The sequence below is a fragment of the Mobula hypostoma genome, chromosome 12 (genome assembly GCF_963921235.1).
Source record: "Mobula hypostoma chromosome 12, sMobHyp1.1, whole genome shotgun sequence".
NCBI lineage: Eukaryota > Metazoa > Chordata > Chondrichthyes > Myliobatiformes > Myliobatidae > Mobula > Mobula hypostoma.
The window spans coordinates 89,281,571-89,425,749 of record NC_086108.1 but is presented as its reverse complement, the minus strand read 5'-3'; the positions used below and the strand labels follow the sequence as shown (position 1 = coordinate 89,425,749).

At 40.8% G+C, this 144,179-nt stretch overlaps 1 protein-coding gene across 2 annotated transcripts; it reads left to right on the top strand.

The window, feature by feature from the left end:
• Positions 1-39,376: 39,376 nt before the first annotated feature.
• Positions 39,377-128,988, top strand: LOC134354985 (phospholipid phosphatase-related protein type 4-like). 2 transcript variants are annotated; one of them, XM_063064580.1, is made up of 9 exons: positions 39,377-39,443; positions 40,815-40,990; positions 49,378-49,624; positions 89,116-89,301; positions 100,360-100,489; positions 107,762-107,957; positions 118,768-118,825; positions 121,949-122,122; positions 125,821-128,988. In XM_063064580.1, exons 3-9 carry the CDS (start codon positions 49,547-49,549, stop codon positions 127,159-127,161), a joined length of 2,163 nt encoding a protein of 720 aa, XP_062920650.1. In that variant the 5' UTR covers positions 39,377-39,443; positions 40,815-40,990; positions 49,378-49,546; the 3' UTR covers positions 127,162-128,988. The 2 variants fall into 2 exon arrangements, with proteins under 2 accessions (XP_062920650.1, XP_062920651.1); XM_063064581.1 differs by lacking the exons at positions 39,377-39,443; positions 40,815-40,990 and having other exon boundaries at positions 49,034-49,624; positions 107,852-107,957.
• Positions 128,989-144,179: the final 15,191 nt, after the last annotated feature.

The window sequence follows — 144,179 nt, the reverse complement described above, 5'->3', positions numbered from 1 at the left end:
TTGACGCAGAACACTTTCAATAGAAAATTTCACAATTACTTTTCTTGAACTGATTTTACTATTTTATTCTGGAGTCATATTGTACATTGCAGAAAAACGTAAGTGCATAAGAAACAATTTTTGACCATTTTTATTCATTAGATTCATGATTAAATGTGTGATTTAACTAAAGTTAAAAAAAAATGCACATGTTGAACTCTGCATGTGATAGCAGAACCTTTCCACCAGGTGGCAAAAGATTCCAAATAATCAACTGATAACATCTCCAGTGACTGGACATCCCAGGTTATATATTGTCCAATCTATATTTGAATCTCAGGGGTTTTCTGCTTATTGAGACTATTAGCTTTGGTGTTTCTTTGCTCAGATCTGCTTCAGATTGCACTGATTGTTCATTTGCAATGCATGCAGGATGTTTTACACTGCAGGTTCAGCTGTGACATAGGGGACATCTTCAGGTGCAACACATTGTGGCCAATGTGTTGCCTGTTTCCATATTGAGGGCACTGCTGAGTCACACTGCTTCTCCAGCCATTTGTTGACTGTGGGGCCAACATATATCAATTTTCAAGCTTTGCTGTAGGTTATGGCTGTGCAAAAGTAGGGCTACGTGCCTTGGCGAGATTGGGTGAGGGGACAGAATTGTTTGATGATATGCTCCACCGTATAAGTATATATGTCCAGATGAAACATCTTGACCAAAACACTGACAGTCTATTTCAGTCCATAGCTGCCGCCTCACTAGCTGTTCTTTTTTTCTCTATGTATTTACAATGTATAGAAGAGGTTCCAGAGGGTTGGTGAGGAGGTTCTTTATCAGAATGGAGATACTAAAGAATGCAGATGCTGAAAATCTGGAGCAATACACAAAAGAGTTCAGCAGGTCAAACAGCATCTATGGAGGGAAAAGACTCTTAAGTTGTCCATTTACCTCTTGAGATGCTCCCTGACCCATCGAATTTCTCTAAATACTTATGTGCTTGCCTTTATAAGAATATTGTTTTGTATTTTTTAAGCTTACATTTGATTTTGACTTCACCATTTTAACTTAAATGACATTTACATTATTTGTTTTGCAATCCTTCAGTCAGATTGGTTAAAGAACCACTCATTTAACAATTAAGTGGGCAAGTGCAAATTAACAATTGATAAAGTTTGTTCACTGGACTACCATAGCCTAATTCAAACTTATGATGAAAATTTATGTAATCTTTATTTAAAAAGCAAAATTAATCAATTTACAATTTTACAATTATTAATAAATTTCATTGTGTGGGTACGTGGCCAAGTGGTTAAGGCATTGGACTAGCGACCTGAAGGTCGTGAGTTCGAGCCCCAGCCGAGGGAACGTGTTGTGTCCTTGAACAAGGCACTTAATCACACATTGCTCTGCAACGACACTGGTGCCAAGCTATATAGGTCCTAATGCCCTTCCCTTGGACAACATTGGTGTCGTGGAGGGCGGAGACTTGCAGCATGAGCACTGCTGGTCTTCCATACAACCTTGCCCAGGCCTGCACCCTAGAGAGTGAAGACTTTCCAGGCGCAGATCCATGGTCTCGCAAGACTAATGGATGCCTTTACTTTAATAAATTTCATTAGAGAGAAATAATTTAGTTAGTTAAAAGCAAGTTCAACATCTAAGATGAAACAAACTAAATCCTAAATTTAAATCCTCCGAGTTAGTCAATATGCATCCTGAACAATATTAACTTACTTATTTCACAAACATGGTCATTTATTCAAATTTATGATTCAATTATTTATCTTCTGACTGATTTTTTTCCAATTTAGTTCTTTAAAATAGTTTCTTGATACCCAATATCCTTTAGATGAATCAGGAGCATAGAGGCAATTTTCTACAGAGCAGTTGCATAACACAGAGAGAGAAGGGAAAAGATAATGGTCCTAAAAACAAGTTTAGAGCATTGTATTAGCAGGCAGAAGAAACATGCTACATTAACCATTTTAGAGTTTAGCAGAAATCACATCGTTATACTAAATGCAATCCAGTTTTGTTGGTATTTGAGCATGGACCTGTGAATAATAATTTCAACATAATAAAGCATTAATATTTACCATTGCAAGGGATTTTTTAAAATGTAGAGTTCTTGAACTGCAATGGCACATTGAACATGCAAGTATATAAATTTACAGTTTGTTACCAATTTTGTGTGTGCTGGTTTTGATTGTCTCTGGCACCACAGAGAACAGGATGGATGGCTGGGCAAAGCAAGGGCAGTAGCAACTGACATTATATTTAGTCAAGCTTTCTGACTGAATGCAATTGGAGCAGCAGTGCAATAAATTCTAAAGCTCACTTGCACTCTCTACTTGCACCTCCAGCATGGTAACTCTGTCATTTCAAGCCTCACTGTGTCTAATAAATCTGCCACATGATTTTATATATTAAACTGTGCCCTTTTGCCTGAAGGTCCTAACCATTTCTAGAGAGAATTTACCTTCTAGGTTCCCCTTTCAGATAAATCATACATAGTTTAAAGAATGAACTATGTTTTCTCTAGTTTAACAAATGTTTTCTATAAGGGTTGTCACTCAAGGGAAAGCAAGCAAATGACATTCCATTATTTTAAAACTCACTCATGTGATCTGGTTATATCTTACAAAACAAACATTGATTGTCCTTCTTTAATTGCTACTGAACTGAGCAGATCATCTATCAGAGGATGTCAAGAATCAACATTACCCTTAGTGGCTACTTTATTAGGCACAAGAGTGGAACCCAGTGTGGCCTTCTGCTGCCATAGCTCATCCACTTCAAGGTTCAATGAGCTGTGCATTCAGACGCTTTTCTGCATGCCACTATTGTAATGCGTTGTTATTTGAGTTACTGTCGCCTTCCTGTCAGCATGAACCAGTCTGGTCGTTCTTCTCTGGCCTCTCTCATTATCTTTTCCCCACAGAGCTGCTGTTTGTTTTTCACTTGGTTGTCTCTAAAATCTAGAAACTGTTGTGTGTAAATAAAATCCCAGGAGATAAGCAGTTTCTGAGATACTCAAACCACCCCATCTGGCAGCAACAATCATTCTATGTCTAGGTAATTTAGATCACATTTCTTCCTCATTCTGATGTTTCCTCTGAGCTTTTTGACCATGTCTGCATGCTTTTATGTGTTGAGTTGCTGACTAGATATTTGCATTAATGAGCAGATGTACAGATACACCTAATAAGGTGGTGACTGAGTGCATAGCTGTGGGTCGGCTGTTACAGACAAATATAGACAGCAGATTTCATCAGTGAACCTGAAGTGTTGCATTACATTGTGTGGACGCTTCTTTATAATCTAGGTTCATTCTAATGAATACAGTTAATTTCCCCACCTGTGGAGCGGGACTTGAACAAATAACTCTAAGACTTTAGTCCACATTTCTGAGTTACAAGTTATAGAGTCAAAAGGTCATACAGCACAGAAACAGGCCATCCAGCTCATCAAGTCTGTACTAATCACCAGACACCAATTTACACTCATCCAGTTTTATTCTTCCCACATTTCCATCAACCCTTCCAGATCCTGCCACTACTACACTCAGCTACACTGGAGAACTTGCAGCAGTGAACTAACCTATCAGTCTCCTAGTCTTTCAGTTCACAAAGAAAATGTGCAGACTCCACACTGAGAGTGCCCCAGGTCTGGATTGAACGTGGACCACTGGAGATTTGAGATGGTGGCTCTGTTAGTCCCACTGTACTGCCCTAGTCTAGGAATATAACCACTGCTAAAATACAATGCTCTATGTCAGTATAATAAACTAATGTTTCTTCAGAGACCATAAATCAAGGGACTAATTTACTCAAGAGCTACTCCAAGGTTAGATTAGATTGCTTTATTTGTTACACTTATATTGAAACATACAGTGAAAAGCGTAGTTTGTGTCAAATCAAATCAGTGAGTATTCTGTTGGGCATCCATCAAGCGTTGCCATACCTCTAGTGCCAACACAGCATGACTACGGCTCACTAATCCTAACCATATGGCTTTGAAATGTGGGAAGAAACCAGAGTATCAGAGGAAACCCACATGGTCGCGGGGACAAAGCACAAGCTCCTTACAGGAATTGAACCCTATCTTACTGCTGGTGCTGTAATAGTGTTATTCTGACCAGTACACTACCATACTGCCCCTATTAACAAGATGAATAATTAACAAAAACAGTGAAATTCAGAAACCGTTGAGCCAAAAACCTTTTGAAGGAGCTCTCTGAGTTATTTTGAACACTACCAGATCAAGCTTATATTAGTATCATTTGGGCTTCAGTAATAGTTTTGACCCTTCATTCTTCAAAGATCAATCATTTCCAAATTGAATTATGGAACTGTGCTATAAGAGAAGAGAAAGTGTGCACAGGGGCTTGGGCCAGTGGGACAACATCAGAGAAAAGAGGATGTTAGAAATAGGAGAATATTGATGGATTAAATTAGGTTTGGAGGGCACATAGAAGAAGGTTGGCCAATACCACATAGAAGGAGCTGCAGACAGAGAGAACCATGTGTGAATATGACATAATGACTGTGATTCTGAAAACAAGCAGAATGGGTACCAAATGTTTCTGGTTTCAATGTATTTCAATAAGATGAATTAAAAGGAAATCTGACAACATTAATCAAGAATCCAATTACTTTATTAGAAATAGTTAATGAACTTGAGAATTAAAAGACCAAGGAAACCAACTTCCCAACTTTTGTCTACACTTCTTGCTTCCTTGGTAAAAGAACCTGCATAATCAAAGATCCCACTCACTCCAGCCATTCTCTCTTCTCCCCCTTCCATTGGGCAGAAGTTCAAGAGCCTGAAAACCACGCACCACCAGGTTCAAGGATGGCTTCTATTTCACTGTTGTAAGACTATTAAATGGCGGCCTGGTACAATAAATGGTTTCTTACGCTCACAATCTACCTCATTATGACCTTGTACCTTATTGTTCACCTGTACTTCACTTTCGTTGTCACCATTTTCACTTGTACTACATGGGAAACTACCCTTATACATGAGACAACTACCTAAGGTATTTCAGGAAAGATACTAGCATGGATAGAAGATTGGTTGACTGGCAGAAGGCAAAGAGTGGGAATAAACAGAACCCTTTCTGCAGGGGTGTATCTACGGAAAATAGCGCCAATGGCAAGCACTGAAATTGCACCCCTGTCCAAACATTTGATACCCATCTTTTAGATAACTTTACCATAATAACAGCTCAAGAATACAAGTCAACCTCGTTAACCTTTTAATTAACAAATTATGGCACTACATGAAAATTATAACTGCACCTTCCTTTCTTTCACTGATGTAAATTGGTCTATGATGTGATCAAAGTCAGTTTTTTTCAGTCTCTTCTCTTTCTACACTCAGCAGAGCAAGATCACAGAGTCTGCCTTGACCCATGGAGGCTCTCAAATACAAAAGTATTAGTTTTATCTTGCTAAATTATCTCTCACAGCTAGCGATGGAAACTATGATGGTTAGCATTATCTGAATAGCAATGCGAAGATTGGGGAAGACGCTCTCATCTCCATACTGAACAATAAATTCAAGAAGCTCTTCAGGTCTTGTTATTTTCATGTTGACCTGCCTTGATAGCAACATTCTGGAATCCAGAATTTCTTCACATAGCTGCGGTCCATCAACATCAGAGCTGTACAATTTGCCCAAATTTTCGCACTTCTTCTTTAGGTCATTACTGCTGGCGCCGTAACACAATCCCTGGACATTGAGAAGGAACCCAAGCTTGGTGTCATTGTGGTGCAAACGAGCGAACCTTTCGTCCATTCCTCTGTGAAGACAGTCGAGTGTTCCCTTCATGACTCTTTCCATTTCCTCCTGAGCTGTTAACCCAGCGACTCTCGAGTTCTCATCAGCCATTCATTTCTTTCGTCTCTGACGTCTTTCAACTTCAATATTCCATTCTTGACAGACACTGACTCCTTCTTCGGGTGACTCACTGACCAACACTTCTCTTTCATCATAAAAATGATCTCGGAGGGCTTTCAAATCCAGGGCAGCATCATGGAAGTTCATGCTAGGATCCTGCAGCCCTCTTTGACTACGGTCAATGTGAATGAGTACTTTGTTCCAAAATCCTAGCAAAATCAGAAAATTGTAATTCAACATACGGTTGTGCAGCTGCCTTGTGTCACTTCTTGTTTCACTGGTCTCGTTTTTATTGTCTATCATGTCCTGGAGAAATTGAAGTATCTCCTCAAGGTACTTGTTGACGGGCTTCACTGCTTCTGTCCTTGCACTCCACCTGGTTTCAGACTCCGACTTAACAACCACAGGCACGGCAGTTTTGAGTTTTTCCCAGTGCTGTGTTGAATAAGAGAAAAACACGTAGACAGCTTCGATGGTTCCAAAAAAACATGACCATCATTGTATCCTGCTTGGCTGCATGTACACCCACCAAGTTGAGTGAGGGATTGTCGCAATTTACAAACACTGCCAGGTTGTTTTGCTCACTTATTCTTTGATGTGCACCACTTCTGTGTCCAGCCATCACAGCAGCATTGTCATAGCACTGTGACCGACAATCTTGTAGCTCCATTTCGTCCTTCTCTCACTGTTTCAAGATATCTTCAACCAAGCTCTCAGCATCCTTCTGGCTTATCTGGATAAAACCAAAGAAGGACTCTCTAACACAGACTGTTTTCCTCTCAAAATCAACTTCCACATACCCTCACTACTTCTGACATCCGCTCACGGTGTGCCTGATCAGGAGTCGAGTCGAACGTGAGACCATACTACTTGGCTTTACGAATGCTTCTCAGTAAACTCTGGCGAACAGTGGATGCCATCATGTGGATGAATTCCTTCTGAACACCCGGTGAAAGGTATGATGTGGATTCAGGATGACTTTCCAAATGAGTGAGGTGTTCTTTTATGACAGGATCAAAGATGGCTAGCGGTTTCAGTAAGCCAAGGAAATTTCCCACATTGGAGTCCTCGACTAGCTGAAGTGACTTCCTGTGTCCTCACAAAGCCAGGTTCTGAGTCGCAAGGAATTTTATGCAGTGAAGGATTCTCGTCGAGATATCACACCACTTCTGCTTTTCCTCCTCAATCTGTGACTGAAATACCACGTCAATAATCCTCTGTTTCCAGCTAAATTTCTTTCCATTTCTTTCCACTGTGTGAAGCATTCCCGATGATTCTTGGCATTTTCATGAACACTAATCCTTTCAGGTGCTTTCCACTGGTTGAATCCACTTTCCTGCACCAATGATGATTGATGGTCTGACCGGGAATATGGAAGATAACAGATACAAAATTCAGACTTTTTAGAAGGGGAATAGACCAGCTATGAGCGAGTCACTTCCTCACCACGACCATATCCCAATTTCCTCTTGAACCAAGTTTTGTTCATTGAGCAGTTATTTGTTGGTAGGAAAGGCCCCTCACTGTTCTGGAAATACTTCAAACCCAGCTTTATTATTTCTGTTCTCAACGTGTCAGGCAGAATTGCTTTTCCAGTATCCTTATCGAACTTCAGAAGCCCAATGTCATGCTGTTCAATCACTTCTGGTATGACAGTTCGAGGCTCTTTGACACCATCCAGTTCACCATCCAGTGTCGTCAGGTTCAATCTTGTCAGGTAAAATCTCGTCAATAAACTCAACATCACCACCAACACCACCATCGTCTTCCCCTCCTGTCATCCATGTTCTCTGTGGCAGCCTCACTCTTAATCTCGTCATACTCAGATTTATCTGACTTGACTTCCTCCTCGGCTTGTGACGCATTTGTACTTGATCCACCTTCAGATTCTAATAAACTTGTAGCAGGTGCAGGCGACTCCATGGAACGTGTCGAACTACTTGTTCCGGGCTTCTCAAAGAAGGGCATGATGAACTTGCTCGACTTCTTGGCTTCCTCCACCTCCAACTTTCGTCTCTTCCGTCCTTCAGCTCCACTTTCCTTCTTCTTTGTGAAGACACGTTTCATGGTCTTCTTACACAATGCTCTAAAATAAGGCCATCCTAGTGCTTCTCACCCATGATAATCAAAGACGGATCATACATCTGAAGAAAATTCTTTTTTTCACTATCTGAGAATAGCTTGTCTGACTTTAATAGAAACTGCTCGGTGGCACCCAGGGCACGTGCCATACCTGCCATACCTTAGATACGCCACTGCCTTTCTGGCTGGCTGCTGGTGACTAGTGATATTCTGTAGGGGTTGGTGTTGTGTCTGCTTTCTTTCATGCTATATGTTAATGATCTAGCGCAACAAAAATTAGAGGAAAAACATCTCATATTCCTGCTGTTTGGCCGAAAGTCCAATGGCACGAAGATTGAGTTTTCTAGTTCTAGTTAACCCTTCACTCTGGTGCTTCTTTTCCTTTCCCCCCTTCCTGATCCTCTTCTAGTCTTTCCAGTTTTGTCCCCTTTTCTACTCCCTTCCTCTACCCCCGTTATCATCCCTCACCCCCTCCTTGTTCCATCCACCACTGCACACACACGCGCACGCACACACGATTCACCCACCTGTTCCTCTCCCTCTCCTGTCCACTAACACTCCCAGCCCCCCCCCACAAACTCCCATCTGATCTGGTTCTTTTTCCATCTGGCATTCACCTCTCCCCTACTAGCTCCCATTATCACTCAGTTTCTTTACCAGATTCCAGCAGTGGCAGATCCAGTGTCCTGCTTATCATAGTCCAGTAGTTGGGCAATACACAATGTTCACTCACCAGTCCTCCTACCTCGCTCCACCTGCCAATTTTGTTTCCTCTCTGTCTGCCTCCATCTGTCATCCCTTGCCACTGTTTCTCAATTCCACCACTGGCCCCTCTCCAGCCCTACCCAACTTGTCACAACCTACTCAACATCTTTCACTCCTTCTCAGTCCAGCAGTCAGCTCAGGCTTCATCCCAAAACATCAATAATTCCTTCTCCCCACTGAAACTGCCTGACTGACTAAGTTCGACCAGCAGATTGTGATTTGCTCTAGATTCCAGCATCTGCAGTCTGTTGTGTCTCCCTAAAAGATTCTAGTGTTAGTCTTCGAGAAAACTAGACAACTGGGTGACCCATTGGAGCACCCTTTGAGAGAAGGGTAGTGCAGTCTGATGTGACCAGAATGAACATTAAATTTTCCTGAATGCTATTGGTATCACTTTGCTTTGGAAACTGAAGTAGAAAACCTCAGTTTATTAAAGAAGAATGGCGCATAGCAAAGCAAATATAGCTCCTCCTCATTTAACAAAGGACACTTTTGATTGCATTATTTCTGGTTTATCTGCCATCCTTGTGCCTGTTGTTGTCATTCTGGAGATGTGCAGTCCTTTCATTCCCCCGTCTCTTCATCTCCTCTGCTGTTTGTTGTTTGTCTCTGATCCTGGAGACGTGCATGCCTCTCCTCCTCTGTCTCTTCTTCTCTCATCTTTTTTTGTCCTGACTCTTTAATCCTGGAGTTGTGCAGCCCTGGCCTTATCTGATTCTTTTTCTCTCCCTCTCCTTGCCGCTTCTTGATGACGTTTGGTGTCATCTCTTGACAATAATGACCCCCTCCCTCTCCACGTGGCATAAATAGGCTGACCATTTTTTTTACCCTAATGCTGGATAGAAGATATGAAGCAGTAACACCAAAGGATGCTGATTATTCTTGATGATGTGGTTGGCACTCTCCTAAATGGACATGATATAGTCACCACTGTCCTTTGACTGAAGCAAAGAGTTTCATGGGTGTCTGAAAATATGTCAGTGCAATAAGATTTAATTATCTCTTATTGAGGGGTGGCAGTTAGATCTGTCCCAATCCTGGACATGCTGATGGTGATTAGCAGAATGTGAGCCCTCGAAATAGAGCTGCCCTGCCCTTTTGCTCCAGTAGGTGTCGCTGCTGAGGCTGGCCGTGCGCATGCGTCGGGCTGTCGCGACCCGATTTCCATGATGGTGAATCGGCTCTCGGGTTAAAGGGGAGCCTCACATAAATGTTGCTGGTGAACGCAGCAGGCCAGTCAGCATCTCTAGGAAGAGGTACAGTCGATGTTTCGGGCCGAGACCCTTGTTGATTTTTGCGAATGAGCAATTTTATATGAATATATAACCCTGAACTTTACCTGCATTCTGTAAGGTAGTGCATTTTAATTTGATTTAGCCAAAAAAAGTGCTACTGTAATACACCGTTTGTGCTAATTGGAGGTCACAAACAGACAAACAGACAGACAGAGCATGAGAGTTTTAGTAGTATGTAGATAAGACAACAGATAGATAGATAGATAGATTCAAATTTCAAGATATTTAGTGTCATTTCCTGTATACACGTGTAAAGGAGAACAAAGTAATTGTTATTCCAGATCTGATGTCGCACAAGAAAACACAAAGATAAAGAACACAATAATTAAAAAAAAACAAAATAAATATAAATACATAAGATAGCTTATATACATAGATTGGTTGCATGTCCATAAAGTGACACTAGGCACAGGAGTATCTGTGCATAAGATGACTGACAGGAAATGATAAAGTAGTGGTGGTGGTGGGGTTTGTTGTCATTTCAAGGGTTAATAAAGAAAGGATGGAGAATAATGTCTTTCCACTGTGTGCTTCAAAATGAAATCCAAATTAACTCATGCAGGAAATAATATAAAAAACAGCATACATGCAAGAGATGATATTCATACAAAACGAACTGCACCTGTAGAGGTCAGAACACTCCCCACCCGCATCCAAAGGATGTCAATCTTAACAATTGAAATAGAAGTCAAATAACCATTCATTATGTCCTTAGTAAATGAAGATAGTCTCAGAGACTGGTCTTCTTGAAAACAGTTTTACTACACAATCTTTAACCATTTAACCATTTTCACTTCGAAGATACAGGCCTTGATGATGTTATTGGTGAGGCACAGCAAGAAATACTGAACCAGCTAACCATGAGGAATGGGTGACCTGGTTAGCTCTTTTGGCATGGTCAGCCGGGTGAAATCAGTAACAACGTAGTTCCTTTGGCTCTTCTGGGTTGATCACCTGATGCAATGGACCCTTTTATGTGCATAAACATAGAATCTCCTGTTTCATTCAGTATGTAACCAATCACATCCTTGTTGTCAGTAAAGAACTTGATATCGTCCAGTACTGTGTCCAGCTCATCGGTCATCAGCTCTGACATCTCGACTGCTACAACAGCAGCACCGAGTTCAAGCTCTGGTATGGAGTTATTTTGTTTGGGAACAAGCTTGGCCTTGCACAGGATGATTCTGTCTTTACTCTATCCAACAGTGCCTGTGACCCTAAGGTATGCAATGGGATGGATAGTTTTAGTTGATGCATCACAAAAGATGCAGACTTCTCTCTTCTGAACTGAAGAAAATGGAATTGTTATGTAGGTTCTTGGAATCTTCAAACGTTTAAGATCCTGAAGGGAAATACACCACTGCTGCCACTGCTCAAGTTTTTCTTTAGGGCGTTGGACATCCCATCCACAACTGCCCAAGGTCAACTCTCTTAACATGAAGAGTCCCTAGTTACTGACTGGAGCAGCAAACCCAAGAGTATCATATAGACTGCTGATAGTCAACAGCACACCATGACGTGTAAAGGGTCTTTTGTTATCAGTGACCTGGGAAAGTAAGGCTGTCCGTGACAAGGCCCCATCCAAGGCCCAGACTGACTAGTGTCGGAGGGAGTTCCTATCTAATATCAAGACTCCGCCGACCCCCAGCCAGATTTTTAGATGGGAAACATTACATGACCTCAGCACTGTTGGATATGATCTTTTGCAATTTGACAATAGACTGTGCCAAATGCTTTCAGTATACTGACTGCTTCTGCTGCACTAGAAAATGATTTGAGATTATAGAATTGCCTTTCTCTGTATCTCTGCGCTTCATTCCCAATTTCCTTCTCTCATAAGAACATAAGAAATAGGAGCAGAAGTAGGCCATCCGGCCCATCGAGCCTGCCCCACCATTTAATAAGATCATGGCTGATTTGTCCATAAACTCAGCTCCATCTATCTGCCTTTCCCCCATAAGCCTTAATTCCCCTACTATGTAAAAACCTATCTAACTGTTTCTTAAATATATTTAGTGAAGAAGCCTCAACTGCTTCCCTGGACAGAGAATTCCACAGATTCACCACTCTCTGGAAAAAACAGTTTCTCATCTCCATCCTAAATCTTCTCCCCTGAATCTTGAGGCAATATCCCCTAGTTCTAGTCTCACCTACCAATGGAAACAAGTTTCCTACTTCTTTCTTATCTATCCCTTTCAAAATTTTGTATGTTTCTATAAGATCCCCTCTCATTCTTCTGAACTCCAGAGAGTATAGTTCCAGGCGACTCAATCTCTCCCCATAGGTTAACCCTTTCATCCCTGGAATCAACCTGGTGAACCTCCTCTGCACTGCCTCCAAGGCCAGTATATCCTTCCTCCAGTTTGGAGACCAGAACTGCACACAGTACTCCAGGTGCGGCCTCACCAGTACCCTGCATAGTTGCAGCATGACCTCCCTGCTCTTGAATTCAATCCCTCTAGCAATGAAGGCCAACATTCCACTTGCCTTCTTAATAACCTGTTGTACTTGCAAGCCAACATTTTGCGATTCATGCACAAGCATTCCCAAGTCCCTCTGCACAACAGCATGCTTCAATCTTTCACCATTTAAATAATAATCTGCTTTTCTATTATTCTTTCCAAAGTGCACGATCTCACATTTACCAACATTGTATTCCATCTGCCAGACCTTGGCCCACTCACTTAACCTATCTATATCCCTCTGCAGACTCTCCACATTCTCTGTACAATTTGCTTTTCCACTCAGTTTAGTGTCATCAGCAAATTTTGATATGCTACACTCAGTCCCCTCTTCCAAATCATCAATGTAAATGGTAAACAGCTGCAGACCCAGCACTAACCCCTGCAGCATCCCACTCACCACTGACTGCCAACTGGAGAAACTCCCATTTATAGCAACTCTCTGCCTTCTATCGGTTAATGAATCCACTATCCATGCCAATACACTTCCTCCGACTCCATGCATCCGTGTCTTATTTATAAGTCTCTTGTGTGGCACCTTATCGAACACCTTCTGGAAATCCAAGTATGCAACATCCACCTGTTCCCATCTATCCACTGCACTCATTATGCCCTCATTAGTTGAACTCTTAAGGCCATAGTTTGCTACAACTATTGAGGGATAGTTACCAAATACATGAGCTATCATACAGTACTCCAGAATTTCATCGTCCATTTGGTGGTCACGAAACTACATGAATCAGAGATAGTCTCAATGATCCTCTCTCACAAGCTGTGAAACATTTTTCCTTCTCTTTTAAAATCTGCTCCTATGTCAGACAAGACAGTGCAATGCCCCTCGTGTGAGATCTGGGAAGGAAGGGAGATCTCCTGTATCCCTGACGACTACAACTGTGAGAAGTGCATCCACCTGCAGCTTCTAACAAACCACATTAAGGAGTTGGAGTTGGAGCTGGAACTGGATGAACTCCAGCTCATTCGGGAGGTTGAAGGGGTCATCAATAGGGCATATAGAGACGTCACAAAGTGCAGGACACAGGAAAGTGGGCGACAGTCAGGAAGGGGAAAGGAATTAAAGAGCCATTGTGGTTACCTCTGTGTCTATCACACTCATCAAGAGATATATCACTTTGGATACTGCTGGAGGTGGGGTTGGGGTATGACCTAACAGAGGGAAGTCACAATGGTTGGGTCTCTGACACTAAATCTGCCTCTGTGATTCAGAAGTGAAGGTGGAAGAAGAGGCATACTTTGGCAATTGGGGATTCAGTAGTTAGGGGAACAGACAGGAGGTTCTGTGGATGAGAACGAGATTCCCGGATGGTATGTTGTTTCCTGGGTGCCAGGGTCCAGGATATCTCGGATCGAGTCCTTAGCATTCTTAAGTGGGTGGGTGAACAGCCAGAGGTTGTGGTCCTTGTACATACTTCTGATGTGGGTAGGACGAGTGATGAGGTTCTGCATAGGGAGTTCAGGGAGTTAAGTGCTAAGTTAAAAGGCAGGACCTCCAGGATTATGATCTAAGGACTGCTACCCGTGCCACGTGCTAGTGAGGCTAGAACTAGGAAGATCATACAGTTTAATATGTGGAGTTGGTGTGGGAGGGAAGGCATAAGATTCTTGGATCGTTGGGTTCTCTTCCAGGGACGGTGGGATCTGTACAGAAAGGATAGTTTTCACCTGAACTGGTGGGGGAACTAATATCCTAGTGGGAATGTTTGTTAATGCTGCATGGTAGGGTTTAAACTAGAGATGCAGGGGGATGGGAACCAGAGAGCCAGAACACTTAGTGGAGAGATTGTGGAAGCAGATGTTGGTAAGACCTCTGACAAAGTTAGCTATCAAAAGATTGCGCATGGTGCGACAAAATCAAGAAGGGTCAATACAGGACTGAAGGTGCTGTATCTGAATGCAGTATACAGAGTAACAGATGGACTTAAGGTAGATGAACATGCAGCATAGTTGCAGATTGCCAGTATGATCTTGTAGGTATCAGTGAATCATGACTGAAAAATTACAGCCAGGAGCTTAATGTCCAAGGATACACACTGTATTGAAAGGACAGGCAGGAAGGCAGAAGGGGCAGTGTTGCTCGGTTGGTAAAAAGTGAAATCAAATAATTAGAAAGAGGTGATATAAGGTCGGAAGGTATTGAATCATTGTGGATAAAGCTGAAGGACTGCAAGGTTAAAAAGACCCTAATGGGAGTTGTACACAGACCCCCAAACAGTAGTCAGGATGTAACCTATAACTTACAACAGGAGATAGAAAATGCATGCCAAAACGACAATGTTACAATAGTCACGGGGGACTTCAATATGCAGGTAGATTGAGAAAATCATGTTGGTGCTGGATTACAAGAGGGGAAATTTCTAGAGTACCTGTGAGGGGTGATTGATAAGTTTGTTGCCTAAGCTAGCACATTTATTTTTCAACATAGTCCCCTCCTACATTTACACACTTAGTCCAGCGGCCATGGAGCATACGGATCCCTTCTTTGTAGAAGTGGTCCACAGCAGGCGTGATTGATTAGTTTGTGGCCTAAGGTGGAAGGAGATGAGTTATACAGCTGTCGTTACATGCACGTGCAGTTCAACTCTGAGTGAAAATGCAGAAAGTTTGAAGTTAATAACTCATCTCCTTCTACCTTAGGCCATGAACTTATCAATCACCCCTGCTGTGGACCACTTCTGGAGGTCCAAGACTCCGACTTCTACAAAGACTAGATCCATACGCTCCACGACTGCTGGACTAAGTGTGTAAATGTAGGAAAAATAAATGTGCTAGGTTTTCTAAAATTGACTCCTTGTACTTTAGGCCATGAACTTATCAATCACCCCTTGTATTTGATGGCTTTTTTAGATCAGCTCATGATTGAGCCCATGAGAGGATCAACTATTCTGGATTAGGTGCTGTGTAATTAAGCAGAATTGATTAGAGAGTTTATGGTAAAAGAACCTTTACAGGTAAGTAATCATAATATGATCAAATTCATCATTAAATTTGAGAAGGAGAAGCTAATGTCAGATGTATCAGTATTGCAATAGAGTAAATGGAATTACAGAGGCATGAGAGAAGAGTTGGACAGAATTGATTGGAAAAGAACACTGGCAGGAATGACGACAGAGCAGCATTAGCTGGAATTTCTGGAAGCAATTTTGAAGGCACGGGATATATACATCCAAAAGAGGAAGAAGTATTTAATTCAAAGATAACACAATGGTCGCTAACAGGAGAAGTCAAAGCCAACATAAAAGCCAAAGAGAGGGCATATAATAGAGCAAAAATTAGCTTGAAGTTAGTGGATTAGGATGTTTTTAAAAACTAACAGAAGGCTACTGAAAAGTCATTACAAAGTCAACCCTGGACTGTGTGGAAGGGCAATAAACAATTTTCACTAAATATGGGTTATAGATAGATAGATAGATACGTTATTGATCCTAAAGGAAATTACACTGTCACAGTAGTATTACAAGTGCACAGATATAAAATATACTAATATTGAAGAGAATAAAAAATAAAAAATAAGTTACCTCAAACAGTCTAACAGTAGGGAGTCAACTCATTTCCCTGGCTATAGGCTATCTCATTATAGAGCCTAATGGCCGAGGGTAAGAATGACCTCATATAGCGCTTTTTGGAGCAGTGCAGTTGTCTTACTCGATTACTAAAAGTGCTCCTCTGTTCAGCCAAGGTGGCATGCAGAGAGTAAGAAACATCGTTCAGAATTGCCGGATTTTCCATTGGGTTCTTTGTTCTACCATATCCTCCAGTATGTCCATTTTGACTCCTATAACAGAATCTGTTTAATCTGTTTTTTTGAGCCTGTTCACATCACCCGTGTTGATGCCATTACCCCAGCACACCACTGCATAAAGATTATACTGGTGAAAACATTCTGGTAAAACATGTGAAGGAGAGGCCTGTATACTCAAAAGGCCTGTGTTACCTACTCGGGAAGTAGAGGCGACTCTAGCATTCTTGTACACAACCTCTGTGTTGCCCCACTCAAGTCTGTCATCCAGGCACACCCTCAGGTACTTGTAGATTCTCACCACATCCATGTCCTCACCATCAATAGTAACAGGGAGCAGTGCAGGTTTAGCCTTCCTAAAGTCCATCACCATCTCCTTTGTCTCTCTGATGTTGAACTGCAGATGATTCACTGTTTGACAAAGTTCTCCATCAGGGCTCTGTGTTGATCCTCTTGTCCTCCTTTTATACAGCCAACTATTGCCGAGTCATCAGAGAGTTTCTGCAGATGACATGACTCAGTGTTGTATCTAAAGTCCGAGGTATACAGGGTAAACAGGAAGGGAGCCAATACAGTCCCCTGTGGGGCCCATGTGCTGCTTATAGCCATGTCTGACACACAGCTCTGAAGTGCACAAACTGTTGTCTGCCAGACAGGTAGTCCATTATTCAGGATACAATGGAAGTGCCAACCTGCATTGAATGGAGCTTTCCTACCAGCATTGAGGGCTGCATGGTATTGAAGACAGTTGGGAAATCAAAAAACATGATCCTCACAGTGCTGCTCTGCTTATCCAAATGGATAAGCAGGGCAACACTGTGATAAGCTTAATCTGCCTCTGTTCAGCAGGTAGATGACAACGTCATCGACTCCAATCTGCTCCTGTAGGCAAACTGCAGAGGATCAAGGGCTGATCTGACCAGGGGTCAGAGGTGAGACAGGACCAGCCTCCCTAGGGACTTCATAATGTGTGAGGTCAGGGCCACTGTACAGCAATAGACAATAGACAATAGGTGCAGGAGCAGGCCGTTCGGCCCTTCGAGCCAGCACCGTCATTCACTGTGATCATGACTGATCATCCACAATTAGTATCCAGTTCCTGCCTTATCCCCATAATCTTTGATTCCGCTATCTTTAAGAGCTCTATCCATCTCCTTCTTGAAAGCATCCAGAGACTTGGCCTCCACAGCCTTCTGGGGCAGAGCATTCCATATATCCACCACTCTCTGGGTGAAAAAGTTTTTCCTCAACTCCGTTCTAAATGGCCTACCCCTTATTCTTAAACTGTGGCCTCTGGTTCTGGACTCACCCATCAGCGGGAAGATGCTTCCTGCCTCCAGCGTGTCCAATCCCTTAATAATCTTATATGTTTCAATAATATCCCCTCTCAGCCTTCTAAATTCCAGTATACAAGCCCAGTTGCTCCAATCTTTCGACATATGACAGTCCTGCCATCCTGGGAATTAACCTTGTGAACCTACGCTGCACTCCCTCAATAGCAAGAATGTCCTTCCTCAAATTTGGAGACCAAAACTGCACACAGTACTCCAGGTGTGGTCTCACCAGGGCTCTGTACAGCTGCAGAAGGACCTCTTTGCTCTTATACTCGATTCCCCTTGTTATGAAGGCCAGCAATCATTCAAGACTTCCTGTTGGCCCTTCTTGGGTACTGGGACTACGCATGATGTTTTCCACACAGATGGGACACTTCCCAGGCTGAGACTCAGACTGAAAATGCACTGGAGAACTTCACACAGCTGCTCAACACGCTCCTTCAGGACCTTAGGGTTCACACCATCTGGTTCCAATGCTTTGCCATGTCAGAGTTTCCCCAGAGCCCTCTTCACCTGCTCAGCATGTTATAATTACGGCTTGCAATGAGCTAATAAGCTTCTTATACTTTTACAAATTTACTTTCTTATACAAATTAGAGTTCCAATCTTATGACCAAGCTATAAATCACATATTAATTATAAAATCATATACGCCCAACTTGACGATATCCTTTCCTCTGTTCCCAAGAAAGAAGATCATTCTCTTGGGAGACATCAATGCCAGAGTCGGGAAAGATCATAGGCTCTGGACTGGAATAATAAACAAGGAAGGAGTTGGCAAGGTCAATGCCAATGGAACACTCTTCCTCACCATACGTGCTGAACACAACTTGGTGATTACAAACACCCTATTTCACCAGAAAAACAGGCACAAAGTCTCCTGGCAGCGTCCACGCTCCAAGTGATCTTGGGACCAACGAGATGTACTGATAACAAGAGCTGTTACTGATGCGATGAGTGCTGGACAGACCATCGACTCATCTCGTCCACCATGAGAATAAAGATTTGGCCCAAAAGAAACACCAAAATCAGAACACTATTAAGAAATTCAATGTTGACATCCTTCAAGACATCAACCATGTACAGAAGTTCCAACAAAATCTTCAAGAACAACTGCCTCAACAAATCCCACCATCTGTAGAAGAACACTGGAATCAATTGAAGAACGTTACCATCACCTCCTGCAAGGTAACAATTGGGTTCAAGACGAAAAAACATTAGGATTGGTTCGCTGAGACCAACCAACTACTCCAACAACTCATCGACGAAAAGAGAAAAGCTTTCGTCACCTTACAAAATGACCAACAATCGACTACCAAAAGGAAACACTATCAGGAATGCAAGGCTGCAGTCCAGAAGAGCACCTGAAACCTGAAAAACCAATGGTGGAGGAAGAAAACTCAGGAAATCCAACAACTAGCAGACGTCAACGACACTCGAGGCTTTTTCAACACAACTGAAGTTATTTTTGGCCCATCCACTCACGGTCAAGCCCCGCTCAAAAGCAAAAATGGTTCAACCATCCTGAAGACCAATGTTGACATCAATTCTAGATGGAGGGAGCACTTTGAAGATCTTCTAAATCAAACCGTCTCATTTGACAGGAAAGTGATTAACAACGTTCCAAAACAGCCTGTTGACAACTCCCTAAGCAATATACCAACATGTGAAGAAGTCAAGGAAGCCATCAAAACCTTGAAAAACAACAAGGCCGCCGGACTTCGATGGAATACCAGCCGAGGTCTACAAACTTGGAGGTAACCCACTTCATTACCAACTGCATCAACTTCTCATCAATAAATGAAGATGTACCAGCAGACTTTAGACACTCAGCAATCGTTACCATCTACAAAAGGAAAGGCGATCGATCTGAATGTGGAAACTATCATGGAATTTCCCTGTTAACAACAGCAGGAAATATCCTCACCTGCATCATGAACAACCGGCTCCAACCTTTTGCCGAGAAGATCCTTCAGGAGACACAAGCCGGTTTTAGACCATGTGGAGCAATCGACATGATCTTCACAATGCAACAACTACAAGAAAAATGTCGTGAACAACTTCAACCTTTGTACATGGCATTCATCGACCTCACCAAAGTCTTTGACTCAGTATCAAGGAAATTCCTATGGGATGTCCTATCCACCTATGGATGCCCGGAAAAGTACATTCGAATCCTGATACTCCTCCACGATGGCATGCTTGCCACAGTCATGGTCAGCAACAGTAACTGTGAGCCATTTCAAGTTAGATCAGGAGTAAAACAGGGATGCGTGATTGCCCCAAATTTGCTCACCACTTTCATTGCGGCAATCATCCACATTATCAAGGACAACCTATCCCCAAGAATCAAAATTGTCTACAGAGCAGATGGCAGACTTTTCAATCTTGCCTGTCTCAAGTCCAAAAACAAGACATCCACGAGTTCCCTCATCGAGTTCCAATACACAGATGACAACAGTGTTGTGAAAAAAAGGCATCCGTTAGTCTTGCGAGACCATGGATCTGCGCCTGGAAAGTCTTCACTCTCCAGGGCAAGATTGTATGGAAGACCGGCAGTTGCCAATGCTGCAAGTCTCCCCTCTCCACGACACCAATGTTGTCCAAGGGAAGGGCAAGGGCCGATACAGCTTGGCACCAGTGTCATCTCAGAGCAAGAGCACAACATGCTGCCTCGGCTGGGGATCATACTCACGACCTTCAGGTCGCTAGTCGAATGCCGTAACCACTTGGCCATGTGCCCAGTGTTGTAGCTCTCTCAGAAAACAACCTACAACAGATTCTGACTGCCTTCAACCGTGCATACACGAAACTTGGACTTACCATCAATTCCAAGAAGACTCAGATCATCTATCAACCATCACCAACTGAGACAAATCGGATAGAACCATCAATTCAACTTGGCGAAACAACCCTGGAAAAGGTGGACCGCTTTCCGTATCTTGGAAGTCACCTCTCCTTCAACGTCAACCTTAATGACGAGATCCAACATCGTCTTAAATGCGCTGGACAGCTTTTGGACGTCTCCGAACAAGAGCCTTTCATGATTGTGACATCCGAACAGACACCAAAATGTTAGTGTACAAGGACATACCAACGACATCTGAAGGCACTTGAAAAGTTCTATCAACGCTGTCTTCGAAACATCTTAAGTATCAGCTGGGAAGATAGAAGAACCCACGTCAGCATGCTAAATGAAGCAAAAACAACAAGTATTAAAGCCTACGTCATCAAGGACCAACTAAGATGGATGGTCATGTTGTTTGGATGAAAGATGAATGACTGCCGTAACAAATCTTCTACTCCCAGCTTAAAGAAGGCAAATGTAAAAGAGGCGGACAACAGAAGACGTCGTAAAAGCCAACATGAAGAAATGTGACATCAACACCAACAATTGGGAAACCAATGCCAAGGACAGAAAACTCTGGCAAGCCATCATCAGAGAAGGAGCTGCAACTTTTGAAGCTAACAGATGTGCACAATTAGAAGAAAAGAGAAGAGAATGGAAAGAGAGGCAGCAAGAACCAAAGCCCGATCTGCCATCTGGAACTACCTGTCCTGAATGCGGAAGAACTTTCAAAGCCAAGATTGGACTCGTAAGCCACTTGAGAGCCCATAAATAGATCAACGGAACGAAGACCATCATCCTCGACCTTGAGAGATAGCCACGACAACGATGATATATATATAGCACAGTAGAGTACCAGTTAGCATAATGCAATTTCCATGCCAGTGACCTGTGTTTAATTCATACTGCTGTCTGTGAGGTGTTTGTACAGGTTTCTTGTGGCTTCCTCACACATTTCAAAGACAAACGGGTTACTAAGTTAATTGGTCACATAGGTGTGATTGGGTGGCACCAGCTCATGGGCCAGAAGGGCCTGTTACCATGCTGTACCTCTGCTGAATTGTCAAAGGCTAAAGATCTGCAGTGAAGAGTGCAAAGTGCACAAAGTTGCTTGGTGTGCACATAACCTGGACCCACCACACCTCCTCATTAGTCAAGAAGACACAGCAGCATCTATAGTTTCTGAGGAGATCGAGACGTACAAGTCTCTCTGCCCCAATTCTAACAACTTTCTACAGCAGCACTAGCAAGAGCAGCCTGTCTGGCTGCATGGTCATGCGGTATGGAAGCTGCAAGGCATTGGACCACAAAACCCTACAGAGGATATGAAGAACCACCATGAGGATCCCAGGGCTCTCACTCTCCCCTTATTTGTGAAACATGACCTTAAAAAAAAGCATCGGCAGGACAAGAGGGAGTGGAGGCAACGGTATCCACAACAATAGCAAGAACGAAGGAAGGAGAAGTCTAAGATAGGGTGGAAATCAGGAGAGATTAACCGATAAAAAGATATAATGGTGCAAAGCCAGAAGGGGTGATAATGGAAAGACAAATTAGAATTCGACCCAGAGGAGAAGTGAATTCATCTGTGAGATTGTTCACCTTCATCGCTGGTCACTATGATCAAATTTGCAAGGCCAAGTGAGCGGCAAGATGGAGGAAATGGCATGAAGTGAGTTATTATGGGAGGAAAGGAAAGCAATAAGCTCAGTACAGAGAGCTAGAAATCACAAAAGTAGTGAGAAGGGCAGAGGCAAAGCAGTTCAGGAAAGACGTAATCCAGTCTGATCTCTGGAAGGCAGTGGAAATTATAAACAGTTACTTCCTGCAAGCTGACAGGCTGATCAACACCTCCACCATTTCCTGCACCATCTCTACATTCACATCAGGCACTTCTCCCCACAGTCCTTCAGCATCCTTCATTCCCACCCCCCCCCCCATGTACTGCAACTTCATGCATATACTCAACACCTTATATCTACACTGACACACTACTGTGTTTTCATATAGCCTGCTGCTACCAAGAAGAGTTCCTCCTGCCAAGAGTCATTTTGTCACTTTATCATTTCCTGTCAGAGTCACCTTATGCTCAGATATTCCTCCACCTAGAGTTACTTTATGTGCATGCAAACAGTCTATGTATATAAGCTAATCTCATGTATATGTGGTCACACTCAACGGTTATTTATATGTGTGTTATATAGGTTTGTTTTTATATTACTATTTTTGGTCTTATATGACACTATATTGGAACCAGGGTAACAAATAGTTTGCTCTCCTTTACAGTTGTGTACTTATGACAATAAACAATCTTGAATCTCGTAGAAAGCACCTTTGCTACTTTGGTTGACAGTAAAACTGAATTTTATTTGAGAGGCTTGAGAGGCAGGACAAGATGGTGCTTCAAAGATAATATGTTGATAGAAGAGGACTGCTCAACCAAGGTGTGATTCAGAGCTATACTTCCAGCTTGATGAAGATAAATGGTAGAAAGAGTAATGAGACAGGAGGATTGATTCAGGTATCTTCACTCATTGACCAGTGGTGGGAGGGGGGGGGGTGCACTTTATTGGTCAGGGTTGACCATGGATGTTGTGTTCTAGCTGTCTACATGCCGATACGCAGGCCGGTGCAGTAGAATATGGAGAACAGGCTGTTGACAAAGCAGCAGGCTCCCCCTCTCCAAGCAGTTGATGAACCTAAAGGAACAGCAGAGACCAATACTATTTGACACCAGTGACATCGCAGGAATTGCCAGACTGCATTGAACTCAATGTAGAACTGCCTTAGGGACTTGGACTCTGGATTTTTTCTTGAGGTTTACACCCACAGCCTTCCCCGCGAGTGGCCATAGCAGCAAAACAGCAGAGGTTTGAGATCAGTTTTCTTTCTCCTAGATGAGCTGGCAACTACAGCTAACAGGCTGCATCTGCCCAAAGCTAATAGTTTTAAGGCACGGGTAACCTGCCTTCGTCCCTTCTTTTGTCAGTAGAAATGGTTCCATCTGACTTAGTAGCTAAGCCACATGTGAAGGCCTGGAGCTGGACTTGGTTGCTAGGGGTTACTTGAAACGCATGCCATTGGGAACATTTAATATGTAGTGGGAGCTTCTCCCCACTACCCTCCTCCCTCTACCCATGGTTATGACAACCTTGAGAAAACAAGACTTCATCCAGAACAAGGATAAATTCTGTCTCATCATCCATAACACCTTCTTGAAAAGATCTTTGTTCACAAGAAATTTGTATTCTGGAGTCAGACTAACTATAAAACCAAAACAATGATTGAAACACTTTGTAAGATTTGGCCCTGCCAGCAACGTAGGAAGAAAGAATTAGTGAGGTAATAGGATAAGGGCCCAAGGTTATTTTGTACTAAAATCCAGTCATGAGTGCTGTGGGAGCTTTTTTGGACCAAGCAAAGGAAATTACGAGATATGACAAAAGGGGGTTAATACTGGCTTAACAGCAAAATGGAAGACACCACTGTCACAATAGGGGGTGTTGATGGCTGACCCAAATGCAAGACCATCAACAAATGCAAGACTGAAATACAAGGAACAGGGCTTGACTAGCGTAGGGACGTGACAGGATACAGACAAGGAGCAGGGACAAGAACGCAGACTCGGACTAGGACATGGACTAGACTGGGAACCTGGACAAGGAACTATGAACTAGGAACCTGGGCTTGAACCCCGTGCCAGAGACTGGACAAGGACCCAGCACCTGGGACTTGACTCGGGCTCCATAACTAGGCGAGGACAAAACAAGGCTACAGGACTGGACATGGCTTGGGTGAGAAACTCCTGGGTAGGGCGAGACACAAGGACAGGTAAAGGCACATGGACAGAACTCGGATAGGACTGGACTAGGCATGGACTGGACGAGGGCCTTCAGGAGCACGGAATCTTGGACTCAAAGGGTCGGGAGCACGGAGCCTTGGACTCGAAGGGACGGGAGCACGGAGCAGAGCCAGGACCCTTCCTTGGGAACAGGACACAGGGCCGGGACTCATACACAGAACACTGAACATGAATGGATGGATCCCAACACAAAATGGCAGCAAATGGCCGGATCCACCTAGCAAAGGCGTGGACAGTGAGACAGTTCCCAACACTAGGTAGCGGCAAATGGCCGGACCTACCTAGTGAAGGCATAGACACAGAAAGACAATTCCACACAATGAAAGACAGTTCCTTATCTTGACCTAACAAGACTCCGGTCCTGCTTTGGTGGTAAATCTTCAGCGATACAAGCGAGGTATCTGAGCAGAGAGTCAGGCAAGGTGGGAAAGAAAAGGAGGGGAACAGAACAGTCCAGCAGGGAATCCCTGGTTTGCAGAGGTATTTATGTCTCAGCCCCAAAACAAGAATCATGTGCCCACAACAGAAACTGGAGAAACCAGAAACCCCAGAACAAGGACCCACGGACCGGACTGTGAACCAGAACATGGACCCCATGGACGGGACCATGACAGTACCCCCCTCTCTATGGGAGCCTCTTGGCAACCCAAAAGGCTATTGACAACATGGCTATTATTGCCTTGGACTAGAAGAGACAGGAGCACGGAGCCGGGTCCCCTCCTTGGGGACAGGACGTAGGGCCGAGACTCATACACATAACACAGAGCCAGGACCCCTCCTTGGGAACAGGACATAGGGCCGGGACTCATACACAGAACACTGAACATGAAGAGACGGATCCCAATACAAAGTGGCAGCAAACGCTGGACCCACCTAGCAAAGGTATAGACTGAGACAGTTCCAACACTAGGTAACGGCAAACAGCTGGACCTACCTAGCAAAGGCATGGACACAGAGAGACAATTCCACACAACAAAAGACAGTTCCTTATCTTGACCTAACAAGGCTCCGGTCTTGCTCCAGCAGTAAAACTTCGGCGAGACAGGCGAGACAAACAGAACAGTCCACCAGGGAATCCCTGGTTTGCAGAGTTATTTATGTCTCAGCCCCAAAACGAGAATCATGTGCCCACAACAGAAACTGGGGAAACCAGAAACCCCGGAACAAGGAGCCACGGACTGGACCGTGAACCGGAACATGGACCCCACGGACCGGACCATGACAACCACACTGTGTGCTGGATAATTTTGGCTTTTCATAGAACATAGAACATAGAAAATATATAGCACATTACAGGTCCTTCAGCCCATAATGCTGTGCTAACCATGTAACCTACTCTAGAAGCTGCTTAGAGTTTGCATTCTGCATAGTCCTCTACTTTCCTAAGCTCCAAGTATCCATCTAGAAGTATCTTAAAAGACCCTATTGTATCTGCCTCTACCACCTCTGCTGGCAGTGCATTCCATGTACCCAGCACTCTCTGTATGAAAAACTTACCTCTAACACCCCCCTAGTACCTGCTTCCAAGCACCTTAAAACTATGACCCCTCGTGTTAGCCATTTCAGCCCTGGGGAAAAGCCACATGATCAATGCCTCTCATCATCATGACACATCAACAGAGGGCAGGCAGAACAAAAAATGCAAGATTGTGAGGAAGAGGGTAGGATAAAGATATGAGAGAAAAGGGGGGAAATAAGGGGAAAAAAGCAGGAGTTATGGTGTCAGGTCTGGAGCAGGAGCCAATATATGCACCGGGAATAGACACTGGGGCAATATAGATAGGGCATGAAGTGAACAGCCTGCATAGAGAATATTTAACTACAGAATAAGATTAGATTGGAAGCAAAGGGTCAAAGTTGTCACAGATCACTGATTCCACTGATTATCGGAGGCAAGGAGCTTGAACAGGTGAATATTTCTCTTGAATGCCTCAATAACTGATCATTAATCCGACTACCAAAGAGAGAGTCAGAAGCCATTTAAGTAGAACAAACCTGTTAGATAATTATAATAATTGATTATTTAATTGATAATGCAGAGCAAAGAGAATAACTAGAGTAACTTAGTTTTGTCAGCGAAGCGAACATTCACATAATGACACTAATTAACAAATCTGTGGCCCTGCTCCAATTCTAATGGGTTATTTTACAATATTTACACAGAATAATCTCTCCACATTTACTTTCTCCAAACCTTTGTCTGCCTGAATGCTGGTGCGTCCTTTGTATTATTTAATGCCACAATTCTATTATCAACTTTGAGTTCAGTCTAACTGTCCACCCTGCCTGCGAATTTTACCTCCTACTCAGTTAAAGCAACTCACAGTCCAAATGAACGTGTCACTTGATTTAACATACAACACACCTGTGGGTGTACTGGCAGGCAGCCCCAGCATGACCTTTGGTGTGTTGGCTGTTAACACAAATTATGCATTTCATTGTGATAAATAAACTTGAATCTTCAAAATTTGAAGTTATTACCAAAGTACACATATGTTATCATATTCAACTTGAATCTTGAATCTTGAATGAATTAAAACAACCCCAGTCCATATGAAGGGTCTCAACAATACTGACTGTCCATTATTCAACAGATAAATCCCTTGGACCTGATGGAATGCACCCTCGGGTTCTGAAGGAAGTAGCTGGTGAGATTGCGGAGGCATTAACAATGATCTTTCAAGAATCGATAGATTCTGGCATTGCTCAGATGACTGGAAAATTACACATGTTACTCCGTTATTTAAGAAGGGTGGGAGGCAGCAGAAAGGAAACTATAGACCTGTTGACCTGATATCAGTGGTTGGGAAGTTGTTGGAATTGATTGTTAGCGATGACATTATGGAATACCTGGAGGCACATAATAAGATAGGCCAAAGCCAGCATGGTTTCCTGAAAGGAAAATCCTGCTTGACTAACCTACTGCAATTTTTTGAGGAAATTACGAGCGGGGTAGACAAAGGAGATGCAGTAGATGTCATTTACTTGGATTTTCAGAAGGCCTTTGACAAGGTGCTGCACGTAAGGCTGTTTAGCAAGATAAAAGCCCATGCAATTACAGAGAAGGTACTAGCATGGGTGGAGCATTGGCTGATCAGCAGAAAACAGAGAGTAGGAATAAAAAGATCCTATTCTGGCTGGCTGCTGGTTACCAGTGGAGTTCCACAAGGGTCAGTGTTGGGACTGCTGCTTTTTACGGTGTATGTCAATGATTTGGACTATGGGATTAATGGATTTGTGGCTAAATTTGCCGATAATACAAAGATAGTTGGAGGAGCGGGTAGTGTTGAGGAAACAGAGACTTTGCAGAGACTTAAATAATTTAGGGAAATGGGCAAAGAAGTGGCAAATGAAATACAATGTTGGACTTCGGTGGAAGAAATAAATGGGCAAGCTATTATTTAGATGGGGAGAGAATTCAAAATACAAATATCCAAAGGAATTTTGGAGTCCTTGTGCAGGATGCCCTAAAAATTAACCTCCAGGTTGAGTCGGTGGTGAAGAAGGCGAATGCAATGTTGGCACTCATTTCTAGAGGTATAGAATATAAGAGACAAGAGCAGGGATGTGATGTTGAGCATCTATAAAGCACTCGTAAGACCACACTTGGAGTATTATGTGCAGTTTTGGGCTCCTTATTTTAGAAAGGATATACTGACATTGAAGAGGGTTCAGAGAAGATTCACGAGGATGATTCCAGGAATGAAAGGGTTACAGTATGAGGATCGTCTGGCAGCTCTTGTCCTGTACTCCCTGGAGTTCAGGCGAATGAGGGGGGATCTCATAGAAACATTCCAAATATTAAAAGGCCTGAGCAAATTAGATATGTAAAAGTTATTTCCCCTGGAAGTGGAGTCTAGAATAAGAGGGCATGACTTCAGGATTGAAGGAAGTCCATTTAGAACAGAGATGTGGAGAAATTACTTGAGTCAGAAGGTGGTAAATCTGTGGAATTTGTTGCCATGAGCAGCTGTGGAGGCCAAGTCGTTAAGTGCATTTAAGGCAGAGATACATAGGTTCATGATTAGCCAGGGCATCAAAGTGTATGGGGAGAAAGTAGGGGAGTGAGGAAGACTGGAAGAATTGGATCAGCCCATGATTGAATATGGCGGAGCAGACTCGATGAACCAAATGGCCTACTTCTGCTCCTATATCTTACAGATGTTGCTTGACCAGCTGAGTTCCTCCAATAGCTTGCTTATGGCTCCAGATTCCTGCATGTGCAGTCTCGAGTGTTTCCACAAGCATAATGGTATAAGTTTTGTCCAGTCATACTTACTTAATTTTTGCCATTATGCCACTGCTGCCTAGGGCAGAAATAAAGCTCCTCCATCTCTGGTGGTGTTCAGGGTTCTTTCATCATTATCAGTAGCTTCCTCTTGGTTTTCATTACAGTCAGTCATGCAAGTCCCGGGTGGAGACTCAGGAATACAGTCACATGCAGAAGGAATCTTCATTGCTGTTTTCACAACAATTTTGTTACTGGTCAGGGTTGGTAGCCCTGAGCTGAACCACTGAACCTGGAGGACCAAAAGACCACTATTAGTCTGGCCTCCATCCTTGGACCTACTTGGCTTGGGTGACCCTACCAAAAGTCAAAGCATAAAGCCCTGACTCCAGACAACATAGCTCTCTGGGTCATTGCGCCACACAAGCCTCCAATCCCTACAAGGTTTCTCCAATCATGTAGTATTTAAAAATAAGGATCCCAAAGCTGAAGTAATGATCCAGAGAAATAATTAAAACAGTGTTCAAGCTAGCAAACAAGATGAATACATTTTTACTTAGTCCAGGTAATAGATTGCCCATTAATCAAGGATCTAAGTTGCCTGAACTTCTGCACTCAATCCATGTCCTCGACCACCCCCACTGTACCCAAAAACAGTACCTTGAAAAAGTACTGTATCATTTTATAAATTTAAAATATATTGAAGTTTAACTTAATCTACAAACTATTGTCCATCATGTCATATCAAAATAAAAATTTCAAAGCCTGTCAATAATTACTTAAAATTAAAAACCAAAACTATGAAGCTGAAAAAGTATTCACTCCCATTGGAATTACTGCGCTAACTTTCCCCTGGTACAATTCTATAGATTACCTTCTCAACTCAATCAATTTGTTAGAAAATTGGAGGATTGTCTGAAAAAACACCTCCTCTCTCTGTGAGGTCCAACAGCATGGTAGATTTTCAACAGACCAATCACAACTAAGACAATCAACCATTTGGATCAGCAAATTTGCTGATGATACAAAGATTGGAGGTGTAGTAGACAGTGAGGAAGGTTTTCAGAGTCTGCAGAGGGACTTGGACCAGCTGGAAAAATGGGCTGAAAAATGGCAGAGTTTAATACAGACAAGTGTGAGGTATTGCATGTTGGAAGGACAAACCAAGGTAGAACATACAGGGTTAATGGTAAGGCACTGAGGTGTGCAGTGGAACAGAGGGATCTGGAAATACAGATACAAAATTCCCTAAAAGTAGCGTCATAGGTAGATAGGGTCGTAAAGAGAGCTTTTGGTACATTGGCCTTTATTAATCAAAGTATTGAGTATAAGAGCTGGAATGTTATGATGAGGTTGTATAAGGCATTGGTGAGGCTGAATCTGGAGTATTGTGTTCAGTTTTGGTCACCAAATTACAGGAAGGATATAAGTAAGGTTGAAAGAGCGCAGAGAAGGTTTACAAGGATGTTGCCGGGACTTGAGAAACTCAGTTACAGAGAAAAGTTGAATAGGTTAGGACTTTATTCCCTGGAGCGTAGAAGAGTGAGGGGAGATTTGATAGAGGTATATGAATTATGATGGGTATAGATAGAGTGAATGCAAGCAGGCTTTTTCTACTGAGGCAAGGGGAGAAAAAAACCAGAGGACATGGGTTAAGGGTGAGGGGGGAAAAGTTTAAAGGGAACATTAGGGGGGGCTTCTTCACACAGAGAGTGGTGGGAGTATGGAATGAGCTGCCAGACGAGGTGGTAAATGCGGGTTCTTTTTTAACATTTAAGAATAAATTGGACAGATACATGGATGGAAGGTGTATGGAGGGATATGGTCCGTGTGCAGGTCAGTGGGACTAGGCAGAAAATGGTTCAGCACAGCCAAGAAGGGCCAAAAGGCCTGTTTCTGTGCTGTAGTTTCTATGGTTTCTATTTAAGGTAAATCAGGGAAATGATAATAGAGAAAGCACAAATCTGGGGAAGGGTACAAGGCCATCTTAAAGGCACTGAACATACTTTGGAGCTCGGTGTAATTGACAGAGAAAAGATGGAAAAAATCAAACCACAACCACATTGCCTAGGTCAGGCAGACCCTCTAAATTTATTCGCAGAGAACAATGACACATATAAGATAGAAGAGAAGCTACTGTAATGCCAACAGTCACTCTTAGTGAACTGCTGAAATCAGTGATGGCAACTGGAGATAAACTTCATGGCTTCACAGTCTCTAAGGACTTGCACAAAAAGGGGTTTATGGAATCGTGCAAGGAAGATGCCTTGGTTAAAATAAAAAACACATCCTTGCCCATAAGGACTTTGCAAGGAGTCACTTAGTAGATACTATAAAGATGTGGAAGAGGGTCTTGTGGTCAGATGGGACTAAAGTGGAACTTTCTGCCCCCAACATTAAGTGTTGTGTGTGGCATAAATCTAATACTGCGCATCAGCCGGGTAACGCCATCCCTACAATAAAGTATGAGACTATCATGTCAATGTTTGAATGAATTAGTGCTATTTAGACCTATCTGTGAAAAAAGTATTCTTCTTCAGTCCATCACACCTACTGGGGCATTGGCCGCAGGAAACAGCTTATGAGATTCATCTGTCTTGGGCAAGTCTTTCAAGTTGCCCCAGGTGTAGCCCATCTTTTGTCTACTAGGTTCAAAGTACAAAATTCAAATTAGATTTACGATAAAAGTACATATATATTACTGTATACAACCCTGAGATTCATTTTATTGCATGCATACTCAGTAAAACCAATAACTGTAATAGAATCAATGAAAGGGCGCATCAACAGGCAGATAACCAGTGTGCAAAAGACAACAAACTATGCAAATACAAAAAGAAACAAAAAGAAGAACTAATACTAATAATAAATAAATAAGCAATAAATAACGAGAACATGAGATGAAGAGTCACTGAAAGTGATTCCATAGGTTGTGGAGTGAAATTATCCCATCAGGTTCAAGAGCCTAGTAACTGTTCCTGAATTTGATGATGTGAGTCCTGAGGCTCCTGTACCTTCTTCCTGATGGCAACAACAAGAAGAGAGCATGACCTGGGCGCTGGTGGTCCCTGATGATGGGTGCTGCTCTCCTGTGACAATGTTCTGTGTAAATGAGCTCAGTGAAGGGAAGGGCTTTACCAGTGATGGACTGGGCCACATCAACTACTTTTTTGAACAATTTTTGGTCAAGGACATTGGTGCTTCCAAACAAAGCCGTGATACATCCAGTCAACATACTCTCCACAACACATCTACAGAAGCTTGTCAATGTTTTTAGATGTCATGCTGAATCTTCACAAACTTGTAAGGAAATAGAGGCGCTGCAGTGGTTTCTTCATAATTGCATTTAAGTGCTGGGCCCAGGGCAGGTCTTCTTAAATAATAACACCAAGGAATTTAAAGTTGCTGACCCTCTCCATCTCTGATCCTCCAATGCGGACTGGTTCATGGCCCTCTAGTTTTGTTCTTCTGAAGTCAATAATTAGCTCTTTGCTCTTGCTGACATTGAGTAAGAGGTTGTTGTTGGGGCATCATTTGGCCAGATTTTCAAGCTCCCTCCTAAATGTCGATTTATCACTGTCTTTTAATTGGGCCTATGACAGTGGTGTCCTTCCTCTCCAACGGTGATATCTTCAACACTTCTGTTGGCATTTCTGTAGCTTTGTGTTTTTTTTATGGGATGGGGTTGTTAGCCCCATGCCCAACCCTCCTTCTTTCACAGCTGGGCTTGGGACCATGCATGGCGGAGTTGTGACAAACCTGAAGACTCAATAAATCATAGTTTGACTCTGAAAAGAAAATCACCTTTACAAATGTGCATTTAATAAATGTGGAAAATACATTATAATAAATAAATTATACCTTGTCCTTTCAAGCTGCCAACTAATATTACAAAGCTTCTCTTTATAAATAATGCAGAGATTAGACGCAGTACTGAAACATGAGGATAATTAAACTGAACAAAAAAGAAAGAAAATATTGCACACCTCTGGCTGTTTATAGAAAAAAGTACTATTTCAGTAACAAAAGACAATTTATACGGTCCGATTAATTGTTAATATAGTATAAAATCCTAAAATAATGTAGTGACGTGTGTTAGATCAGTTAATAATCCTACATATAGCAAATTATTTTAAGTCTCAAGAGAGCTCAAGAATGATGATTCACATGAGCTATGGAATCTTTAAATTTTAGAATAACGAAAGCTGTCTGAGGACATACCTTTCATAGCAACTGCTTCCTTCTGAGGGATTTTGCTTTCTTAGACTTCAGTGGGAAGGAGAAATTAAACCAGGGGTGTTTGGAATTTCCAGATGTCAAGTTTAAGTTCAAGTTTATTGTCATTTAACCAAATGCATGTACGGTATACTGCCAAACGAAACAATGTTCCATAGACCAGGATGCAAAATACAGAACATATAATTCACACACAACTCATAAAGTAATATTACCACAAATGAATTCACAAATAATAAAATATATTCCAGAAGATTGACATTTAACGTAAAGTGCATTTACAATACAAGTTAAATTGACAACACATGTTAAATTGACATTTAACATAAGGTGCATTTACAACACAAGTTAAAAAGTAAAAAAAAACACAACTGGCACTTCACACTTGATGGGACCTGGGTGGTGGCAGGGAGTTCAGTAATCTCTTGGGTTGGGGAAGAAACTGTTTCCCATCCTAACAGTCCTTGTCTTATTGCTATTGTACTTCCTGCCTGATGGTAGGGGGTCAAAGAGATCGTTGGATGGATGGGAAGGATCGATGACAATGCTAGGAGCTCTGTTCATGATAACTATTTTGGATGATCCTTTTAGCAGTCCTTGCAGTCAGATACCTGTAAAGATGGCGATGCAGCTGGTCAGGACATTCTCAAAGGTGCTTCTGTAAAAATTGGTTAGAATGAGGGAATGGAGCCTCGCTCACTGCCTCAATTTCTTCAGGAAGTAGAGACGATGCTGCGCTTTCTTGGCTAAAGAGGAGAGATCATCTGTTACGTGCACTCCCAGAGACTTTGCACTCTCTCTATGGAGGAGCCACTTATGTGCAGAATGGAAAGGTCAGCCTGCACCTTCCGAAAGTCCACAATCATCTCTTTAGTCTTGGTTACACTGAGACTCAAGTTGTTGTCTTGCACCATTATATCAGCTGCATTACATCCTCTATATATGTCATCTTTCTGTTGTAGCTGATGAGACCAACCACTGCTGTGTCAGCAGCAAACTTGATGTTTCAGTTTGCACTGGAAATAGCAGTCAAGTGTCAACAGTGGGCTGAGCACACAGCCCTGGGGGGCACCAGTGCTCAGCGTGATGGAGCTAGAGATGTTGCTGCCAACACGAACTGTTTAGTCATTTGGTCAAGAAATCCAAGATCAAGTTACAGAGAGAAGCATTGAGACCCAACGAGGACAATTTTCTCACCAGCTTCTGAGGAATAATTATACTAAACACTGAGCTGAAGCTGATAAATGGCAGTGTGGTTTATGAGGCACCATTTTCCAGATGGGACAGGACAGAGTGGAAGGTAGAAGCTATGGCATCGTCAGTGAGCACTAAGTTGCATTGATTCAAAATGGAGAGGCAACATGGTGTTGGGAGGCTGTACTGAGGACAAATGACAAGCTTAACCTAGATCTTTTATACTTTCACAACTTTATTTTGATCAGAGATGGTTTACTTCTGGAAGTGTACTTAGAACTTGATCTGTTTCCTTTGGAGGGTTTACCAAATACCCAGTAGACTTTACCTAGAATTGCTACTTTAGCGGTCTGCCTTTGACCATAGACCTTTTGCTTCTGGACTCTACTTTTATTTGTGGATTCTGCTTTTAAGCAGAGAAGTTATCACACTCTGGTCACACTGATTACTTGGAATTCAAAGGTAACAATTCAGGTCGTCCATAGCATTTTACATTTTTACACTACTCTCGTAATAACAGTTTGCACGCTGTCGGAGCGGTGCTGCCAGGATAATCAAGGACACAACCCACCCAGCCAACAGAATTTTTGTCCCTCTTCCCTCTGGGAGAAGGCTCGAGAGCTTGAAGGCTCGTACGGCCAGATTTAAGAACAGCTTCTTTCCAACTGTGATAAGTCTGCTGATCGGATCCTGACCCGGATCTGGGCCGTACCCTCCAAATATGCGGACCTTCCTCTCGGTCTTTTTGCACTACCTTACTTTCCATTTTTCTATTTTCTATTTATGATTTATAATTTAAATTTTTAATATTTACTATTGATTTGTAATCCAGGGAGCGGGTAGCGCAGAATCAAATATCGCTGTGATGATTGTATATTCTAGTATCAACTGTTTGGCAACAATAAAGTATGAAATATAAAGTATAAAGTGTAAAAGTATACTGCTCACTGTAACTCCGTGTGGGTGGGAATACTGAGGTACCAGGGGTGCGTGCAGTAACAAGTGAGAGAAGACCAGAAAGTACGAGTGCATAGAGTGTCAGAACTGGATGCTGAGCAGAGAGATGACTTCACCTGGAAGAGAAAGCTTATAATGAGCAACATTACAACTGGATGCAGAATAAGGGCAAGTTAGGGAGGATCACACAAAACGCTGGAGGAACTCAGCAGATCGGTCAGTGGAGAGGAATAAAGAGCTGATGCTTTGGGCAGAGACCCTTCATCGGAACTGGAAAGGAAGAGGAAAGAATCTAGAATAAGTAGGAGGAGGTGGATGGGGAAGGAATCCAAGATGGAAGGTGATAGGTGAGGCCAAATGTGGGGGAAGGTATGATTGTTATGATTATGATTATGAGGACACGCAGTCCCCTTTTATTGTCATTTAGTAATACATGCATTAAGAAATGATAAAAATGTTTTTCCAGAATGATATCACGAAAACACATGACAAACCGACTTAAAAACTAACAAAAACCACATAATTATAACATACAGTTACAATAGTGCAAAGTAATACCGTAACTTGATAAGAATGGACCATCGCACAGTAAAAGTCTCAGAGTCTCTCAAAGTCCCATCATCTCACGCAGACGGTAAACCTCCAGTGTCGCCAACTTGCCGACGCAGCATCCCGGAAGTACCCGACCACAGTCCGACTCCAAGTCTGTCTGAAAAACTCCGAGCCTCTGACCACCTCCCGACACCGAGGCACCGAGCACCATCTCTGCCGAGTATTTCGACCCTGGCCCCGGCAACAGGCGATACGCAAAGCTGAGAATTTGGGGCCTTCGTCTCCGAAGATTCTCAATCGTACAGTAGCAGTGGCAGCGAAGCAGGCATTTCAGAAGTTGCTCCAGATGTTCCTCTGCGCTTTCACGGCTGTCCCCATCAAATCCGGATTGATGCACGGCCCCTAGTTACACATATCGATATCATTCGGAACGGCCGCACGCGCTGCGTCGTACTGCCATCTTCTCCTCCCTCATGGGTTGGTGGGGAGAGGGTTGAAGAAAGAAGCTGGGATGTGACAGACAGAAGAAATAGAGGATTGAAAAGAAGGAATCTGTGCTAATGTTAGGAGGAACAATGTCAAAGTGTTAACACTATCGAATTACTATTCTAGAGTCACACATTAAAAATCTAGAGCCATGAATTTGAATGCTATAATAATATTTGGGAATATGAATTTAAATTCTGCTAGTTAAGTAACAGGCCATTTTTCAAATGGCTTGAATCTGTAAAGCTGCTAATGATGTTGCTGGATTACTGTAAATAATGCATCTGGTTCAACTAAAAACCCTGATTAAGAGAATTTACCAGGTTTATTTGGTCTAAATGTGACAACTAATACACAAGTATGTGGTTAATTATTATCTTACTGCTGGTATGGTCGAGCAAGCCTGTCACATGAAGCTACTTTTACCATGGACTATATTTTTAAGGATCAGTTTTTATAGTCATTGACTGAGAAAACATGCATTATTACTTCAGATCACAATCATGTAGAGATGAATCAGAGTGACAGAGTCAAACGGAATTGACACAAGCTCTTCAGCCCACTGACTCATGCTAACCAGTAAGCACCCATTCATATAAATTTAAAACTTGTCCTATTTTATTCTTTCTACATCCCACTAACTCTACTATTTGCCTATCAGAATCTGATTATTTTTCTTAACACTGACATATGTTGCGAAATTTGTTGTTTTGCAGCATCAAGACAGTGCAAGACAAAAAAAATTGTAAGTTAGAAAAATAAATAAATAGTGCAAAAGACATATAATGAGGTAGTGTTCATGGGTTCATGGATTGTTCTGAAATCTGATGGCAGAGCGTAAGAAGTTATTCTTAAAACATTGAGTGTGGGTTTATACACTAGAAGGAATTTAGTTTTAACATTGAAGATTCAAGATTCCAGATAGTTTAATGTCATGTCCAGTATACAAGTGTAAAGATGAAGTAATAATTGTTACTCCAGATCTGATGCAGCACTAAAGAAACACAATAAGACAAAAAACACAATAACTAAAAAAAATCTTATAAATATATAACATAACTTACATACATAGGTTGATTGATGTCCATAAAGTGATGTTAGGCACAGGAGTGTCTGTACATAAGGTGACTCTGATAGGAAATGATAAAATAGTGGTGTTGGGGATGTGGAGGGATGGGATAGTGAGTGGAGGTGTTAATCAACCTTACTACTTGGGAAAAATAACTGGTTTTGAGCCTGGTGGTCCTGGCGTGGATATTTTGCAGCCTCCTCCCAGATGGGAGTGGAAAAAATTTAACCTAATAAATTTAGCTAACAGTAAATGAACTAAAAACCTACATCTTTGGGATGTGAGAGGAAATCTGAGGAGCTGAGGAAGCCAGCATGTTTACAGGGAGAATGCATAAAATTCTACCAGTCAGTATTGGAAGCTTCCTCTTACATTGTGAGAGTACCTTCAACTCAAAAGCAGCGACAGGTCAAGGGTCAGCTTTTTCCAAGAATAATCAGCAACCGGCTATACACGTACATACCTACTATTCTGGTGGTTCCTGTATTTGAAAATGAATAACGCAAAATAATTCCATACATTTTCTACTTGGAGTAAATATTTATGACTCTCAACTGAGATGAAATACTTTGACTCTTGCATATCTTACACTCACCTAAAATAAAAGCAATAATAACAACCTTAATGGCACAGTGTTTCGTGCAGAAGATGCATGGATGTCGAGATAAATGTGTTTTTAAGAAAATTTATTCTGATATTAGACTTCTGCATTAATTTCAGATCCAGACTGTAAAACATGGTTGTTGTAGTTGGAATGTGTGATGCATTAATGTGTGGGAAATACTTCCAAGTGTTGTACAAAGGAGTAGGACCTGAGCACTTATTTGTTGCCACAATGTCCCTGGCTAATTCTGATGAATCCTGAAGAAGACACAGTAATCTTTGATCTTTTCATTCGGAGAATGTTGTTAGTTCAGGGAATATTGCTGAGATGAGGATGAGGGTGGACAAGGGGGCTTAAGAAATGAAGTTATCTGAATCCAATAGTGAGCTTTTTAAATTTTAGGCATTGGGAGGTGGCAATAGAATGGAGTAAAATAAGAGTTGGATATAGGTTAGTAGGGGAGAAAGAAAGAAGACAAGAATTTTGAGAAAAAATCTGTAGAATTCTATTAATTCGGCACACTGAAGACTGATATTGCTGGACTGATCAAGCTTGCAAAGGTAGGCACCCCCCAGTATCCATCCAACTAACAGGAATCACCTGCCACCCGTTTCCAACTCATTACTTGCAGCCTATTTAAACCCAGCTTTCATCTACAGCTCTCATTCACTCATCACACCAACCAGCCACTCCTAGCCTTCAGTCATCTTGCTTGCTGTGGTGTTTAGTCCTCTCTTGTTTCATGGCCCTTCATGGCTTATTATCTTGCTGTTTATTATTAAAGTTATCGCTTACTGCTACATTGTTCCTACTGCTCTGCCTTTGGGTCAAGCCTCCTCTAAATGTCCTGACAGGACTAGCAAATGTTCTGGACTATTGGATGTTAAGCATACTTCTAATTCATTCATTTTTATGTATAGCAATGTGGGATAATAAAAATTATGGGAAGTGCAGGAATCAAGTCCCTGTGAAATTTTAAGGGAACATGGGAAAGAGCACCATTTGAGTTTCAAGAAAGAGTGGGGATAAAAACAGGATGAGTTTCAAGGAAGTGCAGGAGCATGGTAACTGGGGTGCTGTTATGATAAAGATGGCACATAAATCAGCTCAAACAATAAGATTTTCAAATGGTTGGATGGAAGATCAGGATTACGTAGGTAAGTTGGATGTACAGTATGGTTACTACAACTATGTTATTACTGTTCAAGTAATAATTTTAAATACCAATCTATAAATTAGACTAAACATTTTGAAAATATGTATCATTAAATTTCATTTACTGTAATTTATTTATTTTCATCTTCTGTTGAAAGATCATCGAATTAATATGTTAAATTTGTTTCTCACTTCATAGATGCTGACTGGCATAGTGAATATGTCTAATACTTTCTGCTTCTATTTTCATGTCAGTCTGGTTTATCAGCATCTGTGATCATTGACTAATAGGGAAGCACATAGGCGGAGGCGATGTCAAATTGGCGCTAAATTGCAACTTCTTCTGGCTTATCTACAAAAACAGCTTAATTTCTACCTTTGATGTCTGTCCTTTCCCGTTTCAGGGTGGATGGGGTTCTGTTGAAGACCCTGACCTGGAGTTACACTCAAACTTCAGATCTTTGCGGTGATGGGATCCACTCCTGGGGGTTCACATCCGGCTGCTTTTCGATATCCCAAAGACACAGCCTTTAAGATGAGCGTGTCTTCAGGGTTCTGAGGTTTTGCAGCCCTGTGGACGGGCTGATTCTAAGTCAGTACTGCCAACTGAAGTGTCACGGGAGAGAACGGAACATCTGGAATGGCGAATCAGCTGCTGGAGGCTGTGTACTTGGTGAGTTGTGCTCTCTCTCTCTCCCACGTTAGTGGGCATGAGATTGTTTTCGATACTCGGATCACAGGACTTGGAAATAAAGTGGTGAAACAGATTTTTAACACCATAAGCAGCGAGTTGTTTTGTTATGTCTCTTGCTGTGAAAGCAGACACCTCATTTTCTCTTTATCGAGGAGAGAGAGAGAGAGAGAGAGAGAGAGAGAGAGAGAGAGAGAGAGAGAGAGAGCGCGCGCGCCTGTGGCATGTCAAATTGTCGGGTGAATGATTATTTTTTATTGTACTGCAGATCATGGTCTTTTCTAGGGGCTTTGCTGTTGCTTTCTTGTTGGGTGGAGGGTGTTGATGCACTTTCATGGAAGTTGTTGGGGGTGGGGGAGGGTCGTACCTTACTGCTGCTTGTGCATGGGAGGTGTCAGTAGGGGGGCTCTGGGGTCTAATGTTTTTACTATCACTCATTCTTTGGGGCACTCTTCTGTTTTCATGGATGTTTGCGAGGAAAAAGAATTTCAGGAGGTATATTGTATACATTTCTCTGATATTAAATAGAACTATTGAACTATTGAGCCATGTTAATTGAATCCATCTTGACGTATCTGCTAAAGATAGAAAACCAATTTTATGGAGCTCTAATGCCATCAGTTTGCATCAAAGGTACAACTTGCAATAGACTTTAAGCTTGCGGTCAAATTCTGCAATCCATCTAGACCAGGGGTGGCCAACCTCTTACATTCCATGCGTCAATTTTTTCATGCATGAGTTCAGAGGCACCATACAACTCTTGTGCCCCGACAATTCTTGTAAAAATATGTTAATATAGAACTCGTGCATGAAAAAAATCGCATCTGAGCTCATGCGTGAGAAAATTGACGCATGGAATGTAAAAGGTTGGCCACCCTTGATCTAGGGTATCCCACACACAAGGAATTTATAATAATAGGGCTACATGCTGAGCTTAATCTCACAATTAAACTAAATTTCCAGTACAGCCTCTGAAATACAATCCAACGAAAGAAGTAGAAAGGTTGACCAAAGAAATAACTGAACTTTCAAAACTGGAAAATGTGACTTAGTCTGGGCATAGAGAAAACATTTAAAGATAAAAAGGTCAAAATTACTCTTGTGATTGTAGCAGAGGAAAAGTTTTTTGTAAGATGATCTTTAACTACTTTGAAAGCTTTATTCTATGTAAATTGGTTTACATCGAATTTATAAAAGCAATTGTCTTACTAGGTATAAGATATCTAAGTGCTTTTGCTTCTGCAAGGCTAACCTGAATAAATACTTTGTCTTCATGGGATTGATTTCACCATCGAGAATGAACTAGTCTTAATGACACCTCTGTGTTATAAATTAATGCTCTATGCCCCTCAGCTCAGTCTATCTTCAGTGCACTTACCTCAAGAAACCAACGAGGATTCTACTGGAAATCTGAGAAGTCCTTGGCTGAGTCTCAAGTTGCTTGTCCATAACAATTCTAGTATCAGAGGTGCAGAAGATATGGAACCTCCAGCACTGGGACTTTGAATATGTTCAGATATCTCCAACAGGTGAGCTGCACCATATGCATGACCAACATCTAAGTCCCAATGCATGAGCCCTACTCCAAGATCTAACAAGGAAAACTTTTCCAGGAAGATTAAGAAAATATTTTGAGGCCTCTTTGAAAAAAGTATAGCATCTTCACTGGTACATTGGCATCCATAGCCTATGATCCCTCAACAGGTGATGAAACACTCTCTCCAGAATCAAGCACATACAGTGGAAGATAGTGTGTGATAAACCAAAAAACACATTCACATTTCTCCACCAAGATCCCTCTATTCCAGCTGCGGCAGATTTCCCAGTTCACATATTAGTCTCAGTAATCCCTTCAGAAACCATAGAACAACAATGAAAGCAAATCATCCTTAACCCTAAAGCACTGTTTAATAAAGAGAAGAATAAAATTTATCACTAACAACACACACAAAATACTGGAAAAACTCTGCAGGTCAGGCAGCATCTAGAAGTGAACAAACAGTCGATGTTTTGGGCTAAGACCCTTCATCAGGACTGGAAAGGAAGGGGGAAGATGCTTGAATAAGAAGGCGGGGGTGGGGAAGGAAGACGAGCTAGAAGGTGATAGGCAAAGCCAGGTGGGTGGGGGAGGAGGAATGAAGTGAGAAGCTGGGAGATGGTAGGTGGAAAAGGTAAAGAGATGGAGAAGAAGAAGTCTAATAGGAAAAGAAAATAGACCATGAGAGAAAGGGAAGGAGGAGGGGCACCGGGGGAGGTGACAGGCAAGTGGAGGCCAGAGTGGAGAATTGAAGAAGAGGGAAGGGGGAGGGGGTAAAAATTATTGGCAGTTGGAGAAGTCGATCTTCATGCCATCAGGTTGAAGACTACCTAGACAGAAGAGGAGATGGTGCTCCTCCAACCTGAGTGTGGCCTCATTGTGCAGGAAAAGGAGATTATGAGATTGGGGATTGAAATTAAAATAGTTGGCCACCAAGAAATCCTGCTTAATGTGGGTGGGGTGGATGTGCTGGACAAACCAGTCCCCAACTTATGTTGGGTCTCACCAGTGTAGAGGAGGCTGTATTGGGAGCACCGGATATAGTGCACAACCCTAACAGATTCACAGGTGAAGTGTTGCCTCACCTGGAAGGACTGTTTGGGGCCCTGATTGCAGCAAGGAGATGAATACTCATCTGTAAAAGAAATGCATCACTTCTGCCACTTACAGGGATAAGTTCCAGAAGGGAGATTATGGACAATGGAATCATAGAAACATAGAAACATAGAAAATAGGTGCAGGAGTAGGCCATTCGGCCCTTCGAGCCTGCACCGCCATTTATTATGATCATGGCTGATCATCCAACTCAGAACCCCGCCCCAGCCTTCCCTCCATACCCCCTGACCCCTGTAGCCACAAGGGCCATATCTAACTCCCTCTTAAACATAGCCAATGAACTGGCCTCAACAGTTTGCTGTGGCAGAGAATTCCACAGATTCACCACTCTCTGTGTGAAGAAGTTTTTCCTAATCTCGGTCCTAAAAGGCTTCCCCTCTATCCTCAAACTGTGACCCCTCGTTCTGGACCTCCCCAACATCAGGAACAATCTTCCCGCATCTAGCCTGTCCAATCCCTTTAGGATCTTATACGTTTCAATCAGATCCCCCCTCAATCTTCTAAATTCCAACGAGTACAAGCCCAGTTCATCCAGTCTTTCTTCATATGAAAGACCTGCCATCCCAGGAATCAATCTGGTGAACCTTCTTTGTACTCCCTCTATGGCAAAGATGTCTTTCCTCAGATCAGGGGACCAAAACTGCACACAATACTCCAGGTGTGGTCTCACCAAGGCCTTGTACAACTGCAGTAGTACCTCCCTGCTCCTGTACTCGAATCCTCTCGCTATAAATGCCAGCATACCGTTCGCCTTTTTCACCGCCTGCTGTACCTGCATGCCCACTTTCAATGACTGGTGTATAATGACACCCAGGTCTCGTTGCACCTCCCCTTTTCCTAATCAGCCACCATTCAGATAATAATCTGTTTTCCTATTTTTGCCACCAAAGTGGATAACTTCACATTTATCCACATTAAATTGCATCTGCCATGAATTTGCCCACTCACCCAACCTATCCAAGTCACCCTGCATCCTCTTAGCATCCTCCTCACTGCTAACACTGCCACCCAGCTTCGTGTCATCCGCAAACTTGGAGATGCTGCATTTAATTCCCTCATCCAAGTCATTAATATATATTGTAAACAACTGGGGTCCCAGCACTGAGCCTTGCGGTACCCCACTAGTTACCGCCTGCCATTCTGAAAAGGTCCCGTTTATTCCCACTCTTTGCTTCCTGTCTGCTAACCAATTCTCCACCCACACCAATACCTTACCCCCAATACCGTGTGCTTTAAGTTTGCACACTAATCTCCTGTGTGGGACCTTGTCAAAAGCCTTTTGAAAATCCAAATATACCACATCCACTGGTTCTCCCCTATCCACTCTACTAGTTACATCCTCAAAAAATTCTGTGAGATTCGTCAGACATGATTTTCCTTTCACAAATCCATGCTGACTTTGTCCGATCATGGAGAGGTTCCTGCAGAAAGAAGACAGAGGGGGAGTGTAATAATGTGTTTGTTGGTAGGGACCCATTGAGAATGGCAGAAGTTTTGGGGAAATTCCTCATTTGTTTACTACGACATTTATCATTAAAGTTAAGCACTTATCATTTGTTGTATTGAATGTGTATGTACAAACATACTGCATTTTTGTTTTTTACAGATATGAAATAAACTCCATTGTGGAGAATATATTAAAAATTCAGTAGCCATTCTATATAGAACATTCCTGAACATATGCTTTGACCAAGCATTCAAAGAAAAGTTAAATTACTTTAGTCCGCGGTCCAGTGGAACATAGTTTCATTTGGCAGTATACAAGTAAACAGTTGGATGAAAGCAAACTTGAACTTCAGCTAACTTACACTTACCAATCAGCAACCATGATAGAAAACACAGTATCTATCCAGAGCATTCTTACAGTAATACTACCAATATACTAAAGAATCATGGGATATTTTCTATTGTTTGTACAGCTTTGAAGTGTACAGTATCAGAATGATAGTAAAAGGAAGTGAATTGTTTAGAATCACTTAAGAATAAGTTAATGATCAAGATCAATCAAGTGAAAGTGGTGAATGTGGCAACTAGAACTATACTATTGGGGAGCAGAAATCCTGCAAGGTGCCAGAGCAATATTAGTAGATGTACACATAAATGGAGCCTAGTAGGTGTCTTAGTTACTGCATCATTTTTTTGATTAATTGCATCTTTCAGAGAAACCTCATGCTTTGTGCCAGCATCTGTGGGATACCATGGGTCCAATCTTCTTATAAGTTGTAAATTCCTCTCAGACGTATTAATTTACTTTACATGGAATTTGGGGATCCCAAATTAGACTGAAGTTCAGCTGTTTTCACAACTGTGCACCATACTAGGAGTAAATGAATTACACCATTGGACTCTTCATGTTGCCCAACAGGAATGTTTAGATCACCTCAGATTACCTAATACAAAGAGCCAGTGAATCTTTATTTTTTCACATTCATTTTTCAGGATGTAGACAACATCACCAAAGCCTACTTTTGTTCATCCTTGAGGAGAAGGTGGTGGGCCTCTTTCATGAATTACCAGAACCCTTGTTGGGAAGGGAGTTTCAGGATTTAAACTTAATATCCCTGAGGTAATGAGGTTTAAATTTGGGTCAGAATGATGTGCAATTTGGACAAGAAACTGCAGGGACTGATGTTCCTTTGTGTCTAGCCTCTTGTTCTTCCTGGTGGCAGAGATTGTGGCCTGTTGGAGTCACTGTGGTATATTTTGTAAATGGTGCATACTACAGCCACGATGCATTATTAGTAGCAGGGATATTTAGGATGGTGGATAAGGTAAAAATCATTGGGTTATCTTGCATGGCATTGAAATTCTTCGCAATTGTTGAAATTTCACCTATTCAGCATAATGAATAGGTGCACCACTGACTTAGAACACAGAACATGACAGTACATTAGAGGCCCTTTAGCCCACAATGTTGAACTGACCTCTTAACCTACTCAAAGATCAATCTAACTCTTCTCTTCTACATAGCCCACCACTTTTCTATCATTCATATGCTTCCCGAAGAGTTTCTTAAATGTCCCGAATGTATCTGCCTCTTGCTTTGACTTTTGGTTTGTAGATGATGGAAAGGTGTTAGGATGTGAGAAATAAATTGCTCACCATATGAGACTCAATCTCCAATCTTCTTTTACAGATCAGTATTTGTAGTCATATCATTCAGTCCATCATGTCCAAGCTGACCATCGAGCACATATTTACTCTAATGCCATTTTTTATTGTCCGCAGATTCCCAACAAACCTTTCTAGATTCCATCACTCACTCACACCCCACAGGACATTTACAATTATCAATTATCCTACCAACACATACATTATATACATATAAAAGGAAAATACAGCACCCAGTGGAAACTTGTGCAGTCCCTATGACGGACATTTGCTTCCTGGGACATGGGGGATTCATGTTTTTGCCAAGCTTTCTAAACATGACAGCTGCCGCTTGTAAGATCAAACAGTTGTAAGTAAACTTCCAACTAATATTGCTTAGCTTCTGTGCCAGAGTTGCTTGGAGTATTCTTTTGTCTTCATGGTGTAATTTTTACCAGTAATGACTTGGAGGTATATTACTGATCTCTCATTGTCACTGGCTTTAAATCAGGGAATTCCCTAACCCAATAGCACCATGGAAATACAGAATCAAGTTTAATAGCACTGACATATGCCATTACATTTGTTGATCTGTAGCAGCAGTAAGGAGTAATACTTAAAAATACCGTAAATTACATATGTGTATGATAAGTAGTACAAAAATAGTGAGGTAGTGTTCATTGGTTGATTCATTCTCCGTTTAGAAAGCTGATGGTGGAGCTGTTCCAAAAGTATTCAGTGGCTTCTGCAAGAGGATAACTCACCATCACCAACAGAGTCTTTTAGGTATACACTAGGGTCTTTTAAGAAACTCTTAGATAGGTGCATGGAGCTTAGAAAAAATAGCGGGCTTTCCAGTAGGGCAACTCTCGGCAGATTCTGGAGTAGGTTACATGGTCGGCACAACATTGTGGGCCGAAGGGCCTGTAATGTGCTGTAGATTTATACGTTTCTATGTTTCTCAAGAGCAATCAGCAATGGATAATAATTGGGGCATTCTTAATAACAAGATGAATAAAGAAACTAATGGCAAAGACAACACAGGAGATTGAAAAAAAAAGCTGCAGAGGGTTGTAATCTCAGCCAGCTTCAGCATGGGAACTTGCCTCCCCATCATCGAGGACATCTCCAAAAGGCAATGCCTCAGGAAAGCAGCGTCCATCGTTAAGGACCCACCACCCAGGACATGTCCTCTTTTCATTGCTACCATTAGCGAGTATATACAGGTGCCTGAAGACAAGCTGAGTGCTTTACAAACAGCTTCCTCTCCTCCGCCGTCAGATTTCTCAATGAGTTATGAAAGTCTGAAGACTCCTCACTATTTAGCTCTTTTGCGTCACTTATTTTTATATATTTCTTATAATAATATTTTATGTATTACTTCGTACTGCTGCTGCAACTTTCACAACATATGTCAGCGATAAATAAAATCTGATTTTGAATTCGAATTAACACAATATGCTGGAGATGCTGCCTGACCTGCTGAGTTCCTCCAGCATTTTGTATGTATTACACTGGATTTCCAGTATCTGCAGGATCTCTTGTGTTTCTGAACTAGCATTTAAGAAGTGGTAGAATGGAAAATGTAGAAGGACCATGTTGCAAATTCGGAAATAGTGCTTTAAAGCTGCCTGGATGCAACGTTTCGAATGTATCGAAAAATAGATCACGACAGCAACAGATCAGGTCAGGTGCTCTGCAAATATTTTTTTTCGGAAAACAAAACATAGCAGGCAACTTTCCCTCCTAGAAAGTGGAACGCAACGTTAATGGAAGATGCAGTACTTGGGAGTTTCGATTAGCTTCGTTTGGCATTGCCGGAAGTAAATACAGCGAGTGTGAAGTTAAGGGACATAAACACCAGCTGGTACTGTGAGTAGTATCAGCACGAATATGTAAGACGTTACAACGTCTTATCTCTGTTTCACAGTGAAGTGCACCGCCAGAAGGATTCATATACAATATCACTGTAGAAACGCCAAATTAGTCTACTTCAGTTATGTAGGGGTTCACACTGAGAAGGGAAAATGATATTCCCCGCTAAGGCGTCAAGACAAAATATTAAATATTTCTGGACCTCATTAACCCTGCCGGAGGAGAGTGGAGCATGCTGGTACTTCAGATTTCGCGGTACTGTCAAAAAAGCATTCTTGAAAGTCTTCACAATGCTCACCTAATCAGAACTAGCCAGAAAAGAACGACGATAAAAGAGTTATTTTTATGATCATCCTTCCAATGCTGACTTGCTTTTCGCAAGACCTTTCTAGTGCTTTATATTTTATATTGTTACTTGTAATTATGATATCCAATGCCTCGAACTGCCCTGTGGCTATGAATAGTTTAATGACCAAACTGGAGGAAACGTTATTTAGTTATCAAATATATACGCTTACGTTTCATTCTGGAAAGAGCATTAGCAACGCGCAAGTTGAAGACTCACGAAAACTAACCTTTAATAATCTTTCAGGTCCCACCAGCCAGAACCAATCGTACAACCTTATATCTGAAGTGATTCAAAAAATAGTACAAGTTCTATTTGCAGACTCTGACACGTGAAAAATGGGGGGCATGTGGTTTTCAAAGCACATTGGGACTTTAAAAAGACAATCTCCCGATACTTACACGACTCATCCTAGTTGAGAGTCGAATCTATGAAGATTTATGATATACAGACGTAAAGAATGTTCTGCATTGTTCTAGCACATGTAAGTCATTTTTATCAATGGATTCCTATACAATTTGATTTTCTTGTATTTTATTAAGTACTTTTGTTTTCGTTAATGTTAACGGGGCAACAAAGTTCGACTGTCCTGCCAGATGCACAGATCAGGGCGGATTATTAGTTTCAGTAAATTTGTTCCTACTTTGTGTAAAGTAGGAACAAGCTTACTGGACTTAAATTGTGGTCAGTTTGGTTAAGAATCCATTGGACATGCCAGTGAAAAAAAATAACAATCCTTTAATGTTTCAATGGAGAAACCTTATAAAAGGATGGTCATACACTATTAACATAGCGTCCGGGAGTCCTCATTCCTGGCTATAACTATCTCTGATACCTTATCAGCAATAAATGTTTATTTTGTCTTCAATGCATCGAACCCTCAGACAGACGCAGCGCATTGCTGATGTGAGGGATGTTTTAAAGCGCTTGTCCAAACAGGTAAGGGTTAGCGATTGAGTTTCGAATTTAAACAGTTCGACTCGCCACCAATGGAATATCAAGGATGGTGTTCTGCTGGGTGGTTAGAATGGATGCAAACCAACATCAAATACGTTCTATGAATTCACATCCCTTGCCATTGTATAGGCATTAGTTATGTTATATAGAAATAACTCCCGGAGCTAAGGGCAGGAGACAGGCGGCTCCTACATACATCTAGTACAGACTGGACAGGCCAAACAAGAGAAAAAAAACATTTCTATGATTTCCCCTTATTCACTGAAATAATAAAATTACTCGTTTAATCGGAGCCTGCGAGTGTTAACAAATGTGATGGCAATAAATGTATGATAAAATTACGTCGGCAGACCAGAAAACTTAATTTTGATTGGGACACACATCAACTCCAAAGTTGCTTTGGGAAAGGATTGAACATTTGGAGGTTAGAACATTGGAAGTGCATATGTATAGGGATAACACGCGGGAGCGAACTATTTGCAGGATTATGTTGCTCGCTTGCTAAAGCCGTATGCCTTTACCTGAATCCATGTCGAAAATGCAGAGGGCTAGTGAAAATGTTCACACCTTGTTTGAGAACGCTGGCGTGAAGCGTCTCGGGATACTGTAGCCGCAGATTTGTATTTCTTTGGCACTGAGAAGGCGGGCGATACAGCCCTGTCTCATTTATATCTATTGGTGTCTGTGTGATGCGATGTTTCGTGCCTTTAAAATCTGTCACGGTGGTAATAAGCAATTATTATGGAACCGTTTAGTGACGCGTCGGTGGTGTGTGTGCCCAAACCTGCGATTTAATATGCACGTTGAAATTACTGGAGCAGATTAACGCTGCAGGGGAGAAACACGCGCGCACACACACGCGCGCGCGCGCACCTATTAGGCAGAAATGGGGCAAACCGGAGAAACGTAGCGTTGTGCGGAAAGCCTCATTTGATTGTGTGTGGCCACCTACAATTTATTGCATTGTGTTGTTATTTGCGCCTCTTTCCGCACAGCCTGAATATACGGGCACTTGGTTTACGGAGAAATAGCGAGGTTTGTCGAGCTACGGACGGCGCTGGGGATTGTAAGCAGCGAGCAGCCCTGCGGAGCGAAGATCGACAAGTCGGACCAATCGATTGCACTAATCGGCGGCGGCGTGTGGCACCGATCTGAGGACCGGACATGTCTTCTAAAGAAAGGCAGAAAGCCAAGCTGACCAAGGAGAGCGTTACCCTGTTGCCTTGCTTTTATTTCGTAGAGGTAAGTCGACGATAGCTAGGCAGCCGCAGGTAAGAAACGTTGGACCTAACGGTTCATGGATGCCAAAACTATGAACTTACAAGTAGTAAAATTCCCAGCCTCTCATTTCAGGGATACATGTTCTCAGCTTTCCTCGTCCCAACATCCCCTGCACCGTTAGTAAAACAGGAGACGACCATTGGTACTTCACAGACCATCGTGCATGGAACTCGCGTCCGCAGTGACAGCAATGAAATTATTCATCAAACAGGCATCGATCCAAAGTGGCCGAGCCTCCAGTGAAGATAACATCTGGTGCAATATTTCCAGCGCTCCCTTTCCAGTTGTTAACATTAAGTGATTTGATTAATGCATAAGAAAAAATAGGAACATTTGCATGTGGGCGCGGGATCTGGTCACTGAACGACTTGATTAATAAAAGCTGCAAGAGCGAACTATTCCCCTTTATATAATTTACTTAAATTGAAATAGCAGCATTTCGGGGTAGCTTTTATAATCATTTTACCCCGTATGTCCTGCTGTAATATATAGTATATATATATTTAAAACGCCATTTCTCGCAATCGTGCAATTAAGAAGATGCTGGAAGCCAACCTGAAGCCTTGTAGGGTGTGAAAAGACGCGTGGGCAGGGATGCTTTAGAATTGGCGAATTATTCTAATGTATAGAAAGTACATATCCTATACAAAAATTCCAAAAATAGTTAATAAAGTAAGCCATTATTAGGTGTAATCTTAACATTTTGAGGTGAAATTTAGCTCCAATTCATCATAAATTGTCGGATGTTTTTGGATCTTCATGTGGTTAGTTTTACTAAGGCCAAATAAAATGTTGTCTTCCCATCTCCATGTTCAGACATGGAATTGTTGGATTTACCCCAGTAATAGGACTGAATAAGTATGTTTTATGGCCCTGACATGTCATCGGACATTGGACCACTCAGCATTGAAACTGTGAAGTGTCACTCGTGTCCACAGAAACTCGTTCCTAGTTATTTTAATAAAACTTTCAGAATGGAAATAAATTATATGAAAGTACTGGAAATTGAAATGAGAACAGAAACTGCTGAAAATACTCAGAAGGTCAGGCAGCATCTGTGAAAAGAGTAAAAAGAGGTAATATTTCAGGTCAAAGATCATCCATCAAAAATCCCAAACCATTGCCAAAATGACCTTGAATTTAAACATTACATCCCTTTGACTTTCCTTTGCACAGATACTACCTGACCTCTTGAGTGTTACCAGCATATTCTGTATGCATCTTTGGATGCTCTTTTTCATGTTTCTCTCTTCCTCATTCTCTCTGTTAATGCATACAAAATGGTGGAGGAACGCAGCAGGTCAGGCAGCATCTATGAAAGGGAATGGACAGTCCATGTTTTGTTTCATAACTCCTCATTGAGACCCAATGAGGGTCTTGGCCCAAAGCATCGATTGTTTATTATTTTCCATAGATGTTGCCTGACCTGTGGAGTTCCTCCAGTAAATTGTGTGTATTACTCTGGACTTTGAGCATCTGCAGAGTTTCTTGCATCTTTAATTTGCTCTCTCTTAATGTACTTTGTTTCTCCTTATTTCAATTTCAATAGCTCATTTGGTTATATTCACACACTTGTATCTGTTACTTGCAATGTTCTCTCAATATTTTGGAATCTCATTGGTTATGGTGATGGATCATTAGACAGACTTGGACACATAATGCTTATTGATCTTGTAATTCATTTATCACTACCCATTTATGATCACTTGAGATGCAAACATAATTTTTCATCAATGGCAGGGAGAATAGCAAAAATGTTATACCTTCTCCAAATCAATATCACGAGAGTTGTTGGTCCAGCAAATTGGTGGCTATTTTTGTTCTCAGTGAGTGAACGAGTCAGTGAGTGTGGATTTGTACACAAGAATTTAACAGGCATCGAGCAGGGTACTTATTATAGTAATCTAATTCCAATTAGAAGAACATGCTTGTCTTTGTCATCTATTCAGATATAAATTTCTTCCCTCCCTCCTTACAATTGCACTGTAGATTACTACCAGATACAGGGCAAAAAAAAAAGCCAAATCTTGTTTGTAGAACATTGTTCCAAAAGGGTTGAACCAGCTATAGTGGTGCTGGTATATAATGATGCCAGCAGTAAATGATGTGTTCAGTATTGTACGTTAATATTCAATTCATTGTAACAGGAAAGTATCCTGGTATAAAAGACCATCTCTCCTTATTCTGCCTACAGTTATAAATTATAAATGCAATAAATTTTGTACGTGGAATCCACCTAACACTTTCCATAAATGCAAAATTTTCCATTGTATATCGGGTGCAATAATTTCTGTATGAACTTCAGTAACTCTCTCTGGGAATTACTAGTGCTTTGTATATGTAATGGATTTGACATCTTTGGAGTCCTTTTAGGACGTTCTACAGCCTGGTTGAAATATATGGTACCTTGAATTGCTTGTGCAGTTGGTAGAGAATGATTACTGCAATAATTTTATTTGTAGGTGATAGAAGCAAAACTACCCATATTTGTTTGTTTGTTTGTTTGTTTGTTTATTTATCGAGAGACAGCACTGATTAGGCCCTTCTAGCCCATTGAGCTGTGCCCCCCAGTAATCCCCCAATTTAAACCAAACCTAATCACGGGACAATTTACAATGACCAATCAACCTACCAAACAGTACATCTTTGGACTGTGGAAGGAAACTAGAGTGCCTGGAGGAAATCCATGTGGTCATGGGGAGAATGTACAAACTCCTAATAGGCAGCGACGGGAATTGAACCTGGGTCACTGATACAGTAAAGTGTTGTGCTAATCACTATGCTCCTGTTCTCCTAATGTGACTGATCACATTTAATTCTAAATAGAAATGCTCAGTGTTGAAGTCGTTGGAAAAGCTTCAAACACTTCACCATCTACAACATACGTGCCAGGTTGATTTAAATAATGTCCAATTTTGCTTCTGATATTTTGGCACACAGTGGCAACTTGTATGCTTATCACCCTAAGCTCCCTGTAAGATATTTAGCAGTATAAGAAGTGGGATTTCTGTTTTGATGTCAGTGCACTTGCATTCACAATAAATCAGAAGGATCTACTATGTAACCAGGAGACTCCCTTGCTGGAGTTAACAGTCCCATTCTGTATTGAACTGATGCTGCAAACCTTATTTTGCTAGGCAATCAATGGGAATCCTGGATCCACAACAGTCCCACACAGTTTTAATGTTTTGGAAGTTCTAACATCCTTTTCATTTACAAATTCTTGCATTTACATGTGTAAAGAGATCTGGCCCATTTTTGCACACAAGAAAATATGCAGTTATTTCCAAAATAAGACGATTACTATTACCATGAAGAGCTAAGATTTTGAGATAAATGTATCTCTGCCGTGATGAACAGAAGTAACTCATGCCTGCAGCTTCAGGGAAGGGATACTATCAAACCCCTCAACAGGTAGATTTTCCAGTGAACATACTTCAATTCAATAGCAGGTAGTGCTCTGGTCCTAGTTCCACACAATGAAATGAAATGAATATACACTGTTTTATTTTTAACTCAATCCCTGTTGGAGCAACAGAATTAGCATTTGCTTTCCATTTCCCTTTCCTCGTGTCCTTGTAGTCCTATAACTTTCTGAAGTGCCATCAACTCCACTTTGAGTTTTATTTTTTACAATAAGGGATAGTTAAAATTATTGGCTTTCTTTGAGATGATGGGGGAAATTAGGCACCGAGGGAGACACAGAAAGAAGATGGATGCTCCTATTAGATAGCACCACTGTCCTTGTCCTTAAAGCTATGAGACAGCAATGTTTACTACTCTGCCACTCTTGTGTGAAGTAACTTGAGAAAGTAATTAGCTGAAGGTCATTTATGATTTAGGGACCCAGAATGTGAGGGTCACCTGGAAATTGTCTTTCATAGGGTCATAGACTTTTCTGTGATGCATGTCCTTGAGGTTCTCGATACAACTGTGAATGCTTCTTTTCCAATTTGAGCAGTTGTGGGTTAAAGGTTATAAGGGATGAATGGAGATGTTCCATTACTTCAGAGGACATTCCTGAATCTTTACCTATCTCCTCCCACAGCAGAGCTCACAACAGATTTCAAAGTCTGGTGTCCATTATACAAGTAGCATAGCTTGCCAAATGTAGCTACCTAAAAGTAACTGGGGCCTTAATACAGAGAAGAAACTGATACTGGTTCACTTATTATTCCAGTGAAACAACCATGAGGTGTCTGTTGCAGCTAGAACAAGCCTCAGAAGAAAATAAGAGGACAGGTGTCACTGCTACCCTGTGGACCGTAGGTTTCAAGAATACAAGAAGAGGAGCAGGAGTAGGCCATCTGGCCAATTAGATCATATCTGATCTGACCGTGGACTCAACTCCTCCTACCTGCCTTTAATCCATAACCCATAATTCCCCTGCTGTACAGAAATCTACCTAACTTTGCCATAAATAGATTTAATGAAGTAGTCTCCACTGCTTCCTTAGGCAGAGAATTCCACAGTTTCACTACTCTCTATGAAAAGGTTTTTCCTTATCTCTGTCCTAGATTTACTCCCCTAAATCTTGGGGCTAGGTCCCTAGCTCTAGTCTCACCTACCAGTGGAAAAAACTTTCCTGCCTCTATCTTATCTATCCCTTTCATAATTTTATGTTATTATTAGATGTCTTCTCATTCTTCTGAATTCCAGTGACTATCGTTCCAGGTGACTCAATCTTTCCTTGGAATGCTCTGCCACTGACTGTGGTGGAGTCCAAGTCCATGGGTAAATTTAACGTGACAGTCGATAGTTTCCCGATCGGTCAGAGCATCAAAGGATATGGCAAGAAGGCAGGTGTACGGGGTTGAGTGGGATCTGGGATCAGCCATGATAGAATGGTGGAGGAGACTCGCTGGGATGATGGCCCAATTCTTCTCCTGTGTCTTAGGGTCTTATGGCCTAATCGTAACCTCATAGGTTAACCGCTCATTTCCAGAATCAAAGGTTTTGCGTCAAAGGTTCTGAGTCTTCACCTTCAAATACACTTCTCCCTAACTGATTGAAGGCTATGGAAGCACATTTAAGGTGATCATCAATTTTATTAGTGATGTCTGCTTTCACTAAGGAAAACATTATGGGGTATGGTAAACATAAGAGATTCTTCAGAAGCTAGAATCTTGATCAACACACACAAAATGCTGGAGGAACTTGGCAAGTCAGGCAGTATGGATGTTTCAGGCCAAGACCCTTCATCAGGACTGTAAAGGAAGGAGTTAGAATACCAATCTCTGGTTGTAGGAGTCTGGGTAACCTCCAACCTAATGGCATGAACATACAACTTCAGATAATTTTTCCCCTTCCTTCCTTCTCTCTTTTTCCATTCCTGAACTGGTTACTTACTCACCCCTCCCTTCTCCTCACCTATCCATCACCTCTCTCTGGTTCCCCTCCTCCTTTGTTTTCTTCCAAGGTCCAATGTCCTCCCCGATCAGATTCCTGCTTCGTCTTGCAAATCCCCTCCCAGCTACTTACTTCGTTTCCCCTTCCCCACTCACCCACCTACCCCCTCACCCAATCTCAGTATCATCTGCCAGTTTGTACTCTTTCTTCACCTGCCCCCAGCTCTTATTATTGCTTCTGCCCCCTTCCTTTCCAATGTTGATGAAGGGTCTTGGCTCGAAACCTCAAATGTTTATTCCTTTACATGGATGCTGCCTGACTTACTGAGTTCCACCAGTATTTTGTATGTGTTGCTTATGAGGTATGAGAATTGTCCAAGGTATTATCATGGACCTTTTTGTCAGAGAGCAGATTGGTAGGTGACCTGAGCCTTGAGGAGATGGAATAGTTTCTCATTTGTTCAGAAGATCAGCTCTACTCACAGGGAAGTAAGGAGGAAGTGAGCAGCATCGTCATGGTAAGAACGATTAAGAACGGGTTTGGGGGCCAAGATGTAGCTTTGCTTGACACTGAGATTGGTTCTGCTATGGACCCATTTTTAGGATCATGGACTGCATACTGTCATGCAGCGAGTATAAGTAGAAGCAGCAATTCAGTGGGTAGCTGAAGATGTGAGGGGCTATCCACAATCTCTCATGCCTTTTGCTGTGGTTGATGAAAGCCCTGTGTAGCGGCTGGTGTCCCCTTCTAGGGAGTTGCAAGCAGTAAGCCCAAAAATATTGCACTATTTTGAAAACTGTACATCATATCAATAAATATTGCAGTGGCTTTACAATCATTGATTGGGATTTAATTCCTACCACTGTCTGTAAGGAATTTGTGCATTTTCCCCCGACCGTGTGGGTTTCCTCCACATGGTCCATTTTCTCTCACATTCCACAGATGTATGGTTAGGATCAGTAAAGGCTGTGGGCGTACAAATTTGGCTCTGGAAGCATGGCGACACCTGTGGGCAGCCCTTGCTTGTTTGGTGGTTCCATCCGTTAGTCTTGCAAGACCATGGATCTGCGCCTGGAAATCTCTGCGTATGGAAGACCGGCAATTGCCCATGCAGCAAGTCTCCCCTCTCCACGACACCGATACAGCTTGGCACCAGTGTCATCGCAGGAGTTGCCAGAACGAGGTTGAAGGCAATGTCGGACTGTCTTAGGGACTCCAGCTCCGGATTTGTCCTCAGGGTTTACTCCCGAAGCCTTTCTCATGAGTGGGCATGGCCACAAGGCAGCGGAGGTTTGAGATCAGAGTTTTCCCCCTCTTAGATGGACTGCCTTCCCAGGCTGACGAACTCCATCTGCCCGAAGCACTGGTTTTAAGGCACCAGGACCCGCCTTCGCCCTTTCTCCTGTCAGTAGAAACAGTTCTGCCAAGCTTAGAGGCTAAGCCACACGAGAAGGCCAGGAGTTGGACTTGGTTGTCAGGGGCTATTTGAGGCGCATGCCGTGAGGAGCACTTTTAGGTAGTGGGAGCTTGTCCCCACTACTACCCCTCGGCTTGACAACCTTGGAAACTTATTTGATTTGACATAAATGACACATTTCACTCTACATTTCGTTATCCCAATGTACATTTGACAAAAATTAAGCCAATCATAATCTTATCTTAAACATGGCATTTCAGCTCATTAAGATTTTGCAAAACTTTAGCCCAATTTGAATATCATCAACAGCATTTAGGTATTCCGGACCTGCCCCTCGGTTTTTTTGCACTACCTTACTTTCCATTTTTCTATTTTCTATTTATGATTTATAATTTAAATTTTTAATATTTACTGTCCAGGGAGTGGGAAGCGCAGAATCAAATATCGCTGTGATGATTGTACGTTCTAGTATCAATTGTTTGGTGACAATAAAGTATAAAGTATTTTATATGAGGTTCAAAAGGAAGGATCTGTGTAAAATTATAAATACCTTGACATATTCTAACCTTTCCTGTCCTATTTCTTGCTCTGCATTAAGCGTAGCTATGGCTAGGTATCATAGCAACAGGAGGAAGTGATTTATTTCCCTCCAATGTGGAGTATGGATATCACTAGCAAATTGCTGAATTATTTTGGCTGAAGAATTTCCCTTGAGAAGTTATAGCGAGCTCCCTTACTCATCTGCTGTAGCCTGAATGTTCAGGGTATTCCTGTAGTAACATTCAGGAAGGAGTTCAAGGATTTTGCCCCAGCAGCAACAAATGACCAACCATCTATTTCTCAGTCACTTTGATGTATTACATGAAAGGGAAAGTGTAGGTGCTGATCTTCTACCTTGCTCTGCCAGGTGGTGAAGTGACAGCTCTATGAAGTGGTGTTGAAAAAGCTTTACTGAAAGCTGCAGTGATTTTTTTGCAGAGAGTGCACATTGTATTGGTGTTGCATTATTGGAGGGAGTAAATGTTTAAGGTGGTGGATGGGGTGTGAATTGAGGAGGCTGCTTTATTCAGGCTGCTGTTGACCTGCAGCTGTGCCCTGAGCTGCAACGTCCACTCTGATGGGCAATATTCCATCACAATACTGATATGTGCTTTGCGGATGGTGGAAAGACAGTGAGGATTCATGAGGCAAGTCACTCCCACCACCTAACATCGTGGCACTGACTATTTATGTGCTCAGTTGATGGCTATCAGGTTAATGACAGGGGCGACTTTGGCCATAGAGGTACAACTATGCAGTTTGACCGCTTAATCAGATCACAACAGATTTAAAGCCTCAGGATTTTTCTGCTTTTGCTTCAATTCTCTTGATATCCTTCCTCAATTAAAATCTATTAACCTCAATTTTTAAAATTTCAATTAATCTGCTGTCCACAGGCTTGTGGGAAGGGAGTTCTAGATTTGCACCACACTTTGAAGGAGTGCTGACATGATTTTTTTTTTGCCTATGTAGCTCAGCTCTAAGTTTAAGTGTATTCCCTCTTGTCCTCTCCTCACAGGAAATAGAATTTTTGGTATTGATGCCATCAAAAGATTTCAAACGCAGCAGTGTGGACAGATGGGGGGGGGGGAGGGGTACAGACCAGGTGCAGGCAGTTGTGATTAGTTTAAATTGGTCACGGTCAGCATGGACATTATGGGCTGAAGGGCCTGCTGTACCATCTATGTTCTATATATATTAGTGCTGTAGACCTTCTGACAAATCTCAGGATGTCAGAGCGGGACAGGCTTATGAGCCCTGTGTGATGTACATAAAATACTTTGACTCTTACACTAGACATCCCTTTCCTCTCCAAAGCCTCTGAAATCGTTATAGTCACAAACATCTATCTCCATCTTTCACAGCTGCACTTGCTTGCAATTATCTAATGAACTTTAGCCCTTTGCCACAGTAACAAAACAACTGTTAGCATAATTGCTAATATCCATGTGATTGTGGCAATGGCAATGCATCTGTCCTTCAGATTCTGATTTACATCTCACATCTATATCAAAATATACAGTCAAGTGCATTAACAGCCAGTGATGTGCCGGGGGTAGCCCACAAGTGGTGCTACCCATTCCAGTGCCAGCATAACATGCTGACAATATTCAACACACCAACACAACACGACACACAACATAGAACACGAAAAGCAGCAATGACAGCTTAATGAACCTAGAACATAGAACAGAGAATAGTACAGCACAGTACAGGCCCTTCAGCCCACAATGTTGCGCCGACACTTAACCCCGTCTCCCATATAATGCCCCACCTTAAATTCCTCCATATACCTGTCTAGTAGTCTCTTAAATTTCACTAGCATATCTGCCTCCACCACTGACTCAGGCAGTGCATTCCACGCACCAACCACTCTCTGAGTAAGAATGCCTTCCTCTAATATCCCCTTTGAACTTCCTACCCCTTACCTTAAAGCCATGACCTCTTGTATTGAGCAGTGGTGCCCTGGGGAAGAGGCGCTGGCTGTCCACTCTATCTATTCCTCTTAATATCTTGTACACCTCTATCATGTCTCCTCTCATTCTCCTTCTCTCCAAAGAGTAAAGCCCTAGCTTCCTTAATCTCTGATCATAATGCATACTCTCTAAACCAGGCAGCATCCTGGTAAATCTCCCCTTTACCCTTTCCAATGCTTCCATTTCCTTCCTATAGTGAGGCGACCAGAACTGGACACAGTACTCCAAGTGTGGCCTAACCAGAGTTTTATAGAGCTGCGTCATTACCCCACGACTTTTAAACTCTATCCCTTGCCTTATGAAAGCTAACACCCCATAAGCTTTCCTAACTACCCTATCTACCTGTGAGGCAACTTTCAGGGATTGTGGACATGTACCCCCAGATCCCTTTGCTCTTCCACACTACCAAATATCCTGCCATTTACTTTGTACTCTGCCTTGGAGTTTGTCCTTCCAAGGTGTACCACCTCACACTTCTCCGGGTTGAACTCCATCTGCCACTTCTCAGCCCACTTCTGCATCCTATCAATGTCTCTCTGCAATCTTTGACAATCCTCTACACTATCTACAACACCACCAACCTTTGTGTCACCTGCAAACTTGCCAACCCACTCTTCTACCCCCACATCCAGGTCGTTAATAAAAATCACGAAAGTAGAGGTCCCAGAACCGATCCTTGTGGGACACCACTAGTCACATCCCTCCAATCCGAATGTACTCCCTCCACCATGACCCTCTGCCTTCTGTAGGTAAGCTAATTCTGAATCCACCTGGCTAAACTTCCCTGGATCCCATGCCTTCTGACTTTCTGAATAAGCCTACCGTGTAGAACCTTGTCAAATGCCTTCCTAAAATCCATATAGATCACATCCACTGCACTACCCTCATCTATATGCCTGGTCACCTCCTCAAGGAACTCTGTCAGGCTTGCTAGACACGATCTGCCCTTCACAAAGCCATGCTGATTGTCCCTGATCAGACCATGATTCTCTAAATGACCATAGATCCTACCTCTAAGAATCTTTTCCAACAGCTTTCCCACTACAGATGTAAGGCTCACTGGTCTATAATTACCCAGACTATCCCTACTACCTTTTTTGATCAAAGGGACAACATTCGCCTCCCTCCAATCCTCTGGTACCATTCCCGTAGACAACGAGGACATAAAGATCCTAGCCAGAGGCTGAGCAATCTCTTCCCTCACCTCGTGGAGCAGCCTGGGGAATATTCCGTCAGGCCCCGGAGACTTATCTGTCCTAATGTATTTTTAACTCCAACACCTCCTCTCCCTTAATATCAACATGCTCCAGAACATCAACCTCACTCATATTGTCCTCACCATCATCAAGTTTCCTCTCATTGGTGAATACCGAAGAGAAGTATGTGTTGAGGACCTCGCTCACTTCCAAAGCCTCCAGGCATATCTTCCCACCTTTATCTCTAATCGGTCCTACCTTCATTCCTGTCATCCTTTTGTTCTTCACATAATTGAAGAAGGCCTTGGGGTTTTCCTTTACCCTACTCACCAAGACCTTCTCATGCCCCCTTCCCCACCCTCCCACCCCTTCACTTACACCGGCCTCTAAACCCAGGGCAAGCTGCCTCTGGACCTCCAGTTCTTGGCCTCATACTATCATGCTCATAGATATTTGGCTTCCAACCTCCAGTGTCTGGCCTGGACTCCCTCTCTACCTTCGGACTTGCCAGCTTTGGTTATTGACCTTTGCAGCTCTCTGCCTTCGGACTCTCAGAGCTCTGAACTTTGATATTTGGCTTTGCCCTTTGGACCTCACCAACCTCTGGGTATTGACTTTAGGACTTGTGGATCATGAGTTCAACCTTTGGGCTTTATATTTGCCAATTTGGGTTTGATCTTAGAGCCTTGACCGACCTGACCTCCAGAACCACAGTGCATTTCAGGCCTCATCTTCCGGACTCACATGGGAAGGGTGGCCCTCGTGATTTTGACTCAGGAGTTGGCAATTTGAGGATTGCTGGTCTCTTCAGCACCTGTCAACCTGACACAACTCTACCTTCCTTATCACTGACCATTGACTGCGGAGCATTCCAACCTGGACTCTGAACATAGGCTTCTACCCTTGACTCTTCATTCTTCTTCATCTCTGTCCCTGAACCTTAACCTGACCCAACACTATCCCCAGCCCATCCCTATGAATCCTAAAATAAGCACTAAGACTGAGATGCAACATCAGGCATCACAATTCGGTACCAACTTAGCTCAAACACTGTCTCCTGCTCTTGGCTGTTCATTTACTATGCATAACCTCTAACTCTTCCTTATGCCTGTCCCTAAACCTTAATCTGATCCCTTATTCCCCATGATGATCCCCAAACTATCACTGCAAGCCTAATAAGCAACTGAGCCACAATACTGATGGACATTACAGTTCTGTGCCATCTTTACAGAAAGACTCTTAATCCTTGTCACTCTTAATCTTCTTTAACACACAGTTTGGTTAACCAGAGCATCATCATCCAATACATCTCTCCCCATTCAGCTGGCTAGGATCACCTTCCATGGGTTTCATTCTAGTCTATCCAGTCATAGCTGGAGAGTCTGGTGACTTCCCTTGCCTTCTCTTCTCTTAGCTGTACTATTCTTCCCCAAGAGTCATTCTCGCTTGTCCCCATCTTCATACTACCCCATCAATCATTCAAAAATACAGCTTCAGTTACTCAATTTATGCCGAAAATACCTGTTTCTACAGTGGCATCGCCTTTCTTATTTTGTCCACTGACACTAGATTGTCATGCCACATGTCTTACAGCAACTACTGAAGGAAATCTTGAGCAGATGAGTGTTCAGATAACTGAAGACATTGCTTGTTGTCTCTATAAGAAATTACTCTTTCTAGCCACAGACTCCATCCCTCTTTTTGGCAACTCCATTGAAGTTGCTCTGAACTTTTCAGCTGGGATTGGATGTTATTCCCTGAGATGTTGCAATCCTATGACAGCATTAAATGCTATCTCTGTAATATTTCATTTCTCTATTTCTGTCTCAACTCATCTGGAAACACTCATCCTCTACTACTGCGAAGAAACCACACTCAGGTTGAAGGAGCAACACTTTGTATTCCATCTGTGTAGCCTCCAACCTGATGGCTTGCAATCAATTTTCCAAACTTCTGGTAATTAGCCCAACCCCCCCCCCACCACCCCCTTCACCATTCCTCATTCCCATTTCCCCCTCTCACCTTATCTCCTTATCTGCCATCACCTCCCTCTGGTGCTTCTCCCCCTTCCCTTTCTTCCACGGCCTTCTGCCCTTTCCTATCAAATTCCCCCTTTTCCAGCCTTTCATCTCTTCACCAATCGGTTTTCAGCTCTTTACTTCACCCCTCTCTTTCTCCCGGCTTCACCTATCACCTACTACCTTGTACTTCTTCCTCCCCTCCTCCCCACCTTCTTACTATGACTGTCATTTTTTTTCTCCAGTCCTGATGAAGGGCCCCGGACTGAAACGTCAACTGTTTACTCTTTTCCATTGATGCTGCCTGGCCTGCTGAGTTCCTCCAGCATTGTGTATGTGTAACTTTCATCTATATCTTTGCCCACTCTGGACTTCATTGCCTTATCCAGTAAACTCTCACATCCAAAAATTGCTAGCATTATATGCAGTGAGTTCCACAGCATAACTATTACCTGGTGACAGAGGGCTTTTCTTCACATTGTTACGATTTTCATTATTTTAAGTCTTACCAATTATTTTTTCCAGTCAGATCTATGGAAGTAACTGTGTCCCTCTTATCGAAGGGTATGTTCACTAAACCTTTCAAATATATTTGCTTTTATGCATACCTTTTTATATTTCCCTTCCCCACCTTCTCCAGATGCGTGTGTATCAATAGATGCTGTCTGGCTTGCCGAATTCCTCCAGCATTTTGTGTGTATTGTGTGTATCAACTGTCCTTTGCTCCAGTCCGCTTACACTGATGAATTTTACATTTTGGTATTTAGCAGGGGATGTGCTCTTTTACACTTTTGAAGAATAAATAACTTGTTGCAGGTCATAGTGTGTCAGCTATCGAAGGAAAAGATTAATGTTGACTTAGAGAATTATATGTAATTTACTGCAATAAATTGGTCATCTGGTCCATGTCAGTGTTTATACACCAAGTGAGCTGCATAAAACCCAATCAAGCACAATCTTCTGTTCCAGTTGGTTCATTTATGTATAGATATATTATATTGTTCTGCGGTGAAACATGGATTAAAAGAAATTACAGATTTTTTTATTGTGGATTCTTGTGTTGAACAGTATCAAGAAAATCACTGCACTTCAATTAAAATGAAGTTATTTATATATTAAAATAATTTAATATCCTTAAATACATCCCATTCATTTAGTTTTTTAAGGACTTAGTTGGAACAGTCCAACCGAAACTGCTTAAAATATTAAATTTACACCCTCAGATTAAAAATAATCAATTGCATGATAGCAAATCACCTTTGATCTTCGGAGTTAAAGGGGATTAATACCAGTTGGAATTTTGTAAATCATACTTGTGCATGAGCAAATGAAAGGGTTAACACATGATGGCTCTGTGCCTGTACTCGCAGGAGTTTAGGAGACTGAGGAAGGATCTCATTGAAACCTACCAAATGTTGAAAGGCATAGATAGAGTGGAGGTGGAGATGTTGTTTCTTATAAAAGGGTAGTCTAAGATCAGGCACAGCCTTGGAATAGAAGGATTCTCATTTGGAACAGAGATGAAGAGGAATTTTTACAGTCAGTGTGTAGTGAATCTGTGGAATTCATTGCCACAGATAGCAGCAGAGGCTGAGCACTGGGTGTATTTAACGTGGAAAATGATTAGTAAGAGCGCCAAAGTTTACAGGGGGAGGAAGGAGAATAGGATTCAGAGGAAGGTAAAGCAGCCATTATGCAGAGCAGACTCAATGGGCCAAATGACCTAATTCTGCTCCTATGTCTTATGGTTTTATCAGTTTTCAGAAGGAAAAAGTAGCCCTGACAAAAAATGTGAGATACGTATGCTTGTTGTTGTAAGCAGTAACAGACGCATATGCATGTGCTATTTAATGATGATAAGTGACACGCATGAGGAAATGTTCAGGTTTAATAAAGGTATCTTTAAATAGTTCTAATAACTTTGACTATGCAGTGCCAGTAATATATCACTTCAATATATATTCTAGGCTTGAAGTGAGATTTCAGATACAAGCATATGGCACCATTTCCTCCTTCCCCACTTTCCATTTCATGAATTCTGTAGTGTTAATTGTATCATATAATAATGAAGTACATGTGATGTGATAAGATTTTGCCCATGGTAATATCCAAATTGGAACCAAAATTATGATTATACTTATGCCCACATGAATCAGTGCAGCAAAGACTGTTGAATGACAGGTGCCAAGCTGGGAATTCTCAAAAACAATCACAATATTAATCTGTGGTTTTACTTGTTTCTGAAGAAAACTACTATAATCCACATCAGGAAACTATAGAATAAAGCTGCTTCCATCTGAGATCGTAAACAAAAACGTAAAGTTACTCATACATAAATAATAAACAATTGCATTTGTCAGGACATGCTCTGAAGACAATTATAGTAACTTTGATGATCCAAATATACCATGACCCATTTCAAAGAGGACACTAGGGAGAGTCATAAAACACTGGTATATGGAACATTCATTAACTTATAATTGTAGGAGACAATTTTACATTTAAAAGGTGATACTACAGTTACCTATAATCTAAACGTTAAATTACAGTATCTCTACCACTAAAATGTAGAGAAATTGGAAACAATGAAACACTTCTTTAAAATGATTTTCAGAATCATAATTCAGTATATGGTCATTCTTTCAGAAGTCTCAAAGCGGGGTCATGGTAGAACTTACAATTCCTTGAGAATACCAGTTGAGGAGGTGCTTGAGTGTAAGAAAATCAAATACCAGGAGCTGGTCGAGCAGTACTAGAGGCAGGAGTGGAGGGCATGTTGCAAGCCAATACGAGGTGGGGTGCAGAGGTTTTGCTGGCTGCTTACTATGCAGAACCTACTCTCTCCTTGGTATTACCGGGGCTGCAATTAGAAGAGCCATCAGGACCATCACAGGGGCTGCTGAGTGAGCCTCCAGGTGGCTATGGATCAAGAGATGTGACCTATGGACTAGTGCTCCTGGAACACAGGTCAGGGCCTGATCAACCTGGCTGGGTTGCCTGGGCGAGAGTGTCTGATGTCGAGAGGCCCATAACACCCGATGACCCAGGTTACATCACTGATGTGTCTCAGTTCATTCTGGGATGTATCTCAGCATAGTAATTGAAATTGTTGTATCAATATATTTTACAGACTTGTGTCTATTTTTCTGCCATTTATTTTCTCACTGTGTGACTGTCTCAATTTTCAAATTCTATGCTGTTACTGAGTTTGGTTGGTGCACATGAGGTCCCTTCTCTCTGTGTATTTGTTAACTGAGTCAATCACTTTGGGACTAATTTTCATACTGTGCCCTGTTGTATGAAAGGTGGACAGAGAATATGCAGTGGTCACCAGTAGTCAACAATGAACTTGAATGACTTTCAGCTCAGGCTCTTCTTGTAATGTGGTGTGAGCTGATAGTGGAAATTGTCATACAGTCTGAAAGGTAAAGATCTGGAGGTAGGGGCTTGAGCTTTTGTGAAATTAAAGGATCAGCGTATTAATATCAAGAATTACAAGAAGCAAGTAGTTTAGCATGAAAATAACATTTGCCCTTTAACTACATCATTTGGTTCTGATTTTTCAATCAGTGGTTATCAATCATAATTTTCATTGGGATTGCTTTGGACATGTATAAACCTGGACTGCTAAAGCAGCTTTATAGAGGTTGTGGCAGACGTGGGGAAAGGAGTGGTGGGAAGGAATCTGAGGTAATAATTGGATGGAGGTTGGAAATGACTTGGTCGATTGCAGTTACTTGCAACAGGGACTGTGGGATCAGGTTGGAGTGGTGAAAACACCATAGACATATGGTTTGCTGACTGCAGGAAGAAAACTACTGATGTATGCATGTGTGGCTTCTGCTTGCTGTCAACCTGGAAATCAGTGTAGATGAGAATGGTGCAGGCAGCTGGCATAGTTATATCATGCTTGTTCATTTCTAGATGGATTAAAGTCCAATCTTTTAAAAAAATGTCCCCACTTTCTCAAAATATTTTACCTTGGCTGATCAATTTTATCATTGGATCAATTACAACAAGACTTCCATGAGAGCTCATTACATTGCTCCACAGTTATATAATGGAACACCTGTCTAATTATAATGGATAAATTCTTTTGCTATTTTTAAATGAATTATACATTATTCACTGTAAACAATAGATTCATTGACTAATTGTTGCATTTTCTTAAAGCTGTCTTTTAACTCCTATTCTGCACTTGCGATTCCTTCTTGAGTAGAGTTGGGATTGCCGGGGAATGCTGCTGAAACTCAGAGTTGAGCATCGACACCACAGTAAGGTAGTGGTTAGCATGACACTACTACAGCTCTGGGTGTTCTGAAGTTCGAAGTTCAATTCCGGTGCCATCTGTAAAGAGTTTGCATGTTCCACCCGTGAGTGTGTGTGTTTCCTCCCACAGTCCAAAGACATACCGGTTAGTAGATTAATTGGCCATTGTAAATTGTCCTGTGATTAGGCTAGTGTTAAATAGGTGGGTTGCTGGGTGGTGTGGCTCATTGGGCCGGAAAGGCCTGTTACACACTGTATTTCTGAAAAAAATAATAAAACAAGTCTGCAAAAAAGATAAGGGCTGTGTGGGGGCAGGGGGAATAAAGGAGTCATGGATCATGTTGACATATTAGAGAAAACAACATACTAATGGTAAAACATTTAGTTCAGGCAGCAGAAATCTTGAAAAAAAATCAGTCATTATTGGTCATCTTCAGACTCCCTCATAAAGGAAGGGCGATGGACCAGAAAGAAGAATGCAAATAGATTAAAGAGGTGAGAAAAAACAGAATAGTTATTCTTTAGGGGTGTTGTTCTGTGGCTAAGTTACTAACCTTTAGGTCAAGGGCTTGAATTTTTGAATCAGAGACTTGAATTCAAGTCCCAGTACAGCACTGGGGGAATTCAGATTAAATAGATTTGGAACTATACAGCATGTACAGTAATAAAGACCATGAAAAATCTGGACTGTCATTAAAAACCCAGCTGCTTCACTTCAGAAGAGGAAATCTGCCAGTTTGGCCTTTCTGTGACTGTTAATTCCTTTTTGAAATCGCTATCCATTTCAGGAATCACTTGGGGATAGACAACAAACTATTATTTTTACAATTATTGTCATGAGTAATTGTCTGTCACTAATTGACACATGAATGAATTAAAACAATACAAGAAGACTGAAAAAGGAATACTCTCTGTTATATGTCAATGACTAAAGATCTAAACTTATTGGCTGTGGATGATCTGGGTCCCAGTGAGTACTTGTGCTTTCTTCCATGATCTCAGTAGCAAGAAGATGGCAGTTCCATGCTTGATATTTACATATGGGTGAGTCACCCTAACAATAATAGGCATGGATCTGCTGGCAATGTGCAGCTCAACCTAATCTCTGATTTCAGAGTTCATTTCAACTGGGGGCATCCTGTCAGGTTCTGTAGTTTAGCTTAGTTTACAGACAACTCACTTAATGCAATACATAACCAGGATGACAAAGAAATCTCTAGATCTAATGATGAACTATTGTAGATAAAAGAAGTTAAAGCACAGAAACCTTAAAGCAACTTTGACCATAATATCAGACATCCCACCTCTCCTGGAAGTTCCGGACGTCTCCTGCATATTAATAGTGGCTCCCTGATGCCTGCAAATTATATACAATATCATGGAAATCAATTTTTTTGAGAGCGAGCGCGCGAGAGAGAGCGAGCGCAAGAGCAAGAAAGCAAGCGCGAGTGAGAGCAACCACGAGAGAGAGCGTGAGAGTGCGCGCGCGAGAGAGAGTGGCCACGAGAGAGAGAGAGTGGCCATGAGAGAGAGAGAGAGCGCGCGCGTGCGAGAGAGAGTGAGAGCGCGCGAGAGAGAGTGAGAGCGCGCGAGAGAGAGCAAGAGCAAGAAAGCAAGCGCGAGAGAGAGCAACCACGAGCGAGAGAGCGCGCGTGCATGAGAGAGAGAGCGAGAGCAAGAGCGAGAGAGTTCCAAAGAAAGTCAGAGTGGCGGAGTGTTCCAAAAAAGAAAATATAAAACGTACATCACCCCAGGCTACACTAAAGTGTACCCCTGCCTAATAGGGGTCAAAAATAATGACAGTGTTGCTCACTGCACTGTTTGCAACAGTGACTTTTCTATTGCCCATGGTGGGTTAAGACTGTAAAAGACGTGTTGAGGTGAGTTTAACAGGTGTCATTCGTTCATTAGCATAGCTAACATTATTTAAACTAGCTGGCTAGCTGCTAAGGAGCTACTCTATTGCAGACATCCCACCTCTCCCAGAAGTTCCGGGAGTCTCCCGCAAATTGATGGTGCTACCTCCCTGAAATGAGTTTTTGCAGGGTGGGATGTCTGTAATATAATAATGGAGAATAACTTTAAGGTACAGGAGCCTCAGGACCTATGCCACTAGGTTCAGGTACAGTTATTACACCTCAACCATCAGGCTCTTGATTGTTACAGTTATTATTCTATAGATTTGTTGAGTACGCCCTGAAGCAGATGAATCTTGGGGTTGGATATTGTGACATTTTTTGATAATAAACTTATTTTGAACTTTAATGCTGGAGGGGGGGATGTATAAATATTGTTAGTGATGTAGCAACTTCTAAATAGTTGCTCTACAGAATTCATGAAAAAAATACAGTACTGTGCAAAGATCTCAGGCACATATATATAGCTAGGGTGCCTAAGACTTTTGCACAGTACTGTATATTCTGCTGAAGCAAAACAACCTAAATATTGATGAATACTGTGGACAAATAAAATGGTGATATGGAACCTAGGTTAAGGAAGTTAGGGAAAGAAGCAAACATTGAGTATGAGCAAAGGGAATCATAACAGATTCTTTTGAAAGAAGAAAAATTAAGAGGAGCTATGAAATGTAGTCATGGGTCATCAGTTAATATACTAAATAACACTGCAGTGAGCACATGAGGCCTCCATCGACCAGGGTCGATTATGGATGTTGTGTCCTACCTTGCATGTCTATTCTGCAGTAATGTAATTAAAAGCAAGGAAATTAAGAAGGAGAAAATGGTCTCCAAATGATGGACAGGCTAAATTATATACAGAGATATTAAATAATTGCTTTGGTCCAGTAATTCTGAGAGGCTTGGAACAAACAGACATGGTGTGACATGGGATCGACCCACATACAAATAAAAAAAAGGAGAGTAAGACTCTTGATCTAAAACTATTACTGCACATACGAGAAGAATCAAAGGCAAAGGATGGTAGGTTGATGGCTGGCCCAGACTCAAGGGGATAAAGGACCTGTTTCTACGATATATCTCTCTATGAAGGAGAAGTAGTATTGAATATGATAGGTACAAGGATAGTAGGGATATGGTGGGCTATGGTTCCAATGCAGGTAGATGGGAGTAGGCAGTTCAACTGGCTTTGCAATGGACTAGATGAGCCAATGGCCTGTTTCTGTGCTATACTTCTCTATGACTCTGTGTAATTACGGTTTAGCATAATTTGGTACAGTTGGCTGGCAGATAATTAATATAATAGCAATACTTTAGAAGGGGGAATAGAAGATGTCCGGTGAGCTGCAAATCAGTGAGAGAACTTGATTGTTTTCCTGTGCGTTCACTGCTTATTCTTCTTTGAAAGTAGAAGTTACAGGATTGGGAAATTCTAGTTAAGATGCCTTGATGAGTTTTTACGGTGGACTTTTATCCTGGTGGAGTGAGCAGGTCCATAAGGTGATGGACGAAGTGGACTGACCTATCTTGAATGCAGTACAATATCTTGATTGTTGCTAGAGGTGTTATCGTAAATGCAAATGAAGAATATTTCACCATTCTGCTGCCTCAAGACTTACAGATGGTCAGAAAAGAAGTAATTCTCCACAAAGTACCAAGTCTATTTGTAACTCAAACTCAGATTGTTGGCTGATCCAGTTTCTAGTCGGTGAAAGCAATCAAAATGTTGATTGTAGGTGATGGGAAAGAAAAGAGATTTCAGAATTCAAATGCTCAAATCATTTCAAGTAGCCACATGGACAGTACATCCAGCCTGTGTGCTTCTTTCTTTTTGGATAGATAGAATTGAATAATAGAGAAATTGTGCTTAACTTGTATTGAATATATATATAGTTGGATAAAAAGAGGACACTTGACTTACCAGTTTGGGCACTGAATATAAAAATCAAAATAGTCATGTTGCATTTTAGGCCATATGTACGTTTCTGGTTGTCACCTTCCTGGAAGGATATGAAGGCTTTGGGGAGGTGGCAGAAGTGGTTCTCTACTTTTCTTCCTGGGTGAGAGAGTATTAGCTAAGAGGAGAGGTTGGATGAACTTGGATTGTTTTCCCTGCATCACTGGAGGCTGAGGGGTGACCTGATGGAAAAATACAAATATATAGATAGGACAGATAGAGTTTTCTGCCCGCCCCCCCCCCACCCCAGAGCAGGATGTTGAGGGTGTAGCTTTAAAGTGAGGAAGGTAGGGTGAAGTTTAAGGAAGATGTGCATGGTAAGTTTTCTTTTACGAAGAGAGTGGTAGGTGCTAGGAATGCACTGCCAGGGGGGGCAGTGGAATCAGATATAGTAGCAAAGTTTAGGAGGCTTTTAGACAAGCACATGAACAAACAGCAAATGAAGGTATGCAGACTATGTGCCAGCAGAATTACGGTTCACATTGACATCATGGGCTGAAGGGCCTATGCAGTTCTATATTCGTTGTTTTTGTTCATATGTAGAGGATATTGAGTCAGAAGATATATTGTAGAAGTACATGTTTATGCATACAGGGAAATGAGTTCAGGGTAGGTCACTTTTTTGAGGAACTTATAAGATCTTTAAACTTATTGAAGGGTGGTGGGCTTAGGCAGAGTAAACATGAGTATAGTTGAATGAACTTTTCTCGGGCTTCCAGCCGGATCCAGGTATAGATTTTAACTGACGTTTCAATGACAAATTCTGCCATCTTCCTCACGAATGATGCCTGGGCATGTCTAGTCTAGTGGTATTTATACCACGGCTGTCCATCCCTCCTGATTGGTTAGATATCATCCAATCAGGTTTCCGCTGTCCCACCTTGCTTACAATTGAATTCCAGTTCCTACTTGGAGCGAGACCTTCGTCTTTGTGAAATTGTTTTTCCTCTAGTTTTACTTCAATGGTCTCCTTCAGCAAGTGGTCCCAAAAGCCAAAGGCGTGGCACATTAGTTCTGTGCCATCAAAGCCAATCCTATTGTCATTGTGAATGCAGTGAATCTTGTGTTTCCAATTGTGGAGTAGAGCAAAAGTAGAAACTATCAACTTAAGGTAGTCAGCAATAAGTTAGTATCGGATAGGCAGCCAGAAAACACTTTAGATGGAATATGGAAATATCCTGATTCTGATTCTCCCATGCCTCACCAAGTAGTTGAAAGGAATAGTGCAAATGAATTTTTTAAGGACAAGAAGGAAGTGTAGAGTTACTCTAATCAAGTTGCATTAGGAAGTTCAAGTGAAACGTTGGAGTGTGAATAGGCTGTGGACATCAGAGACATACGAGGGGTGATGGATAAGTTCGTGGCCTAAGGTAGAAGGAGTCAATTTTAGAAAACCTAGCACATTTATTTTTCAACATAGTCCCCTCCTACATTTAAACACTTAGTCCAGCGGTCGTGGAGCATACGGATCCCTTCTTCGTAGAAGTGATCCACAGCAGCGGTGATTGATAAGTTCATGGCCTAAGGTAGAAGGAGATGAATTATTAACTTCAAACTTTCTGCATTACCACTCAAAGAGTTAAACTGCACGTGCATGTAACGGGAGCATCTTGGACCTCCAGGTGGTCCACAGGAGGGGTGATTGATAAGTTAGTGGCCTAAGATAAAAGGAGATGAGTTATACACTCACTGTACTTTCAAGTAAAAAAAAACAAATTTATAGTTGCTTGCTAAGGAAATGCCTTCTCTTAGTTTCAAATGGTTGGTTCCTTCTTGTGAGACTATGACTATGCTCCTTGCTTATGATATTATATCATAAATTTACTTGGTACCCAATAAGTAATCCTGCATTGAATTTGATCTTCACTAACAGAAGTAATAATTCCCTCCCAGTCCCTGTCTCAATATTTCCAAAAAATCATCAGTAGCAGTATGTTTAAGTTCCTAGGTTATCATACATGCAGCCTGACTATACCTTCCACAAACCATAGCCTCCACCTACTAGGGTCCTTGAACAGTTGGAGGTTCATTGGTTTACCTCTTAAACCAATCTAGCAATTTAGTAGCATGATTCACATGATTAATTTCCTAAAGTGTGAAGAATATTTCATTGAATTTGCGCACAGCGTTTAGTTTTATCAATAAGAATACTGATGTGCCTGTTGTGTTTCTCAGTTTTTCTTTATTCTGATTTTTGCTTTCTGGCCTGTTGTCAGAATGCATGGGAAGACTCCTTTCTAGTGTGTTGCATAGGAACCAAGGAAGCAGATGTACAAATAGGCCATCCGGCCCCTCATTTCTGCTCTGCTATTCAATTACATCATAGCTGATCTTTTACCTCAGTATTACTTTCCTTCCGTATCCAGGAATCTTCAGTAAAGAATCTCAAACCGTCATGGCTGAACCCCTCAGCATGTCACTGAACCCCAGCTAAGGAAAATATAATTTGTGTATCCAGCAAGACAAACACTTAAAAATTATACATTTCAATATGTTCACCTCTCATTCTTCTCCTTATAGGACAATCCTTGAAGGTACTCCACTGATCATAGCCTTCCAACCTGAAAATGATCTGCTTCTCCATCTGTGTTCCAACCACTGACTATCCACATTTTTCACTTACTGGTTTTCTTCCCCTTCTCCATCTTGATTTAGCTCTATCTGCCTTTCATTCTCCTCTAATGGTTCCAATTTATTGCCTTCCTTATTATTAGACTTTGTGAGCTCATTATTCTCCTCTTCTCCTTCACCCTCCTGGCTCCATCTTTTTTTGTCTGCCTCTATATTATCCACATGCCTCTGTCTCCCAACTTATACATTCATTCACACCCCCCCCCCGCCTTTTCATCCCACAATCCTGGGGTTACCCATTGTCCAATACCCCTTCCCCTCATTAGTGTGCTAATTACCTCTGGTCTTTGTCTCACCACTCCCATAGTCTTTTTTGTACTGATTATCTCCTCTCTTGACTCCAAAATGTCAACAATTCCTTTCCACTCACCGATGCAGTTCAACCCACTGAATTTCTCCAACAGGTTGTTTGTTGCTGTAGCTAGGTTCCAACATCTACAGGCTCTTATGTCTCCAAAACAGATGTTTATTCCTACTCTCTGCTTTCTGTCCTCAGCCCATGTCACTATATCACACACAGCACCAAGTTTTCCTTAATGACATCTACAGAACATGACGCCTTATAAACACAGGAGATTCTACAAATATTGGAACTCTGGAGCAAAACACAAAATGCTGGAGGAACTGAGCAGGTCAGGCAGCATCTATGGAAATGAATGTTTCAGTTAATGTTTCTGGCTGAGACCCTTCATCAGGACTGGAAAGGAAGGTAGAAGAAGCCAGAATAGGAGGGATAGGAAGGAGTACCAGTTAGAAGGTGATAGTTGAAGCCAGATGGAAGGAGGGGGGATAAGTAAGAAGCTGGGAAGTGATAGGTGGAAAAGGTAAAGGGCTGGGAAAGAAGGAATCTGACTGGAAAGGAGAGCGCACCATAGGAGAAATAGAAGGAGGCGCACTAAGGGAGGTGGTAGGCAGGTAAAAAGAGGTAAGAGGAGGGCCAGAATGGGGAATTGATAAAGAGGAGGAGGATTAATTGATGTTCATGCCATTAGGTAGGATGCTACCCAAACCGAATGAGATTTTGCTCCTCCAACCTGAGAGTGGCCTCATCATGGTAGCAGAGGAAGCCATTGACTGGCATAAATGAATGGAAGTGAGGATTGGAATTAAAAAGGTTGTCCACCGGGAAATCGTGCTCCTTCTGCAGATGCGGCAAAGGTGCTCAACAAAGCGGTCCCCCAATCTTCGTCACGTCTCACCAGCACAGAGAATGCCATGTCAAGAGCAGTGAAAACAGTAAACAACCACAAAAGATTTGCAGATAAAGTATTGCCTCACCTGGAAGGATTGTTTGGAGCTCTGGATGGAGGTGAGGAAGGAGATGAATAGGCTGGTGTAGCACTTTGGCTACTTGCAGGGATAAGTGTTGGAGAGAGACTAGTGGGGAGGGACAAATGGACAAGGGAATTATGGGGGAATGATACCTGCGGAAAGTGGAGGGTGGGGGTGAGGTAAAGATGTGTTTGGAGGTACAGTCCCGTTGAAAATAGCGGAGGTTGCAGAGAAGGATTTGCTGGGTGCAGAGGTTCATAGCTGGTAGGTGAGGACAAGAGGAACTCTATCACTGTTAAGACAGTAGGAAGATGAGGTGAGCACGGATGTCCAGTAAAATGAATGTGGGTGAGGGCAGCATCAATGGTGGAGGTGGTGAAACCATATTCTTTAAAGAAGGAGGATGAGCTGGAAAGGAAAACCTCACCCTGCAAACAGATGTGGCAGATACGAAGGAACTGAGAAAAGGGAATGTCACGTTTACAGGTGACAGGGTAGAAAAGGGTAGAGTCAAGATAATTGTGAGAATCAGTAGGTTGATAAAAGCTACTGGTAGACAGCTTGTCTCTAAAGATGGAGACAGAAAGATCGAGAAAGGGGAGAGAGGTATCTGAAATGGACCAAGTGAATTTAAGGGCAGAGTGGAAACTAGAGACAAAATTGATTCAGTTGGTGAGCTCAGCATTGGTGGATGAAGCAGCACCAATGCAGATGTCAATGTAGTGCAGAATGTGCTACATTGTGCTAATATGACAACTTATGTGATGCATGATAAGGTGTCACACGTGACTTCTGAGAATTCAAAAGCCCCACATCTGGTTCATCTTTCTTGATACAACCTCCAGTTTGTTTTCCTCAGAGGAAAGTTTGTGACTTTAGGGTAGAAAAGTTTTCAAGCCCTGTTGTGCATTGCTGACATCAAAATATAGCATTGGAGTTGTGCTCCTTCAGAAAAGAAGTTATACCAAATTCATTAATTATGATGGAATCATGCTGATATTTCAAGAAGAACTATGGATTTGTAGTAGGTTAGAATCATATTTTACCATGAAAACAGGCCCTTTGGCCAACAAGTTGATGTTAATGATTTATACTAATCCTATTAAATTTCCCCCTATTCCCATCAATTCTACACAGATACTACAGCTCACTTACACACCTGCAGTTGTTTACAATGACTAACTAACGTGATACCCACACATCATTTACTTTTATTTATTTAGTGACAACGAGGAGTAGGTTTTCCGGCCCTTGGAGCCGTGCCGTCCCAGAAAACCTCGACAAACCTGACTAACCTGAACCTCATCATGGAACAACTTACAATGACCGATTAGCCTACCCAGTAGGTCTTTGGACTATGGGAGGAAACCAGAGCACCCAGGGGAAAACCCACGCATTCAGAACAGCACCAGAACTGAACCCTGACTCCAGAGGGTCCCAAGTTGTCATAGTGTGTGACTAATAGTTACGCTAATGTGGCACTCATATTAATTATTCAGGAATAGGAGGAAAACAGGGCACACAGAGAACACTTGCATGGTCACAGGGAAAATGTGGAAACACCTCTCGGATAGTGTTAGCATGCTGCTCTGAACCTTACCCAGTCCTTTAACCAATGTCCTAAAGTTGATAGATTACCCAGTCATTATCTCTTTGTTGCTGCTTGCATATTAGTTGTTAAGATTACAGTTCTTTTATTGAGTGTTCTGGGCTCCAGCTCGCACTGCTTGGTTACTCAATTGTTCCCCTCTTATCTTGAAAATATCAGAAAAAGAATTAATTGCTGGATAACAGCCTGTTGGACTCAATAGGCAAGACACTGCCCAGATATTGTAATTAGGTCACATGGGTGAGCAAGGTCAAACCTCCCAGCTCTCCTTCAACAGAACTGTTAAGAACATCTCAAATCTGGGACGTAGATTTGCCTTCTACTGGCCATTCACAGCTGTGATGATTTTTCAATGTTTTTGAATGTCCCTGGTCTCCAGAAGTAATCAGAAGCAATGTAACTGCTGAGAAGTCACAAAAGAAATGCTAACACTTTAAAATGATTAAATCAATTACAATAGACAATAGACAGTAGGTGCAGGAGTAGGCCATTCGGCCCTTCGAGCCAGCACCACCATTCACTGTGATCATGGCTGATCATCCACAATCATCCACAATCCTCCCTTACCACCATTCAGGGCCCCAAACAGTCCTTCCAGGTGAGGCAACACTTCACCTGTGAGTCGGCTGGGGTGATATACTGCGTCTGGCGCTCCCGATGTGGCCTTTTATATATTGGCGAGACCCGACGCAGACCGGGAGACCACTTTGCTGAACACCTACGCTCTGTCTGCCAGAGAAAGCAGGATCTCCCAGTGGCTACACATTTTAATTCCACATCCCATTCCCATTCTGACATGTCTATCCACGGCCTCCTCTACTGTAAAGATGAAACCACACTCAGGTTGGAGGAACAACACCTTATATTCTGTCTGGGTAGCCTCCAACCTGATGGCATGAACATCGACTTCTCTAACTTCCGCTAATGCCCCACCTCCCCCTCGTACCCCATCTGTTACTTATTTTTATACACACATTCTTTCTCTCACTCTCCTTTTTCTGCCTCTGTCCCTCTGAATATACCCCTTCCCCATCCTCTGGGTCCCCCCCCCTTGTCTTTCTTCCCAGACTCCTGTCCCATGATCCTCTCGTATCCCCTTTTGCCTATCACCTGTCCAGCTCTTGGCTCCATCCCTCCCCCTCCTGTCTTCTCCTATCATTCTGGATCTCTCCCTCCCCCTCCTGTCTTCTCCTATCATTCTGGATCTCTCCCTCCCCCTCCAACTTTCAAATCCCTTACTCACTCATCCTTCAGTTAGTCCTGACGAAGGGTCTCGGCCCGAAACGTCGACTGCTCCTCTTCCTAGAGATGCTGCCTGGCCTGCTGCGTTCACCAGCAACTTTTATGTGTGTTGCTTGAATTTCCAGCATCTGCAGAATTCCTGTTGTTTATCCACAATCAGTATCCAGTTCCTGCCTTATACCCATAACCTTTGATTCCGCTATCTTTAAGAGCTCTATCCATCTCTTTTTTGAAAGCATCTAGAGACTTGGCCTCCACAGCCTTCTGGGGCAGAGCATTCCATATATCCACCACTCTCCATTCTAAATGGCCTACCCCTTATTCTTAAACTGTGGCCTCTGGTTCTGGACTCACCCATCAGCAGGAACATGCTTCCTGCCTCCAGCGTGTCCAACCCCTTAATAATCTTATATGCTTCAATAAGATCCCCTCTCAGCCTTCTAAATTCCAGAGTATACAAGCCCAGTCGCTCCAATCTCAATGCAATTAGTTATAGAATATAAGTTAAACTAATCTTATTTTTCTGTTGTAACCACAAAATCTCCATTTAACTGAATAGACTTGTATATCCATGTATAGTGGCAGAATCACTGGTAGCAACCTGTCAGCAAGCTATGAACTGCTGCATTCAAATACCTATACAGCAAAATCCCAGATTTACTGTAAAAACAGATCGCTGCCAGTTGCTCATTGCAAAATTGCTGGGCGATGGAAGCAAAATCTGGAGGACTAAAATAATAACTAAGTAAAATCATGAATATCTGATTGCTGTTATACAGACTGTTCAAGACTGTATAACAGTAAAGCATAGGAACAGGCATTGTCTAAACTAATTAAGTAGAAATCAGATACCCATCTAAAATATCCCTCCTGCCTACACAATGTCCGGCACTCCCCCAGGCAGCACATCCCAAGTGCCCATCGCTCTCTGTGTAAAAAGAAAGTTGCCTCTCAGATCTCCTTTGATTTATTCCCCACCACTTTAAATGCCTGTCCCCTGGTATTTTCAACCACACGAAAAATATACCAGCTGTCTTATCTACCTATGAATCTCATAATCTTCTATCTAACAAGTCTCCCCTCAGCCTCTGTTGCTCCAGAGAAACAACCTGAGTTTGTCCAACCTCTCTTTGTGGCATATGCTGTCTAATCCACGTGGCATTCAGGTTAATCTCTTCTGCATCTTCGTCAAAGCCTCAGCATTGTTCCTATAATGGGGCCAGAACTGAATGCAACATTCCAGAGCTTTATAAAACTGCAACATTTCTTCCCAACTCCTGAACTCAATCCCTTGGCTAATAATTGTAAGCATACCATATGCTTTCTTTATCACCCTATCAACTCATGTAGTCACTTTCAGGGAGCTATGGACACGGACCCCCAAAATCCTTCTGACATCAACATTGCTATGTGTCTGGTTATTGCTAATGTATTGCCGCTTTATATTTCATCTTTCCAAGGGTAATACTTCATATATTGTTAGGCTACAGTCCATCTACCATTTCTCAGACCATATCTGCAACTGATCTATATACCCCTCTGTACTCTTTGCCAGTCTTCTATGCTATCCACAACACAGTGAATCTTCGTATCATCTGCAAACTACATTTTCCTCCAGGTCATTTATATACATCACAAACAGCAGAGGTCCCAGTACATATCACTACAGAGCACCACTAATTGTGGATCACCATTTGGAACAAATCACATAAATGACTACCCTGTGTCTGCTGCAGTCAATTCTGAATCCAAATGGCCAATCCACCATGGATCCCAAGCATTTTTCTAAATGAGTCTCCATGATGGAGCATGTCAAATGCCCGACTAAAATCCATGTAGTCATCACTTAGACTATGTAGACATAGGGATAAGATGGTTAGGAACAATATAATTAGGAACAAGCTAATAGGGATAAAATTATTAGGAATAATGAAAAATGTGTCAAAATCCACACTATTCCCTATGTTTCAGTGGGGAGAAAAAGGATCTCCCTGCCATAAAGGGAACACAGAGAAGGTTCACCACACTGATTCCTGGAATATGAGGGATGTTGTATGAGCACATTTAGGGCTACTACTTCCATATTCTCTTGAGGTTCTCCTGGCTGAAGGGGTCTGGAACAAGGGATTTTAAGATTTTAAGACCAAGATGAAAGGAAGTTTCTTTGCAAGGAGAATCTTAAATCTGTCAATGTGCTTATCATAGAAGGCTGTGCAGATGAAATCACTGAATATATTTAAGGAAATAATTTTCCAGAAACTAAGCTATCCAGGGAAATGGGGGAAGAGAGAGAGGGTAAATGCCCTGAGACATGGGATTAACTAGGATTGTATTGAATGACAGAGCAGACTTGAAAGACTTAATGACTATCCCTGCTCCTATTTCTGCACATTCTTATGTTATGATTGGTGAAGTGTATTACAAAATCACAACAATCTCTTTGGCTGGTGCTGTGGGTCGTATATGCTGAAAGAAGTGGTAGTAAGCCTTTATGGTATCTTGCTTGAACACAATGCTGCTATATTACTGCATCGGAAGACTATTTTGTGTCCGGACATTCAGAATAGGATTTGACTTCACCAACTTCACAATCAGAGGCAGAAATGTAGTGATATAAATCACAATTCACAGCCAAAAGAAGCCCTGGAAGCAGGCATTCTTTTCCTTTCAACTTACAGTATGAAATTTACAATAGGGCAATGTAGAGAAGCCTCAATGATGCTAGTAAGAACATTTTTAAAAAATTTCTATCCTTCCATTAGATTGCAATAAATAATAGATGGTGAATTTTGCTGTGTTGTCTACAAAACCAAGTTATTCAATTAGCTTTACAAAATATAATTTCCTAGTTTACTTAATTCCTATTGTGACCATTTAATTAAACATTTCTAAACCGTACACTAATTACGTCACAAGGGATTAAGAGTTTAATGCAAACAGCATTATAGAGTTTTCATATTCATCTATCACAGCAATACAAGCTTGTTCAAATAGAATAAGATCAAAATTGGTTTTAAAACATTTTTTTTGGCCTGGTGATTGGACCAGAGGGTAATGGACTAAGGGTGTTTCTCTGATTAGAAATCTGTGAAAACTGATCAGTGCTGGGACCATCTAGGGGGTCTGATGAGCAAGTTTTCAGATGCCGTTAAAGTTCGTGGAGCCATAGGTGATAAAGAAGGTTTTCTAAGGGTAGCATGGGACATAGATTAGCTGTAAAGTTGGGCGGACAGGTGGCAGATGGAAGTTCATCGAAAGAAGTGTGAGTTAATACATTTTGTGAAGTCAAATTCAGGTAGTACCTATGGAATAAGTGGCATGGACCTCAGGAATTTTTATGTATAGAGATACTTCTGGGAGTAAGTACATAGCTCCCTGAAAGTTGTACCATTTTTTAAAGAAAAGGAGCCTTTGTATACTGAATGGCATCCGTTAAGTCTCGTGAGACCATGGATCCGTGCCTGGAAAGTCTTGCTTCAGTCTCTCCAGGGCGCAGGTCTGGGCAAGGTTGTATGGAAGACGGGCAGTTGCCCAAGCAGCAAGTCTCCGCTCACCACATCACCGATGTTGTCTAAGTGAAGGGCAAGGGCCGATACAGCTTGGCACCAGTGACGTCGCAGGAGATGCCAGAGCAAGGCTAAAAGCAACGTCGGACTGTCTTAGGGACTCCAGCTCCGGATTTGACCTCAGGATTTACTCCCAAAGCCTTTCTCATGAGTGGGCACGGCCGCAAGGCAGTGGAGGTTTGAAATCTGAGATTTCCCTCTCTTAGATGGACTGCTTTCCCAGGCTGACGAGCTCCATCTACCCGAAGCACTGGTTTTAAGGCGCCAGGATCCGCCTTCGCCCCTTCTCCTGTCAGTAGAAACAGTTCCACCAGGCTCAGAGGCTAAGCCACATGAGAAGGCCAGGAGTTGGACTTGGTTGTCAGGGGCTATTTGAGGTGCATGCTGTGAGGAGCACTTTTAGGTAGTGGGAGCTTGTCCCCACTACCATTTCTCGGCTTGACAACCTCGGAACCTACATAGACTGAGTCATTAAGTATGGAAATCAGAATCAGAATCAGGTTTATTATCACTGGCATGGGATGTGAAATTTGTTAACTTAGCAGCAGCAGTTCAATGCCACACATAATCTAGCAGAGAGAGAGAAAAATAAAACATAATAATAGATAAACAAGTAAACCAATTACGTGTGTTTGATAGATTTTTTAAAATGTGCAAAAACAGAAATACTATATTTTAAAAAAAGGGAGGTAATGTCCAAAGCTTCAATGTCATATTGCAGTTGTACAAAAACATTGATTAGACATCACTTAAAGTATTATGTACAGTTCGAGTCACCACTCAACAGGAGAGATGTGGCGGAAATAGAATGCAGAAGAAGCTGGATTGGCTGGGTTGATCCTTACTGGCAGAAGGCTGAAGGATCACATTAAAAAAGTTTATAAAATTATGGAGGGGATAAATTGGATGGAAAGTCAGAATCTTTATCCCAGGGCAGGAGAGTCTAGAACTGATGACACAAGATTAAGGTAAGCAGAAAAATTTAAAGGAAAGCGGAGGGATAGATTGTTCCACGCTGAGAATATTGACTACTTGGAACAAACAGTTAGAGGAGGTGTTGGAGGTTTGTACAATCAAAGCATTTGAAATCCATTTTGTACAGATGCTTGGGCAAGAGAAGAGAGATACAGGTCTAACGCAGGCAAATAGGATTAGTGTTGATAGGCGTCATGGTCAGCATGAATGAGGTGACCTGTTCATGTGCTACATTTTTTATGATTACATATAAAATTTATCAGGGACTGAACAATTCTCACAGAGGCTAACTAGTTTGTGCACTTTATTTCTCAACTCTTGAAAACACCGTTTTGCATTGTAAGTATTAACCTAAGCAGGCAAAGCTTGAGAGATGCATACAACATTCTAGAAGAACTCAGCAGGTCAGGCAGAATCTCTGGAGGAGAATAAACAGACAATGTTTCAGGCTGAAACCCTTCATCAGCGGTGGAAAGGAAGTGGGAAGAAGCCAGAATAAGAATATGGGTTGAGGGGAAGAATTACGGCTGGCAGGTGATAGGAGAAACCAGGTGGGGGTGGGGTGGCAAGATTAAGTAAGAGGCTGGGAGGGGATGTGTGGAAGAGGTGAGGAGCTGTGGAGGGATCTGATAAGAGAGGACAGTGAACCATGGAAAAAAAAGAAAAGGAGGTAGGGTACCGGGGGAGGTGATGAGCAGGTAACAAGAAGAAAATGGATGAGAGAGTAACCATAATGGTTAATGGAAAAAGAGAGGAGGAGGAGAGGGGAGAGATTACCAGAAGTTTGAGAAATAGATGCGCATACCATCAGGTTGGAGGCTAGTGGCTTTCTGGACAGAATATGAGGTTTTGCTCTTCCACCCTAAGTGTAGCTCCTTTGTGGCAGTAGAGGAGGTTATGGGCCAACATGTCAGAATGGGAAGTCGGATTGAAAGGGGTGCCCGCTGGGAAATCCCATCTTTCGTGGCAGACGGTGTGAAGGTGATTGACTAAACCATCCCCTAATCTATGTTGGGTCTCACCAATGTAGAGGAAGCTCTGAGATTAGTCTTGACATTTTTGATATATATCTTGTCAGAATTTTTGCCTTCAGTTACTGTCAATGTGAATTTTCCAGCAGCTTCTGTGCTATTTTCATTTGAAATCAAAATTGATAAAAAAAAAATCTGTCGGGAAAGAGGGAGTATAACTGTGGAATATAAGCAGAAGTACGTGTTTTGCAGCTTGTGTTAGGTGCTTGTGTTAAGTTGCACCATGGCAACTGTGGGCAATGGAAACAGCAGAAAGTCCTTGGCATGCATGGTTGCTAAGGGAACTGATCAGTCAATCAAAATTCTTTCCAGGTGGGCTGAGGGATTTCATCCTCAGTTCAGCCGCCTTCAGGATGACAGTTTCTTTCCTCCCACAGATGCTGCAGATCCGCTATGTTCATTAAGCACTCGGTTTGTTGCTCTAGCTTGCAAAAATAGTTAGGTTGTAAAATAGTGTCATACAACAGCATTGTAGGTTAGCACTTAGTGTAATGTTATTACAGTACCAGTGACCCAGGTTCAATTCTTCCACTGCCTCTAAGCTGTTTGTACGTTCTCCCCCATGACCATGTAGGTTTCCTCCGGGTGCTCTGGTTTCCTCCCATATTCCAACGACATACAATAGAGTCTTTTAAGAGACTTTTGGATAGGTACATGGAGGGCTATGGGTAAACCTAGTAATTTCTAAGGTAGGGACATGTTCGGCACAACTTTGTGGGCAGAAGGGCCTGTATTGTGCTGTAGGTTTTCTATATATGTTTCTATAGGTTAATAGGGACCATTTACACTAATCCAATAATAATTTTATTCTATTCTTCTCACATTCCCATCAACACAATGCTGGTCTCTTACAAAAACTGTTAAACTTTAAATCATAAAAATAAATGAAATGAGTAAACTAATATATGTTTGTATTCGTACAAATGGCCTTATGAAGAGCAGTGGAATGCTGTAAAAGGATGTAGGGATTGAAAGGGAAAGTGAATTCAAATCAGAGATTGAACTTGATTCTGAAAAATGACATTGCACGCTCAAGAGAATGGATGGGCTATTCTGCTTTTCTTTCTTATATCCTTAAACAAACTGGGAGTTGAGTTAAGCTCCTACAAGCAGGCTTTGGCATTGCATTCTATGTTGTTTGCAGATCTGCAATTTGAGAATGACCAGTGCCTATTAAACAAAAGCACCAATTGTGATACACCAAAATTGCCAGCCCTTAGTTGACCCCCCAAGTCCTCCTCTCAAACATTTGAGAGTCGGTGCCTAAACTCGTAACGATGTCCCATATGCTAGTCAGGCAACAACCTGGCATATCTATACTTGTAAGATGGTATCTAATGGACAGAATGCCAGGTTCCTTCATCAAAATCCTTGGCGACCTCTTGGCTCACTGGCAGAGCAGACTGACCCGCGGTGGTAGCATAGTAGGATACAGGGAGGAACAAATAAGAATGTCTACTCTTGACATCAGTGACAACTCTTGTCTACCCTTGACAACATTTAATCAGGTATTTTATCTAGAGTGAAACTGAAGCCAATGGCCATCAGCAGGGAAGCAGTCAAGTTGTTGAAGTTATAACTTGAAGAAAGAAAATGGTTGCGGTTGATGAAGTCAATCATTCTAGCCCCAGGACATCACTGTAAGAGTACCGTAAGGTAGTGCCTTAAGCCCAAACCTCTTTAGTTGCTTTATCAACAACATTCCTTCCATCACAACGTGAGGAATGGGGATGTCGGCTGATGGTTACTCAATGTTCAATTCTATTTGCAATTCCTTGATAAATGATACACCTAACTTTAACGTTCATTGACATCGCCATTTCTTCATACACAACCATCAATCACCCTGGCAGGGGCTGTCAATTATTTTTATGCCACGGATCAATACCATCAAGCAAGGGGTTTGTGGACCCAAGGGTGGGAACGCATGGACCAGATACTCAGATGAACCAGCTGTATAAAAGAAGGTCAGAGCCTGGACATGCTTTAGTGAGTAACTCACCTCGTGACGTCACAAGGCCTTTCCACATAAGTCGGCAATGTGATGGATGATCTAGCTCTTTCAAACTCTCCATTCTTCATTCATGATTTATTCACCAACAACTTTCAAGAAGCTTCACTCCACCGTGGACAATGTAGTCTGCTTGAATGTCACCCAATCTACCAGTTTACACTTCTATTCTCTCCACTGTTAGTCCACCAGGGCTGCAGTGTGTGATATTTACAAAATGCAGTGCAGTTGCTTACCCAGGATGTCCTGCCAGCATCTCCCAACTCCAGCCTCTATGACCAAGAAAGCCATAGGCAGGAGGTACATGGGAGCACCATCACCTACAAGTTCCTCTCCAAGTCACATATTATAACAACTAGGAAATATATTGCTGACCCTTCTTTATCACTGGGCCTAAAGCCTGAAACTTATTACCCAACCGCATTGCGGGGGAACCACTAAATACAAGGATTGAAGTTGCTTAAGAAGGCCACTTACCACCCCTTTGTCAAGGCTGACTTAGGAAATGTAATAAAAGCCAGGCTTGCTAATGATGCCCAAATCCAAAAAATAAATTAAAAATAGCTCTCCTCTTGAAAAAAACTTATCCTTTTGGATTCCTCACCATGACACTGCAGAACCTTTCCCCTGAACTCCAAGATTGCTCCAGTCTACACCCCAACACTATCCCTGAAACGTTTTCATCCCATGAAGCATAGCAAGTAATGTGCTGTCCTCCACTTGTGGGGTACTGTTTCTGTGCTGATTTTAATTACCCCACACCAAAGCTGTCCCCTTCTCCTTTAACATAGTTCTTAAACCCACCATTTGTCTGCCTAACTGAGGTCTCTTTCTGTAGATCAGTTTTAAATATCGTTTGTTAGCATGCCTTGTGTAAGTTTAGTACATTTGAATCCAGCATCCTGGAACAAACTGTTGGAGATTGATTTTACTTATCTGCACTGTATACATTTCTAATTACTTCTCGTAATGTTTACAATGTAAGTACATGCTGATATTTATCTATGTGCATTCTACTCCATATTTATCCTTTAACATCTAACCTTATTAGCTTTTTAATGTATACTGTATATAATTCTTTTCATATATAATTCTTTATAATTATTAAATGTTGTTTTGTTTTGTTGCATGTCACGCCCTGACTAGCATACCACAACAAAATCCGAACAGAGTGGATTCCAGTTAATTGGGACAGCTGCTTATTTGGGACAAATAAACAACAAAAACTAATCGACAAAATTGACAGGATTTCATTTGTTTATTTAGGCCACCATGTCACTGATAGTTGGCAATAAATAAGCAGTAAGAGAATTCAAACTCTTGCTCACTGCGGTTTCCAAGTACTCAAGTTTAGAGATGCCAGAAATGACCAGGAGTAAAAATGAAACAATTTCACTACTTCAATACATTAGGAACTATGAAGAATTTGAAATATGGATAATCATCTTGAGTTTTACAATGAACATAAAGATTTGGAGGATGGAATTGTTGATAGCGTTGTACGAAGGCAGTCCATTATCTGTATTAGGTGTCTGTGCAATTTTGTTCTTTTACAGTCAATCAAAAGAAAATGGCAGCATATGTTTGTCAAGAACTGTTACAAATCAATACACAGTTTTATAGTGCTGTAGTATTTTTGTAGTGTTGTTATTTGTTCTGTATTACATTTGAATACTGTACGTATTTGAAAAATGATCTAGTGCCTTCCCAGCATGTATGATGAATAAATTCTTCTTAGGCTTCCAGCCGGGTACAAATATCAATTATAACCAATGTTTCGATGACCAACTCTGCCATCTTCATCAGGGACTGTGCATATTTAGTTGCTTAGTTTTTTTTCATACCTTTTTAACTATTTCCATGAAACTTTTGCTAATTGGGGTAGCTGCCTAATTGGGCCAAAATGTGTCCTGATGTGTCTCAGTTAACTGGAATCCACTGTACATTTAAAGGTATATGCTGAATAAATTTGCCCTTGATCATTGATTTGAATTTTTTTTCACCAAACAGACCTGCAATATTTTCTGATTGGGTGAATTTTCTTCGCAGAGCACAAGTATTACTGATGTTGACAAGTACATTCTAATTATATGATATACCCACACTTTTCAAGCTAAATCAATCACTTCCTTGGACCTGTACAGCCAAATGCCATTACTCAGTATGGGAGCTGCAAATCTATAACTGAAAATGCCTTTTACCCTTACAGAGTAAGCATGGGTGGTCAGCACTGCATTCAATCTTTCTTGACAGTATTATTGACTTGGTGTCCTCACTGCAGAAGTAAATATGCCTTTCAATTGGCTGCTGTCCTCAGTTTTGTCTTTATTATCTGCAGGCTACGGTTTGACTATCAGAGTGAACAAGGTCCATTTTGCTGCTGGCTGAACAGGAGAAAGAAAACTGATCAGTTCTGATAGAATTCTGCATAGCTGTTATGAGAAGGAGCAAAATACATTTCTAAATGACTTGGTGATTCATATCCTTTGATTTTCTCACTGTATCCAGCATAACAGACTACATTGTCAACTCTGTGAGGGAAAAATACATCATCATAATTCCCAAAATTCCTGTGGGTCTTTGCCTTAATTTCATTGTGGATAACAGGAGAGGAACTTCAATGTTGAACAACAAAGCTAACATACTCTGCATTGACTGATAGCCATTGAAGATAATTTGAGAGTTGGTTGTCTTTTTTATGTCTCAAGTTCAGATAAATAAATAAATGGAAAAAGACAGAAATATTCAGGTTGGTATTTCAGGTCAATAATCTCCCAACAAAAGTGGTAAAAAATTAAAGACAGAGTATTCATAAGGGGTAGGGAAAGGCCTTTTTTGATCCATCTAGAAAAATGCAAAACTATGTACGGATTCATCCCATAATATTTAGAATGTGTTCATGTACCTCTCCCAGAGTCAGTAAGTTCCTGAATAACCCCCAGGATTATGGTGGAGAAAGATTAAAAATGCAAAGATAATGGTGAAAAAGGGAAGAAGCATATAAAAAGTAAGTTTTAATGGCTGTGAAATCCCTGAACATTGTAATAACTGGAAGTAGGAGCAACATGCCTTTGTGTCTTGAAAAACCTGAGAGAGAAGAAAAATAACTTTGTGTTTCTCACTTAGGATTCATTAACTTGTCTCCAAAATACAAGGAGTAAAACTGATAGAAACACATTCTTTGAAGGCTAATAATTTGCTTATAACACCTTGTCTGGGCATTTGGCAATATGAAAAAATATGTGACTCTCTTCCTCTGAGGGAAATTAAAATCACCAGGTTGAAATTAGCTTCCCTGCTTATGGTGTTAATGAAATACGGAGGTGGTCATGATGCTGACAAAGAAAAAGACTTCATTACGGATGCAATTGTTCTGTTGTTCCATAAATTAGTTTAGTATTGCTGCTGGTGACTGATGTGGAGCTTCCCTGACAACTCCTGTTGTTAGCTTGTTAGATTTGTTTTCAATGGAAAACTACTGAAAAACCTTGAAACATTAATATTGCATATTTTATTCTCTTTTACTGGATTTTGAAATTTTCAAACCTAGGATGCTTAAAAAAGTCTCAAACTAACTAATAAAAATATTTGGCATAGAATTTTTTAAATCAGTCTACAAAGCACTCTTTTAATGCTAGATCAGTAATTGCGTTTAGTTTCAGATTCACAGAATTAATGCACACGTTAGCCAATCAGCCCATCCTATTGATTATTTACTAACTGCTTAGACAGATCTATCCTTACTTTTGATGCATTCTGTGCTTTACTTTCGAATACTTCAGCAGCTTAACTGCGTCAGTGACTCAACATGTGCCCTGTAAAATGTTCCACCTTCCATAATCCTGAGAGTCGAAAAAAATTCTTCAAACTTCTCCATCAAAAAGGTCTCAACATTTTAATAATTATGACTTCCCTCTGCTAGATTTATTTAAGAAAATCTATGCTTCTTTTCCATAATGTAACTATTTTACTGACAATGACATAGCTTGTTTAGCATGATCATTGCTGGTAAAACAAAAATCAAAAGGTTGACTCCTACAATGGATCACTAAAGTTATAAGGAGTTTGACAAAATAAATGATACTAGTCTGTGGTTTCGAATTGCAGCATTCTTGTTTTGTTTTTGATGCTTCCTCCATATATTTGATAATTATATTTCTTAAAGTGTATCACAATCATTCAAATATATTAGTACATTTCAATATACAGAGTAGTCTATCATATTCTGAGATCATCTTAAGTTATTATTATAAGATACAACTTAGTATTTATACACTATGTCTTGGCACATTATGATATATTTATTAAATCCTTTATCCCTGATGGGTCCTGATGGTGGTAAATAACTGAATGTTAATACACGTAACAAATGAAAGGTAAATTATTTAGTTTGTAGTGTTTCAATAGCTTTATTTTGTTTTCCAGAGTAAGTTGCTTGCTTATATACTTGGTACCTTTTCTCACTTCCTTTCCTCAGCTGCCGATACTGGCCTCCTCAATTGTCAGTCTATATTTCCTGGAGCTCACAGATGTCTTCAAACCCGTTCGCTCAGGCTTCAACTGCCATGACAGGACACTCAGCATGCCGTATATTGAACCCTCTCAGGAAATCATCCCCTTTCTCATGTTGCTTAGCTTGGCATTTGCTGGACCTGCAGCCATGGTTCGTATGATATGAGTTCTTAAGAAATGCATTTTTCATTTTGAACATGATATTTAATATAAGATAAATTTATAGAGCTCTTCCCAACTCCCTTTCTATTTAATTGTTCATTAAGATAGTCTTTGAGATTGCTTTCAATTCCCTGTTATTCTGTCAGGTTGACCTTTGGTTTTGCTGGATGTGAGGCAGTGATTTCAGGCATGAGCATTCCAAAGGTTAATTTTTAATCAAAATAATGTTAAATGATTAGTAGAAGCATTATTTTTCCGTGCCTTCTTCTGATGCGGGTGTTAATGTGGGCTTGTACAAGATGTATGCTGGTTACATAAATAGATCCTGTTGGTGGGCTGCTGGCATAGCATTATATTTTTCATGGCATCGGATGTGCAATTACATCTGATTCTTCCAGTAACAGCTATACATATCCACTTGTACAAGAATTCATTGTTGGCCTGGATACACTATTATGTTTTATAACTCCAAAACATAAAACTAATTGAAATAAAACACGGAGCTGGGAGATGTGTGTGCTTAGTTTTGTTTTTACTTTAAGTGAGGGGAGCACTTCTGATTTGGTGGCATGATGACGTATGCCATTCGCATACTTCTACATATAACCTGTAATGAATTATGTAAACAAAGAATGCCTAATCAAACAATATACTGTATTTACAATATTACTCAAATATTACCGAAATATTAAATAACACAAAAACGATTCATACAGTGTCTTTGTCGTTGCAGGATTACAGAGAACTGTTTTTTCATAAAACCATAAGATTTAGGAACAGAATCAGGTCATTCAGCCCATTGGGTCTGCTCTACCATTGAACCATAGCTGATTTATTATCCCTCTCAATCCCAATCTCCTGCCTCCTCCCCATAACCATTGACGTCCTTACTAATCAAGAAACTATCAACCTCCACTTTAAGTATACCCATTGACTTGACCTCCACAGCCATCTGTGGTAATGAATTCTACAGATTCATCACCCTTCAGCTAAAGAAATTCCTCTTCATCTCTGTTTAAAGCAGGGGTCCCTAACCTGGGGTTCATGGACCCCTTGGTTAATGTTAGAGATCCATGGCATAACTCTTGGTCTGAAGGAACATCCATCTATCCTGAGGCTATGCACTCTGGCTCTAGACTCCCCCTCTATAGGAGACATCCTCTCCCCATCCACTCTATCTAGGGTCTTTTAATGTTCAGTACGTTTCAATAAGATCCCTCCCTCATTCTTCAAAACTCCGTTAAGTGCAGGCCCAGGGTCATCTAATGCTCCTGACACATAAGCTTTTTTTTCCCCCGGAATCATTCTTGTGAACCTCCTCTGGAACCTCTCTAAAGCCAACATATCCTTTCTTAGATAAAGGGCCCCAAACTGCTTACAGTAAGTGCAGTCTGACTAGTGCCTTATAAAGCCTCATCATTAAATCCTGAGATGTGCAATTTTACCTCATTCTTCCAGAAATGGCTTTCCATATCTTCTTATATAACAATTCCTTGTTGTGCTGGATACACAATTCTTAGGTAACAGAATTACTGATGACTAGTTTTCCACATTCGTTTTTTTGAGTCTAGAGCTTTGACTTCCTGACACATTTAATACTGACCCATATTTTACAATTTCTTTATTGGTGCAAAAGGCTATTAGGATCTACATTTGATTGTCCTTTTATCTTCACTGAAGAATTAATGATCACTGTTGAGATTTTCTCTTATGAGTCTGGCATGCTTCATTGTTGGTTTTACATTGGGTCCATTAGCTCAGATACTCCAGGTTAGCAGGGGCGGTTTTCCCAGCAACCAAACTACATATTGAGGGAAGTAATGCATTCACTTCAGATCTAAAAATCACCAGCTAATGCCTGGTTGTCAGGTTTGGAAAAGTTACAAGCAGAGAAGAGCTCATTTTAGTCAGTTCCTACATTGTGCTTGAATCCACATCTTAAAAGAATGTCTGCCTTCGAAGAAGATGAAAATACCTGATAAATTGGGATTGTTTTTTCATTTCACATATTAGCTGGGGAAACCATTACTCAATTAGAGAGACAATCGAAACCGAAGACTGTAGCGGTCTGATTTATGTCCAGTTTCTCCCCCTGAAATCTCATCGAGAAATCACAGAATAGAACTAGACTTGGTCAGATTCCTGAAGCATCTGGTGATCTTGAGTTCTCTGTCTTGGAGACCAACATCAGTACATCTTTCAAAAGTCCTTGAAAACTGTCAGGCCCTGATAATGGACCTGGTAGGGCATTGAAAACCTGAGTCAACCAGCTGGCTGGAATGTTCAAAGACATCTTCAATCTCTCACTGATGCAGTCAGAGATTTCCACCTGTTTCAAAAGGGCAACAATCATAGCAATACCCAAGAAATGCAGGTGAGCTGACTCAAAAAGACTATTCCCAGTGGCACTCACACCTACTGTGACAAAGTGATTTGAGAGGCTGGTCATGGCTAGAATCAAATCCTGCCCAAGCATGGTCGTGGACCCGCTGGAGTCTGCCTATTGCCACAACGAGTCTACAGTGGACTCAAACTCACTGGCTCTCAACTCAGCTTTGAGTCACCTGAACAATAGCAATACTTATGTCAGGCTGCTGTTATTGACTACCGCTCAGTGTTCCACACAATCATACACTTGATACTAATCAACAAGCTCCAAAAGCTGTACCTCTGTATCTCACTCTGCAACTGATCCTTGACTTCCTCACTGGGAGACCACAGTCCATAGAAATTGGAAATAACATCACCTCCTCACTGACAATCAAGGATGCAAGCATCACCCACTGCTCTACTCTCCTCACCCACCACTCTATGACTAGGCACAGCTCAAATGTCATCTATAAACGAAGATGAGACAATTGTTGTTGGCAGAGTTTCAGATGGAGCTGGCAGAGGTGTACAGGAGCGAGATAGATCAACTAGATGAGTGTTTATCACAACACCAACCTTGCACTCAATATCAGTAATACCAAGGAATTGACCATGGACGGAGAAGTCGAGGGAACACACACCAGTCCTGATCGAGGGATCAGAAATGGAAAGGGTGAGCAGTTTCAAGTTCCTGGGTGTCAACATCTCTGAGGATCTATCCTGGGTTCAAAATAATGATGGAATTCCAAAGAAGGCACAGCAGTGGCTATATTTCATTAAGAGTTTGAGGAGATTTGGTATGTTACCAAAGACTTCTGCAAGTTTCTGCGGGTGTACCATGGAGAAGTTGAACAGAGGGGCCACTGCGCAGGATCGGAAAAGCAGCAGAAAGCTATAAACTCAGCCAGCTCCATCATGGACACGAGCCTCCCCAGCACTGACGAGACCTTCAAAGCGTGATGCCTCAAAAAAGCAGCATCCATCATTAAAGACCCCCATCACCCAGGACATGCCCTCTTCTCACGGCTACCATCAAGGAGGAGATGCAGAAGCCTGAAAACACACACTCAGTGTTTCAGGAACAGTTTCTTCCCCTCTGCCATCAGATTTCTGAATGCACACTGAACCTTTGGACACTACCTCAGTTTTTGCACTACTTATTTAATTTTTTAATGTATTTCATATTGTCATTTATAGGTTTTTATTATTATGTATTGCAATGTACTGGTGCTGCAAAATGACAAACTTCATGACACATGCCAGTGATATTAAATCTGATTCTAATTCAAGGAATTTTCTCCTGTCTAGTCATAAAGTGGACCAAGGGGATTTACCACTTTATAGCTTCTTGCCAATTCCAGAATTCCCAGAGACCTTGTAGAAGGTGGGATCTTAGCTTGGCTATTTTAAGTTGGGACTCCGCACTGTAGGAAAGTTCCTTGGATGAGCTGAATTTGAGCTACTTAATGTCATTATTTTGAAAACCCAGGGAATGAAGGACAGTGGGGATCTGGCATTATACACCAGTCATTGAAAGTGGGCATGCAGGTACAGCAGACGGTGAAAAAGGCGAATGCGAATGGTATGCTGGCACTCATAGCAAGAGGATTCGAGTACAGGAGCAGGGAGGTACTACTGCAGTTGTACAAGGCCTTGGTGAGACCACACCTGGATTATTGTGTGCAGTTTTGGTCCCCTAATCTGAGGAAAGACATTCTTGCCATAGAAGGAGTACAAAGAAGGTTCACCAGATTGATTCCTGGGATGGCAGGACTTTCATATGATGAAAGACTGGATCAACTAGGCTTATACTTGCTGAAATTTAGAAGATTGAGGGGGGATCTTACTGAAACGTATAAAATCCTAAAGGGATTGGACAGGCTAGATGCAGCAAGATTGTTTCCGATGTTGGGGAAGTCCAGAACAAGGGGTCACAGTTTGAGGATAAAGGGGAAGGCTTTTAGGACCGAGATGAGGAAAAACTTCTTCACACAGAGAGCGGTGAATCTGTGGAATTCTCTGCCACAGGAAACAGTTGAGGCCAGTTCATTGGCTATATTTAAGAGGGAGTTAGATGTGGCCCTTGTGGCTAAAGGGATCAGTGGGTATGGGGAGAAGGCAGGTACAGGGTTCTGAGTTGGATGATCAGCCATGATCATACTGAATGGCGGTGCAGGCTCGAAGGGCCGAATGGCCTACTCCTGCACCTATTTTCTATGTTTCTATGTTTAAGAGGAGATGAGATGCGGGGCAAATAGACCGTGATCATATCGAATGTCAGGGCAAACTTATAAATGGCCTGCTCCTGATAAAACTTTCTTATGTTCTTATGCTCCTAAATAAGGTGAGGAGGTTAATACTGGGGACTGCAAGTTTGGTATTATAGGTCCAAATGAAAATATCTTTTTTCAGAAAAACATAACTGGAAATTCTACCATGTATGTTTTGGGCATTGTTGATCATGTATGGAACGTTTGTATCTATAGCTGATTTGATCAGAAAGTCAATAAAATGATCAGCAACTCAGTATACATATGGGACTCTTGTGAAAATTGTACTTTGGCTTTCAGTATGCACAAGGAGACTTTCGGGCACATAGCAGTGACATCAGTTAGTCTGCAGCGTATAGCTGTGATACTGGCAATGTGTGGGTCCTGAACAGAGGAAAGATCGGATTTCTAGAGCTATGGATCCAGACTTAGATTTATTTATCATATGTATGTTGATACATGCAGTGAAATGTGTCATTTGCATTAACAACCAACACACTCAAGGATGTGCTGCAGGAAGCCTGCAAGTATCACCACTCCTCTACTAACATAGCATGCCCACAAGGCTTGGCAGAACAACACAGAATACAACAAAATAGAAAATACACAGCAACAAATCAACAATAGCGAAACAAGGACAGTTTCTTCCTCCCTCCCTTTGACCCACCCACATACATACATAGCCCTCTAACCCCAGGACAGGCTCACTTCTTCAGCCTCCAGCCTCCCATTGATTTGTGGACTCACTGACATGAGGCCCTGACTTCCCCAGCAGACTCACAGAGGTTCATACCCCTAGGCTCTGGCCATCGAGTCTCGACCTCTGGATTTCCGATCGACCTTCAGGCTTCGATCCGGACTCCTGATCGACCTTTGAGCTTTGATCTTCAGTATCAACACAGGACTCACAGACGATGCTAAATGAGGATCAGAACTCCAGGCCTTGAATGCCAAACTCACCAATGACTGGACTCTGAAAACCAAGTATTGAATTCCCGTCTCACCTAAGATGGAACATGAAATATTAGCCCAACGCCCAACCACTCCCTCACCACTTGCCTTTGAACACAGAGCAGAGGCTTAGGTTCCAACCTGTCCTCTAATTCCCCAGCATTTCTGTTCCTAAGCCCTAACCTGACCCCTAGCTCCCCAATCTGCCCTCAAAACCATGCATCCAAACCTAATAAAGGTCTAAAGGTAAGAAGAGAATCTGTGAGACACAGTGAGAAGAGAATCAGGGAGAGGTTGATGGGCATATGAAAGAGAACCAAGCAATCAACATAGAAAGATACTAAACAGAAAGAAAAACTCTATCAAAGATTTTAACAAATCCAATTCACAGAAGTTATGCTTATGGACTGCGTCTTAATATATCAAGTGCCAAAGAGATCTGATTACAATGATGGATTTTGAGAATTCAAAATTCTCCACGCTCTTTACATCAGATACAGAACTGAGCACTTGATGCAGTCCATTGAATTTAATTTAGTGGAAATTAAGGTTGTTTACATGGTCACAGACTGAATTATATTGGGTTGGAATGGAAATTAAATTCACAGCTTGGAAGAGTAATATTTCACTTCCCAGCAAAATCACTGTAGACAAAGTTACTGCAGGCTGTTAGAACTCATTTAAAATGGTTGCTTCTTTACATATGAAAATGAAGTGAAGCTTTTTAGATATGTTTGAATGCTAAGGGTTTTGATAGCTTTAATGGTTGATAATGTAAGCAGAATTAAGTTTTTTTAATAGCATAATAACACAAATTGATTTTTCGATGGGCAATCAGAAGATATATGGTCTAAAAGCAGTATCACAAAGCACAACATTGTTGTTGCCACACTATTAATTTTATCAAAGAAAACACAAATCTTTACATGGAACAGCAGCAACACACTTCCTGATAACAAGGGAGGGTCCTCCAAGCCTGTGACATATGGAGGCCTCCATGCAGGCCAGCAACATGAAGCAGCACACAAGCTATGTCACTCATTCTCTGCATGATAGCCCAACAAACAGGGAGCCTGAGGAGTCCATCATCTGTCAGCAACATCTCCCTGTGAGTGGCTGTCTTAGTGTTCGCAGTCACTCTTCTTGCTTTGAACTCCAGTTGCTGACAATCCTCTGTTGCCCTCCCTCGACAGCCTGTTCTGTGCACTCATAATTTCCATTCACCGCTCTGCTCAACCCTGCAGTTACCTTTTAGCCTGATCAATGAATGGTACAGTACCTAAATCACACTACCACCAACCATCCTCATCACATTTCTGTGCATTGTCCCACCAGATTCTCTCTGAATCATAGCCAACCTTGCCTCCATTCCCCATTAAGCTTCTGTACTCCTGCTCCCCTGTTCTCTCACTAATCCCCAATTCACTTTCTTGCACCTGTGATGTGCAATCTAAATGATTCCCTACACTAGTTCCACAACGGCACCATCCAGTGATCCTCACATAAAAATGGTGCAGGCCTCCCAAATGGAAGCAAGTTTGAAGACTTTTCCTGCAGCTACACAATTTTAAACCTATTATTTCATAATTGTGATTTTCCTATGTTGAACCTCTGAAAATCTTACACAAGCACAAAAACTGAAGTATCATACACTAATAATGCATGTCCCTTGGTGAGCTACGTTCTTCTTTTATTAATTTTAGTTAAAACTCCCAATGCAAGAACTTCAGAAATATTAAATTGGCACTAAAAATCCAGCGAATGGCAGTTCTGTGGACAAAAATGCCTTGTTAATAAGAGAGGTCAGAAAAGAGTAACCAATTCAAATAACTATATGTTGCAACACTGGGTGTGCAGAGGAGTGTCTCTGAACACAGAGCTCATTGAACCTTGAGGTGGATGATTACAGCAGCAGAAGAACATAAACATATACCTAGTGTTCACCTTAGTAGGTAAAGGAGTGTATTACTTAAGACCCAAAAATGTGATGATTACATGGAGCTGATCATTACGAGCTAGCATGTAAGTGACATCTATATCTCCTGTACACATTTTCTCTTCTATTTATTTTCTATTTCATCATCATTTCATCCTGTGATATCTAGATTTTATTTAAGTCTATAAGCTGAGTCTGTGAGTCATCATGTAATTTATTTTATACCTCAGAATGTATGTCATTTGTGCCGAACATTTTGGGTGGGATTTGCATCAGTTCCTAACAAGTTAAAACTAGTTTTGACCTTAAATAATTAATAAATATAAATAATTTTAAAATATCCAGATATTATTAAAACAAGGATGGACTTTGAGTGATGTTGTAGAAAATACTAGTAATTTTAATAGCAAACAGAATCCATATATTTGCAGTGTAATTAATACTCCTTTGACTTCATGGTGAGAATATTCCAATGACCCACACGGTGTAATTTTGACTGCAGAAATGGTGCAGATCTAGGGGAAATTCCATACCATGGCAGAAATGTTTATCCTGTAGGCTTTTAGCATTTCCTAGCCAAATTGCATAGGGAAATGCAAAAGAATAGACGACAAGCTTCTTGCACCATCAGACTCTTGCCGAATCTTAATTTCTCTGCTCTGTCCATGCAATAAAATAATAATCCACAAATTGAAATTAACACAAACAGTGTTAATTATTAATTTCCCTGCATAATTGGGCTGCAATAATATGAAAATAGCTGTCCCTTAATGAAGAAAATTCTTACCCTTTCTCCTGCTTTATTAATTCATCAATAATACAGTAAATTAATCTTTGCTCTGTCACAACAGTATACCTCTGTCCCTATATTTCATACATATATACATATGTATACATAATTATAATCTCTTCCCAACCATTTGTGTTGATCTATAGTTCAAAACTTGTTCCAAATTAGGCAACTGTTTTACATTCATTAGGAAAGCATGGTGGTGTTTGGGTGTTTTGGCCTAATGATGTCTGTAGAAGTGATCAGCGAAGTGGAAGCTGGCTAGGTATGCTGTGACCCTTTACAAAGTGCAGAAGCTGGCCTCATAACCCAGGTGCAACCTGTTCCTGTGTTTGAACCCAGAGCACTTGCTGGCTTTATCTGCTCGGTACAATTTCACACAAACAACATCAAAACAAGTCATTTGATGTCATGGCCAACAATTTCTTTGCATCTGCCTGTGGTACCTAAGGAGATCGCTATCAGCACTCAGATATTTTTTTATAATGCATTGCTCTTATCATTAGAATTCCTGCACCATTTTTCTTTATCATTGTGAGCTACATTCCTCTTTTATTAAACTTTAGTTGATACTCTCAATGCAAGAACATCAGAAATATTAAACTGGCACTAAGCCAACCAGAGTTAGGATCTAAAGCTAAAGCACCAGTTATTTCTGCATAGCCTTCAAATTTAAAACACAAATAATAAGGTTTTAGATGATTTCTGTTGAAAGCTTAAGAAATGCCATTTTACTTGAGTGAAGTTCCAATATATAAATGTTATTGTCCTTTTTAGTATTTAAATTACATGGTGAGTAGATTCATGCATTAACATTTCTTAAAAAGGCAGTTAGTCAACCTTGTGCAGTCAGCCATCTCAGGAATTTTAGCTGTAAGTAAGTTACCTGAGTCTCTTTTTCCATGAGTTCCTAACACCGCATTCTGCTATTGATAAGATTATAGTTACTACGATAGTAAAGAGTTTAAATTCTGCAGTTTAGTTCATACTAGGCACCGGTTAGTCCATTTTATGCTGAGTGCACTAATTCCATTCAAGTTTCTTCAGAGTTTGAGGAAGTGACCTCTGCATCAAGAGTTCAAAGGCAATACATTCAGAGCTATCATCTGTCAGTCTGACTCCATGCAGCTAATGTCAGAATAAGCATAGGGAGCATATCAAGCAGTCAAAATTATCAGTAGTTTTAGGCTGTAAACATGTCCACACTTATTGTATGAGAGGGGAACCTTGCATTGCTTTTCCCTCGGTAGACAATTGAACTAAATACACTGCTTCTGATCCTGGGAATAATAACTTAAAATGTTTGCTTACTAGCACAGAGTTACAGAACTTCCAATGGAATAACTTCTTCCTTGAGATATGGATGAGCTTAGTGGATATAGGGATAAAGTTAGAGGATACTGGAACTTTCTGCTATATCTCGAGATGTGTCTTCTGATATTGTCGGGTGTTTTGAAAAGAAACATTAATGAACATTGTGTGAAAATCTGCTGGTGACGGTATGCAACAGGCAATGACAGTTTATGAAATCAATCTTAATGTTTATACTACACATGAATTATTTGTGTTGCCTCAGGGAGTGACTATGAAGGTACCTTTATTCATCAATTTATGACAAATTGCTTTTTCTCTCCCTACTGCTCCTTCCTTCTACAATTCACATTATTTCCTCTATTACGATGTGCACTTTAACTAACCGCTGGCAAATTTTACAACATAACATTCTGCAAAATTCTCTTTGGGTTTCTAGAGATACAAATGTCCAATCAGGATCTTCACTGTAGAATAGAGACCAGAAGCAATCAGCAAATGGTATCTCCACCTGCTAAAACAGATTACTACAGTAGCTGGCAACCTGAAATAAAAAAATATAGAAAATGCTGATGATAACACTAAACTTGAAAGCTTTGGATTTCTCTACACCATTTTGATGGAAGGAAGCCTAGGCTAAGTTAAATCAGAGGCCCAGATGCAACAGATGTTAATGATAAGTCATTTATATGTGTAGATTCATCTCTTTTAAGAAAGGAAGTGAGTGTCTACTTTTCAGTTTTCATGCTTGCATATATTGAAAAGATATGTACTTTTAAGGTAACAGATAGCAAACTGAATGTTAAAACTGAAGAATGTAATTTCAATTAAAATCAAGTTTTAACCTTGTAACAGTGCTGGGGTATTCGGAGGAAGAGTAGATCTTTCATCTCCTCAGGGTTGTTTTGTCATTCAGTAAGATCATGACTACTTTGTGATCTAATTCTGTACACCTGGCTTTTCTTTAAACATCTTTGGTTAAACATAATAAGGGAAAAGCCAGGTGTACAATTAACCTGTCATGAATTGCCATTTCTTAGTGGTCAGTAAGTTTTTCTACAGAACAACTATATCTCAAATCAAGGAAGAAGCCTTCTGAACTAAAGAGTGAACAATCAAATAAGATATTCACATTGAATCAGAAACATCAGTGTAAATGCATACATTGGCAAGTTCATGAACACACCCTTTCTGGAGTTGAGTGGTTGGTCAACACTGTCTGGCATGGTTGCCTGATGAGGTTTTCTAAGGTACTCAACTTTTTGAGAAGAACCAAGGAAAAGAAAAGTGAAACTGAAGTTGAATAAACTCTTGAAACATTGTTTTGAGAAATTATAGGGAACGTTTCTCAAGGATTTTCAATTGAAGTATGCAATCTGATGACTTGCATAATACGTCTAACGATCCTTGTCATTGCAGATTATGATAGGTGAAGGTATTCTTTACTGTTGTCTGACAAAAAGAAGAAATGGAATAGTAACCGAGGCGAACATCAACGCTGGAGGCTGTAACTTCAACTCATTCCTCCGACGTGCCGTCAGATTTGTTGGTGGGTTCAAACACTGGTTACAGCATTTAGGTTCAAGTATCACTGAATAATATGAAGATAATCTAGAGATATAGAGTTCTGTTTGCATTTTTTTGCTGCCAAAAAAAAGAGGTTGATAGGCTTTGTGTTCACCAATTGATTCAATGCAGGAAAGGATCCTCTATATAGTCAAACATATTTGAATTTGGCACTAGCAATTAGATGCAGTAGATGAGAAATTAGATTCATCTGCACCGCTGTTTCATGTGTAAATTGTGCACAAACCACATCATCATTTCTGGGTGAGATTATACATGTGGGGAATATGATCTGAGCAAATATGCGTGTGATGCACATTGCTGCACATGACATTTTCCGGTATCTATTTTAGTTCACTTTGATGCTATGAATTGTGCACTTACAGATTTACTCCATTCCTGTCATAAGCTTGCAACTGATGTCTTTTGCTTGAATACTAGCGAAACATCTAGGGGTAGGATTAATAATTAAAGATTTATGTTTTGATATCAATGTCTTGGACACGGCATCTGCTGGCATCTGTTTTTGTTGCTGAGGTAATGGAAACATCACAAGTTGCCCCTTCATTTTCGGAGCTTTTTTCTACATTCTCCTCAGAGCTACATGCTCTCTTAATGATTCCACTTCAAGTGGTTCTAGATGGAAACTGTACAGGTCCCATCATAGAATACATTTCTGAGTGTAAAATTCCTTTTCCACACCACAAGTCTAAACCCAATAGACTCTGCAGATGCTGGAACTGTAACATACTTTTAACAACGGGAATGCTAACATAAGCAGAATTCTAACATAACTTTTTTCCAACTTCTTGAATATTTGCTGGAGATTTGACTAGGTTTAGCAGTGCATATTTTATGCACATAAAGAGGGTGAAATCTAATTAGTGGCAGCTACATTTTCAAAGTAATCTACAACCATATATTTAGGTGACATTGAGAGAAAGCTGCTATCTCCTGGTAAGTTAGTTTAATACAATTTGATTCATGTTTTACTTTTCAATGGCACCACGGTCTAAGCCAGTTATTCCATTGAGTAGCCACACAGAAGACTTTACCAGCAGGCTGTTTGGTAATGTGGCCCATTCTGTGGGTCAGCCCTCATTTACGTAAATCCAGTGGACAATAACCATCATCTGGTAACATGATGGCTCACTCACAAAATCTTAGGCTCCCCCCTTTGACCCATCTGACACAGACACAGTGTACATGTCCCACGTGCTGCAGGTTTCACCCCCATACTCCTGTTGATGACTTTTCTTCATCCACCATTTATACGTTTGATACACTTTCTCTGGACCCCTTGGCAGATACTTTTGCAAGAGTACAGTGCTTGCTGCCTAACCACAGTCTTGTGAATTCTTGTAGACCATGTGAAAAGTGTTCCACGTTAAAAATCTTGTTGGGCTGACTATTATGTATTTAAATCTGAAAAATGTGCAAGAATGCCCCTGTTCTGTCAAAATAGCAGTATGCACATATAAACTGTAAATTATATACTACTTTTACAACAAGAATAAATTAATTTAAAAAGAATATTGATTAGATTTTATCAAAAGGCATGTACCTATATCAGTATTATAAGAAAAGATTGGAAATGCAAATGAGAAATTTGGTCCACGGAATGGACCAATTGTGATGCTTCCATGTGTGCAGTAGAGTAATGCCAAAATTTCTGGAGGGCTCTTTGGACAGGGCTAGGTCTCTTGAAAGATCAATAACTGTTATGGTTTCCATTGCTTTTAGTTGCCTTGTCAAAGACTCTTCAAGTATCTTGAATGCACTGTGCACCATGTACAGTAGTGAATGTAACTAGCTTTCACTTATGCTTATCAAGTCCATGCGTGTGTGTGTGTGTGTGTGTGTGTGTGTGTATGTCCACTCACATTTTCAGATATAATGCTTAAATTTGCATAATGATTTGTGCATGGCGCTCTTAAAGTGCAAATAAAAGCAGAAATCAACATGGTTCTTCCATTAGCATTAATCATTACCCCGCTTCACTGGAAATTAGCATCCATTTCTCTGCTTCACTGGAATTGCCACCAACCGTTAACTCTATCTCAGTAACAGCAAACCTCATCTGCTTATTGGAAGCATTGGAAACAATTTTGCTTTTCACCCTTTTCTGGATTTTCAGTTTTAATCAAATCCCTTGATCAAATCTTATGGGTTTCCAATACTATCCTTTGTCTTGATCCTCTTCCCCTTCAGAACGTACAGCTAAGGTATCATTTCCAGTATTATTCAGCCTTTCATTACCTCAGTAGATTAGAGATTCTTTTTGCATGAGAGTGAACAGCAATAATGGATGACCTGAACTCTGTCCTTTCCTGTCCTTCCCAACAGCGATTTTTCTATGGGGGCTAGGAGAAAAAAGATGAAAGATGCCTAATTATTTTATTCTTTGCAGCATAGCGGTACTGTAGGTAATAATGAAACAAATACAAACCTTTTTATGGTGTGTTAATCTGAATTTATATGAGATAATTTTGATTACCTAACGAATGAATGTGAATTTTTGCGCTAAGATTAGGTGATCAAAGGAGTCCGTTACCTATTAGCGCACATTACGTTGGTGGCTTTAATTGCTGTTTACCACCTTTGTATTGTTCCCTGCTGAAAGACTCCACCCCTTCCTGGCCTTTCACCAATCCAGAGGCCTCCCATTATTTCACACCCCATTTGCGTGTTGCCATTGGAAGAGGCCACTAACTGATACAAATCCGACTTGGATAATAAGCTGTAGAATGAGGAACCAGCAGCATTGTTGTCCAGTGATATCAGAATTTCATTGTTTCAGCAGGGTGCACACTCCCATAGAGCCACAGCTTCCTGACATAAAATGCCACTAAGTACCGGCAGTTACACCTATGGCTACTGGCAGCATCTCAAACAATCCAGAATGTTAGCTTGGATACAGAAGTAGTTCAGGGAGGAAAAACATGGAGTAGAAATAAATGGGTTAGCTTGACACACTTTTGTAGCTGGAGCATTATAGGAAGCAACCCTGGCTTCTCATCATTCACATTAACAGCTTTGGTGAAATGATAAATTCCATGCTTCCACTTTCAATGTGGACAGTTTACTGTAACCACTCAACCTACCAAGCAGCACTTATTTAGAATGTGGGAAGAAACCAAAACACCCGGAGGAAACCCACATGTTGAACTTGAAAACCCTACATGTTCTGACCTACAGACAACGTGGGGATTGAACTCCGGCATCCTGAGCCATAATAGAATTACGCTACTGTAATAGCATTACGCTACTGTGGTGGTCAGATAAAGCAATTCAGCAAGTTGGAAGCTGGAGTAAATTACAGGGAAATGAGAGGTTATTCACTTTTATATAAGATAAGAATTGTTTTTTGTAATAGTGATTTATTTACTGACCATTGAGCAGACTCAATGGGCAAAATGGTCTAATTCTGCTCTTGTGTTGTAAAATGCTGCTGGCGTTTAGGGCAGCAATGAAGGTCCTCCATCTCTGGTGGTGTTCAGGGCTTCCTTCATTATGTCAGTGGGTTCCTCTTGGTCTTTATCACTGTTAGTCATGCAAGTACTGAGTGCAGACTCAGGTATACCATTGTGCTCAGGTGTAGAAGGAAACTTGCTGTTTCCATAACAATTTTGTTTTGTCAATCAGGGTTGTTAGCCCTGAGCTGAACCCCTGAACCAGGAGGACCAGTGGCCCACTATTAGTCTGACCTCTACCCTTTGACCTGTTTGGCATGGGTGATCCTACCAAGAGCAAAAGCATAAAGCCCTGCTCCACCCAACATAGCTCTCTGGGTCATTGAGGTATGCAAGGCTCCAAACCCTACTACAAAGTTGTGGTCCTCTTGGGGGTTTTGTAATGGTGAGAAACTATTAATGTCAAAGTGTACAGTGATACCAGCATGCTGCCTTATGAGATGTAGAAAGTAAGCATACAGTATAGCAAAGAATTAAGAAGGGTTTGAAGTGTTGGGTATAGATTCCATCTCCATAATTAAAGATGGATATATATACAGTATCTATGTAGGCAGCTCAATTGGCTGAATGGCCTATGGTCCTGTCTTATGGTCCTATATTTGTCTTGAAGTTAGTGCATCATGAATTCAGTAGAATGATTCCAGGTATGAGGGAATTGCCCACAAAGATGAGTTTAAGGGAGAATCTGTAGTCATTGGAGTTTGGAAGAATGAGAAGTAATTTTAATGCGGCTTAAATGATTGGAATTCTCCATTTCTGAGAGCTGTGGATGCAAAGCTGCTATCAAGTAGTCTTTTGGACTCTAAGGTATTTGGAAAACAAAAAAAATCTTAAGCCCCATTAGACCATAAGATATTGGAGCAGAATTAGGTTATTTGGCCCATCAGGTCTGCTCCACCATTTCATCATAGGTAATCCAATTCTCCTCTCAGCCCCAATCTCCAGACTCCTGCCTTCTCCATGCATCCCTTCATGTCCTGACCAATCAAGAATCTATCAACCTCTGCCATAAATATACATAAAGACTTTGCCTCCACAGCTGCCTGTGGCAAAGAATTCCACAGATTCACCACTCTCTGGCAAAAGAAATTCCTCTTCATCTCCATTCTAAAAGGGCAACCCTCTATCTGAGGCTGTGCCCTCTGGTCTTAGACTGTCCTATCATATTTAACATCCTCTCCACATCCACTATCAAGGCCTTTCACCATTTGATAGGTTTCAATGAGGCCACCCCTCATTCTTCTGAATTCCAGTGAATATAGGCGTACAGCCATCAAATGCTCTTCACATGACAAGCCATTCAATCCTGGAATCATTTTTGTTAACCACCTTTGAACCCTCTCCAGTTTCAGCATATCCTTTCTAAGATAAGGGTCCCAAACCTGCTCACAGTACTCCAAGTGAGGCCTTATGAACGTTTTATAAATTTTCAACATTACATCCTTGCTATTATGTTCTAATCCTATTGAAATGAATGCTAACATTGTATTTGCCTTCCTCACTACAAATTCCTCAACCTGCAAATTGAATTTAGGGAATCCTTCACAAGGACTCCCAAGTCCCTTTGCCCCTCAGATTTTTTTATATTTTCTCTCCATTTAGAAACTAGTCTACACTTTTATTTCTTCTATCAAAGTGCATGACCATACCCATTTCCTAACACTGTATTCCATCTGTAATTTCTTTGCCCATTCTCCTAACTTAAGTCTTTCTGTAGCCTCTCTGCTTCTTAAAAACTACCTTCCCCTCTACCTATCTTCATATCGTCTGCAAACTTTACAACAAAGCCATCAATTCCATCATCCAAATCATTGACGTATAAAATAAAAAAGTATTGGTCCCAACACCGATCCCTGTGCAACACTACTAGTCACCAGCAGCCAGTCAGAAAAGGCTCCCTTTATTCCCACTCTTTGCCTCCTGCCAATCAGCCACTGCTTTATCCATGCTAGGATCTTTCCTGTGATACCACGGGGTGGTAGATTGATAAGCAGCCTCACGTGTGGCACCATGTCAAAAGTCTTTTGAAAATCCAAGTATGCAACATCAACCAATTCTCCTTTGCCCATCTTGCTTGAAGAATCTTCTTCAAAGACTCCAACAGATTTGTCAGGCAAGATTTTGCCTTGAAGAAACCATACTGACTATGGCCTATTTTATCATGTGCCTCCAAGTACCCTGAGAACTCATCCTTAATATTCGACTCCAACATCTTCCTACCCATTGAGGTCAGATAGATTGGCCTGTAGTTTCCTTTCTTCTGCCTCTCTCCCTTCTTGAACAATGGAGTGACATTTGTAGTTTTTCAGTCCTCTGGAACCATTCCAGAATCTAGTGATTCTTGAAAGATCATTACTAATGCTTCCATGATCTCTTCACCCACCTCTTTCAGAACTCTGGGGTGTACTCCATGTGGTCTAGGTAACTTATCTACCTTCAGACCTTTCAGTTTCCCAAGAACCTTTGTGTCTGAGTCAGTTATCATCTTAAGAATACTGAAGAAAGTACACAGGATTCCATGGCCAAATCATGTTTAGTTTTATTATCATAAATAGAATCAAAGTTTGGAAGTAAATTACATAGCATAGCTATAATTATTTAATACAAGTTTCTACCCGAATTCAAAATTTTGGAAGCATTCTCCAGGATCAAGTAAAATAATTTTAATTGCTATAGACTTATAGACCCATCTATTCTGTGCCGAGTTACAGAACGTACATTTAAATCTATTAATTTTATACTTGGAAACATTTCCTTTAACATACATCTAGATTTAAGAGCCCAATTCAAATATTCTAAAAACTTTTCATGAAAGTGAAACTTATCATGCTATGAATAGTTATCCATGTTGTTTAAATCTGCTGCACTAAAGCATTATATTGTGTCCCAGGGTATAGTTTGAGTGTAACAACACAGATACACAGAGATCACAATGTTTGCTGAATGTTCTTTGAAATTTTTCTCAGTGCAGTATACAGGATTGTAAACATCTGAAATGTATAAATGACTTACAACATCCTAAACAAAAAAAAGTAAGGAAATTGACTATTTTCTTCTTGTGATTATCCTAGCATTAAATATTAATTAATGCAAATAAATAACACTTTTCATTTGGGCTCAAATCCAATTTAGTTTTTCTTTTTTTTTCAATAAAATGTTATTTGTCATACAAATGTGTTGTTCAAAATCTATTCCTATTTTAGCAGGCATATTTTACAGTGAGCAATATGCTCAAAGTATTGTGCTTTTTCTAGTGTTTAAAGAAGAAAATGAGAAATGGGGAAAATTATTTAATGGAGAAACTTTCTGCACCAAACTGATGTAAATAAGTAAAAGTAATCATTTTCTAATTCTTTAGTTGTGTTTCTTATTTTTGCTGGAATTCTTAATGAAAATAAACTATGTAAAAAATATGTAAAAACGTCCTTTGTGTGTAATATATTTTAACTATTTAGCTGAGTTTACACAGAATGTCGCAATTCCAATTATTACCTTTAATAAGAAAAATTGTAGAAGAAAATATATCTGGCTTAACATAAAATATTGCAGTAAAATTGTATAGAAGCAGGTATATGTCTACTTTGCACAATTTAATATCAACTCTTAAATTCTCTCTGTTTGGACTAATAATGTTTCCAAGTGGTATTTCGGTATCTTTGATATTATTGCCATTAATTCACTGCTATTTTGGGTAAAGACAAATGTGCAAAATGATTTTGAGTTAGCACCAGGAGATTAAAATGCTCATGCTAATTATTTTTGATTTCTCTTGAGTGTTCTAGGAGTTCATGTGTTTGGCCTTTGTGCCACTGCTCTCATCACTGACATTATTCAGCTGTCAACCGGGTACCATGCCCCATATTTTCTTACAGTGTGTAAGCCTAATTATACATCGCTAAATACCTCCTGTGAAGAAAATCCATACGTTGTGGAAGATATCTGCACAGGATCTGATCCTTCTATCATTAACGCTGGCAGGTTAGAATTCACATTTTATTTTATCTATCAAGAAGCTGCTTATTTTCTCTGTGCTTGATATAAGAATATTATACACCACTGGTTGCCTCATTTCAAAATTAATGCACAAGAATAAGGCATCTTTCACTTCATGGTTATTAAAGTATTAAAACACACTTAGATAGGTTCATTGCAAGGTTTTCTATAATAAAAATGACCTTACCCTTCTCTCAGGAGAGCTCTCAAGTACTGTATATTGAGAAATTCCCCACTGTTCTTTTTCAATAGTTGTAACTCACTTAGGTAAATTCAAGTCAGAACTATTTTGTATTTTGGGGAATGTGGTCTATAAAACAATCTGAATATTTTCTTTACTCTGGCTGCACTGAAGCCCGTAGCAGTGGTGGCCAGGAAAATCTCTAAATGTCAGGCATCTACATTTCATTTTTATTCCTCTCCTGTCTTGAGACATTAAAATCAATGTCATTGTCAAATTAGTTCTGAACAATCATTATTATATGTCAAATGTCCATGAAGAAAATTTCTACTGTAAGTTGTTATCCTCACTGAGCCGGAAGGATAGATTGCCATTCCATCAAGTGTACAAAATGAACAATATCTCCAGGAAGAATGATTAATACAACTTATTGGAAGCCATTGTCCATAAGGGTAGATGTCAGTATTGGAAACAACTATGTTTCATTTCATTAAGATGTGTGCCAGGCTGTTCCATTTACATAAACTAACTGGCAGTATGAGGAAAGAATCTGTAGAAAGATTATAACAGTATCAGCTTCTGACACCAAAGCTCAAAAAAAGTGGTGAAGAATTTTGTTCCTGTTCATTAATGATTGAGGAGTACAGAATGTGAAGTGTACCTTCGTCTCCACAATCATTTCCACTGACTTACTAAATTAGAAAGCGCAGAGCGACAACCACGGGTGGTGCTTATTCAACATATGTTCAAGGCAAACAAGACATGATAAACTTAGCTAGCAGTAGCTTGAAATGATTTGAATAGAGCCTGAATTTTGCCTTGATGCAAACAGTAAGAATGTAACAATGACTCTGTCACTTGCAAATTTCCTTTTTCATTTGCAAAATTAGTCATAATTAGTGGTAGCAATGTAGTCATGAAACTGAGAGGAAATCTTCATGCCAAGTATTTGAATGCAGTTAAAATTTTAATTATCAAAACTGAAAAAAAAGAGAAAAAAAGTTGACTTGGTGCTCATCTGTTGCTATTAAAGCTGGAACTGAGTAATGTCAACAATTCTATACACGATAACTACTGAAGAAGATTATGATTTAATTGCAACAACATTTATTCATTTCTAAATGTGACACTTCGTCACTGTTAAAATGCAATCAACCCTTTTAGACAGTAATTAAGTGCAAGTAATATTATTTCTCTAAATAATGGGACTATGACAGGATGAAGTTACTGATCATACTGATAAAGGCTTGTTTCCAAGTGACTGCCTACTTCATTCATGACATCAAGTATGGAGACAAAATGCATTCCTTTCAATCCTTCCTCCTGCAGAACCATCTTGTTACATTCTAGATGCAGGGATTCAACCCATGTTTGCAGAGCCCTCAGCATTGTCAAGGACCCTTCCCATCTGTCCCACAATCTCTTTGACCTTCTACCAGCAGGCAGAAAGTACCACAGTGTATAAGAGTAAGGACTGTTAGGCTGGGTAACAGCTTCTTCCCTCAGGATGTGAGATTTGTGGTAGATCCTGCTACTACCCATGCACAAGTTATGACAGCACTATTAGCATTATACTGTTTTAAAAAAAAATGTTGTATATGCTCTTTATGTCAACATGTACGTCTACAGGGCACTTTTTAAATCTGTTAATATTAGTTTATGTGCTGTATATGACTATGTTCTGTGTTTTCCATCTTGGTCCCAGAGGAACATTGTCTCGTTTAGCAGTATACACGTTGAATGACACCATCTGCAGAATTTCTCTTGTTTGTGATTGAAACATCAGCAAATTGTTTTCCCTTCACAGATGCTGCTTGTCCCTCTGAGTTTCCCAGCAGATTGTTTGTTGGTTAACAGTGGTGTTTGACAGTCCAGTGTTCCTAATTCAGCCCTGTATCAGTGCCAGTGCAGTTAAATATGCAAATGATGCTACTTAAGTATATTGGGAAGAATACCATGAAGTAGAGAGAGTGCATCGGTTCTTACTCTACCGGATGGGAACAACTTACACTGATGAAATGTTGTTTACTCTTTCTCTAATGTTAAGGACCATGTTTCTCCTTAAATGTTAAAGACCAGCAGTATCAATAATCATGTGACTTTAATCAATAATAGCCAAGTTATCCATATGAGCGAATACTTTGTTCTGTCTCCAACCAGTAGAGAGTTCACTTAGTTCAGCGAACGAGACACTTGCAAGTGTAACAGTGGGTTCTAATGTCTCCAGGGCAGAGAAATATGAGACAACAATTTAGCCCCTGCTGGCTGTCTGAAGGCTAATAATCTGTTCAGATATACCAGAGGAGGAAGAACCCCTGGTTAACAGAATGCACACTGCTCTGTCTTAGCATCTCTCTGCATTTGGCATCTTAACTGCAGTTTGTAAAGTCCCCAAAATTCTGGAGACTTGGCATGACCAGATGTCTTCTGAATAGTGAAGGGGAACATTAATCAGAACCTGCAAGAATCTCAGTTTGATAATGAAGATGTACGACCTGACCACGCTAATCACAATTAAGATCCAGACAGCAATTACATTTTGTTTCCATTAAACATGAACAATACCAGGGATTACCATTTGTTGATCATATTTTAATTCTTTTCCATCTTTACATATACTTTTCTACTTTTAAAAAATTAAACCAGACACAGATTCCGTCTGATTCTACTGTAAAAGAGAAGAGATCATATTGACATGCTCATCTAGGAAATGGAACATCATGCTGCTACATTAGAAGATGCTCTGTAATTAGCAATAGGACATAGTCATTGCTGTCTGGAGGGAGCTACTCTCCATATTTAACTAATTTGTTCCTGTCTGAGGCATGATTGTTTCAAAATAGACACATTCCTGGTTTCCCATCATGCTTTTTCAGCGATAAGTTATACTTTATTGCAACTTTAATACTCAATTCATCCCAAGGCATGAAGAGAATAGTCATTTCACAAAAGAAGATACATTAGATGAGGCAAATGAGAATCTGGTTAAAAAAAAACAGGTTTTATGTACAGTTATTATTAAGAGGAAATGTTAATAGGGAAAGATTATAAACAATGTAATAGAGAGGATATTGGCAGTTACAGGATTGCATAGGCTGTATAAATTGGAGAAGAACAGTTTAGGCCAGAATAATGCAAAATATATATATATATATATTGAGAATGAGGCTCTGGAGAGATAGAGTGCAGAATAAGTTCTAAAAATTTATTAATCTTAGCATTTGTTAAGCTAAATTAGCTGGAACAATTCAATAACTGGTGGAATGTATTTCATTTTTAAAGTAGAATGATAACTTTTACTCAAGAATTGTTGTAAAAATTTTAATAGCAGGGATTCAGAGGAGCAGAGGATTATGAATAGAGAAGGATGAATAACGAAGGGCAGCCCTGTCTTCTCCTCCCACTTCTACTTCTTGGGCCCTTAGCTCCCAGTGGATCATAGGCCATTGATGACCTCTTGTTTCCATCATCCAAAGTTGATGGTATGGTTGGAGTTCATCAATGTTTCTGTAATCCATTGTATCTACAGGGGAGTGGCCGATACAGCTTCACCAGAAGTCTGTTGACCAGCCTTACCTGTTTCTATCTCTCACGATGGGGATGTAGGGTTGGACTTTGAGAAGCACCTACTCCCCAAAATTCACCTTAAATTCTTTGAGGGAAAAGTTTCTCACTGGTTCAAAATTGGCAATAGGTAATGGTTTGGCCAAAAGCTGTACTTGAATCATTGATGATGGCAAAAGGGAAACCATGATCCTTAAAGAAAGAGGACATTTGAGATGTCCTGGAACGGAAAGCCTCATCCTGGGAGCAGATGCGGCGGAGATGGAGGAACTGGGAATAGGGAATGGCATTTTTGCCTGTTGCAGGGTGGGAAGAGGTATAGTTGAGGTAGTTATGAGAGTCAGTGGGCAGTCTGTCTCCAGAGATGGAGACCAAGAGATCGAGAAAGAGGAGAGAAGTGTACGAGATGGACCAAGTGAATTTGAGGGCTGGGTGGAAGTTTGAATTCGATTAAATTGACGAGCTCAGCATGGGTACCGGAAGCAGCACCAATGTAGTCGTCAATGTAGCGAAGGAAAAGTTGGGGAGCAGTACCAGTATAGGTTTGGAGCATAGAATGTTCCACATAACCAATGAAGAGGCAGGCATAGCTGGGGCCCATGCGAGTGCCCATAGTTACACCCTTGGTCTGAAGAAAGTGAGAAGAGCCAAAAGAGACGTTATTAAGTGTGAGTACCAGTTCCACCAACCGGAGGAGGGTAGTGGTGGTGGGGAACTGGTGAGGTCTATCATCCAGAGTGGAGGGCTTTGAGGCCATCTTGGTGGGGAATGGAAGTGTATAAGGATTGGATATCCAGAGTGAAAATGAAGCGGTTGGGACCAGGGAACTGGAAGTTATTGAAGAGGTGGAGGGCATAGGATGTATCCCGGATGTAGGTGGGGAGGGACTGAACTATGGGTGACAAAATGGTGTCCAGGTAGGCAGATACAAGTTCAGTGGGGCAGGAGCAGGCAGAAACTATGGGTCTATCTGGAACAGTCAGGCTCGTTGATCTTGGGGAGGAGATAAAACCAAGCAGTGCATTTTGGCAAGCTGTGTGTGAATTTCATTAGTTTCTATGAGATCTCCTCTCATTATATTAAATGCTAGAGAATATGGACTTGGTCTACTGAGTCTCTTCTCATCTGACAAACTTACCACGTCCATAAGACCATAAGATATAGGAGCAGATTTAGGCCATTTGGCCCATCAAATGTGCTTCACCATTTCAGCATGGCTAATCCAATTTTCCTCTCAGCCCCAAGCTCCTGCCTTCTCTCCATATCCATTCATGTCTGGAAACAATCTGATCAATCTTCCCTCACTACTTCTGTGACATGTATATCCTTTTTGTTTTCTTCAAGGAATCAAAACTGTTCGCAGTATTCCAAGTATAGTTTCAACAAGACCTTTTTAATAATTGTACCTAGATATCTTTATCCCTGCATCAACCCTTCACGTAATAAAGCCTTGCGTGTCACTTGCAATCCTAATCAATTGTTCCACCTGCACATCATCTGTCAGTGATTTGTATACAAGGTATTCATCTGTTGTAATCAACGGGTATCTTTGAACATCAACATCACCAAATTTCTCATCATTTAAAATTTCATTAATTTGGATAACTTCACAATTTGTTCATATTATATTGCATCTAGCATGTTCTTGCCCACTCCCACTCACTCAGTGGGTCTATATTCCCTGCAGGCTCTTTGCATCCTCCACTCTTTTCACAATACTACTGAGAGTCATAGAGGCAATCTTTCGTGCAGTCAACAAAGCTGGAAATATTAAATTTGGTCCCCATACTCCAATCATTCACATAAATTGCTAAATTTTTAATAGTTGTAGGATGTTATATCCATATTTCTCCAACGGCAATTACACTACCATTGGCTCAGTATTTATATTCATACTGAATGCTGTGAGATCAAGCACAGAGTCTGCAGAGATGGGAGCACAATCTGAGATACTATACTGGTAAAGTGGTACATTGCTTTATTATTGTCTCATGTACTGAGGTACAGTGAAAAGCAGACAATAAGGTGCAAGGCCATGATGAGATCGATTGTGAGATAAAGAGTCCATTTTATCATGCAAGAGGTCTGTCAATAGTCTTATAACAGTGAGATGGAAACTATCCTCGAGCCTGCTGGTACATTCCTTTTGGTGTTACAATGGGTGACTGGGAGCGGACCCGAGAGCAGGACACAGACACGTAAGTAGCATTAACAGAAGTGTATTTGTTAATAGTTGCCAGGAAAGCTGAGGAGCGAGGATAGAATGCTTACGCGGATGAGGATGCGGGACAACAAACAGGAGCCTTGGCTTGGACTTCGATTTGGACGTGGAGCCTGGACTTGGACGTGGACTCGGACACGGAGCCTGGACTTGGACTTGGACTTGGAGCCTGGACTTGGACTAGGACTTGGACCCAGAGCCTGGACTTGAACTTGGACTCTGACATGGAGAGACAGAATACCCAACTTGGAGTAGCGGCAAATGGCTAGACCTTCTCAGCTGGAACCGAGACAGCCAAACCAAACAACAACAGACAACCCATACCTTGACACGGAGTAGCTCATGAAGCGGCAAACGGCTGGCAATCACTCAGCTGGACACCAAGAGACAGAATTCCCAACTCGGAGTAACGGCAAACCTACTCAGCTGGAAACAAGACGACAAAAAACAAACAATGACAGTCCATTTGTATCTTGGTTCGGAGTGGCGGCAATCGCCCAGCAAATCTCAGCCAGACATGAAAATGACAGAATTTGCATCTTGACTCAGAGTAGCGGTAAAACGGCTGGCAACTCAGCAGGACACGAAAACGACTGAATTCATTAAACAGCCACAGGCACCGAAGCAACTTAGAGTCCACGATTTTCGGCGGCCCCGGGACAAGCACAGCCGCACTGGCAACAGTGACGAACCAGCAGCGAGTAGATGTAAGCTGGAGTTTTGTGCTGCCGGTTCGAATGAGGATCAGGTGCTCTAATCAAGGAGCCCAGTGGAACACGGGGGAAAGGAAATTAACTGAAATGAGGAGTCAACCGACCGGACCGTGACATTTGGCTTTTGTATCTTCTACTCAATGAGAGGGCAGTGAAGAGAGAATGCCTGGGGTGGGAAGGGTCTTTGGTTATGTTAACTGCTTTACTCAGGCAGTGAGAGGGAACTTAGTCCTTTTGATGTGCTGAGCTGTGGCATGACTCTCTGCAGATTCTAGTGGGCTCAGGCAGGATAGTTTCTATAGTGCATCTACAGTATAAAAATCTATGTGAGTACGTGTCAAATTTAATTGAATTTCCTAATGCAGGAGAGGCACTGGGCACTTTCTTGGCCATTACCAGTTTACCAATTTACAAGGAGGTGCTGGTGAGCTACCTTATGCTGAAGCACTCCTGGTGATGGCTCTCCCACACACCTATTGGCCAAGGAGTTCCAGGATTTATGCACAATAATGTTGATGGAACACAGATATATATTTTGTGTTCCTAATTTTCATGTTTGCAATGGTCTTGAGATGTTGTTGTGAATTGCTATCATTGTTAGCACAGTGCTTCCATGGTAAAGATAATTGACTACTGCAAACTGGTATCGAAATTACTTATTCGTGCTCTAGGTGGGTGGCAGGAAAATCAGGCGAATTACAGGCATGTGAAAGAGAGCAGATTAGAGGGAAGCAGGTGGAGGAATGGGAATGATTCAATTTTTATGAGAGCTGGCATAGATAAATGGCTGTGTGGCCTCCTTCTGTGCTGTATGCAGGAATAAGTGAAAATCATTGTGCATTGTTCAAAAGCTACAGTACAGGAAAATAGACCATTCTCACCATTGGTATCTCTTTCCTTGCTTAATACACAATATTTGAAATTAAAGAAGCCTGGCTTGATAAATAGGAATTTTACAGTTTCAAGATGAGCAATTTTTCATTGATTCAAAACTTGAGGATAAAGTTTAATTAATTGATGTACTAACGATGAATTGGTATATTTGCATTTTTTATAATGCATACATACATTTTTCATAACTTAACCAATACTAACTAAAAAGACACAGGTTATTTTCTTATAGAGTAAATTAATTAAATCTTAAGAATGTATGGAATAAATAAATTTATTTTTTAGCTATAATTTACTGTGGATGTATTTTATGGATGCCAAGTCACACCATCCCAAAAGTAATATCAATTACTTTGCCTCTGAAAGAAATCTATAGTTTGATTAGATTAAGATTATTCAGATACCAACCAGAATTCTCTTGATGGGTTGGTGAAATGTTCTTTCCTGATTATGTAATTAAAGGCAAAATTTAGAGAATAGTTTAGAGGCAAGAATAATAGCTTATTTTAAAGTGACACAATGTACATAATTATTATGCCCATATATTCTTTCAACCGGACATTGCTGTGTCACAATTATTTTGCAGTCATGATATTTTTTAGCATTGACCTTTCAGAATATTGTAGTTAAAAAGTATTGGTCATTGTTCAAAATCCAATATTTAAAATAGACAAACATAAGGTTCTGTAATAGAATCATTGAACCAGATACTATCTTAAATCCAGACTTTAGCTATTTCACATTGCTACTCCAAGTAGAAGGAAACCTACAAATTCAACAATAATGGCATGATTGAAAATATTTTAATCATTATTTTGTTTCTTGTTAGAGATTTTTTCAATGTCATATTAATTGCTAATAAAGATGCACAGTGTGAAAACTGTGTATTATCTTTAAATTAATGATCAATAAACTCTACATGTAATGGTAAAATATTATTAGCATCTTTAGTAAATCATATTATATTTTTCAAGTTGCAAAAAATAATTAATTGTCACAGAAAATGATAAGTTTATTGTCATCGAAAAAATATGCCCTACATAATTTACAACTAACCAAAGAATCATTTGTTTATTTCCTATGTTCTTCAGAATTTATGAAGTTGCTTCTTAAGAAAATAATCTGTTTTTTAATTAGTAGTTAAGTTTATGTAAAATATACACATACATTATAAAAATGTACATAATCCAATATATCAGGTTAATATTAGATAAATTAATTAAACTTTATTAAGTTAGTGCTGGCATTTTATGCAGCAATTAAGTAATTGTTTCTTCTTAGGCTACTGCACAGTTAAATGTTTGGACCACACTGGGCAAACACAATGTAGCTAAAAAAACAACTTATCCCTGAAGAATAAATTGTTTCAACCACTCTTAACTTTCTAAATGAAACTATAATAGCAGATTGCAGGAGTTTCCATTGATATTTTTAAAATAGAGTGCCAATCAATGTTTCATCAATTTTTTTTTTACAGCTGCTCGGGCCAGCAATTGTTCTGAGCAGGACATTTTTACCCATCTTGAAAACCGTGGCGCTTTAAAAGATCTTTTTTTTTGTAATAGGCACATCAAACAAACACAAACCACAACTCAGATCATAGTAAATGATGTCAGGCAGTAAATACAACTGACAGTCACAATGGCAAAAGTAAAATGTTTTGACTAGATGGCATCTGCATTCAGCGGGCCAGCAGTTTATTAACAATGAGCTACCGACTTCCATTCTTGCTTATTGTTACAATTTGTAACAGTGTTGTAACTTGAAACACTGACAATGTAAATATGCTGAAGCTCTAAAATAAAGTAAAGGTTCTGGTACATTTATTATTTAGAAAATTTATGGATTATATTCATTAACACAATTAATTACAAGAAATTTCACAATTGAGATAGATTTCAAAATTATATTAACATACTTTTCAAAGTTCTATTAACATAATTTCAAAGTTATATTGACTTTATATGGGAGAAAATTCCAGTTGCAGAGCAGCAAAGGCTACGTGCGGGGAACATCTTAGTTACTGGGCGGATGCACACTTGCGCAGCTTAAAAGAAACAGTGGTGTCAATCCCGTAGAGAGTGTGTCTGGGGAAATTAATGGAGTACAAGGAAATGGCCAATGAATTAAACAAGTATGTTGTATCAGTTTTGCCCCTGTACAGAGGATGCAAGTAATATCCAGAAATAGTTGTTAATTGGGAAATACAATTGAGAGATTTGGAGGGTCAGCTCGGGAAATCTTTAACCATTAGGGAGTGGTGCTAAGTAAGTTGTTGAGACTGATAAATCTCAGGAAATGGAGGGAAGATATATATTCTTTCTCTAATTGTCAAGATATAAATTACTTGAATGAAAGTAATGAAGGAGTGATTGCAATCCTAACTGCCTACTCAAAGATTAGCAGGATAATAAATTGTCAGGAGAATTTAAGGAAACTACAAGGGGATATAGGGGGATTAAGTGAGTCAGCAAAGAAGTGGCAATTGGAGCTGAAAATTAAATTGTCCATTTTGGTAGGAAAATTAAATAAAAGCAAGGCATGTTATTTAAATGGAGAGGTTGAAATGCTCTGAAATGCAGAGGAAGCTGCATGTCTTAATGTATGATTCTCAGAAGGTACAGTGCATAATTAGGTAAGTTATCATAATATTGAGGTTTTATTGCTTGGGGTGGATTACAGTGATTCAGTGAGGACATTAGTGCATGGGGACCAATTCAGAAGTTTACTACACTCATACCCTAGTATATGTCAGTTATTTTATGAAGAATTCTTTTGTTTGTATCTGTTGGAGTTTAGAAGAAGAAGAGGAGACTCAACTGAAACATGTAAGATCCAGATGGGTCTTGACAGGTTGAATGTGGAGAGGATGTTTCTTGTGGTAAAATCTAGAACTGGGAGTGGGGGGGGGGTCACTATTTAATTACTGGTTACCCATTTAACGCAGAGATGAGAGACAACATTTCCTCAAAGGTTCGCAAGTGTTTAAAACTTTCTCAATGGTCATTGAAAGTAGATTCTACAAGGCAAAGGTAGATATGTGCTTGATAAACAAGTATGCAAATGAAAACGCAGAGCTGGGCATACATCAGACAGCCATGGTCTTATTAATTGGCAGAGAAGGCTTAAAGGGAAATGTAACCCATTCTTGTTCCTAAATCATAAGCATGTTCATATGTACATGAATATGTAAGACGTCAGGAGTATTTTATTTTCTCTTTGCAGGAAATCCTTTCCATCACAGCATGCCACACTTGCAGCCTTTGCAGCTGTATATGTTTCAGTAAGTAACTGGTACTGCCTTGCTTGGTTTGAAATGAAAGAAACATAACCTAATTGTAACGTGTGAATAAGATCTTAATCTGCTTGTGAACATTAATTGCTTGCCTCACTCGCAGATTGCTGTGCAAATTGAAAGAATTACAACCCATATTTAAAAAAAAACGAATAGGCAGATATTGAATAAGTAGTTCACCTTCCTGTCATGTGCTATGAAGTTGGAATCATTATGCCTCTTCCATCTCCAGATTGATCACACCCATTCCCCACTATGAAGGGTTCAATAAAATATCAGACTCAATAAAAATGCTCCCAAAAAAAAAATCCTCCGAACTCTACAGTTGGTAGAAACCAACAGGTCACATTGAATAAGTACTAGCCTGAAAGACACTTGCCTTCTGTATATTACAATTCCTTCCTCCTCAAGACTGACCCCGCTCCAAGCTTGGAGAATACAGAATTAACACTAGTCCAAGGGAAATAATTACTCATTAGCAAGCATATTCCCTTTATAACCTTGTTGAATCTTGTGCCCCTTGATTCTCCACATCAGTACTACTGCTGTTTATTATAGATGATACAAGAAAGACAGTGACCATTTGGCCAATTATGGCATTATGACAACATTCAGACAGAGGCAAATAAAAGCCACGCTTTGATCAAAGGTATGCTGAAAGTCTTCCTTTGATATTCAAAGCCATTACCAACTTGAAGCCACCTATCCTTCCTATCCTAGGGTCAGCATTGACCAAACACCCAGCTAGACCAAGTACATAAATACTGTGGCCACAGGAGCAGATCAGAGATTGGGTATCCTGTGGAGAATGAATCACCACTCTTCCACCATCTATAAGGCATGGGTCAGACTTGCCTGGATGGGTACACCCACACAATATTTAAAAGGCTTGACACTATTGGGGACAAAGCAGCCTGGTTGGCTGATACCTCACCCAGCACCATAAATATTTCCTTCCACTGCCACTAGAGTGTAAAATTGAGTTTGTGTCCTCTACCCTCAACCGAAAGAACCTCACAAACCCACAACTTCCATCATCAAGAACAGCATGAGCATTAGGTACCTGGGAATACCAGCACTTTCACGTTTCCTTCTAGGCTGCACCATTTCTTCACTTAGACATGTATTGACATTCCTTCATCTTTGTTGCAACTCCTTATTTAGTAACAATGTGGGAGAATCTTTACCAGGATTAGAATGGTTTAAGCAGATGGTTTACAAGAAAAATTAGAGGTAGCAACAAATTAGAGGTAGCCAATGATACCAATATTCCAAAAAACTGCTCACTCCCAATCAGTCTGCACCATATTCTATTCAGGTGCTAAAGCCTTTTGATAATTAATGTGGAGAAGCACCATGATTCATTAAGACAAATCCTCACCTCACTTCCAGTTGCCCCTGGTAAGCAAGAGTTCTGCTAATGGAAATAATTTCACACTATCAAAATCTTAAATAGTTTGGAACTCCTCCATTAAATCTCCTCTTAACTTGCCTCCCCTTTAATTGTACCACTTGTGCTCGTGCGATTTATACAACATCTGAAGGTCAACTAGCAAGAGGCCACAGTAGTTAATGCTGATTTGAAGGTCCTCGTATGGTTTTCCTGACTATATTTAATCATTCAATACCAATTTGTACCAACAGAAGTTTCTTTAACTTTTCAGAACTGTGTAATTGGCCCTGGAGACTTGAAGTATGGTTAGAGTACATAAACACATGGACTTTTGGCTCTGTCTGAAATTTCAGGGATGAAAGCAGTCTTGGAAAGAAAAAGATCCTAAACTTCCATTGTGGAAAAATTGGGATAGTCAAATATTTATCCAATACTAGCATTAATTGCTGAAAAAACTATCAAGGACACTTGAAAATGATTGCAGTCAGTGGACAAGTAATCGCATGTTTAACATCTGATTTTATGAAGGCACATGCCACTAGGTTCAAGAGCAGCTTCTACCACTCTGTTATTGATTGGTTCCTTAGTACACTAAGATGGACTCTTGATTTAACAATGTACCTCGTCATGCTCTTGTACCTTATTGTTTACCTGCACTGCACTTTTACCACAGTTGTAACACTTTACACTGCATTCTGTTATAGTTTTAGTTTGCTCTACCTCAATGAGTATTAATTTGATTTGTTCGAACAGTATGAAAGACAAGCTTTTCACTGTATCTCACTAAATGTGACAATAACAAACCAATAATAAAATAATTCCAAATATGATTCAGTTTCCATATGTCTAGATGTAGATTCATGGGCAATTTACCAGGTAGCACAGGGGAAGAAGATGGATGCTATTCATGTATTATTATGATACAGTTTGAGTAACAGAAACAAATGCTAAATAGCAAGAGTGAAGAAACAGGAAGATTAAAGTGTCTAGATGTATTTTGTGTTTGGGTATAGAAGTTGTTATGACAAAAATGGAATCAAATTTGATTCTAAGTTTTTGCAAAGAAATGCTGAATAAACAACCAATAACATTAAGCTGAATATATAGATGTTAATTACCCAAAGTTAGATTAGATGAGTTCTGCACCTTCTGTGATAAGAAGAGAATAGATAAATAGAAAAGACACAAAGGTCACCATTATGGTGAACTTCCCCAGAATGGGACTGCTAGGCTTAACAATATTACCTACAATTATTTATGAAATTATCAACATCATTTAAACCTTTGAGAGAGTACATAATTAAAAATCAGTTCTATTTAATTGTGAATTGATAATAAATAGTGCAGGCATATGATCATCATTAAAATAATTTTAGAAGACAATTTTGACATGACCCATAGAATAAAATGTACTCTATCAAATGTTGGCAAGACAGCCAGAAGCTGTGTATGTAAAATAGTATCAGATATACACTTATATGAAGCAAAAGCATTACAACAAATTGCAATGATAGAAAAGCAGCTGAAGATATCTAGGTGAACTCATTCAGTGCTGTAAGTTCTGTTCCTCTTGTATGCAGTGTAATGAGACTGCTAAAATATTAACAATTTATATATTTAATTACACAGGAATACATAATTTTTGTTGAGAATAGAGGATGGTTTGTTCAGTAATTTCACAGCTGAATTAGTTTTTTTTCTGTTTTCATATTATTTAGATGTATTTTAATGCAACACTGACTGACTCTTCCAAACTCCTCAAGCCGCTCCTGGTCTTCACCTTTATCATATGTGCAGTCATCTCTGGTTTAACTCGTATTATCCAGTACAAGAATCATCCGATAGATGTTTACTGTGGATTTATGATAGGAGGAGGAATCGCTGTCTATTTGGTAAGTGACTCACCTTAGAGGAAGTTATGAAGATGATACCCTAATGCTCTCAACAAGTTTTTGTTTGACTCAGAAGACTGAGAATCTTCAGTTAGAGCCATGAAGGCTGAAATAAAAATGCAGACAATGTTGGTAACACCTACAGAAAGGGAAATAGAATTAATAATTCTGATTGTAAACACGTTGTCAGACCCATTATGAATTTGCTGTGTAAAGGTATATGATGATTGACATAAATTGTACTGCTAATGATGATACAGTTCTGTTTGCAACAAACAGGGACATACCTGGATCAGACAATCTGCATTTGCTGGATGAAACTGTTCCTGTGCTAGGTGGTACTCAGATCCTTGTGAGGTGTCGTCTTCCAAGCTCTCTCCATGGAATAGTCCCAAAAAAATTTCACTTTTGCAACACACCCACATCTTTAGGCCACACCAATTATCAAAATCCTAAATAAGTATTGAAAATTAATGAGAAACTACCAATTATTGCATAATCAAACTTATAGTGTATAAATATTGTTGTGTCCAAATCTTACGTTATTAATGTTAGGGTGTTAGCTCCATGTCTAATACTACATTTAGTTGAATTAGTTGACTTTAATTTGTAGACATTTAGTCTTGACAAATTGGGCTAAGTGCACCATGTAGCTGAAACATCAGTTGTAGTCTGAATATCAAAGCAAAATCTCCAAATACTGGAAATCTGAAATTAAAGCAGAAAATGTTAGGAAAACTTAGCAGGTCAGGCAGCATCTGTGGAAAGAGAAACTGCCAATGTTTTAACATTCTGACAAAAGGATCACATCCCTAAAATATTGAATGTTGCCAATCATGCTGCCTGGCCTATTGAATTTTTCCTGTAATTTCTGTTTTTACTTCACACTGCAGTCTGCCTCTTAGCTTTTCTGATCTGTGTCCTGAGTTATTGAGATTGCTCTTTTCTAAAGAGCACATTGAACTTGATGATTAAGGTTGAATTTCCACATATACCGTATGCTTTTAAAATGAGAAATAGGAGGACTTTCTTTAGGTAGAGATTGGTGAACCTGTGGAATTTGTTGCCACAGGTGGCTGTGGAGGCAGAAGTTGTTAGGTTCTTGATTACTCAGGGCATGATGGGATACAGGGAGAAGGCAGAAGATTGGGGCTGAGAGGGAAAATAGGTCTGCCATGATGAAATGGCGAAACAGACTCGATGGGCCAAATGACCACAATTCTGCTCCTATATCTTATGGTCTTAAGTAGCATATTTGTTAAGATCTATATGGCAATATTCATATTTCTGACAATTATAGCCAACATTTTATTTATTAAATCGAAATTGATACATGGAGTATTTATTCCAACTCAGCACACAAACTCCTTAAAGGATTTGTAATTTATTGAGTGACTCCTAAGTGCTTTGATATTTGACACTTCAGCCAGGCAGTCTGCTGTGTGTTATAATATCCTGACTGACATTTTATGGGCTAGTTTGTCCAGCTCAATTTTGGAGAGACAGATCTGTCCTTTGATACAGGGTTATTGTTGGAAAAGCTGCTATAAAATCCATCATAGTTACTGGTGTATTTTGTAGCAGGAGATTCAAAGAAAAGTATAGAAAGCTAAGGCTTCACTAAAACCAATGTGTTTTCACATTCACTGGAATATTCACCAATTTCTACTTAATAATAAAGGATTAAAACTGTTTATATTGATTTTCCCTGTGCTTCAAATTAAAATGACATATCTTCCAATAGTTTCTGATGTCTCTAAGTGATACTTGGTTAGACATGGAGAAAATCTCCTCAAGGCTATGAAGTTCACCATCATAAAATACTTATGCTGCATATCTGGATAAAGCTTTAATGCCCATTCCAATTGGATATAAGGTGGGTTGAACAAACAGCTGCTCAGCAATTCCTGTTAACCTAGGGCTTGACCTACTTTCCGGGCGTCACGTGGTACATGGAACAAAACAGGATCATTGCTATGTTTGCTGTTCATCAGGCCCAGGGGGAGCAGTGCAGAGGCAGCACTGGCAGACAGACACCAGTTTCATTGAAATGTAAAACTGATTTGCTGCCTACCAATAGGAAAACATGAGGCATAAAAAATACATTTAAATTGAAAACAAAATTCAATTCAACCATAACATGCAAATAAAAAGCTAAAATTTGTTAAAAGAAAAGTTGTGCAGTGAGGAGATGTTATCTGGAATGGATTGCCCGAGGAAAGGATAATAGAAGTAAATTCTATGTAACTGTCAAATCAGCTGTTTAGACCATAAGCAAGAATCCATTGGGGTGTGAGAAAGAATTGTATGATCTCTCAAATGAATTGCACTTTGGAATTAAAAATTAACTTTCTTGATCTCAGGTTGCATCCAAGCACTTTGCAGCCAATGAAGCATTTAGAAATTGTAATCACTGTTGTCCATCAGAGGTACAGTAGGCCATTGTTCACAATTGGTGCTTTTGTTGCTTAAGGGTTTAACTACATTATTGCCTACTTGGTCAACTTTCAGCCTTTCTGTCTCCATGGATTTAAATTCATCCAGTTATCTGTTCTCTGCATTCTACCTTGAACAAACTCCTGCTCAGTCATCACCGTGACTCCATGATCTATGTTTTTTTCATGAAACATAGAATAGTGCAGCACAGTACAGGCCCTCTGACCCATGATTTTGTGCCCACCACTTAACCTACTCAGAGATAAACTTAACCCTTTCCTCCCACATAGCTCTCCATTTTTCTTTCATCCATGTGCCTATCTTGAAGTCTCTTAAATTTCCCTAATGTATTTGACTTTAAATGACATTCAAAAATGTGTTCCACTCACCTACCACTCTGTATAAAAAGAGGTGCCTCTGACAGGCCCACTGTATTTTCCTCCCAATACCTTAAAGTTATGTTCCCCTGTATTATCCATTTCTGCCCAGGGAAAAATTCTTTAACTGTCCACATGCCTCATATCATCTTGTACACCTCTATAAAGTTACCTCACGTCCTTCTTCTCTCCAAAGAAAAAAGCCCTAGCTCGCTCAACCTTTCCGCCTAAGGCACGAACTCTAATCCAGGCAGTATCCTGGTAAATCTGCTCAGCGCCTTCTCTAAAGCTTGCACATCCTTCTTTTAATGAGGCGGCCAGAAGTGAACACAATAATCCAAGTGTGGTCTAATCAGAGATTTATAGAGCTGCAATGTTATGTGTGGCTCTTGAACTCAAAATTATGTCTCTTGATTCTATAATTATCTCCTTTTTGCAATTCCCTCTGCTTTCTCACACCTTCCTATTGTTATCATCTTCACCAGCTCTCCAACGTTGAATAATGCTTCCACTTGACTCTACTTGCACATTGCCATTTACTGTGAATTCACAAGACTATGGTCATGCTTCAGTTAATTTGACTTAAGGATCTGTAATTCCTTCTCCATGTTTCTCTGTCTGCCTATTCTCTTCCATTTTGATGCTCTTTGAAATCTATATTAACTCTCCTATTATTTTCTCTTGAAGCCCCATGGGATGATTTTTCTATGGTAAAGCCACAATGTATTGTTACTTTTATTGAATGACGTCATGAATTAAATAACCCTGAATTTCAGAAGCCGGATATGATGTATAGTTGCATCTATGAGGAGCATTTAGCAATGTTGACAGGATTTAAATTTCTAGATGGTAAGGTTTAATGTGTATTTTTTGTTTTTTTTCTAGGGTCTTTATGCTGTAAGTAATTTCCAGCCTAGTGATGACGGTTTATCCCACCAAACCTATCACAGAGAACCTTTGAGGTCACTGACAGACCTCAGCCAGGAAAGCAGCAGACAGCTCCAAGGAAAAACTCCCAGTAGCATTGATGGAATTTCCTCACACCATTCTGAAAGTATACTGAATCGAAACCACAGGGAGTCCAGCTCCCTTACTAACCTGAAGAGAACAAGTGCTGACGTTGAGGTCATTACCCCTCGCAGTCCAATGGCAAAGGAGAACATGGTGACCTTCAGTAATACTCTGCCTCGTGTCCACACATCATCAATGGATGAGGCCGCGAGAAGGAATGCATCAATTCACGCATCAATGGACTCGGCCCGATCTAAACAACTCCTGTCACAGTGGAAATCCAAGAATGAAAGTCGGAAACTGTCCCTGCAGGTTATGGAGACAGAGACAGGTCACTCACCACCGAAGTCCATTGAGATGCGATCCAGCTCAGAGCCAGCAGGGGTAGGACTCAATGGAGACCAACAATCCCAACTCACTCAGTATCTGAAGATGCAAGCTGGTACTATTCCAGGAAGCAACAACACCAGTAACATGGGTGGTGGAGCACGAGTCTGCATGCAGTCACGGCCTGGTTCTTCGCAGCTCGTCCACATACCCGAGGAAACACAGGAGAACATAAGTACCTCTCCAAAAGCCAGTTCGGCAAGATCAAAGTGGCTGAAGGTAGCTGAGAAGAGTGGAGTTGGTAGGGCAAGCACCCAGCCAAGAATTATGCAAGTTATTGCCATGTCCAAGCAGCAAGGAATGTTGCAGAGCAGTCCAAAGAGCACAGATAGTAGTACAGTAAGCTGCACTGGATCTATAAGGTACAAAGCTTTAACCGACCATGAGCCTACTAATATTGTAAGGGTGGAAGCTCACCCAGAGAACAACAGACCCCTGGTGCATGTACCTTCAGGCAGTGAGGAAAGTGGTTCATGGAAGTGGAAGGCCAGTGAGAAGAGTAGTCTCCGCCAAGCATTTGAGTTAAATGACCTCAACAGGGACTCTGAGAGCAGTGATTCACTGAAAGATAGCTTTGCCTCATCCGACAGAAAGAAAACCAATCCAGACATTGGCGAGCACCATCACCATGGAATCACCACCATTAGGGTAACACCAGTGGAAGGAGGCGAAGCTACCTCTGAGACGCACTCCGTGTCCTCCAGTCGGGACTCAACCCTCAGGCGGAAAGCTAACATCATTTTAATACCCGAAAGAGGAAACAGCCCGGAAAACACAAGGAACATCTTCTACAAGGGAACATCACCCACTAGAGCGTATAAAGAGTGAATATTTACCCCAGAAGCCTGCTGAAAGACAATCCTTTCAAGAGAGTTAAAGAATATCTCTACTTTCTAATAACAAATACAGCCATTTTAATGTGCCATTCAGCTGTAAAATGAATTAAAATGTTGCCAATAGTTAAACATCTTTGCATGAATAAGATATTTTTACATCCTAATCAAAAGCACATGGGCATAGCCTGAGCCTTGTGGATAAAAAGTACTTGCTATGTTGCTATTTCAATGAACTGTGAATGCATTTTCTCCCATATTGAACACCATTCATATATTGATCAAATGATAAATTTTCAGTTAGCTTTTGCTGTATAGCCATAGTCTGTAATGAACAATTTAGAATTTCTTTCCTGACTACTGCTCTAGATGGAACTTGCATATCTAACAGTTAATATGAATTTTGCCACTTTTTATGTGTTAAAATGTTACTGAGGTTTCAATGATTAATTGGTTGACAGTAAATGACACTTTTAATTCCAGAAGTATCTTCAAAGGGATCACATAGATAATAAAACCATGTAGCCTTTATGGAAATTACACACAAAGTGTATCTGAATACATCCACATATACACCACATATAATACAAATAATAGATTTTTCTCACGGAATGTAAAGTGGACAGTAATTGATAACTGACAATGATTTATATCATAGATTTTTTATACTTATTGTAGCCTTAGCATATTGATATATGCCTTTGAAGAAAATGTTTTTTAAGTGATTAAAGACTGCATCCTTTTTTGTAAGCTTACATAGCTAGTACTTCAAAACTATTAAGATATATATAAAATATGCCTTTAATCATGTGGTGCAGGCTTTGTACCAATGTCTTTTTACATTAACTAATGAATGGAAGTGTCCAATACAACCGTGTTTTACAATCTTTTCCTCCCTCAAGTGGTGTATAAACCTGTACAATCCTACTGATTTGCTACAGGAAGGTGTTTTGTTATTTATTACTAGATCCATATGGATAGAAAGATGTGCAGCTTTTATTAGGTATTTGTTGTTTTGGATACAGCTTAAATATAGGAACTCAACAATCTTTCAAGCAGAAGCTCAAATATTATGATATCAACATTGTTCTTTAGTATCTTTGTTAAACTTTTGTTAGAATAATGACTTTTAAGGAATCATCATGTTTCAAAGAGCCCTTGGCTTGAATGATTCCAGTGGATGAAGTGAAAACGTTCTTCTTATTGCATAATGATATAGTTATGTTTTATTACAATTGTTATTTACAATGGAAGTGTACTGTTCCTGGTACTGTACAAGTGGCTGTAACACTTTGGATAATGGGGAAAATATCCAAGCAACTGCATGTATTTTTAATTAAAGTATCACCTGTAAAAAAACGAAACTTTATTTTCATTGCAACCGGTACATTAAATATTTATTATGGAATTATTTAACAAATCATTGTATAGAATCACTAGTTGGTACAGACTGTGATACCTTGTGGAAGGTTGTTACTTGCCCAGTAAAATTATATTTAAGTGGTTTGTATGTTAAAAAGAAAACCATTTAACCAAGGTATGCACAGATGTATAGTTGCCTGTGTGCTTAAAATGTTCTGTTAACTATTTTTTCATAAAGTGTTTTAAAAGTGGGCACTAGCTCAGTAAGTGAACATAAGACATAACTTTGTGCAAGTTCCTAAGTTGTGCTATACAAGAGTCTTGTGGAAACAGGCCAAGGTCGGGGCTGATTTCTCTTAAAAGTAAATCAGTGGCACTATTATCTTGTGTGAGATTTCAGCCACACTTAAGCAACATACTTCTTGTAAGTTAATTTACAGAATAAATGTTTCTTAATTGAACTGGAATCAGTTTTGTTTTCATTCGGAGTACAAAAATAGAAACAAGTATAATTTATACTCTGGCCATTTTATTAGGTACCCTGGCTTGTTAATGCAAATATTTAATCAGCCAATCATGAGGCAGCAACTCGATTGATAAAATCATGTCGGCATGGTCAAGAGGTTCAGACCAAACATCAGAGTGTGGAAGAAATGTGATTTAAGTGACTTTGACTATGGAATGATTGTTGATGACAAACAGTGTGGTTTGATTATTTCAGAAGCTGATGATCTCCCACACAACAGCCTCTAGAGTTTACAGAAAATGGTGCGAAAAGCAAGAATCATCCAGTGTGTAGAAGTTCTGTGGGTGAAAATCCCTTGTTATTGAGAGAAATTTGAGGAGAGTGGCCAGACAGATACAGGCTGACAGAAAAACAATAGTAACTCAAATAACCATGTGTTACAACAGTGGTGAGCAGCAGAGCATCTCTGAAAGCAGATCTCATCGAACCTTGAAGTGGATGGGCTACAGCAGCACAGATGGTCATACCGTGTTCCACTTCTGTGGCCATTTTAGTAGTCACTCCTGTACCTAATAAAGTAGCCACAGAGTGTAATTTTTCTACTGAATGATGCACAAAAAAACAAATTCCATCATAATGCAAGACATCGCTGCATTAATACAAATAATGTTTTGATATTTTAAAATTTCAAATGGTCATGAATTATCACAAAAATATAAACCAGAAGTGCTCGAACATTTAAAGCTCATAGAACATGGTGAAGGCAGTTATCCTTTCATGAACATGATTGGCTTATGTCACAAGAGTCTAAAATTATCACTATTTATATCAACTCAAAAAATATTTTACTTACACCATTCTCCGCATCAAAAAATCCTTGCAGAATAATATTCCATTGGTTTTTGGTGACTGCCATACTGTAAATCTTTCTACCAATATCTTCACAATTTTATATTTGAATTGAGACACCTCAGTGACTCTACCAAATGTCCAATCCTTGGAATATTTTCATCATTTCCAATTTGTTCTTTCATCTTGTTATTGTGGTGAACTTGGCATTGGTCTTGTGGCTTTATTAAAACACATATTCAGCAAAAATAAATGACATCTTTCAGCTATTCAAGAACAAATATTTTTCTTTTCGGGATAGGTAGCAGCAGTCAATAAAAGATCATAAAACATAGGAGCAGAATTTGGCTATTCTATCATAGCTGATATATTTGTCCTCTCAATCCCATTCTCCTGCCTTCTTCCTGTAACCTTTGAGGCCCTGACCAATCAGGAACATAGCAACCTCCACTTTAAATGGTTTCAATGACTTGGCCTCCACAAACTTCTGTGGCAATGAAGTCCACAAATTTACTACCTTCCGGCTAAAAAACTTCTTTAACTGTTGAAAATGGATGTCACTCTATTGTAGACTGTGCCCTCTGGTCCTAGACTCACCCACTGTCAGAAATATACTCTCCACATCCACTCGATCCAGACCTTTCAATATTTGATAGGTTTCAATGAGATCCCCTCCCTTACTCTTCCAAACTCCAGTGAGTACAGCCCCATGGATATCAAACACTTCTCATATGATAACCCATTCATTTTCATGAACCTCTTCCAGACTCTTTCCGTGCCAGCATATCTTTTCCTAGATAAGGAGCCCAAAACTGCTCACAATACTCCAAGTGCAGTCTGACCAATGCCCCATAAGCCTCAACATTACATCCTTGTTTTTATATTCAAGTCCTCTTGAAATGAAGGCTAATATTCCATTTGCATTCCTTGCCACCTACTCAACCTGCAAGTTAACTTTTAGGGAATCCAGCACAAGGATTCCCAAGTCCCTTGGCACCTCTGATTTTTAAATGTTCTCTCTGTTTAGAATATAGTCTATGCCTTTATTTCTTCCATAATAGTACAAGACCATGCACTTCCCTACACTATAGTCCATCTGCTATTTCTTTCCTCATTCTCCCAGTCTGTTTGAGTTCTTTGGCAAACTACCTGCTTCCTTAACACTATCTGTCTCTCCACCTACCTTCATGTCATCTGCAAATCTGACCACAAAGCCATCAATTCCATCATCCAATTCGTTGACATTTAACATGAAAAGAAGCCTCAGCACTGACTCCTGTGGAACACAACTAGCTACCAGCAGCCAACCAGAAAATGCCCCTTTATTCCCATACTCTGCATCCTATCATTCCGCCAGTCTTCTACTCATGTTTCTATCTTTCCTGTAATTCTATGGGTTTATATCTTGTTAAGCAGCCTCATGTGCAGCATCTAGTCAAAGGCTTTCTGAAAATCCGAGTAAACAACATCCACTGTTGGAGAGAAAAGATAACATCCTTTGTCTGTCCTGCATATTATTTCCTCAAAATATTCCAACAGATTTGTCAGGCAAGATTTTGCCTTAAGGAAACCATGCTGACTTCAGCATATTTTATCATGTGCCTCCAAAACCTCATCCTTAATAATAGACTCCAACATTTTCTCAATGACTGAAATCAGGCAAACTGGTCTATAATTTCTTTTCTCCTGTCTCCCTCTCTTCTCAAAGAGTGGAGAGATATTTGCAATTTTCCAGTTCTTTGGAACCATTCCTAAATCTAGTGATTCGTGAAAGATCATTACTATATGCCTCTAAAATTTTTTCAGCTACCTCTTTCAGAGCCTTGGAGTCCAGGTGACTTATTTACCTTCTTACCTTTCAGCTTCTTAAGCACCTTCTCCTCAGTAACAACAACCACACTCATTTCTGCTCCCTGATGCTCTCGAATTTCGAGCATACTGCTCGTGTTTTCCATAGGGAAAATTGATGCAAAATACCTCTTAACTTTGTACGCCACTTCTTTGTCCCCCATTACTACAATACCTCTGCAGTGTCATTTTCCAGTGATCTGATATTCTCTTTCACCTCTCTTTCACTCTTTATATATCTTGAAAAAAACATTTGGTATTCTCTTTTATCTTATTAACTAACTTCCCTCCTCTCATGCCTTTGTAATTCCCTCTACTCCACTGTAATATTGATACATCTGAATTTATCTTCTCTCTCTTAAACTGCAGGATGAATTCAATCTTATTATGATCATTCCCCTAAGTGTTCTTTTTCCTTATGCTCCCTCCCTAATCAAATCTGCTTCATTACACCACATCCAATTTAGAATACCCTTTCCCCTAGTGCTCTTAACCACACAAAAGCTGGTTGTAGGTTTTCTACAAATTCCCTCTCCTGGGATTCAGTATAAATCTGATTTTCCCAATCAACCTGTATATTGAAATCCCTCATGTTTATTGTAACATTGACCTTTTCACATGCCTTTTCTATCTCCCATTGTAATTCGTATCCCACATCATGTCTACTGTTTGGAAGCCTCCATATAACTCCTGTCAGGATCTTTTTAACCTTGCAGTTTCTTAACGCTACCTACAAGGGCACCTGACCCGCTTTGCCTACCTACCTGTCCTTTTGATACAATGTGTATCTTTGGATGTTGAGCTCCCAACTATGATCCGTGATGAACACAACATATCTGTCAATCTCTAACTGCGCTACCTTATTCTGCACATTGTTCTGTCACCTACCTTATTCTGTACACTGCATCCGTTCAAATATAACAACGTCAGTCTTGCATTCATTGCACTTTCCATTTTACCCCCATAATGCACTTCAACTCATCACACAAACTGCAATTTTGCCTGTCCTTCCTCGCAGTCTTACTACATACCGCCTCTACTTGTATACCAACTGCCCCATTCTCAGCCTATCACTCTTGTTCCCATCCTGCTGCCAAATTAATGTAAATTCTCCTCAACAACTCTAGGATATTGGTCCCACTTGGGTTCAGGTGTAACCCATCCTTTTTGTACGGGTCGTACCTACCCCAGAAGTGATCCCAATGATCTAGAAATCTGAAAACTTGTCCCCCGCAGCAATTCTTCAGCCATGCAGCCATCTGCCAAATCATCCTATTCTTACCCTCACTGGCACGTGTCACGGGCAGTGATCCAGAAATTACTGCCCTGGAGGTCCTGCTTTTCAGCTACCTACCTAACTCCCTATATTCCCTCTTTAGGACCTCCTCCCCTTTCCTACCTATGTTGTTGGTACCAACATGTACCATGACTTCTGGCTGCTCACCCTCCCCTTTTAGAATGTTTGGAGCTGATCTGAGACATCCTTATACCTGGCACCTGGGAGGCAAAATGCCATCCGAGTGTCTTTATCACATCCACAGAATCACCTATCTGCTCCTCTAACCATGGGATCCTCTATTTCTACTGCACTCTTCTTCTCTCCCTTCCCTTCTGAAGCACAGAGCCAGACTCAATGCCAGAACTGCTTGTTGTGGCTTCCCCCGGTAGCTCATTCCCCTCCTCCCCAAAGAAGTATATTGATTGTGAAAGGGAATAGCCACAGGCAAACTCTGCATTGGCTGCCTATTCCTTTTCCCTCTCCTAACAGTCACCCAGGTACCAATCTCTTGTTACTGAGGGTGACTACCTTCCTGTAGCCCCTATCTATCACCTCCTCATACTGTCTTATGAGCTGAGTCTATCCAGTTGCAGCTCCAGTTCCTTAACATGGTCTCTAAGGCGCTGCAGCTCAATGCACTTCATGAAGATGTAGCTATTTGGGAGACTGGAAGTGTCCCAGTGTTCCCACATCTCTCACAAGAAACATACCACTAACTCTGCGCCCATTCTCAGTGCACTAACTATGTACTAAAGGGACGTTGAAAGGCAGAAAAAATACAGAATTTACCAGAAACTTACTTTGAACTTCCGGTTGTGCTTGCCCGAGCCTATTCTCACTGAAGCCTGTTGAGCCAAATCATCCCACTTTAACACCGGCCTATTCACAGAATGACCACTCCAGCAATGTCAAAGTTGTCCATGTACGATAGGAAATGTCAAAAAAAAATCTGTAACTTAGAAAATGATTAGAATGCCTTTACAGTACTGTACTCACTTAAAGGCATAATAATTACATTTGGGCAGATGTTGTGCCTGATCTCAGTAAAATGGATTTCCATCATTTGTCCTGAGATTATCTACCATTGCAGATTTGTAGAATAACACATAAGCATCAACCTGTTAATGCAATAAATCATTGTGGTTCATCTGGATGGAACCCACATTATATTTAACATGTTATTACAAGCAACAGTGTCTGAGTACCCACTTTTGGATCTTCTACCATTTTAGCAGAGAGGACCTCAATTGAGAGACACTGGTCACATATTGTCATTTGTGTGGGTTACAAAGATTCAGATGGTGTTGGTGTAAATTCATCTAATTATCTCACTAGACATGGTGTCAGTCCAGCTCAGGACACTTCAGATCCAAATATGCAGCTTCGGTAAAGTATGGCACGGATTCAGAGTGGCACGGTGACATGGCGGTTGGCGTAACACTATTACAGCGCCAGCAGTCGAGGTTCAAGTCCCGTGACTATCTGTAAGGAGTTTGTCTGTCAGTTTCTTCTGGGTGCTCTAGTTTCTTCCTGCATAGGTTAGTAGGTTAATTGGGCCACATTGGTGTAATTGGGTGGTGCAAACTTGTTGAACCTTATGGGTCTGTTGCCTCTCTGTATCTCTAAATAGAATGAAATAAATAGAAATCAAAATTAATGTTCAAAGACTTACAAAACCATTTTCACATGTTCAAGCCCAGTAATGGAAGACAGAACAAGGTCAACCTCAGAGCCCTGGGGAGATCGCACTTGCCTTCTTAAATCTTCTCAGTGTAATGAAAACAAATTCCTGTGAACAAAAATATTGACTAATAGATTATTTTCTTTACATAAGACACTCAATCAATACCAGAATCCTGAAATTATGATTGCTCATAACCCACACAAATGACAATAATAACATGGCTGAGGACAGGATCAGCAACTCAGTGTTCCAAGGTACAGAAACGCCAAGCATGATGATTGAGTTTAAGGGGATGTCAGGGTGGGTGAGGATCATGTAAGAGGATGAGGCATTACCAAATTGATTGAGGAGACCATCGCTGCAGGAGAATGTCATAGAAAAGCCTAAAGCCACGGAGGCGTAACAATTAGCAAGTTGCTGTTATAGCTTGGTGTGTTCCGGAATTCAGAGTTCAATTCCAGCACATCTGTAAAGAGGTGATATGTTCTCCCCCGACCTATAGGTTTCCTCCGGATGCCCTAGTTTTCTCGCACAGTCCGGTTAGTAGGTTACTTGATCACTGTAAATTGTCCTGTGATTAGTTTGGTATTAAATAGGCAGGTTGCTGGGCAGTGTGGCTTGTTGGGCTGGAAGTGCTTGTTTCGAACTGTATCTCTAAAAACAGATTCTTCAAAGGAGGCCCTTGGCTAGCTGGTAATCATTTTGCTGGGGTAATACAATATATATCTTGATAATCAGAGGAAGTAGGCACATGGCCAAGTGGTTAAGGTGTTCGTCTAGTGATTTGAAGGTCGCTAGTTCGAGCCTTGGCTGAGGCAGTGTGTTGTGTCCTTGAGCAAGGCACTTAACCACACATTGCTCTGCGACAACACCGGTGCCAAGTGGTACTTGTGGTAAACGGGAAGAGGCGAGAGCGAGGCACCAACTGTTTTTTTCTTCCCGACCCCACCACCCCTTTCGCGAATCGGCCCGGACAGACAGGAACAGCAGGGCTCTCATAGCTAACGGTACAAGTTAACGGTTTAAAAAGATCGTCTGTTTGGCGAGGTAAGTGGGTGAGTAGACTTATTTTTTCCTGTTTCATTCCTGTAGAATTAGGTAGCATGCCTGCAGGATTAGTGCTTTGTTCAGGGTGTCAGATGTGGGAATCCTGGGAGACCTCCAGCCTCCCTGACGGCCACATCTGCGCCAGGTTCACCGAGTTACAGCTCCTCAGAGACCGTGTTAGGGATCTGGAGCTGCAGCTTGATGACCTACTGCTTATCAGGGAAAGTGAAGAGGTGATAGACAGGAGCTACAGGGAGGTAGCCATCCCTAGGCTACAGGAGTCAGAAAACTGGGCCACTGTCAACAGAGGGAAGGGAAATGCCCGGATAGTGGAGAGCACACCTGTGGCTGTCCCCCCTCAGCAACAAATATCTTGTTCTGGGTGCTCTTGAGGGGGATGACCTGACAGGGGACGCCCACGGTGACTGGGTCTCTGGCACTGAGCCTGGTGCTATTGTGTAGGAGAGAAGGAGGGAGAAAAGGAATGCGGTAGTCGTAGGGGATTCCATAGTCAGGGGAACGGACAGGAGATTCTGTGAGCCTGATAGAGATACCTGCATGGTGTGTTGACTCCCAGGTGCCAGGGTACAAGATGTCTCAGATCGGGTCCTGAATATTCTAAAGGGGGAGGGTAAGCAGCCAGTTGTCTTGGTACATGTTGGTACCAATGACATAGATAGGACAAAGGAGGAGGTCCTGAAGAGAGATTTCCAGGAGTTAGGAAGGAAGCTGAGAAGCAGAACCTCCAAGGTAGTAATCTCGGGATTGCTACCTGTGCCACGTGCTAGCGAAGGCAAGGATAGTCGGATCAGGCAGATGAATGCGTGGCTGAGAGACTGGTGTAGGGGGCAGGGCTTCAGATTCTTGGATAATTGGGATCTCTTGGGGGAAGTATGACCTGTTCAAAAAGGACAGGTTACACCTGAACCCGAAGGGGACCAATATCCTGGCGGGAAAGTTTAATAGAGCTGTTAGGGAGGGTTTAAACTAATTTGGCAGGGGGATGGGAACTGGAGTGATAGAGCGGAGGAAGGGGAAAACAGAAATAAATCTAAGATGGTGAGCAGTAAAGATGTCAGGAAAGACAGGCAGGTGATGGGGCAAATTTGTAGCCATTGGGATGAGTTGCAGTGCAATAAAGTTGTAGTGAAATCAAAGCAAAAAGTATCAAATACTGGTCTTAAGGTGTTGTACTTAAATGCATGCAGCATAAGGAATAAGGTGGATGATCTTGTTGTACAGCTACAGATTGGCGGGTATGATATTGTGGCCATCACTGAGACCTGGCTAAAGGATACATGCCTCTGGGAGCTGAACGTCCAAGGATTCACAGTGTATCGGAAGGATAGGAAGGTAGGCAGAGGGGGAGGTGTGGCTTTATTGGTAAGAAATGACGTTAAATCATTAGAAAGAGGTGATATAGGATCGGAAGGTGCAGAATGGGTTGAGCTAAGAAATCGCAGGGGTAAAAGGACCCTGATGGCAGTTATTTATAGGCCTCCAAACAGCTGCAGGGATGTGGACTACAAATTACAACTGGAAATAGAAAAGGCTTGTCAGAAGGGCAGTGTTATGATAATTGTGGGGGATTTTAACATGCGAGTAGATTGGGAAAATCAGGTCAGCACTGGATCTCAAGAGAGAGAATCTGTAGAATGTCTGCGAGATGGCTTTTTAGAACAGCTTGTTGTTGAGCCCACTAGGGGATCGGCTGTACTGGATTGGGTATTGTGTAATGAACCGGAGGTGATTAGAGAGATCGAGATGAAGGAACCGTTAGGAGGCAGTGATCATAACATGATTGAGTTCACTGTGAAATTAGAAAAAGAGAAGCCGAAATCTGATGTGTCGGTATTTCAGTGGAGTAAAGGAAATTACAGTAGCATGAGAGAGGAACTGGCCAAAGTTGACTGGAAAGGGACACTGGCGGGAAAGACGGCAGAGCAACAGTGGCTGGAGTTTATGGGAGAAATGAGGAATGTGTAAGACAGGTATATTCCAAAAAAGAAGAAATTTTCGCATGGAAAAAGGATGCAACCATGGTTGACAAGAGAAGTCAAAGCCAAAGTTAAAGCAAAGGAGAGGGCATACAAGGAATCAACAATTAGTGGGAAGACAGAGGATTGGGAAGTTTTTAAAACTTTACAGAAGGAAACCAAGAAGGTCATGAAGAGAGAAAAGATGAACTATGAAAGGAAGCTAGCAAATAATATCAAAGAGGATACTAAAAGCTTTTTCAAGTATATAAAGAGTAAAAGACAGGTGAGAGTAGATATAGGACTGATAGAAAATGGTGCTGGAGAAATTGTAATGGGAGATAAGGAGATGGCAGAGGAACTGAATGAATATTTTGCATCAGTCTTCACTGAGGAAGACATCAGCAGTATATCGGACACTCAAGGGTGGCAGGGAAGAGAAGTATGCGCAGTCATAATTACGACAGAGAAATTACTCAGGAAGCTGAATAGGCTAAAGGTAGATAAATCTCCTGGACCAGATGGAATGCACCCTAATGTTCTGAAGGAAGTAGCTGTAGAGATTGCGGAGGCATTAGCGGTGATCTTTCAAAAGTCGATAGATTCTGGCATGGTTCCGGAAGACTGGAAGATTGCAAATGTCACTCCGCTATTTAAGAAGGGGGCAAGGAAGCAAAAAGGAAATTATAGACCTGTTAGCTTGACATCGGTGGTTGGGAAGTTGTTGGAGTCGATTGTCAAGGATGAGGTTACAGAGTACCTGGAGGCATACGACAAGATGGGCAGAACTCAGTATGGATTCCTTAAAGGAAAATCCTGCCTGACAAACCTATTACAATTTTTTGAGAAAATTACCAGTAGGCTAGACAAGGGAGATGCAGTGGATGTTGTATATTTGGATTTTCAGAAGGCCTTTGACAAGGTGCCACACATGAGGCTACCTAACAAGATAAGAGCCCATGGAATTATGGGAAAGTTACATACGTGGATAGAGTGTTGGCTGGTTGGCAGGAAACAGAGAGTGGAAATAAAGGGATCCTATTCTGGTTGGCTGCTGGTTACCAGTGGCTTTCCACAGGGATCAGTGTCTGGGCCGTGTCTTTTTACATTGTACATCAACGATTTGGATTATGGAATAGATGGCTTTGTGGCTAAGTTTGCTGACGATACGAAGATAGGTGGAGGGACCGGTAGTGCTGAGGAAATGGAGAGTCTGCAGAGAGACTTGGATAGATTGGAAGAATGGGCAGAGAAGTGGCAAATGAAGTACAATGTTGGAAAGTGTATGGTTATGCACTTTGGCAGAAAAAATAAACGGGCAGACTATTATTTAAATGGGGAAAGAATTCAAAGTTCTGAGATGCAACGGGACTTGGGAGTCCTCGTACAGGATACCCTTAAAGTTAACCTCCAGGTTGAGTCAGCAGTGAAGAAGGCGAATGCAATGTTGGCATTCATTTCTAGAGGAATAGAGTATAGGAGCAGGGATGTGATGTTGAGGCTCTATAAGGCACTGGTGAGACCTCACTTGGAGTACTGTGGGCAGTTTTGGTCTCCTTATTTAAGAAAGGATGTGCTGACGTTGGAGAGGGTACAGAGAAGATTCACTAGAATGATTCCGGGAATGAGAGGGTTAACATATGAGGAACGTTTGTCTGCTCTTGGACCGTATTCCTTGGAGTTTAGAAGAATGAGGGGAGACCTCATAGAAACATTTCGAATGTTAAAAGGCATGGAAAGAGTGGATGTGGCAAAGTTGTTTCCCATGATGGGGGAGTCTAGAACGAGAGGGCATGACTTAAGGATTGAAGGGCGCCCATTCAGAACAGAAATGCAAAGAAATTTTTTTAGTCAGAGGGTGGTGAGTCTATGGAATTTGTTGCCACGGGCAGCAGTGGAGGCCAAGTCATTGGGTGTATTTAAGGCAGAAATTGATAGGTATCTGACTAGCCAGGGCATCAAAGGTTATGGTGAGAAGGCGGGGGAGTGGGACTAAATAGGAGAATGGATCAACTCATGATAAAATAGCGGAGCAGACTCGATGGGCCGAATGGCCTACTTCTGCTCCTTTGTCTTATGGTCTTATGGTCTTATGGTCCTAATGACCTTCCCTTGGACAACATCGGCGGTGTGGAGAGGGGAGACTTGCAGCATGGGCAACTGCTGGTCTTCCATACAACTTTGCCCAGGCCTGCGCCCGGGAAACCTTCCAAGGCGCAAATCCATGGTCTCATGAGACTTACAGATGCCTATATCGATCAGAGGAAGATAGAGGAAAGGAATGGATATGTAATCAATACACATGGAGGCCTCACACACAAAATGCTGGTGGAACACAGCAGGTCAGGCAGCATCTATAGGAAGAGGTACAATCGACGTTTCCCAAAGCGTCTCGGCCCAAAATATCGACTGTACCTCTTCCTATAGATGCTGCCTGACCTGTTGCGTTCCACCAGCATTTTATGTGCGTTGCTTGAATTTCCATCATCTGCAGGTTTCCCTGTGTTTGCACATGGAGGCCTATTCACACAGAGGTCTAAGAGGAATAGGGTTATAGTAGTAAGAGATTTTAATTTCCCATTACAAACCAGCATGGCCTTAGTGTGAATGGCACAGGGGGATGGTATATTTAAAATACTTCATGGAGAGCATTATGAGCCTATAGATAAGGGATAGTTTAGGATCTAACCTTAGGGAATACAACCAAGCATGTGATTGAAGTGTCTGTGGGTGAACATTTTGGAGATAGTAACCATGTTAAGTTTCAAAGTAGTTATGGAAAAGAATAGGGGTAGTTGATAAGTCAAGTTTCTGAACTGGGAGATGGTTAATTTAATATTAGAAGATGTACTGGGCAAAGGTTAGGATTAACTACCTTTGGAAGTCCTTTAAAAGTGAAATAGTGAGATTTTGGGCCAATGTGTGCATGTAAAAGTTAAAGGCAGGAAGGTGTGTACAGGAAATTCTGAATGTTAATGGCTGGTTGAGATGTTGAGCATTTGATGAAGAGAAAAGGAAGCATGTGGTAATATAGAGTAATGAAAAATGGTAAGATCTTCAGGAGAATAGGATGTGTATGGGGGGTACATATAAAAAGAAATTAGCAGGGCAATGAGAATCCACAAAATACCAATGAAATAGTTATGGTATTGTAGTAAAAGTTAGTGTATTTGCCTTGAGACAAAACAGACTTACTCAGCATCATCCATAATCTCCAGTAATGAACACATTGACTTTTTCCCTGTCTCAATTATTGTCACCCTCTAGATTAATAGCAATACTGTAGTTGCCAAACTGAGTACTAAATTGTCTTGATAAAGGACGCCCAAAAATTTCTAGAATTTTTACTCACACACTCTCATATTTTTTAAAATGCACTAATTCATGCTCATGATTAAGAAGACAGTCGCATTAAGATTTGGATTATGAAGTTTAAAGTTTTGACAGAAACAGCTTGACAGATGAAGTACTATTAACAGCAACAATGATTGCATTCCAGCTCTTCAGTTTTTGCATCATCCTGAAAAGAACTTACTTTGAATGCAGCCTTACATCAGATGTAATTGTGTCCTTACATCTCAACTACAATCCACAGTGTTTGCTCGGGGTGACAGGCCTAGCTCTTTATATTATTGCTGTGAGTGCCTGCAACTGGAAATGATGTTCTATGATATTTTATCATTAATACAGTCATCGCACAACCTGACAGTGAAACTAACGATGGTAACTGGAACCCTTTACTGACCTACTAAATATTACACACATAGGGTATAAACTAGAGAGGGCTCATTTGAACTTAATGGATCCTGGCATGAAATATAAATAGTATTTGTGAAATTTATAGCCATCTAAATGCATAACATTGCAGAAAAACATAGCTAGGTAAAAACTAACCAGAATAATTTTTAGGCTATTAAACTAAATTTTAACAGAGTGTGCACTTCTACATGTTATTAAAAATACTTGGAAATATGAGTATGATGCTCACATTGCCAATATTGTTATGTTATTGTTTAAATCAATTTACCTAAAAGAAATAACAGCAACTTGGTCTACAACTCTCCCGTAGGAGGAACAGCAGGTAGTACAGCTGCTTCACAGCTCCAGACTGTCTTTAACCCTGACCTCTGTGCTGTCTGTGTGGAGTTTGCACATTCTCCCTGTGAGAATGTGGGTTTGCCCCTCTGCAGTCTGGTTTCATTCAGCACCTCAAAGGCGTGCTCATCAGTCTGTCAATTGGCTAATGTGTAGGTGGCTGGAAGGAGATCTGGGAGTGGGTGGTGTTAATAAACATGTTTGAGAGAATGGAAATTAATGAGAGAGTAGATTTGCTCTGAGATCTGACATAGACTTGACTTACCAAATGGAAATGTTGTAAAGAACAATGAGAAATAAATATGAAATTATCTGATTATTGAAAAATGATGTGTGATAGAATGTTCATAGCGGAAATGGCAAGTCAATCTTCATATACTGGAAAAATGCTAAATACCGGAGCTTGTGTTAGCTGTCACTAATCATTGGTGCCATTACATTCAGAATAATATGCACAATTTTTTTAGTTGAAGTAAAAACTAAACATATGCAGTATAGTGTAATGCCCCGGGTAAGATTTCTACTGCTATGCTGCGAGGTATTTTTATTTTATTTTTATTTTTCTGTAAAAGTGGTATGTTCTGCCAGCAAGAGTGTTTTGGCTTTGGCTAAAGATTAGGAGTCATATTGTCCAATTTAGGAATGTGGAGTTAGTCAATTGGAGTTGTCTTAGTACGACTACTTTGGAAACAAGCTCCAAGGATTGGGCATTGCACATTGGACTGGTTTATTTGTATTAGGCCCTTTTATTTTTCTTTCCTTTTTTTGTGTAACTGTAAATTTGGTAAATATATTTCTTTTTGCTGATATACAATCTGTTAATTTTCTGGCGAATGATAACTTTCCATGGAGCAAGATTTACACAGCATTCACTACAACTGATGTACATTAATCAGAACATCCCAACTTTCCTGTTCGGTTCAACCCCAAATCATTCCAACCTTAGACGTATATTGCTTATGAGTCATGTGGCTGTTAGCGGAGTTAGCTAACCAGCCAAGTTTGCATACAAACTCAGGTGAGAGGGTTACATTTCTGGGGTGTTGGCCTGGGAATCAGAAGCTGTGTGAATGCTGTTTAAGGATTGATTAATCAGCTTATTTATAAGCCAGTGTTTAAACTAGTGTTTGTGGAAAGTGAGGTGCATTGTAATTAAGGTACTTTTTATGGATGCCATGGAGCTTATGCTTTGGTGTGATTTGAAGAGAATATCATAGGTAATACTTGTGTTCTGAGTGGGGTGGATATTAGAATTACTGATGAACTGCTACCTAGAGTGCTGAATTCTGTAAAGGTATTCAGGAAAATTAAGCTGATTGTACAGTGTTTTGACAGTCGTCCAGACTCTCAGTGACATGACTGAAGTCACGCTGTCTGATAAGATAGGAGAGCTTGACGAGGAAGAGTCATGGGCAGTTGATATTTTTAGAGGAGGGAGGGAATGTAGCTGAGGATGAAGACATTAAAGCCAAATTGTATGTAGCTTAGGGTGAAGACTTTAAGGACAAGTTGTTCTCATTTCTGCAGAGTGAGGGAAAGGACCTGTTTGATGTCAAAAGTCTAGTAAGTCAGCTGTTGATTTAAGTCCTATGCTGGCTTTGGCTATTCCATCACTGGTTGATAAATACCAAGGTGTACCTGCAGAAAGCCAAAGTTATCATAGGCTGAGAATGTTCTCTAGTGTTTAAGCCCACACTCAATGGGGAGGAAGAATATGAAGATTGGGCTGAGCAGACATCTCAGTTACTGGACTTATGGCAATGCTCAGATAACATGAAAAAAGAGAAAGTGGTAGAGAGTTTAAAGGGTTCGACAGCTGATACAGTGAGGTTCCTAAAGGCAGAAAACCCATTAACCCCATCAGCTGATTACCTGCAAGCTCTGGAAGATGCTTTTGGCACTGCTGAAAGTTCAGCTGATCTCAAGATGAAGTTTAGACACACATTCCAGGAAGAAAAAGAGAAGCTGTCTGCCTACGTTTTCAAATTGGAGAAATTGCTGTAATATTTGTGCCACAAAGGGGGCATTCAACTGTCTGAGAGAAATTCCTTCAGGGTGAAGCAAGTTGTGAAGGGCGCACTCTCACATGGCACGAGTATTCGAGTGGCCCACAAAATGCGCCCTCCTCCATCTTATACTGAGTAACTCAGAGGAGTTAGAGAGGAGGAAAACATGATTGAGAAGCAGAAGATTTCCGAAAGCCGAGTAATGTCTTCAGTGGTAGCCTCTGTTGCTGAACCCGATGCCACAGAGACAGAGCTTTTGAGGAATGAGGTGAAAAGCCTTCGAGCCGAACTAACTTGATGGATGTCTGCTAAACGTTTCAGCTAAACGTGACATATCCATTGGGAAACCCAACCAACCCAAGGACTTACTAAGCGGAGGAATGCTGCTGAAAAGGGTCCTT

Excerpts from the sequence above, each read along its gene's own strand:
- LOC134354985 (XM_063064580.1), top strand. The coding sequence starts at position 49,547 with ATGTCTTCTAAAGAAAGGCAGAAAGCCAAGCTGACCAAGGAGAGCGTT. Across the intron at positions 49,625-89,115 it reads CTTGCTTTTATTTCGTAGAG|CTGCCGATACTGGCCTCCTC; the intron begins GTAAGTCGACGA and ends TCCTTTCCTCAG. Across the intron at positions 118,826-121,948 it reads TTGCAGCTGTATATGTTTCA|ATGTATTTTAATGCAACACT; the intron begins GTAAGTAACTGG and ends CATATTATTTAG.